Source organism: Schistocerca nitens, chromosome 2 (assembly GCF_023898315.1).
Source record: "Schistocerca nitens isolate TAMUIC-IGC-003100 chromosome 2, iqSchNite1.1, whole genome shotgun sequence".
Taxonomy (NCBI): domain Eukaryota; kingdom Metazoa; phylum Arthropoda; class Insecta; order Orthoptera; family Acrididae; genus Schistocerca; species Schistocerca nitens.
Window position 1 is genome coordinate 557,630,878 of NC_064615.1, and position 144,179 is coordinate 557,775,056.

Genomic DNA, 144,179 nt, shown 5'->3' on the forward strand with positions numbered 1-144,179 from the left:
AAATGTAGGTTGAGCCATTTTATGATCGGAGCAGGATTCAAGAATATGTAAAATGAGACAACTGAGGGCTAATAACCAGATACAGTAAGTTACACTAGATAAATGATTCACAGGGGACATCAGAGGATTCTTAAAAATTTGTGATGTTTGTTAATGATTCAAGTGTATTGATAAAAGGACCAAAAGCACCCATACTAGTCACAGCTTGGAGAATAATAAACAAACTTAAAAGTGATTTAGAGCCAAGAGCTTAACTCTTAATCTAAAAATCTTATGAAATTCTGAACAAATAAAAGTAATTTTTGAAAAGGACAGTTGATATTCACCACATATCAGTGATGCTAAGTCACAGATAGGTACAACAAATAGACTTTTGGAAAGTGAGCTTTTGGCCAACAAGGCTACAAGGTATTACCTACAAACAAATCCAGGGTACACTTGTGGGCACCTGCATGGTACCATCCAATCCCAATCTATTCATAGGCCATTTACAGGAATCCTTCCTAAATACCCATAATCCCAAACCCCTCACCTGGTTCAGATTCATTGATGACATCTTTGTGATCTGGGTTGAGGGTGAAGATATGCTATCCACATTCCTACAGAACCTCAACACCGTCTCCCCCTTTCATTTCACCCTGGTCATACTCAACCTGACAAGCCACATTCCTTGATGTTGAGCTGCACCTCACCCTGGTCCTACTCAACCTGAAAAGCCACATTCCTTGATGTCGACCTCCACCTCAAAGATGGCTACAATATTACCTTAGTCCATATCGAACCTCCCAACCACCAGCAGTACCTTCACTTTTACAACTGCCACCCATTCTATACCACAAAGCCCTTTCATACAGCCTAGCCACTCATGGATGGATGGATATGGTGTTATGGGCGCTCAACAAGCCACTCATGGCCTTCAGATCTGTAGTGATGAGCAGTCCCTCTCAGAATATACCAAGGGTGTTTCTAACATCTTCATAGACCCTAATCACCCTCCCAATCTTGTACAAAAATGGATCTCCCACGCCTTATCTTTCCAGTCACCCACTGCCTTTCAAATTCTCACCATCTAGCCACAGAGGAGTATTCCCCTCATAACTCATTACCTCCCAGGACTGGAGCAACTGAATTACCTTCTCCACCAGGGTTTCAGCCACCTGTTGTCACACTCTAAAGTGAGAAATGTGCTACTATCCAACCCACTCTTCCCACAGTGGTATTCTGCCAACCACCAAACCTGCACAATATCCTAATTCATCTCTACACAACCCCTGCTCCCAACCCCTTGCTTATGTCTCACAGCCCTATAATAGACCTAGATGTAAGACATACATCCTCCCACCACCACTGGGCACAAACCTCACCTATCCCATCAAAGGCAGGGCTTCTTGTGAAAATGGTCAAGTCACCTACAAGCTGCAACCACTGTAATGCTTTCTACATGGTCATGACAACCAACAAGCTGTCTGTCCACATGAATGGCCAAGAAACAGTTGGACCACCCTGTTGCTGAGCAAGCCACCCAACATGATGTTCTTAATTTCAATGACTGCTTCACAGTCTGTGCCATCTAGGTTCTTCCCAGCAGTACCAGCTTTTCTGAATTGTGGAGGTGGGACTCTCCCTGCAATGTATCCTATGTTCCTGTAACCCTCCTAAGCTCAACCTTCGTTAGTAATTGTCATTACTCATCTAGCCCCTTCCCTGTTCTCATTTCTACACCCTATTCCACTAACAAACCCTCAGTCTTTCTACCTCTCTCCTTTTCTGCTACCAACCCCCCCCCCCCACCCCCCCACCTCCTCCTTTCCGTGCCCTCCTTCTAACCTCCCGACTGCACCAGCTGCTCTACCCTCTCCCCACCTCATCCCTGTACACTCCCACAAGCAGCACTTCACCATCCCCCACTCTACTGTGCTATCCCTCCCCCCCCCCCCCCCCCCTCTGCTCCAGCCTCCTCCTTATCCTCATCACCCAATTGCTTCTCCCATCATGCACTGCTGCTCGCAGTCTGACTTCACCTACCAGAGCCTATGCTCATGCGTGTGTGAGTTGCATTTGTGTGTGTGTGTATTTTGTCTATTTTCAAAAAAGGCATTGTTGGCTGAAAGCTCATTTGCTGATTGTCTTTTTGATGTATCTATCTGTGACTCAGCATCTCTGATATATGGTGAGTGACAACTATCCTTTTCATAAAACTGTTACATTTCATCCTGGATTTTCCATTGCTTGATTTTAAAAGTGCTTTGTGTAAGACTCCTAAGCATCTAGATGGCTCCAGAAACATAAAAGACTCACTTATGCCTAGTTATGCTTAATTATGAAAATGGTTTGGCTAGCATGTTTTTATGCAATACTGCCCTATGGGTAATCTTATGGAAATGCATTTGTTGTCAAAAAAGAATGTAGGCTGTATATCAAAGTAATGTGAATATTATGTAATTTTGATAAGTGAACATCTTGCAGAAGCCTGTTCACCTCATTGGAATTCTTACACTTACATGTGAATAAACATACCGCCTAATGGTTTATGTGGTTTTTCAACTCCTGTGTGAAAACTTTATCCTTATCATGATCAAGTAATTTTAGTAACCTTTGAACTTATAAATTCAGCTGAAGTTCTAAACTTGTGTATAGTGATCAAGAGCAGCATCTAGCTAAAAGACTGTTGATATTTGATTGCCAGCTATTGCAACAACAGAAATACCTGGAAAGAAATAATATTAAGAAGTTGAAGACAGGCATCCACTCACATGCAGGTGAATGATTTTTGGTCCATAGACACAGTTAAAAGTTCTGAAAAAGTCCTTCATTTTTGAGCTTCATTATTCTAACTCTCGACTGCAGCTCCATCTCCTCACCACTGTGAGGTGCCTGGCGGATAGTCCGTCTCATTGTACCAGTTATTAGGGTTTCTTCCCATTCCATTCAAGTGTGGAGCCCATGAAGAATGGTTGTTTGAATGTCTCTATGTGTGTAGCAATTATTCTAATCTTATCCACATGATTCCTATGTGAATGGTACATAGAGGACTGTAGTATATTGCTAGACTCATCATTTAAACCCAGTTCTTGAAACTTTGTTAATAGACTTTCTCAGGATAGTTTATGTCTATCTTCAAGAGGCTGCCAATTCAGTTCCTTCAGCATCACTGTGACACCCTCCAGTGGGTCAAACAAACCTGTGACCATTCATGTTGCTCTTCACTGTATACATTCAATATACCCTGTTAGCCCTATTTGGTACAGCTTCCACAAAGCTGAGCAATATTCTAGAATGAGTCGTACAAGTGTTTTGTAAACAATCCTCTTCATAGACTGCTTGCACTTCCCCAGTACTCTGCCAATAAACTTAAGTCTACCACCTACTTTTCCCACAACTGAGCCTATGCGATCATTCCACTTCACATCCCTACAAATTGTTACAGCCAGGTATTTATTTGAGTTGGCTGATTCCAACAGTGACTCGTTGATATTAGAGTCATATAAAATTGTGTTTTACATATTTGTGAAGTGCACAATTTTACAATTCTGAACATTTAAAGCAAGTTTCCAATCTTTGCATCACTTTGAAATTTTATCAAGATCAGGCTGAATATTTATGCAGCTTCTTTCAGATAGCACTTCATTACAGATAACTGCATCATCTGCAGAAAGTCTGAGGTTACTATTAATATTGTCTGCAAGGTCAATAATATACAACATGAAGAGCAAGGGTCCCAACACACTTCCCTGGGGCACATCCAAAGCTACTTTCTACATCTGATGATCCAAGATAACACGCTGCATCCTCCATACCAAAAAGTCCTCTACCTAATTATAAATTTCACTTGATATTCCATATGATCATACTTTTGACATTAAGTGTAGGTGTGGTACTGACTCAAATGATTTTTGGAAATCAAGAAATACTCCATCTATCTGACCCCTTGATCCAAAGCTTTCAGTATGTCATGTGAGAAAAGTACAAGTTGGCTTTCACATGATCGATGTTCTTGGAATCCTTGCTGGTTGGTACTGAGAAGGTCATTCTGCTAGAGATACTTCATTAAGTTTGAGCTCAGAATACGTTCTAAGGTGCTACAACAAATCACTGTCAGGGATATTGGAGATTATTTTAGTGGAATATGTCTACTACCCTTCTCATAGACAGGTGTGACCTGTACTTTTTTCCAAGAATTGTGCACTGCTTTCTGTTCAAGGGATCTATGATAGATTTTAGTTAGAAGAGGGGCTAACACATCTGCAAATTCAGTATAGAGTCTGACAGGGTTTCCATCAGGCCTTGAAACTTTGTTCAGTTTTAATGTTTACAGCTGTTCCTCAATAACACTGACACTAATATTTATTTAATTCATCTTTTCAATGGTACGAGGATTAAACTGTGGCGATTATCCAGGGTTTTTATTTGTAAAGGAACATTTGAAAATTGATTTAAGCATTTCAGCTTTTGCTTTCCTACCCTCAATTTCAGTTCCTGTCTCATTTGCTAAGGATTGGACACTAACTTTGGTGCCTTTAGATAAGACTAAAATTTCTTTCAGTTTTGTGAAATATCATTTGACAATATTCTACTATGGTAATCACTGAAGGCATCATGCATTGTTCTCTTGACAGCCAAATGTGTTTCATTTATCAGCTCTCTATCTATAGCCCTACACTTTATTTTACAACTATTATGCAGTAATCTCTGTTTCTTTAGAAGTTCCTTTACAGTGACTGTATACCACAGAAGTCCCTCCCATTATGGACTGATCATCTGTGTACATATCCATCCAGTGCATGGTCAACTATTCTTTTAAACTTGAACTATAGTTCCAGTAAATGCTCCTGCCCTGTGCTGAAAGTTTCAAATTCCTCACTAAGGTAAGACACCACTGATTTTTTATCTGGTTTACTGAACATATATGTCTTTCTATTTGTTATAGGTAGTTTTCAGAGAAGGCATTTAGTAATGTTTACTAGGATGTCTTATAACACCCACCACTAACAAAAGTGTGATTTTCCCAATTAACTGTTGGATGATTTTAGTCTCCACCAATGATTACAATATGATAGGGGAAGTTTCATACAAGTGAACTGAGGCTTTTTCTGAAGCTTTTGGTTACATCAGGAGATGAGTCTGGTGGCTGACAGAAGGATGCAATTATTATTTTATGCCCACCCCTAATACTGAATCTTGACCAAATAATCTCATGTGCAGCTTCAGACTCTATCAATTTCAATTATGAGTATCTCATCCACTGCGGCCTAATTTAAAATACCCTTGTGTGCACCCTACACGCAGTCAGCTTCCTGAGTGGCAGCCTCTGATATGTACATGACCCGTTTAGGGGGACACTACATTTCTTAACCCTATGGTGCAGTTCCAAGAAGTCACAGCCTAGCTTGTCAAAGAACCTTCAAAGTCTGAGGTCCTGTCTTTACAATCAACTTGGAATGAAAGGGCTGTGATCAGTTCTGGGAATAATGCTGCAAATTGTGAGTTTCATTGAAACTCCATGTACAAGGCTGGTTTTTTCAACTTTCTCTGCAAGTCACAGCTTTGGAAGTAATAGTTTGCCATTTCTCTCTCTCTCTCTGTGTGTGTGTGTGCGCGCTTGTGTTTTCTTGTCTTTTAAGCATGTCCCCTTTATTTATAAAAAGTTGAGTGATTCCTAGTCCTTAGCTTCTTTTGTTTAATCAACTCATTTGAGAAAAGACATTAGTAACTACAGGAATGGAAAGTGTGAAATAGCCTGTCTCACAGTTCAAGCAGTAGGCAACAAATAAGAGAAATAATGATAGTGCCCCACAGGTCCTGTGTTTGTCAATTCTTTTTGTAAATAGTATTAGAAAAAGTGTATGGTTTTCATATGTTGTACATATGTTGCATGAATGGCTCCATAAGTAATCAGTGATTGTGATTTTCTGTTACAGTCTTCAAACACATGAAAATGAGTCAAGGCTATCTTAAGATGCCTAATACTGTATGGAACAAATACTTCAAATAGCTCACACCAAAAAACCATGGCAGAAATAAAAGACTCTTAGTTAACAATCAAAACAGTGTTGTAATAGATAGTAAACATACAAAACATACTGTAAGAATACACCACATTTTGGGTAAAAAAAATGTAATTTCTTTGGGCTATTTTCTTTCAGAATATAGTTACAAAACACAGAACACCAAAGTCATATATGATAAACAGCATGTCCTGAGAGTCAGAAATGATATAAGATATTTAATGCTAAACTTAGAAGAGTCACAGACTAGAAGCACCTTGAAAACATGAATATCAGGTTTTGTTGTGAAATAATTTGTTAGAGAAATAAAGTTTGACAATAATACCAATAACAACAGTTGATCATATATTTTAAGCGAAATACACATTTTTTTTACCAGTGTAAAATGCAAATTTCATCCACAGAATGTTAGCTTTAAAAATTTTTTTCATATTTGTAACATATCAGAATAAAATTTTTGGTAGTAGAATTTCAGAAGTGGTATGTGTATACCTTTAAACTTTTGGTTCTAATGTTCTGTATTTGCACACGTACAGTTACATTTTATTTAAAAAAATGTAATTTTACTCTTTCAAAGAAGTTGTGTAAACTTGCCCGCAGCAACAAATGGCCTTAGAAATGTGAATGGACTTTTATTTTAATATCATTACAGACACAACTTTTTTAATCTAATTTATGCACCAGAATGACATAACTCTGCAGAGACTTTAACTGTTACTCCTGTCTGCACGGTACAACTATATAAAGTAGCTGAGTAATATAATTTGTTTATGGTTTTACAAATGCTGTACTGCAGGCATTGAAACAGGGTCACATAGGTGCTCTGCATGTGAGGGAATAAGTTTCCATTCACTCTTTCAATTTGCATAAAGTGTCTTAAGTAACAGCTTCTGCTGTTATGAATTTTAATACTGATAGGTTTATGTTGTACATATGTTGCATGAATGGCTCCATAAGTAATCAGTGATTGTGATTTTCTGTTACAGTCTTCACACACATGAAAATGAGTCAAGGCTATCTTAAGATGCCTAATAATATTGAAGCAAGGAGTGAAACAAGTGCAGTTACATTGAAGTTGTACATGTGTGCAGTGTTTGCAGAAGAAACCATAGCATCAGGCCCAATATTTGCTATGTGAGCCATAGCATGAGCTAAATAGTTCTGTTCATATACACCAGTGAAGAGATAGGCACCTGGACCAACAGCGTAGACAGCGACATCTTCTCCTCCATGAGTTTCATCTTTTAAATATCTGCAAAAATAATTGAAACTGTAATTATTTCCAAATAAAAAGTAATTTACAGAAAATGGGGTATTAGTATAATGTGTAGATAAGAATTCAATATAAAGATGTGATATCCTCACATGACTAAGTACCCTGGACATTATCATTCACTTGGTGTTATAACAAAGACTCTGGATAACCAGTCAGTTAAAAAAATCTGTTGTATTAGCATTGGCAAAAATACATCATTGGCCATGTACAGTTTCCTACCAGACCTAGCAGCAACAGTTTAATGCAATGACATTATGTAACCACTCTGTACTTCACATTTGCAAGTAGATTTTTGGTCATAAAACCATTGTAGACTGTTGTTATTGTGTGTCATGAAGTAAGTTAAATATAATTTAGTAGCATTTCCTTGTATGATGCAAATCTGCAAATCTTCTTTTGATAACAGAATAAACACATAAATAAAAAGAATACTGATTGTAATAGTCTAATGAAAAAAGAGCAATCTTTCATTCTCTCTTAATTCACCTTTGCAATGAATCTTTACAGTAATAGATTTTAACATAATTGGATTGTTAACATTTTTGCTATTTAAAGAATTGCTAGCTGTTCACTCAGCATGTTATCTGTAACATTTTATACACCTTTAAACATTCATTAACATGATGTTTGGCTGTCAGAGATAAACTGTAATCATTTTTTACATGCTATTAGAACACTATTTCTACGTAGACTGTGAGCCTTATCATATAATTACATGTGTGATGGCTATCTGGAATATAACAAACGTTTTATTCTATCTTGGGCCTGATAGGACCTACAGCCACCGTATTGGTGCCATAACATTCGTACTCTCAGTATGCATCCAGCATTGTTAGTGTGTGGACCATGTCTCTGCTACTTTGCTTCCTGTAATGTGTTGAAATGTGAACTGCAATAGAAAATCCCTCCAATTGTGAGATGCATTTTATGATTACATTTTTGTTGACAAAAAAACTGTAAACCAGTTGTCAAACACTGACACAGTTGAGGCAGGTGATCAGAACACACACAGTTAACCATAACTGAGAGCTTCTGTGGGGTTTTGGATGGGAGGTTTATAATCAGCCATCATATAGCCTGGATTTGGTGCTGAGCAACTACCAGCTCTTCTCAGCAATAAAGATATGGTCTGCCACATATCACTTTGACACTGATGCCAAATTGCATGCCACTATCAATTAATGGTTGCAGTTGCAGGTGACAGATTTCTACAGAGATGGTATTGAAAAACTTGTGCCATGACATGGTAAGTTCCTCAATTTTAATGATTATTATGAAGAAAAATAGCTTAAGAGTGTACCTTTAAAATATATATAATAAAATTTGATTTTTCCATTTTGTTAATTCTTTATTTCAAAACGTCTGTTACATTCTGGATAGCCCTCGTAATAAGCACAGCTATTTTCAGTTGTATGATCATATAACTTGCATATGAAATGCTTCACTAACAGCATATGCAGTTAGTAAGCATTACATGTATAGCTTACAGGATTACAAGTCTGAAGATGACTGCATCTAGCCAAAACTGGTAATCCTGTAATATGATGTTATCTAGATTGTTAACGAACTTGTTGAAAATAATCATTAATTGTGAACATAGATTCAGTATCTACGAATGGCATGCATGTCTTACCTAGGAGAAAAGTGTTGGTATGTCGGAGCACTCCGATTCATCTCCATTACATTCACCCATGTGCTGTTAGTGTCATTACTACGATGAGTATAGAAGCTTGGACCATTTGCATATGTGAGTGTCTCATATGGCTCTTCACCATCATCGTGGACAAAACCAAGGATGTCAGTACCACGGTTGGGATATCCACTTATGGACATTGTATGAGAGTGGTCAGCTGTCACCACAATCAATGTATCCTGGGAATTTAAAGGCATTATTAATCATCATGAATGTGAAGTAATTCACGTTAGTGTCATGAAATCATTTGAAGGTTGACCGCCACAGCACTCATATATTATTGCCTGAGAACATTATAATCAAAATTTTGTAGTCATATATGGCAGCATGTACACAGACTAAAATAACTAACCAATAGCTATTATTACTGTCTGACTCCTATGAACCACTCATTTCTCATCAGTAGATGAGTGACTGTCTATACTTATTTTCTCTATATTATTATTTCATGAGAATTATCATGAAAACAGGAAAAATGTCCTTACAGATTTTAAAAACTTAAACACTACATGAAGTACAGTTCACTGTGTATTATATTCAATCATGGTAATGATGATTTTGTTTCCACAGTAATTTTAGTACAAATACTCTTTGCCAGTGCCTCTCTAATGACTACAGGTATTGACAAACCATAGAACACAATGACCCAAGAAATATGTAAATGTGGTCAGGTTCCATTTAAGGAAAATTTTCGGCAGTGAACTGTATCTGTCAACACGAGTCGTAGCATGCTATAAGTTATGCAGCAAAATCATTGTGATAATATGGTTAGTATGGATCTGCCTGGTGTAATTCAGTATATGTGAGATGGAAAGTGAAAAGGGACCTCTTGTTGGAGAAATAAAATTTTCAGTACAAGTAAAAAATGTATGATAATGTCTAAAATATCCATTTTAGTTTTTTTGTGTATTATACTAATTTACTTCAGTCTGTACGTGCATGTATCAGTTTAAAAGTTGTTTGAAACCAATAAGATTCGGTAAGAGCATTGTAAGCAATTGATGTCAATCTTCTGAAAATGGTTACCTTATGGTTATGGAAAAATAACTTTGACCTGACATGAGGCCCCTTTCCAATGTCATACCTATGTGTGTAATTCTTCACAAAATAGCATCTCCTAAATTTTATAGGCATTTTAAGGAGCTCAGAGTAGCTTTGTATAAAAGAAGAACAATTTATGACTACAGTAATGCCAGAAAAGACAGGCTGATTCTTTCTATATCACAATTATAAATGCCTACATATGTTGCCAATTTGCAGTTGACCATAACATAGAATAAAAATACAAATATTCTGCTAAAAAAAAGCAGCTCAGGGTTCGCTAATTCCTCTTGAATTTGAACCAATTTACTTGTCTTTAAATTAATGAACACTGTAATGTGCTATAGGTCTGAAGTGATTAACCACATAGTGTGTAATGTTAACTAAGAGAATTCTGTACCATTTGACAAAAACATTTGAAGAGGATTATATATGCAGAATTTTTTTCTTAAATATGTTCAATTAAACAATGGTAATAATGTGAAACTTTGAAACACATGATCTCGAAACACCTCTTTTCCATCACAGATTGTCAACCTATTGTAACTGAGCCAAATTTAGAGATAGAAATGTGTTTTATTTTGCAAATTATTCATAATTTAATGCCAAACATAAAAATTACAGTAATTCAAATCCAAAATTTTTGACAAGAAGTCCCCTTTCACTTTCTGTGTCACATATGCACTGATCAGCCAGAACATTGCAACCAATGATCTACTATTGTTATAAACCCAACCAGGCAATAGCTCCTTGACACCTGTACTGCAGGACGAAGACAAGCTGGTGGTGGCCCCATTACGCTCTGGGAAACATTCATGTGGGCATCAATGGGTGCAGTGGAGCTCAAACAAGGTCCCATGAAAGCCAAAGACAATTTTACACTGGTTTCAGACCACATATACCCCTTAATGATGATCGTGTTTCCCGACAGCAGTGGCATTTTTCAAAAAGATAATGCACTGTGTCACAAGGCCAGGAATGTGATGGTGTGGTTCAAGGAGTGCAACATATCTGGAGTGTGACTGAACATAGCATCTGAGCTCATCATTCCCTTTCCCGCAATTTACGGGAATTAGGTGACTTTCATGTGCAGATGTGGTGCCAACTCCCTCCAGCGACCAACCAAGACCTCACTGCTACCATACCATGTTGTGTTGCCACTGTTATCCATGCCAAAGGTCAACCTACTGGTTATTAGGTAAGGGGTCATAATGAACAGTATCTATAAGGAACTAAAATTAGTGGACCTAGAACAAAAAAATAAAACCAAAGATTGTCCTTTACTACAATACTAAATTTGGTAGAGGGAATAAATGAGTTCAGTAAGTAATGCCTATTACTGTTCATCAGTTGGAATAGATTGCCAGGCTCCCATATCATTTAATATGAGTTGCCATTTCAGGTGAGTCCTTTTCATTGAAGTGTATCACTGTAACCAACAGGACCAATAAGCCTCTCAGACTCTTGGTTTATGTGATGTAACACACCTATCAGTTACAGTACGAAACTGCTCTTGATAAATCATGCAGCTAACTGACTAAGGAAAACCCATCACTTTCCACTGGTTCCTTTTCAGAGTAGAAAAAAAAAACAATTTTATCCTAACCTTTAATGCCAAGGGCGGGGTCTACTGAAACTCTCTACTTATTCATGCATCAAGGTTTGCTAGCTGCACAAAATCATCATGAGAAGGAGCCTCTACACAGATTAAAATGGAAGATGAGCCAGTGGTAACTTGAAACTTTGTGAAGCTACGTAGGTTGAGTTCAGCAGCTGCATTGATACAGCAGAGCCACAATAATAGCTATCTAGGTAGAAGTCTCAGTCTGACACAGTTTCAGTTGCTCAAAAATGATCAGTGGGAAGATGGTATACTTGTCTATGCTACCTTATCAATGTCATTTTCATTTTCTTATTTGATCAATTAATCACTTCTAGACCATACAGTGCCTGTATGCCCTGAGGTGACAAAAGTTATGGGATAGCGATATGCACATACACAGATGGTGGTAGTATTATGTACATGCTGTATAAAAGGGAAGCACATTGGCAGAGCTGCCATTTGCAAGCAGGTGATTCACAAGAAAAGGTTTCCAATGTGATTTTGATAGGAAGGTAAGATCAGATAATTTTATTGTCATTAGGCCATTACAGCAGTAGACAAATTTTTATAGAGTGTAATCATTACATTAGTAAATAGAACATCATAGCTTGTCAGTTGCTAGCTTACAGTTCCATGTTGCAATTAAAAACTATTTTAATTCATAAAAGTGGTTGACAACAAGCCATTTATGTAATTTTTTTCCTAAATGCACACTCTGGAAGGTTTTGTACAATCTGAGGTAGCTTATTACATAGTTTATGTCCATTACCTTACAACTATTGATTATCTTTGACAGTCTACGGTATGATCTATGTATGGATTTATTTTTTCTTGTGTTGTGATCATGAATATTATTTCTATGTTTTACACCATGCAGATTGTTTTCTGAACAGATTAACACCTAGCATGTATACAGATTCATGAGAGTCATTATTTTACATTCAGAGAACAAGGGCTTACAATGTGCTTTATGTTGAGACCATGTAATGACTGATAGCTTTTTTCTGCAGCAGTAATATATTTTGAACAGGGCTTGAGTTTTCCCAGAGAATAAGTCGTTACGACATAATACTTTGAAAAAATGCAAAATAAGCTGTTTTAACATAGGCTGTTGGTCACATTTCATAAGACACCTTAATAAGTAAAATTTAATACTAATGATGTTAGTGCATCAAGAGATGGGTTACACACCTTAGGGTCAGTGAGGGCAAGGGCTGCGGCAACAGCTGCTTCAAGCTCAAGAGTCTCCTCGAGTGCACGACGGGCATAGTTCTTGTGGTGGCCATGGTCAATACGGCCACCTTCTACGAGGAGAAAGTAGCCATTGCTATGACGTGACAGTAGACGCAGGGCTTGCTGTGTCATTTCTACCAGAGAGGGATGTTCTCTGGGCCGGCGAGCATCAGTGTATGGGATGTGTCCTGCACTGAAAAGTCCCATCAGGTAGTCCACCTGCAAAACACATGCAAACTACAAAATTACAGGCAAGTGTGTTTGTAAAAATTTTGTCAAATGGAGGTTGTTGTTGTGGTCTTCAGTCCTGAGACTGGTTTGATGCAGCTCTTCATGCTAATCTATCCTGTGCAAGCTCCTTCATCTCCCAGTACCTCCTGCAACCTACATCCTTCTGAATCTGCTTAGTGTATTCTTCTCTTGGTCTCCCTCTACGATTTTTACCCTCCACGCTGCCCTCCAATACTAAATTTGTGATCCCTTGACGCTTCAGGACATGTCCTACCAACCAATCCCTTCTTCTAGTCAAGTTGTGCCACAAACTTCTCTTCTCCCTAATCCTATTCAATACCTCCTCATTAGTTACGTGATCTACCCACCTAATCTTCAACATTCTTCTGTAGCACCACATTTCGAAAGCTTCTATTCTCTTCTTGTCCAAACTATTTATTGTCCATGTTTCACTTCCATACATGGCTACACTCCATACAAATACTTTCAGAAATGACTTCCTGACACTTAAATATATACTCGATGTTAACAATTTCTCTTCTTCAGAAACGCATTCCTTGCCATTGCCAGTCTACATTTTATATCCTCTCTACTTCGACCATCATCTATTCTCTTCTTGTCCAAACTATTTATTGTCCATGTTTCACTTCCACACAAATACAAATACAAATACTTTCAGAAATGACTTCCTCACACTTAAATCTATACTCGATGTTAACAAATTTCTCTTCTTCAGAAACGCTTTCCTTGCCATTGCCAGTCTACATTTTATATCCTCTCTACTTCGACCATCATCAGTTATTTTGCTCCCCAAATAGCAAAACTCCTTTACTACTTTAAGTGTCTCATTTCCTAATCTAATTCCCTCAGCATCATCCGACTTAATTCGACTACATTCCATTATCCTCGTTTTATTTTTGATGATGTTCATCTTATATCCTCCTTTCAAGACACTGTCCATTCTGTTCAACTGCTCTTCCAAGTCCTTTGCAGTCTCTGACAGAATTACAATGTCATCGGCGAACCTCAAAGTTTTTATTTCTTCTCTCTGAATTTTAATACCTGGTCCTAATTTTTCTTTTGTTTCCTTTACTGCTTGCTCAATATACAGATTGAATAACATTGGGGAGAGGCTACAACCCTGTCTCACTCCCTTCCCAACCGCTGCTTCCCTTTCATGCCCCTTGACTCTTATAACTGCCATCTGGTTTCTGTACAAATTGTAAATAGCCTTTCGCTCCCTGTATTTTACCCCTGCCACTATTAGAATTTGAAAGAGAGTATTCCAGTCAACATTGTCAAAAGCTTTCTCTAAGTCTACAAATGCTAGAAATGTAGGTTTGCCTTTCCTTAATCTTTCTTCTAAGATAAGTCGTAAGGTCAGTATTGCCTCACATGTTCCAACATTTCTACGGAATCCAAACTGATCTTCCCCGAGGTCTGCTTCTACCAGTTTTTCCATTCATCTGTAAATAATTCGCGTTAGTATTTTGCAGCTGTGACTTATTAAACTGATAGTTTGGTAATTTTCACACCTGTCAGCACCTGCTTTCTTTGGGATTGGAATTATTATATTCTTATTGAAGTCTGATGGTATTTCGCCTGTCTCATACATCTTGCTCACCAGATGGTAGAGTTTTGTCAGGACTGGCTCTCCCAAGGCTGTCAGTAGTTCTAATGGAATGTTGTCTACTCCCGGGGCCTTGTTTCGACTCAGGTCTTTCAGTGCTCTGTCAAACTCTTCACGCAGTATCGTATCTCCCATTTCATCTTCATCTACATCCTCTTCCATTTCCATAATATTGTCCTCAAGTACATCGCCCTTGTATAGACCCTCTATATACTCCTTCCACCTTTCTGCTTTCCCCTCTTTGCTTAGAACTGGGTTTCCATCTGAGGTCATACAAGTGGCTCTCTTTTCTCCAAAGGTCTCTTTAATTTTCCTGTAGGCTGTATCTATCTTACCCCTAGTGAGATAAGCCTCTACATCCTCACATTTGTCCTCTACCATGCCTGCTTAGCCATTTTGCACTTCCTGTCGATCTCATTTTTGAGATGTTTGTATTCCTTTTTGCCTGCTTCATTTTTATATTTTCTCCTTTCATCAATTAAATTCAATATTTCTTCTGTTACCCAAGGATTTCTACTAGCCCTCGTCTTTTTACCTACTTGATCAGGGTAATATTCTAAAACTGAGTTTTGATGTAACTGATTTGGTGAGTTTGCAAACACATTGTGTCCCACGTACTAAATTTGGTAAGAAGTACACAGTATCTCAAACAACTGATATCTGTCTGGTATCTTTAAGGTAGATTACTTTGACACCTAAACAAGAACCATACTTCAACAGTATATATAAAGTCGCGTTTTTGTGTTATTAATATGGACATCTGTGTCATTTTTTATCCAACTAGTTATGAAATTTAGCTACAAAATATTAACAAAAATATTCATTCATATTCCCATAAGGTTAGTTCAGAACTTAACATTAAAAATACAAAACAGAAATAAAAGTCAGAACAAATGAGAAAATTGTGCTGGATATCAGCAAAAACACCATACAAAAGATACTCATTGGATTAGAGAAACAGAGAATAAACTTTTAAAAAAGACTTATCCAGCTTTGATGTCACCTACACTTTGTTTACTAACAAAATTTCACATTTCATCACATTACTTGATTTATTGCATTGTTGTAATGCCATCTATTCTTTTTCCATAAGAGAATTAGGGACTAACAATGGGTACATATGCTGCTGCCATATTTATGTTCCACTGAAATTGTGTGTCATGGTGTTGGATCAGCGCTATTCTGCACCTCAATAAGATAATTGTGAGGAAATTCCAGAGAAAACATTAATGGCACTATTTCATTAGTATTCTGTATAGGGTCCTTTCATCTTGATTTCTAAAGTCACGGCGTTTAACATTATTACCTGCAACGTTAAATGTGCAGTTTAGTAGAATTATAGACAATCACTGATAGACATTAATGAGAATTCTGTAATAAATAAAGTCTTGTACCCAGATTCCAGAAGCAAGCAAGTGCTCCCTCATACAGAACCCCCCTCCCTCCTTTTTCCCAGGTACCTTTGAATAAAGCTTCAACATTTCCATATTGACAAATCATCAATATTAAGAGAAAAATACTCTTGAAATGAAGACACTGGATGCATTGGAATATGCTCAACCTCCCCTCCCACTTCCCCTCTATACACATATATATATAAACATAGGTGTATACATTCCACGCATTGACTAATGAATGAATTACATTCTACTTATGCAATTTAGAGTGCATTATTAAAGCAGTCCCTATTCACATATAATTCCTCTGAAGAGCAGAGGAATTGTTTTGTGTGGAGGCATTAGATCTGACTGAATGGCCAGCAACACAATCAAAAATTGTATGAAAACATGTTTTTCTCAGGGATGTAGAATCCTCATTCAAAATTCAATTTCTGCAAGAGCATAATGAAACATAGTGTGACTCTTACACCAAGTCCCATATCAGAATCAGGTAATTTTTATTTCAGGGTGCACACTAACATTGTGCACTGTAAACAAATTTCTTCTAGTTATCTGAGATCCTCAGTTATGTCAGTTATTCAAATATGAGGTAGAAATGTCATTCCTTATGATAAACTGACGTAAAATAACCTTTATTTCTTTTCAATTTTAGACTCTAACTATTTGTCCAGCACAAAACTCTATGCTTGATGTCACTGCACTGCATTTATTGTGTTCATATGGATGTTGTTGTTGTTGTTGTTGTTGTTGTGGTCTTCAGTCCTGAGACTGGTTTGATGCAGCTCTCCATGTTACTCTATCCTGTGCAAGCTTCTTCATCTCCCAGTACCTACTGCAACCTACATCCTTCTGAATCTGCTTATTGTATGCATCTCTTGGTCTCCCCCTACGATTTTTACCCTCCACGCTGCCCTCCAATACTAAATTGGTGATCCCTTGATGCCTCAGAACATGTCCTACCAACCGATCCCTTCTTCTGGTCAAGTTGTGCCACAAACTCCTCTTCTCCCCAATCCTATTCAGTACCTCCTCATTAGTTGTGTGATCTACCCATCTAATCTTCAGCATTCTTCTGTAGCACCACATTTCGAAAGCTTCTATTCTCTTCTTGTCCAAACTATTTATCGTCCATGTTTCTCTTCCATACATGGCTACACTCCATACAAATACTTTCAGAAAAGACTTCCTGACACTTAAATCTATACTCGATGTTAACAAATTTCTCTTCTTCAGAAACGCTTTCCTTGTCATTGCCAGTCTACATTTTATATCCTCTCTACTTCGACCATCATCAGTTATTTTGCTCCCCAAATAGCAAAACTCCTTTACTATTTTAAGTGTCTCATTTCCTAATCTAATACCCTCAACATCACCCGACTTAATTCGACTACATTCCATTATCCTCGTTTTGCTTTTGTTGATTTTGATCTTATATCCTCCCTTCAAGACACCATCCATTCCGTTCAACTGCTCTTCCAAGTCCTTTGCAGTCTCTGACAGAATTACAATGTCATCGGCGAACCTCAAAGTTTTTATTTCTTCTCCATGGATTTTAATACCTACTCCGACTTTTTCTTTTGTTTCCTTTACTGCTTGCTCAATATACAGATTGAATAACATCGGGGAGAGGCTACAACCCTGTCTTACTCCCTTCCCAACCACTGCTTCCCTTTCATATCCCTCGACTCTTATAACTGCCATCTGGTTTCTGTACAAATTGTAAATAGCCTTTCGCTCCCTGTATTTTACCCCTGCCACCTTTAGAATTTGAAAGAGAGTATTCCAGTCAACATTTTCAAAAGCTTTCTCTAAGTCTAAAAACGCTAGAAACATAGGTTTGCCTTTCCTTAATCTTTCTTCTAAGATAAGTCGTAAGGTCAGTATTGCCTCACGTGTTCCAGTATTTCTACGGAATCCAAACTGATCTTCCCCGAGGTCAGCTTCTACTAGTTTTTCCATTCGTCTGTAAAGAATTCGAGTTAGTATTTTGCAGCTGTGGCTTATTAAACTGATTGTTCGGTAATTCTCACATCTGTCAACACCTGCTTTCTTTGGTATTGGAATTATTATATTCTTCTTGAAGTCTGAGGGTATTTCGGATATCTCTGGCAATTCTTTCAGTACTATTTGAGTTCCTTGCAATTCAATACAGACTTGAATTATGGAAGCAGGATGTCATGTACACACATGTCCATCCAAAGAACTGCTCCATGTAGGATTGGTACGAATGTAAGAACTATGAAACATACTGTATATTACTGACTGAAGTCTGAGGGCAGTGGCACCACATTATTGATGTGGAAGTAAAGTAACGCACAATGCAGGTATTTCGCATTCGTGTGCAACAATCGACAGCACCCTTGACCGCCTGAATGCCATGTCGAATAAGAGCTCAAGAAGTCATTGGAAACGCTCGAGGGAGAGTCCTCAGCAGCATCTGCTGCTCTTTCTTTCCTTACGAGATACCGTCGATTCGCGCAGTCGTTATTGCAAAAGATGTCACCAAAGGCAATCGCTTCGTTAGCGGCACGGCGCCTGGGCTCAGAGCAGAAAGAACTTCTGCACTATATGGTGTCATAAAAAAGGGAACTGACACACTTAACATTCCCAGAATACTACGTGCCATTCTGTGTTGAGGAACAATCACACAATCATTGATTGTTAGTGGCAACTACTGTATCAGTTCACAATGGACTATGCTCCATTGGTGTTTCACAAGCAGGTCAAGAAATAAGTGTTGAAGATGATTTGGATTATTGTGACAGGATGTGGTTAGGTGTTGTCCAGCTAGACTATAAAACATTAGCACTAACATCAGCCAAGTCTATTGTTTCTGTACAGGTTGATTCTCATGCCTGATAGGAAAGTGGATACCCCCTTTCCCTCCCCTGTGCATGCCTAAAGCTCAAGTGATGTCATTATGACCCACATTAAACCAGGGTTTGTCCAGAATGATATTTTGTTCCCAATTTGAAAGCTATATTCTCATTTCCCTTTGTACTTAATCACTCAGCCTTGTTGGAGGAAAAGCCTAGTGACATACTGTGGTGGGAACAGTCCATCCATTGAGGAAACTTTTCATTGCTTGAAATGTCTATTAAGTCGTTAGAGCAACAAGAATAATGTGATCTGCACAGTTGCTATTAGTATATTTACCAAACATATCAATATTTAAGATGACTACAGTTTCCATTATGAATTAAGTTTGAGCTATTTGTACCTCCATGCATGACTTCTGGCTTTGTGGAAGCATGAAATACAGGTTAGATTCCTCCAATGCAGTAGCAGGATGGAGTTCCAGCACATTTTGCTGTTCAGGTGCATGAGCTCCTTGATAAATAGTTTCAAAGCCCATGGATTTGACATGATTCAACAGAATCTCCAGACCCATTGAAACGGCTCCTACGAGACCTGGACCTTACCATGCCAGTCAATTCATTATGGGGAATAATGAAGTCTTTGTGGCTAAACATAGACACAAGACAAAGAATTTTGTAGAAGTGTTGACGAGGCCTTTCTAGGCATAACTTCTGAGATGCTCTGTAAGAAGTCTAGAAGAACATGGAGATGCATACACCTCTGTCTAATACATGGTGGTGCACCTACAGATGTGCTGGATACATAATTTTTATGTGAAAGTGCTCCAACATGCAATATGTTATATTGACAAAGGAATGCAGGGACGTCTTGGACACAGTATAAATGGGGATGTATTTCTGCAAGAGATAAAGGCAACAAAATTGCACAAGGCAATATTCATGATCAGATGTTATGTGAAAACATCTAGAACGAAGGCATTTGAAAACAAGTTTACTGGAGGTTGCAGGTTTGAGTCCTGCCTCAGACCTGAACATTTATCGTTGTCTATCCATATGAGTAGCCCAGATGCAAAAGCCACTAAATGTATTTTTTGTCTATTTTGAGTTACACATAGTGCTACAGTAATTTGAACTAATTCATGTGTTCCATTGTACTTCAAGTTCTACGCTGAAACCTGTCACATAATTATTAATATGTGGAAGCTGTCGCTGGGTTGCAACTGGTATGATGTGACTCATAATTTAGCTAGTGTTACTAGATAACAACAATTACCTGAAAATTGGGACTTAGTGACTAGTGATTTAAACATTTGATGGCACAAAAAAGGGAGGGGTTTCTTAATAAACATGATATAAGTATTTCGTTATACCACTGAATACTAGTGCAACTGTACACGAAAGTGCTGCCCTTGTATTAAAAGTATGGTCAGTACAGATCAGAAATAATAATACAAGCACCAGCTCAGTGGGCTAATGAACCATGACACTGTACTGGAGGTTGCAGGTTTGAGTCCTGCCTCAGACCTGAACATTTATCGTTGTCTCTCCATATGAGTAGCCCAGATGCAAAATCCACTAAATGTATTTTTTGTCTATTTTGAGTTGAGCATGCTATTGTATAGATTTTTTCAGTGCCGACACAGTGAAATAGGTTTCAGGCTGTCAAACGTTAAAATTGGCTGTAGGAAGTCGTACTGGGTTGCAAAAGCCGCTAAATGCACGTTGTCTCATGGTGCAAAGCCTGCTAAATGTCTACCGTTTGCAAAACCCGCCAAGTTCAGTAGGCATGGCAGTCGGCGGCCAGGTCAGGATACAGGGAATGCCAACTGACATCAGACTTACCAATCTAGACATTCAAAGCTAACTTTCAGTTTGCTACGATTCGAAGGAATATTTTTCTTATTCAGAGTTAAATTGGCACTGTAGCGAACTTACACGCAACAATGAAGCTCTCGCTGCTGATGCGTTGTCGAAATATATGCCAATAAGCACAGTTCAGCTGATCAGTAGTATGTTTGTTGACGAATTTGCATGAGTTTTTGAAAAAAATGAACGATTTTGTCGACGGTTTAAACGCAGAAGATGATACAAACGAAGTGGGAGTAATTGCAGTAGATGAATTCGACTTCTTGCTAAACTCCTACTATTTCAAATGACCAGAACAAGACCAACAGCGACGATCCCTCCCAGAAAAGGAGCAAGCGTCCTGATCAGTAGGGAAAAAAATGTTTCCAAACAGAAACTATGAACATGAAGAGTATTATGAAAGCAATATTACGCAGTGAATACTGTGTTGACACTAACTGTCATGACACGCATGGAAGGATTAGTGAAACTTACCTGGTAACTGGCATTTTCAGATACAGGAAGCCAAAAAAAATCATGTTCACGAAACACAAAAACAAAAATATTTGTCTAGTTCGCGGAGAGCTCTTTTATAACTTTGAGCTGGAGACGGCAAGAGCATCCTGAAGAGGGGAAAAAATTTCAGCAAAGGAAACGGTCCAATACGAATCACAGACGGTGTGGAACTTTCAGAAGTCATCTAGGAGGCGTCAAAAAGCTTTTGGAGCTCTACTTTGGTAAAGACTGGGCGACCAAAGAGAAACTCAAATTCTACGCCGAGGTGTCAGAAGGCACTCCCAGAGTCGCCCCTGCCACTGCTAACCATCTGAAGACGCCGGAAGCGATTTTGACTTGGTGGGTAGTGTTAAGGTCGACGTCACTTAAAAACAATTTTCTGCTAATTTCATTTTCTAGAATTTTCTGTCGCTGTTTTAACTAAGATTCAACTTTCGACATATATCTGTTTTCTTTTTGACGTTAAGTAAGTCAGTTTTTCCTGGTAAAATAATGTCATCTTCCTATTTTTATATGCAAATTTTATATAATTTTCAGACTTGTCTTTGAAATAAAACGTTTTCTGTTTATATTCACAATAATTAAATTCCATCTTTCTGTCATTCCTAATAGCGGATTTTGCAAGCGAATGTTTGTTTTTTAATTGTATTGATACATTTGCAAAACCTGCTAATTGCATAAATCGGGTGCAAAAACCGCTAAGTCAATATTTCACTTAAGATTCAAACATATAACATATAGTCGCAGATTTCAGCCATTAATACCGTGTAATTAATTATGTTTTCTACTTATTTTACAAAAGAAATGAAGTCTTTAATAGTTTGGATGGGACAGTTTTTTCACAACTATCGAAGTTTCGCTTATCATGCGTTTTTTGCATCTGCACTACAAGCCACAGTCAACTTGCAGAAAATTGGGACAGGTGATTAAAAAAATCAGAACTAAGATCTAAACATTTCCTGGAGCACTGCGTTATAATTTCCCTTGTTACTATCATTGGTGCATTCAGAAACTAATTTTGGAACTTTAATGCACTCGAAGATTTTTGATGTGAGTACACAATGAATACCATAAGACCAACAAAATGATGCACCACAAAGGTGTTATGTAAATGTGTAGCATCGACCTTCATATAGGTGACAATTGAAAATCCGAAATTGTAAACTTTGGTGGCCGATAGATGAATACGTGATGCCACAGCGCAGTTTCACTGCACAGTTGGCAAGGATAGCAAACAGGGGATACGTCGATACCAGGACATACAGAATTTCATTCTGTGCACTCAATTGGAAAGTAACTGTGCTTCGTAGACAGGTACACGAACAATATACGCAATTGTCCGCATTTGAGAGATGATGTATAGTGAGCTGGTTGAAGCAATCAGCAAACTGCTCGACATTTGAATAGGAGCGATGCTACTATTCGATGATGTTGGCAGGAACGGGTCAATCATGGCTGAACACCATCAAGAAAAAAGTAGTTGACATAGGGAGCTGCCAGAACGTGAGGACTAAGCAATCATGAGAGGGTCACACAGAGCTCCAGTTTCATCACTATTATTGATCAGATGTGCCATTGGTTCTTCATTAATAGAAGGCTTGCAGAATGGGAGCTGAGCCCACAACACCGTTTGCGCCGACTACTGTTGACTTCTGTACATCAACAAGCCCATTCTACATCTACATTCACACTCCGCAAGCCACCCAACGGTGTGTGGCGGAGGGCACTTTACGTACCACTGTCATTACCTCCATTTCCTGTTCCAGTCGTGTATGGTTCGGGGGAAGAACGACTGCCGGAAAGCCTCCGTGCGCCCTCGAATATCTCTGATTTTACATTCGTGATCTCCTCGGGAGGTATAAGCAGGGGGAAGCAATACATTCGAAACGTCATCCAGAAACGCACCCTCTCGAAACCTGGACAGCAAGCTACACCACGACGCAGAGCGTCTCTCCTGCAGAGTCTGCCACTTGAGTTTGCTAAATATCTCCGTAACGCTATCACGCTTACCAAATAACCCTGTCACGAAACGCGCCGCTCTTCTTTGGATCTTCTCTACCTCCTCCATCAACCCGACCTAGTACGGATCCCACACTGATGAGCAATACTCAAGTATAGGCCGAACGAGTGTTTTGTAAGCCAGCTCCTTTGTTGATGGAGCACATTTTCTAAGGACTCTCCCAATGAATCTCAACCTGGCACCCGCCTTACCAACAATTAATTTTATATGATCATTCCACTTCAAATCGTTCCGTACACATACTCCCAGATATTTTACAGAAGTAACTGCTACCAGTGTTTGTTCCGCTATCATACAATCATACCCACAGTGATGTCGGGCACGTTCGGTCTGGAATCTCATTGACTGGAGTGGAATTGTTTTCAGTGGTGAGGCCTGCTTCGAACTGAGCCCCAATTACCAGCAAAGACACGTCCGGAGATACCCCGGACAGGGGTAGGATAAAATCTAACTGTTGTCTGCGATACGTCCCGAAGGCCAGGAGGTGCCCTGGACAGGGTTGCGATATCAAACTAACTGTTGCTTGTGATATGGCCCAACAGCGAGGAGTCATGGTCTGGGGTGCCATTTTATTTCAGCGCGGGACCCCCTTGGTTGTCATCCATGGCACCCTTACAGCACAGTGGTATGTCGACAATATTCTGCACCTTGTTTACCTTCATGGTAAGCTCTTCTGGGCTTACATTTTAGCAAGATAATGCCGATCAGGACATGGTGAGAGTTTCTAATGCTTGTCTTCATGCTTGTCAAACCCTACTTTGGCCAACAAGGTCGCCAGATCTCTCCCCAACTGTAGACGTTTGGAGCGTTATGGGCAGCACCCTCCAACTGGCTTGGGATTTTTAATGCGCCAACTGGACAGAATTTGGCACGATATCCCTCAGAGGACATCCAACAACTCCTACCAGTCAGTGCGAAGCCGAATAACTGCTTGCATAAGGGCCAGAGGTAGGCCAATGCATTATTGACTTGCTCAGTTCGTGAAGCTCTTTCTCTTGGAAAAAAAAGTCAAGCGGCTTTTCTGAATTTGTAATCAATTGTCTTTCTGTAGATGTATGAGTACACCATATGTACTAATTTCCGTCCTATTCGATTTGTTACTATGCACTGCGTCTTGTTTTATTTGTACAGAGTGTATTTCAAATTATTAGCTGTGTCCAAAAGTTGGGACTTTTGGCTTATATGGGAAGGATCGTGACACTCCTAAAAATTGGGACAGGCAACAAAGAACGGGACATACGGCAATACTGAGCATAGCCCATTCCTAATTGTAGCTGGCTACCAGTGTGTGGAGTGTCCGCCCCCGGTAGCTGAGTGGTCAGCGCGACAGAGTGTCAATCCTAAGGGCCCGGGTTCGATTCCCGGCTGGGTCAGAGATTTTCTCCGCTCAGGGACTGGATGTTGTGTTGTCCTAATCATCATCATATCATCCCGATCGACGCGCAAGTCGCCGAAGTGGAGCCAAATCGAAAGACCTGCACCAGGCGAGCGGTCTACCCGACGGGAGGCCCTCGTCACACGCCATTATTATCATAGTGTGTGGAGTAGAGATGAGCGAGCAGAGACCTTGTCGAGGTCCGCCTGCAGCAGCTGCTCCCGGGTGTGGACGAGGTGCCGGCGGCCGGGCAGGCGCAGCCACTGGGCCGTCAGGTTGCGGCCGTCGGCGCGGCCGCAGGAGCCGTCGTCGTCGGTGCCGTCGCGCTCGGCCGCCGCCAGGTCGCCCAGCTGCTTGCGCCCGCCGCCCAGCACCACGCGCAGCTCCATGCCCGGCATCTCCTCCACCTGTACATACCGTTATACCTTTCTGACTCTACGGAAGAAGCCAACGCTTTTATCTGGAAGTCAGCTCGGTGGGAAATACTTCCAACAAGGGAAGCAAACTCCCAATGGGTCATCCAATTTTTGCGCATCTCTCGCACGGTTGTAGTCCATAGTGAGATTGGAACTGTCAACATTGGAGTTCCACAGGGCTCTGTTCCTGGTCCCCTGTTGGACCTTATCTTTATTAACAACCTTGCGATGTGTACCACATTTGAGACTTATTTTACGCGGTTTGCTGATGACACGACCTTTATTGTAACAAAGCAACCAACAGTAATCTTGAGCAATCTCCCAACACTGTATCTGGTGAAATTCCAAAGTGGTTCGGTCAAATGCTGGTAAAATACTGTTCACTCATTCCCAAGCAAGTAAAGAATTGCACAGAAAGATTAACATTAATTTAATCAAGACCTAATAAGTTGGAACCTTCTATGTTCCTTTGTTCATATATTGACGAAAATCTTAAGGGGAAGGGGGGGGGGGGGGTAGGACGTCAAACGGGCCGACTTGGAGCAGGAGAGGCACCACAGGACATTCTAATTTCCGCTGTCTACTGTCTATACTTTTACAAGTAAATTCATAAAACTTTGTCAGTATGACCAGGAAGGAATTCAGGATTCACACACGTAGCAGCGGAAGTTCAAAAACATGACAAAATAATTTTTTTTTACGTGTGAAATTTCATCATTTTTTCGCTTACTATTGGCTGCATTTGTTGCTATAGGTACACTTTTCTTCATAAGTAAGAGAGACTGTTAAATGAATTTTTGCACAGCATACAAACCATACTTACAGGTGTCTGAAACTCTAGAATCTATTTAATTTATGAAAAAATGAATGAGCTGTTACGTTTTAAACTTTATGTTTAGAAAAAAATCAAATTTTGTAGTTAATTATCTCAATTTTTACCACAGTTTTTAATAGATTTGGAAAATTCTAGAGTGTCATACACCTGTAAGTATGGTTTGTATGCTGTGCAAAATTCATCAAAGAATCTCTCTTACTTGTGAAGAAAAATGTACCTATAGCAACAAATGAAGCCAGTAGTAAGCCAAAAAATTATGAAATTTCACATGTAAAAAAGTTTATTTTGTTATGTTTTTGAACTTCCCCTGCTATGAGTGTGAATCCCGAATCCTTCCTGGTCATGCTGACAAAGTTTTATTAATTTATTTGTAAAAGTAAAGACAGTAGAAAATAAAATGTTCTGTGGTGCCTCTCCTGCTCCAAGTCGGCCCGTTTGACGTCCTACCCCGCTTAAATGCTCTGAACATATTCTTGACCTTCCAAAAAGGCTAAGTTCAGCTTCTTGGACTGACCATATTATTACTTCTATTTGTGAAATCGATGCTATCAAATCTGCATACTTCAGTTGCGTCCACTTACTATTATCTTAAGGCAATATATTCTGGGAGGGGAGGGGTGAAACCATAGCCAATAAAAATTTTAGCCACTCAAAAGAGAATAATGAGAATTGGGTGTTGGGGGTCACAGTAGATATTTGCGTAGAAACTTAATAAAATACACTCCTGGAAATTGAAATAAGAACACCGTGAATTCATTGTCCCGGGAAGGGGAAACTTTATTGACACATTCCTGGGGTCAGATACATCACATGATCACACTGACAGAACCACAGGCACATAGACACAGGCAACAGAGCATGCACAATGTCGGCGCTAGTACAGTGTATATCCACCTTTCGCAGCAATGCAGGCTGCTATTCTCCCATGGAGACGATCGTAGAGATGCTGGAAGTAGTCCTGTGGAACGGCTTGCCATGCCATTTCCACCTGGCGCCTCAGTTGGACCAGCGTTCGTGCTGGACGTGCAGACCGCGTGAGACGACGCTTCATCCAGTCCCAAACATGCTCAATGGGGGACAGATCCGGAGATCTTGCTGGCCAGGGTAGTTGACTTACACCTTCTAGAGCACGTTGGGTGGCACGGGATACATGCGGACGTGCATTGTCCTGTTGGAACAGCAAGTTCCCTTGCCGGTCTAGGAATGGTAGAACGATGGGTTCGATGACGGTTTGGATGTACCGTGCACTATTCAGTGTCCCCTCGACGATCACCAGTGGTGTACGGCCAGTGTAGGAGATCGCTCCCCACACCATGATGCCGGGTGTTGGCCCTGTGTGCCTCGGTCGTATGCAGTCCTGATTGTGGCGCTCACCTGCACGGCGCCAAACACGCATGCGACCATCATTGGTACCAAGGCAGAAGCGACTCTCATCGCTGAAGACGACACGTCTCCATTCGTCCCTCCATTCACGCCTGTCGCGACACCACTGGAGGCGGGCTGCACGATGTTGGGGCGTGAGCGGAAGACGGCCTAACGGTGTGCGGGACCGTAGCCCAGCTTCATGGAGACGGTTGCGAATGGTCCTCGCCGATACCCCAGGAGCAACAGTGTCCCTAATTTGCTGGGAAGTGGCGGTGCGGTCCTCTACGGCACTGCATAGGATCCTACGGTCTTGGCGTGCATCCGTGCGTCGCTGCGGTCCGGTCCCAGGTCGACGGGCACGTGCACCTTCCGCCGACCACTGGCGACAACATCGATGTACTGTGGAGACCTCACGCCCCACGTGTTGAGCAATTCGGCGGTACGTCCACCCGGCCTCCCGCATGCCCACTATACGCCCTCGCTCAAAGTCCGTCAACTGCACATACGGTTCACGTCCACGCTGTCGCGGCATGCTACCAATGTTAAAGACTGCGATGGAGCTCCGTATGCCACCTCAAACTGGCTGACACTGACGGCGGCGGTGCACAAATGCTGCGCAGCTAGCGCCATTCGACGGCCAACACCGCGGGTCCTGGTGTGTCCGCTGTGCCGTGCGTGTGATCATTGCTTGTACAGCCCTCTCGCAGTGTCCGGAGCAAGTATGGTGGGTCTGACACACCGGTGTCGATGTGTTCTTTTTTCCATTTCCAGGAGTGTAATTAGAAATTCTGACTAGAAAATCCCAATGCATATACTCACAGATGTGTTTTATTTGTAAGAATCAGTTTCTGCACAAATTAAACATCAATTATGACAGTTAAAATACATGGGGAAACCTTGACATACATTGCGAGCTAAAGAACCTCAGCATGGTATACAAAGGAGTGCATCACATCGGCACAAAAGTGTGACGCTCTTCCTCCTCAGATTAAATCCGCTGTCAATGAACTATCAAAATTTTAACAGCCCATAAGCAGTTCCTTACAGAGAAATCCATACATAGTTTATGACTCATATATATTGTGGCTGAATACCGAGACCAATTGAAGTAATTTCTACAAATTATTGTTATATGTGTAGCTCTGTATCATTTACAGTAATATAATGTCCAAGAACTTTGTTTTCTGATTCAGAAGCTTAAGAGGGAAGAATCTGATGCTGGCACATTTCAACTCTAACCCATACAATTATTTGATGTGACATATCTAATGCTGTTCAGTAGTATCCGTTAATGATCGATTAAATATAATGCTGACCAGTTGTTCTTTATTTTTACAAATTATTTATTTTTTAATTATGTTTTAACCCCTCTTATTCATTCACATTGCATTTATTATATTATCATCATTGTGTTAATTATCTTTGGTATCATAGTGTTGTAGGCTTAGCAGTTCATTTTGTATTTACCAGTATTATATTTCATGTATTTTGTAACTACTACCTAACTGGATGTAGATGCAAAATAAATGTATGTGTCTATTTATGTTCAACATCTCTTCCTAAATAAATGGATCAGTTTCAGCCAAATTTGCTGCACATACTACTTATTCTTTGGAAAGAAATATGATGGGACGAAGTACCACCTAGATCCCTTAGGGACGGGATGGGCACAAAACAATTGGTAATGCCTGGCATCTAGGCTACCCGGCATGACTGATGTGTTATGCGGGCAGTATGAATGTGTGCAAGGGGGTATATGTGTGGATAGGGAATGGTGAACAGAGATTTTGTGCCATGGATTACTTAATTTGGAGGTATCACAGAGGCAATTGATTGACCATGAAGCCAGCATATAAGTGTATACATAATGAAAGAATATTTTTTTACCGAATTGTTTCTGTAAAATTGTTTGAGAAAGAATGCAGAGTAACTAGGATGCGTGCAACACACTGCTGGTGCTATAGTACTTCTTTACCGACTGGCAGGTTAACCAGACTTCTCTGTGTGGATCTGTAGGCGCATATGAATACGCTGGACAGCAGTTTGGCGAGTCAGCACGCTTCCTACGAGGGCAGTCAAATGAAAACCAAACGCCTACACAACAGGATCATGAAGTGGTTTCATTCAAAAGTAATCATCATATGCATTAAGACATTTATCGCACAAAGAAATGAAACAGGTGTTTTTTTTAATTTTTTAATTTTTTTTTATTTTTTTTATACCGACGTTCATGTACGTCTTTCTTCAGGTCGACAAAAATGTGTCAATCACACGATGAAAACTCAGTCTGTATGGAGGACAGTGCAGTGTTACTCAACAAAATCGCTGAAGTGTAGCCTCCATCCGACTGGCAGTGTGCGATGGAACAGGATGATTCCCTCTGACAGCATTATGGGCATTTTGACTTTATGGTGCATCGCAGTTTCTGCAAAGTATGTTCATAGCGTTGCGCATCGATTGTGGTTCCACGCTCGAGGAACTTGGTGAGCAAAGGATGCCTCAGACGGCGAAGAAGGTCATCGTCACCTTACGCGGTGCCACCATTCCGAGCCTGAGGGGCTGGCCGGGGTGGCCGAGCGGTTCTAGGCGCTTCAGTCTGGAACCGCGTGACCGCTACGGTCGCAGGTTCGAATCCTGCCTCGGGCATGGATGTGTGTGATGTCCTTAGGTTAGTTAGGTTTAATTAGTTCTAAGTTCTAGGCGACTGATGACCTCAGAAGTTGAGTCGCATAGTGCTCAGAGCCATTTGAACCATAGCAGAGGGAACGTCCCACATCTCCCCCCACCAAAGAAATTCGAAGTTGTTTACACAAATTCCAGTAAGCTGCACGCTAGCGCCCGCCTCCACACTGCCAATCGGATGAAAACTACACCTGAGCAATTTGGTTGGAAAACACTGCAACATCCTTCGTACAGCCCGAATGGTGCGATTTTCAGATCCTTGGGGACCTAAAGAAAGGCACGGGCGGACGTCGGTTTCAGATGGGCGAGAAAGTGCAGAAGTGGGTGCAGTTGATCCGTCAGAGACCTACCGTGTTCTACGAAACAGCCACTGATCGCCTCGTCTCCCAGTCGGATAAATGTCTTAACGCTTCTGCTGATTATTTTTAAATGGAACCATTCTGTGGTCCCGTCGTAACGGAAGCTCAGTTTTCATTTGACTGCTCGTTATACAGGGTGTTACAAAAAGGTACGACCAAACTTTCAGGAAACATTCCTCACACACAAATAAAGAAAAGATGTTATGTGGACATGTGTCTGGAAACGCTTAATTTCCATGTTAGAGCTCATTTTAGTTTCGTCAGTATGTACTGTACTTCCTCGATTCACCGCCAGTTGCCCAATTGAAGGAAGGTAATGTTGACTTCGGTGCTTGTGTTGATATGCGACTCATTGCTCTACAGTACCAGCATCAAGCACATCAGTACGTAGCATCAACAGGTTAGTGTTCATCACGAACGTGGTTTTGCAGTCAGTGCGATGTTTACACATGCGGAGTTGGCAGATGCCCATTTGATGTATGGATTAGCACGGGGCAATAGCCGTGGCGCGGTACGTTTGTATCGAGACAGATTTCCAGAACGAAGGTGTCCCGACAGGAAGACGTTCGAAGCAATTGATCGGCGTCTTAGGGAGCACGGAACATTCCAGCCTATGACTCGCGACTGAGGAACACCTAGAACGACGAGGACACCTGCAATGGACAAGGCAATTCTTCGTGCAGTTGACGATAACGCTAATGTCAGCGTCAGAGAAGTTGCTACTGTACAAGGTAACGTTGACCACGTCACTGTATGGAGTGTGGTACGGGAGAACCAGTGGTTTCCGCACTATGTACAGCGTGTGCATGCACTATCAGCAGCTGATTGGCCTCCACGGGTACACTTCCGCGAATGGTTCATCCGACAATGTGTCAATCCTCATTTCAGTGCAAATGTTCTCTTTACGGATGAGGCTTCATTCCAACGTGATCAAATTGTAAATTTTCACAATTAACATGTGTGGGCTGACGAGAATCCGCAGGCAATTGTGCAATCACGTCATCAACACAGATTTTCTGTGAACGTTTGGGCAGGCATTGTTGGTGATATCTTGATTGGGCCCCATGTTCTTGCACTTACGCTCAATGGAGCACGTTATCATGATTTCATACGGGATACTCTACCTGTGTTGCTAGAACATGTGCCTTTACAAGTACGACACAACTAGTGGTTCATACACGATGGAGCTCCTGCACATTTCATTCGAAGTGTTCGTACGCTTCTCAACAACAGATTCGGTGACCGATCGATAGGTAGAGGCGGACCAATTCCGTGGCCTCCACGCTCTCCTGACCTCAACCCTCTTGACTTCCATTTATGGGGCACTTGAAAGCTCTTGTCTACGCAACCCCGGTACCAAATGTAGAGACTCTTCGTGCTCGTATTGTGGACGGCTGTGATACAATACGCCATTCTCCAGGGCTGCATCAGCGCATCAGGGATTCCATGCGACGGAGGGTGGATGCATGTATCCTCGCTAACGGAGGACATTTTGAACATTTCCTGTAACAAAGTGTTTGAAGTCACGCTAGTACGTTCTGTTTCTGTGTGTTTCCATTCCATGATTAATGTGGTTTGAAGAGAAGTAATAAAATGAGTTCTAACATGGAAAGTAAGCGTTTCCGGACACATGTCCACATAACATAATTTCTTTCTTTGTGTGTGAGGAATGTTTCCTGAAAGTTTGGCCGTACCTTTTTGTAACACCCTGTACACCGGCTGCCTGCGTGTCGGCGGTACGCACCAGCTGGCGCGCTATGTCGAGCTGGTGGCAGCCGTCGGGCAGCCCGGTGTCGCACTCCCAGTCGCGGTGCGCGGAGCGCGCGTACAGCGCGGCGGGCGTGGCGTGCGTGATGCGCGTCGTGGTGACGACGCCGGCGACGCGGCCCGCCGCCTGCGCCCAGCCGGCCAGCGACGTCAGCCGCGCCGCCGCGTCCGCCGGCCGCGGGCACTGCTTGGCCACCACCGACGCGTCCATCCCCAGCACGCCGTTGGACGTCTTCACGCCCGTCAGGAAGGCCGTGCCCGTTGCCGCCGAGTCACCCACCTGCAACCGTGCACACCGCCACACTGAGTCTTACTGCAGGTTTGTTTTTCCGCTACCCGCCTCGACCCTCTCGAGCACTCTCCTCAGTTGACTACTGCACTTTGGGGTAGTACGTCTCCTACCTTACAGTCCGCTGGATGCGAGGAGTGCATCCTCGCATCCAGCGGACTGTAAGGTAGGAGACGTACTACCCCAAAGTGCAGTAGTCAACTGAGGAGAGTGCTCGAGAGGGTCGAGGCGGGTAGCGGAAAAACAATCGTTCCCCTCGCTTCCTTCTGCCCCGCGGGCGCCTATGATCTATGTTACTTCCCATCCGAACAAGCTCCCTTAGTACGAGGGTCATTCCAAGAGAAATGCACACTATTTTTTGTAAAAATACAGTTTTCATTGTGCATGTGTGAAAGTTTTACAGTGTGTGGATACATCCTTCCCGCTTGTTTTCAAACTTAGTTCAACCTGTTCCCGTGAGTGGCGCCGTCACAGCATGTCTTCAAGATGGCTGCTACACTTGACGTTCGTCAGAAGCAACGTGCTGTCATAGAAATCCTGTGCTGTGAAAACGAGACAGTGGGAAACATCCACAAGAGGTTGAAAAAGGTGTATGGAGATGCTGCTGTCGGTCGCAGTACAGTTAGTCGGTGGGCAAGCAGGTTACGTGATGAAAGCGGGCACGGCAATATTGAGGACTGTCCTCGCAGCGGCAGGCCTCGTACTGCACACACTCCAGACAATGTGCAGAGAGTTAACGAATTGGTGACTGCTGACAGATGCATCACAGTAAACGAATTGTCACGGTACTTTGCGATAGTGGAAGGAAGTGTTTGCAGAATATTGAAAGTGTTGGCGTTAAAAAAGGTTTGTGCCAGGTGCGTTCCCAGGATGTTGACAGTGGCTCACAAAGAAACAAGAAAAACAACAAAAAAATCACTGAAACACACGCCTTACAGACCTGACCTGGCTCCATGTGACTATCATCTCTTTGGGAAACTGAAAGACTGTCTTTGTGGAACAAGGTTTGAAGATGATGACTCCCTTGTGCACACTGTGAAACAGTGGCTCCAACAGGTTGGTCCAGAATTTTATCGTGTGGGTACACAGGCGTCGGTTTCAAGATGGCGTAAGGCAGTTGAGAGGGATGGAAATTATGCGTAGAAATCAAAATATTGTTCCTAAAGGATGTATCTACACACTGTAAAACTTTCAGAGATGTAGAATAAAAGATGGATTTAAAAAAAAAAAAAGTGTGCATTTCTTTTGGAGTGACCCTCGTACTAGTGGACTCAGAGACGGATCGATTTCTCTTTTCCATCACTTCATCACTATCAGAGTGAAGTCCTCGAAGATGTTTTGGAAGTTTTGCAAACAGACGAAAATCGTATGCGGCCACGTCAGGACTGTGTGGAGAATGATCGAAGACAATGAACGCAAAGCGTCGGATTACTGAAGATGTCGCAGCGCTCGTGTCACGCTGAAGGAGTGGATGCTCCAGTAAGTGGACGAACTATTTGAATTCGAAACCCAGTTACAGCACGCTGTTTCTCACTCACCAACATAGTCACTTTACACTCTGACATGTTACACTCTACTGTTCGGAGGGGGCTGTAAAAATGTAGACATGAAGAAGAAAGATGTAGGCTGTTAATACCGTTTGTTTTATTTAAAGATCTTTAACACTTTTCAAATAAAAAATTCTGAGGCATTTTTTTTCAGCATGCCCTCGTTAAATTTTAGAAAATTTACCGTGAAAGTAGTTGAACATTGATAAACGTGGTCAAAATGTTTATGCATGAAACTCGAAATTAAAACACAAATTTTGTGTGATACGAGAGAGAAATATTCTATTAATGAAGTCGTATACACTATCTGTCCAAAAAGTTTCGAGGGCGATTCTATTCGTGCCGTGTAAGTGACACCAGCGCAGTAACTACGGCAGCAGCTTCAACTAACAATTGTGAACAACAGACGTGCATTCGAGCAGTCAGCGGAGGGCGGGTAGTGTTAAGCAGTGGACGTGCGGCCGCAGTGTTTCAGTGTTGTTGTGTCACACATCATAACGGAGCAACATCTCTAAATGAAACTGTGAAGGTCCCGGCGGAGGTTCGAGTCCTCCCTCGGGCTTTGTATGTATTGTATGTTAACCGGGGGCCTAGAAACGACGGACAGGCTCCGTCCCCGCCGTAGCCGCAGTGGTCCACAACCCCACGACGACTACCGCAGTCCACTTAACCCTTCCGCCGCCCCAAACCGAACCCAGGGTTACTGTGCGGTTCGACCCCTGTGGACCCCCCAGGGAACGTCTCACACCAGACGAGTGTAACCCCTATGTTTGCGTGGTAGAGTAATGGTGGTGTACGCGTACGTGGAGAACTTGTTTGCGCAGCAATCGCCGACATAGTGTAACTGAGGCTGAATAAGGGGAACCAGCCCGCATTCGCCGAGGCAGGTGGAAAACCGCCTAAAAACCATCCACAGACTGGCCAGTTCACCAGACCTCGACACAAATCCGCCGGGCGGACTCGTGCCGGGGACCAGGCGCTCCTTCGCGCCCAGAAAGCCGTGCGTTAGATCGCACGGCCAACTGGGCGGGCTTCCCTCGGGCATGGGTGTGTGTGTTTGTCCTTAGGATAAGTTAGGTTAAGTAGTGTGGAAGCTTAGGGACTGATGACCTTAGCAGTTAAGTCTCGTGTGATTTCACATACATTTGAACATTTTTTTGAAACTGTGAAGGCATTGTCCAGAATGTCATGAAGAAGAGAGTGAGTGCAAAGTTTGTCCTGCACAGTTTGACTCCCGAACAAAAACGATGAGATGTGAATATCTGCTGCTGTTTCGATGAAAAGCAAAACACGAGCTGGAAAAAATGATCACAGGTGTTGAGAGTTGTTGTAGTCAATACGAACCTGCCACAGAACGACGAAGTGCAGAAATCACATGAAGGATGAATGCTTTGACGACATAACCGACACTGAAGCCAGTGTGACACAAGAGTTGAACATCATCTTGAAGAAGGCATTTTCTGGTCGTTTCACACGGGTGTATGAACATTCTGTGTGTCGTACTCAAGTGGGAGAAGACTATGCAAAACACATGATGTATTAAAATCACCAAATTAATTTTTCTCTATTTTTTAGTAATCCAATCTCGAAACCTTTCGGATTAACGGGTTACAAATTTTACAGTTGTTCAGTATAAATGCCTACAATTTTCCCCCTGCATAAAAACATTAGATTGAAATTTTTGCAGCCTTTAACTTAACAAAATCACTTAAATGAATCTAGTGATTTGAAGGTATCGCTTTCAATGGCTAAATTTGACAGTCCACACAGACTTTCTTGATGAAGTGTTGACCTAGGGTTTGTCTTGACAAACTTGTGCGTCAAAAAGCCTTTCAGAAATGGCTACAAACTGAGGTAAAGTCAGGAAAGTACGTAAGCTTACGTAAAGTATTGCCAAAAATCTCCACAAAACTGTCTTTTTGCAGAACACTATTTCATACTGAAGTCAGTGGCAGCTGCTAACCACACATTCACAGTTATCTTGCGAACAGCTCGTTTGTGGTACTTTGTTGACCGAAAGGTTTTTGCTTCTTCTATCCTTTACTTCCAGCCGTGTCAGTTTTCGCTACTAATTATAAAATGCCATATATACAAAGTTTGAACTTGGGATGCGTCTGGCGACCCACTCAACTTGGCGCCTCAGCGGTTGCTTGTATTGCTTAAGCCTTAAACCTGCCTCGGTAGGCTTCGTTATCGGTCATCTTGTGTTTCATTGTTCGCCGTTTATGGTCTCCCGCACAGCACCTGTGTCAGAGGGGAATTTTCTTACGAAACATGCACACAGATATCGCTTTACTATTGAAAGCATGAAACGCAGTAGGAACCCTACCATTGACGATGATTTAACAAACAAGAACGAAACCTGTGCTCTGACGTAAAAAACGTGGTATGCAGAGCACAGTATAAATAAACACTACAAATTAAGACTTTGAGCGATATTATTTGGAAGCATCAATATGCTGAAGAAGTGGCACAGTGATACATTTCAGTTATTCTAACCACATCAAATCACTCACAGTTGTAGTGTTGACGTAAATGTATTCATGAAAATTGTTTTAGACCGGCTCACACTATTCTACTCTAGAGCACGTTACAATGCACACCCGTCTCCCAGCCACACTCCAATGTTGCACATTCTTCTCAGCAATTATTATAACCAGAACCGGTCCGAGAACATTTTTGCAGACAAGCGACATACCATCTGAAAAAAATGGTTCAAATGGCTCTGAGCACTATGGGACTCAACTGCTGAGGTCATTAGTCCCCTAGAACTTAGAACTAGTTAAACCTAACTAACCTAAGGACATCACAAACATCCATGCCCGAGGCAGGATTCGAACCTGCGACCGTAGCGGTCTTGCGGTTCCAGACTGCAGCGCCTTTAACCGCACGGCCACTTCGGCCGGCCATACCATCTGACAGCTCTTCCTCCTTCGCCCCCCCCCCCTCCCTCCCTCATTTCCCTCCAACACATTCGCCTGTGTCAGTTTTCGCTTGAAATTATGTACAAATTATGCACTTGGGCGGCTCTGACGCCCATCTCAACCTGACGCCCCAAGCGGCGGCTCGAGTCGTTTGTTCCATAAACCGGTTCTGGTTATATTATCCACATTGCCCGAAATAAATAATCCGATGTTTCAGCTAAATGTCGAACTTTCGAAGATAATCATCATCTGCAATGTCAGGAGGTGAATGACGCCGGAACTGCTTTGTGTTTATACAGTATGAGTCATTGATGATGTCATATACTTTCAGGGATGACGAAGAAGGGTAACTGTACCAACTTGAAGTAAGGGACCCTGCTGCGGAGGCCCATGCGCAGCAACGTTCGCTTGCCAGTCGTTGAGGAGACACTTTTGGTAGCCCCTTAGTTCATCTGGCGGGCAGTTGCTCAACAACTGCACATATATATACTATATGTGACGTATGTCAACGCCTGTAAGCAGCTAAGGGTTTTCATTTCATTGTAACTGCACATATATTCGCCCGTACACGGATCTCTTCTAGTGCAAGAACTTTGATTTACAATTTTTACGAGGTGGTAATATGGACCACAAGAAAAGAATTGTATTTTGTAACAAACATTCACAAAACTCTTTGAATCATTGTATGTTGAAAATGTAGTACGTATTTTATTTACCAAAAATTACTTTCTGTAATTAAAGTAATAGTTATTTAAAAAGAGCGAATGGTCGAACTGTTTCTGCTTGAGGAATGAGGTGTGTTTGTGTGTGTGAGTTAACCTGCTAAATATTTCAATATATGATTATAGAGTATTTGTTGGAATTATTCAAGCGCTTTAAATACCCTTCCATCTCAAATTCATTAAGATTTTTCAGCGTTTAGCACTGTTAGCTGCCGGCCGTAGTGGCCGTGCGGTTCTAGGCGCTACAGTCTGGAGCCGAGCGACCGCTACGGTCGCAGTTTCGAATCCTGCCTCGGGCATGGATGTGCGTGATGTCCTTAGGTTAGTTAGGTTTAATTAGTTCTAAGTTCTAGGCGACTGATGACCTCAGAAGTTAAGTCGCATAGTGCTCAGGGCCATTTGAACCAACCATTGTTAGCGGTTGGAGCATCATTTTGACGAGCTAGCCGCCGCCATTACGCAGCAAATATGAACTAACCGTGCAAAAGACGCACGACCTATGACGATTTAAATTGTTTAATTTTCAGAACAACAGAGAAGCTGAGCAGTATAACTTCTAAACGTTTTCTACTGAATTCTGACTTGAAGCCCAACTTGAGACTTGGCCTGGACTAACGTAGGCACTTATAATATTTTTGTGAACAGTAAAGAGTTTCGCTATATAAAATCAATGAAAGCATTAACCTATGTAACAGTAAAGTATTTATAAGGCAGTCAGTATTACTACATAAGCTAAATAAGTTCTACACAGGCCAGTGCGAACCTTTATGCCCCGCTCCACCTTACGTAAACATTGTAATACGTAATCTTCTAATTGCAAATACAACTGAGCTTAGCCGGCAAATAATATTCTTTATTAACTGTATTACTGTGGCCAAACAAAAATAGACAGAAGTTATTTCATTACGATTTTTAAAGACAATCTGCAACAACAATTAACATTTTTCAAATTTCACTTTATAGGAAAAGTATTTAAAAAGAGAGACGGGATATCTCTAAAGCGCATGCCTTAAGAGTTTTGAGTACTTGTTCAGTGCAAGATATGTGTTTCACAGTAGCAAAGATGAACAAATGTTCATGGTTCTTAAGGTATGGATATTAGAGGCCATGTTTACTGGACATTTCTTCCTCATTTTGGTCCATAGCTTGCAATAGAAGAGGTCCCCTGTCAGGTTCAAATGGCTCTGAGCGCTATGCGACTAAGTTCTGAGGTCATCAGTCGCCTAGAACTTAGAACTAATTAAACCTAACTAACCTAAGGACATCAGGCACATCCATGCCCGAGGCAGGATTCGAAACTGCGACCGTAGCGGTCGCTGGGCTCCAGACTGTAGCGCCTAGAACCGCACGGCCACTCCGGCCGGCCCTGTCAGAGAATCCGGACCAGTGTCCCTTACCTCAGCTTTCTCCACCATCTCTGGGTGTAACATTATCACTGGATCAGCCTGTATATACCCCTCAAAAAAGTAATACACCACGTATGTTCCTGTGAACGTGAGAGGGTTTAGACCGAAGGGAATGAAAGACTGAGCCTTATGAAACTAAAGAAGTAAAATAAAAAATTACTGTAAAATAAAAACAAAAGAATAATCAAAGTGAAGAGACACTTTTTTTTCACGCATAATCAAAGTAAAGAGACACTTTTTTTTCACATGCGTGAAATCTAAATCTGTTGCTGTACCGTGTTGTGCTCTGTAACATACCTTGATCTTCCATAGAACGCTGTCCACGATACGGGCGACGCGTTCTTGCTCAAGTATGCCACGAGAGAGTGGAACAGGCTCTGGCAACACCGTGTCGCCGGTCTTGTGGACAGCATGCTAAGGGCCCTGCCGCACTGGGATGCCAGGGCAGGTCTGCTGGCAGGCGTGGGGCGCAGTGGAGCCTCCCGCACTTGGCGTCTACCTGAGAGTGGCGGCTCTGCCGGCAGAGCGACTGCCGCTAGCTTCTGCCGGCAGGCCTACCGGCCTGGCGGAATACACACCGGCTTGCGGCCGCTCCCGCACCAGCACGCCAGCAGACCTGCCCTGTGGATAGTTTTGACATCGAATCTTTTATCTGAGAGATTCAGATGTGATCAGCAACTACGGACACACCACCTCAGGCCTGCTCAAAACGCGAACTGGAGAAAAAGTGTTGGGAATTACGAGCGCCATAAATTAAGCAAAGTTCAAAGAACAGGCCTCTCCACGTTATAATCTCATTCAGACCACTTATAGCCCGCATCTCGTGGTCGTGCGGTAACGTTCTAGCTTCCCACGCCCGGGTTCCCGGGTTCGATTCCCGGCGGGGTCAGGGATTTTCTCTGCCTCGTGATGGCTGGGTGTTGTGTGCTGTCCTTAGGTTAGTTAGGTTTAAGTAGTTCTAAGTTCTAGGGGACTTATGACCACAGCAGTTGAGTCCCATAGTGCTCAGAGCCATTTGAACCATTTGAACCACTTATAATAGCGGACCTTCTGGAGTCTGGCCGGCTAGAAATAGCGGGAATTATCGATCCTCTATTTCCGTACAGCCAGTACCTGATACACCACTCCAACCACAAGAACTTTACACCACAGACAAAGCACATTTTACTATCCGGACTATGAAAGTTTTCCTCAAAACCTGCTTCCAGACCGAAATAGCATAGCTACATCTTCTGTAGCAGAAGGTGATGCTAGTAGGTCCGACACATCAAACACGCTAGAATTATTTTAAGAACCAAGAGATGTAAACAAATGAGGCTGGTTTCCTACTTTTTGTTTAAAAACATTTGTAAAATGAATTAATTCTAAATGACGCACTTTTCAAATAAAAACTGAAAAATCACTTCTGCGTATACTTTACAGCTACTACTAAAACGGTAAATATCACAGCAGACAACAAATAATTACCTACCGATTAGACAGCAGAGCGTCCAGCAGACTTGCCGTGGCGTCTCAGTGCGGTAGGACCCTAAGGATCATCAAAGTATGTTTTCCTGCGCAGGGCTACCCAGTAGTAGACGTTGGGTTTGCTGGTGTACTAATCCACAATGTGATCAAAAGTATCCGGACACCTGGCTGAAAACGACTTACAAGTTCGTGGCGCCCTCCATCGGTAATGCTGGATTTGAATATGGTGTTGGCCCACCCTTAGCCTTATTGACAGCTTCCACTCTCACAGGCATACTTTCAATCAGGTGTTGGAAGGTTTCTTGGGGAATTGCAGCCATTCTTCACGCAGTGCTGCACTGAGGAGAGGTATCGATGTCGGTCGGTGAGGCCTGTCACGAAGTCGGCGTTCCAAAACATCCCAAAGGTGTTCTATAGGATTCAGGTCAGGCTCTGTGCCGGCCAGTACATTACAGGGATGTTATTGTCGTCTACCAATCCGTCACAGGCCGGGCATTATCAACAGGTGCTCGATCGTGCTGAAACATGCAACCGCCATCCCCGAATTGCTCATCAACAGTGGGAAGCGAGAAGGTGCTTAAAACGTCAATGTAGGCCTGTGCTGTAATAGTGCCACGCAAAATAATGGGTGCAAGTCCCCTCCATGGAAAAAAAGATCATACCATAACATCACCACCTCCGAATTTTACTGTTGGCACTACACACGCTGGCAGATGACGTTCACCGGGCATTCGCCATACCCACACCCTGCCATCGGATCGCCACATTGTGTACCGTGATTCCTCACTCCACACAACGTTTTTCCACAGTTCAATCGTCCAATGTTTAGGCTCCTTATACTAAGTGAGGAGTCGTTTGGCATTTACCGGTGTGATGTGTGGCTTATGAGCAGCAGCTCGACCATGAAATCCAAGTTTTCTCACCTCCCACCTAACTGTCATAGCACTTGCAGTGGATCCTGATGCAGTTTGAAATTCCTGTGTGATGGTCTGGATGCATGTCTGCCTATTACACATTACGACCCTCTTCAACTGTCAGCGGTCTCTGTCAGTCAACAGACGAGATCGGCCTGTACGCTTTTGTGCTGTACGTGTCCCCTCACGTTTCCACTTCACTATCACATCGGAAATAGTGAACCAAGGGATGTTTAGGAGTGTGGAAATCTCGCGTACAGACGTATGACACAAGTGACACCCAAACACCTGACCACGTTCGAAGTCCGTGAGTTCCACGGAGAGCCTCATTCTGCTCTCTCACGATGTCTAATGACTACTGAGGTCGCTAATATAGAGTACCCGGCAGCAGGTGGCAGCACAATGCACCTAATACGAAAAATGTATGTTTTTGGGGGTGTCCAGATGCTTTTGATCACATAGTGAACGTGCAATTCCTAACAGACAGAACGGCGTATCTCCTGACGTCACACAGCGTACGAGGTGGGTTCTTATCGAAGTACTACAAGCTTCAATTGGTCCCAAGCGTGCTCCATCAGCAGGAACCGCAGCTCACGGCACTCGTATGAAGTGTACACGGCTGGCTCGTATATTATCGTCTTGACTATAGGACTGGACAATAGGTTGGACGATCCTGTCCCGGTACTGCACAGACCTCGAATTACTTTCGTTAGTGATGAGAGGCGTCCGACATCCTTACTTCACAATAATAGCGTTAAACATAATTTCCCCATGATGCGGGAGGGGGGCTTCTTCTGTTGTTCATGCATGATTCACTAAGTTTACAAATGCTCTTTAAGAAAAAAAAAAGAGTCGGTTAGTTCGGGTGGAGTGACCTATTGTACAATGAAGAAGAAATTGAACCATTGGACTGGGCATTACCTGTAGTAATAACCTAAAGAGAAACAGCGATTTTGCTGACTGATCAGAAACCGGAACAGCTGATTTCTGTGTAAAACAAGTAAAGATCGGAAAACCGATATTTGATCTTTCTAGCTTAACCGTTTCAGGCCTTAACATCTAAACTCGATAACTACACACTGTTTCCGAAATTCAGTTTTCGTCTTCCGTAAGTTATCCCGCATATAAACATAATGATAGGGGCTTAAAGGCATAGTGCTTGAATGCCGAATGACGTCGCTATGGTGTAATGCATTTCGTGTGGAAGTGCTCTGTGCGTGACAACCTTTCTATCCATAAAGAAATTATTCGCGCACTGTCTAGCCTTGAAATGATTCTTCGAGGAATGTTGGCACACTGAACTGTGTAAAGGAGCCAATTTGTTCCGTTCAAGACTGGAGACAGAGCGCACTCAGCTGCACTGAACAAGCTGGTTTAAGTTCAGCTCAGTTACACAGGCTGCCGTACGTAGCAATTTCCTGTCGTCAAACGAGTACTGAGCAAGAGATTTCCGACCACCTGTGGCGGGGTTCGCCGGCCGGTGTGGCCAAGCGGTTCTAGGCGCTTCAGTCTGGAACCGCGCGACCGCTACGGTCGCAGGTTCGAATCCTGCCTCGGGCATTGATGTGTGTGATGTCCTTAGGTTAGTTTGGTTTAAGTAGTTCTAAGTTCTAGGGGACTGATGACCTCAGAAGTTAAGTCCCATAGTGCACAGAGCCATTTTTTTTTTTTTTTTTTTTTTTTTTTTTTTTTTTTTTTTGTGGCGGGGTTCGTGTGTGTTAAGTTCGGTAAACGGTCAGTCCGCAGTTAAATTTTGCAGACACTGACGATAAGAGTGTAAGAGAGACAATGGCTACAATCTTAGTGGTATTTGGGGTCTGGGCTCTAAAATGAAGTGGCAACAAAGAACCTAAATTAAAAATTCAATTTCAGTGGGAAATGGTGGAGATGAGGGAGTTTTTTCTTCTCTTTCCACCCTGTAATTCTTGGGGGGAATTACTTTCCTCACTGATCATTTTTCACAATTGCACGTCAAAATTTTCCCCCATTTCATGTACTACATCGAACACAGACTAAAGTAAACAAACATCGAAAGTGTCTGCATATAGCTTCATGCTTCCACTATTAACATTCGACTTGTTTGAGTGTGTAATGTATCAGGCTTCGGCTTCTGCTGTTGATGTATGGTGTAATATTACACCATTATATGCTGTAAGAAAATAAACTGTAAAATTCCACGTGTAGGTTGTTGGGCGAGGGCCTTTATTTATATATGGTGCAACATTTCGTTATTGCGTAGCAGAATAAATACTAAAAATGGTGAAACAGAAACATAAATAACATTATTACTCAACATTTGGCGGACTCAATATAAGAAATATTATAATAGCAAATAGGGGAAATAGGGACTATAATTAAAACTGTTCAAAATCTGTCACGCATTGTCAATTGAGAAACTCTTCAGCAATTCAAAAAGTGATCTGAAGATATTACTGTCGCTCTTATGGGATACTCTTCTAGAATACACTACCTTCTCAAAAACTTTGGAGAATGTCAGTAGTGAAATGGGTCATAGTTACAGACATCTCTCCTGTAACTTTTGTTATAGAGGGTTGTTACAATATAGTTTGATGATACAAGGCCAAATGTGAGTCATTGATAATACTGTAGGGGCTTAATTTAAAAATCTTTTTTCTGTATAGATCTTCATTATTTTCTTGCATAAGAGGGGGACTGGTTTATTTAGATCCGATCAGTCGCAAAATGGAAACCACTGTGAAAAATCAGGTCAAGGTTCTCACAGATGTGGTGGGCAGTGTCTTTAGTATGTCTGGCGATTGCGTCGCGTCACTCTTTCCAGTTCTCAAAGCACAGTGAACATGTAAGGATGCCTAGAAAATAGTACCTCTTGCCAATTATGAGTGCATGTTGAGACATTTCGCCTAATTTCACGCAGCCCACATGACGTAACTGTCATGCATTTCCTTCCTCATGATAATTCTCGGCCGCTCACTGCAGGCGCAGTGAAGAAGCTCCTGCAGTGTTTTCGATGGGAAATGTTTGATCACCCACCAAACAGCCCGGTCTTGGCTGCCTATGAGTTTCATTTCAGCTCACATAAACCGCTGGCTATGAAGAAAACATTTTAGCACAGACGACGAGCTACAGACAAGCGTAAAGAAATAATGAGGGTACTGGAAAGTTGGTGCAACACTACGACAAATTTCTAACGAGGAGAACACAGCAAGTGCCATAACCTGATTTCCCAAGAAGTTCGTTCGGTGGAGGAGTACTCAAAATAAGTGAACACGTTCCTCGGTTTATTTGTAGATACTCGACCGTTTCTGAGAAAATGACCGTCGCAATTTTCGACATAGTTAGGCACATTTTAGTGCGCGAAATCTCAGCCGAAATGGGGGCAAAGTGGCTAGCGTCGAGGCCTCTCACTTTTACGCCCCATGTTCAAAGCCCAATTACTGTCTCTGCTTTTTTTTTCATTTATCTAGCCGTGTCCGTAGAAGGTTGCGACAGAATGTTTCTTATCAAGTTAGGGAATAAAAAGGCACCACATTAATTGTAAACTTAAACTACGTTTCACAGTAAGTGAATTTATTATGCAAAATATGTGTGTATCATATTTTCAGGGGTTACAATCTTTTTAAGTTTTCATATTCTTATATTTCATTCTCATATCAATTCTTATATTAATTTTTATATTTTATTCTTATGTTTTGTTTTTATGTTTAGTCTTGAGGAAGCTTTGATGCATTCCCTCGGATTATACCGCTCGTAGAAATATTCGAAACTAGAAATTCCGAACACCACGAGCGAAGTCAGGTTTGCCACAGTGACATTTCTTTCTATGAATCTCATCTGAGAAAGGAATGCTGTTAACACTGCTGAAGATTTCACACGTCGGCAATAATTTCACGGCCAATCGCATATAACGGATCAGTTTACCAAAAACTGGCGCTTGCAGTTGGTTATGACTCGAGATACACTACAGGAATTTCACCGAAAAGAATTTCAAATAATTTCCTCACATTTTTTTTAATCCATTAACCAGACACACAATTAGTAGACAAATAAGGGCAATGTTATTTCTATACACAATGGACAATATTCGTGTAGTAATCTTCTACGCACATGGGGAGATAAACGAAAAACAAAAATAAAAATAACAATCGGGTTTCGAACACAGGGCGCAAAACTGCGGGTCTACGCCGCTAGCCGATGTGCCACCGCTTCGGCTGAGCCATTTACTAAGCAAAAGGCCCATAAAGTGCGTCGAAAGCTTTGACCGTCGTTATCTCAGAAACGGTCGAGAATGTACGGATAAGCCGAGACATATGTTCTCGTAATTGGACCCATCTTCCATAAGCGAAGTTTCCGGGAAATCGGGTTGTGGCACTTGCCGTGTTCTCTTCGGAAGTCGGATCGGCGACTGTGTAGAGAAGTAGATGGAAGGTGCAGCTGACCGTTCCAAACAAAACATGTTTGATTTTTACCGTGGGCCTTAATAAACGAATAGCCCTCGTAACCAGTTAAACTTTTTACCGCCAAATTAGCTGTTCAGAAGTCCACCCACGGGAGCTGAGTGAACACCGGCACGGTAGCTTAGCGTGTTCGGTCAGAGGGCTGCGTGCTCTCTGTAATAAAAAAAACTGAGTCAAGGAATCAACGATCACCTTGAAGGGATGTCTTGTGACGTCCGCCCAGACCAAACGCAACAAACTATATCCAACAAAATGAAAAAAAAAAGCGGTCAGCGCGACAGACTGTCAATCCTAAGGACCCGGGTTCGATCCCCGGCTGAGTCGGAGATTTTCTCCGCTCAGAGACAGGGTGTTGTGTTGTCCTAATCATCATCATTTCATCCCCATCGACGACCAAGTCACCGAAGTGGCGTCAAACTGAAAGACTTGCACCAAGCGAGCGGTCTACCCGACGGGAGGCCCTCGTCACATGCCATTACTATTATTATTAGCTGTTCAGAAAACTGGAGCTGGAAATGTGGTACCTGCTTGCTGACGCTGTAGGTCTTTGAGAGTCCGGTGAAGGGGAACCTCTCGAAGAGCAGGCGGGTGCCCTCGCCGGCGCGGTGCATGCCCGCGGCCGTCACGGTGGGGATGCCCATGCCGTCGCCGATGAAGAGCACCACGTTGCGCGCGTGCGGCGACCCGGAGGCGGCCTCGAGCGCCGCGCGCGCCCACGAGCTGCGCGCGAACGTCAGCTGTTCGCGGGCCTGCATCCGCCAGCGCGCCGCCGACATGTCCACGGCCTGCGACGCCAGCGCCGCCGTGGCCCAGAGGACGCAACACGCGATAACGGCCCTCGCCCTTGCAGTCATCTTTCCTGCCGGTAGACAGACGCACTCAGTATACTGCAGCTTCTTACACTGACGGGCTTTAAAACTGCATCAGGAAGGGTAGCAAACTATTTTGAGGTTTGTAATTTAAACAGCATCGAGTCACAAACGTACACTACAAGCCATTAAAATTGCTACACCAAGAAGAAATGCAGATGATAAACGGGTGTTCATTGGACAAATATATTATACTAGAACTGACATGTGATTACATTTTCACGCAATTTGGGGGCATAGATCCTGATAAATCAGTACCCAGAACAACCACCTCTGGCCGTAATAACGGCCTTAATACACCTTGGCATTCAGTCAAACAGAGCTTGGATGACGTGTACGGGTACAGCTGTCCATGCAACTTCAACACGATACCACAGTTCATCAAGAGTAGAGTGACTGGCGTATTGTGACGAGCCAGTTGCTCGGCCGCCATTGACCAGCCGTTTTCAGTTGATAAGAGATCTGGAGAATGTGCTGGTCAGGGCAGCAGTCGAACATTTTCTGTATCCACAAAGGCCCGTACAGGACCCGCAACATGCGGTCGTGCATCATCCTGCTCAAATGTAGGGTTTCGCAGGGATCGAATGAAGGGTAGAGCCACGGGCCGTAACACATCTGAAATGTAACGTCCACTGTTCAAAGTGCCGTCAATGCGAACAAGAGGTGACCGAGACGTGTAACCAATGGCACCCCATACCATCACACCAGGTGACGCGCCAGTATGGCGATCACGAATACACGCTTCCAATGTGCGTTCACCGCGATGTCGCCAAACACGGATGCGACCATCGTGATGCTGTAAACAGAACCTGGATTCATCCGAAAAATGACGTTTTGCCATTCGTGCACCCAGGTTCGTCGTTGACTACACCATCGCAGGCGCTGCTGCCTGTGATGCAGCGTCAAGGGTAACCGCAGCCACGGTCTCCGAGCTGATAGTGCATGCTGCTGCAAACGTCGTCATCAGAACAACGTTTCACCAGGCAACGCCGGTCAACTGCTGTTTGTGTATGAGAAATCGCTTGGAAACTTTGCTCATGTCAGCAAGTTGTAGGTGTCGCCACCGGCGCCAGCCTTGTCTGAATGCTCTGAAAACCTAATCATTTGCGAATCACAGCATCTTCTTCCTGTAGGTTAAATTTTGCGTCTGTAGCACGTCATCTTCGTGGTGTAGGAATTTTAATGGCCAGTAGTGTAGTTTAATGAAGTTTGTTTCAAACAAGCCTCTACCGGTTTCGGATTCATTACAAGTCCGTCTTCAGATGGCTCTTGCACGTTCCTTGCTATTCTGCTGGGGCCTCGTTTTGTTATCGTTACTGGCTCTGTGCACTAAGATAAAAAAAACGTTTTTCTTTCGAAATTCGATAAAATTTCGAGAGATTTTTTCCTATTTGACGTGCACTAAGTGAGTGCTGCTAAGTTCTCGGAAACTTCTTAAGCAGAAACTTTTATAGAAGCCTGAAATTGTACTTCGTGTTTACAAGTTATGTTGTCCATGCAGTTACAGTAGAACCTCGCTAATCCGTCCCCTACGTGACCGGGGGCATGGTCGGAACGCAAAAAGTTTATTGACCCGTAACATAACAATACAGTATCTTGTGACTGCCATTAGCGTTACTAAATACAGAAATTGTTATTCTACCTTTACCACGTTTTGTATTTGTTGCAGGCTCATTTTGTGCAGCAAGAGTTCTTATAGGGCATATTTTGTACTTTAAGCCAGAGCCTATACCCTTGATCAGGGGTCATATTTACTTTAATTAAGTTTCCAAATTTCGGGAGAAATTCATTGGCAGGTGTTTCGTCAGCAGACAGCTTCTCATATGGTTCAAATGGCTCTGAACACTATGGGACTTAACATCTGAGGTCATCAGTTCCCTAGAACTTAGAACTACTTAAACCTAACTAACCTAAGGACATCACACACATCCATGCCCGAGGCAGGATTCGAACCTGCGACCGTAGCAGTCTCGTGGTTCCGGACTGAAGGGCCTAGAACCGCTCGACCACAACGGCCGGCAGACAGCTTTTCGCCGGAAATAATTGCATTTCGAGAGCCACGTCGTCTTTTCCAATCATGTAATCAGCCTTCACTCGCTGTAAATTTTCATTGTTTTCACCTATTTCTTCATACAAAATCAGTGCCTTTTCTTTTATGATTGGTCCAGAAACGGAGTTCGTTTTCTTCTCTCCCACCCAATTCACGCCCACAAAGCATTATCTAGTTTTTCTCTTTTAGGTTTCTTCAAAGTATTTTCAGTCCTTTCTCATTATCAATCGTAATTTTATGACTTTCAAGAGTTTTCCTATTTTTTCCCCAGTCTTTAACAGTTGTCATGCCAATCCCGACCTCACCTGCAACGTTCTGAAGAGTCTCGTCTTTACATAACCTTTCAGTCATTTTCAATTTCTTCTTTAAAGACAACGTCACATGTTTACGTTCAGTTGATACCATAGATTTGTTCTGCACACTTTAACGAAAGAAGAACACTGTAACTATTTTAGAAAACACTTGCGTGCACAATAACACTTAGTGATCGAGTTACAAACAAGTTAGCTGGGTCTAATGTAGGTGTTACGGAGATGCTTCGGGGTTCTGAAATGGGAATCCCTGGAAGGAAGGCTATACTAAATGTGGAAAAATGTAAATTAATGCGGATGAGTAGGAGGAACAATCCTTTAATGTTCGGATAAAGTATTACTTGCATCTTACTTGACACAGTCAAGTCGTTTAAATATCCGGCGTAACGTTGCAGAGCGATACGAAATGGAACAAGCATGTGAGAACTGTGGTAGGGAAGACGAATGGTCGACTTCGGTTTATTGGGAGAATTTTAGGAAAGAGTGGTTCACCTGTAAAGGAGACCGCTTATAGGACGCTGGTGCGACCTATTCTTGAGTACTGTTCGAACCTACCGGTAACAATTATAGCAGGTCCGCCTTTGAATCGTTTCGATGTCTTCCTTCAACCCGACCTAGTACGGATTCCAAACATTCGAACAGTACTAAAGAACAGGTCGCACCAGCGTCCTATATGCGGTCTCCTGCCGGTAGGTTCGAACAACAAGTAAGTGTTACGGAGATGCTTCGGGAACTGAAATGGGAATCCCTGAAAGGAAGGCGACGTTTTTCTTGAGAAACACTTTTCAGAAAAATCAGAGAACCGACACTTGAAGCTGATTGCCACACGATTCTACTGCCGTCAACATACAATGCGCTAAAGGACCACGAAGATAAGATATGAGAAAATAGGGCTCACACGGAGACATATTAATAGTCGTTTTCCCTCGCTCAATTTGCGACTGGAACAGGAAAGGAAATGACTAGTAGTGGTACAGCTTACCCTCCGCCTTCTCTGCCTCGTGATGACTGGGTGTTGAGTGATGTCCTTAGGTTAGTTAGGTTTAAGTAGTTCTAAGTTCTAGGGGACTGATGACCATAGATGTTAAGTCCCATAGTGCTCAGAGCCATTTTTTTTACCCTCCGCCACGCACCATGTGGTGGCTTGCGGAGTGTGTATGTAGATGTAGATGAAGTTATTTCATACTAAAACTAATTGAACTACCGCATCTATCAACGGTCAACTGCCTATTGATCCATATAGCGGACGACGAGTTGCGTAAACAAACACCTGAAATTTCATGGTCGGACTAAGAGAGGAGTTGGACCATCCATGGTTGGATTAGCGAGGTTCACTGTATGACCAGATGTTTTGCATGTTAAAAAGATACAATTAACCAACTTTACAACAATGAATCTACGGGATGCGAATAATTATCTTACGTAGGCTATATCGTTATTACGCTCAGAGTCTTATATGACCGATACTGTGTTTTTTAACTGATAAATCGATGGGTAATGACTAAACTAAGTCGAAACCGATAACATGTTTACAAGAAACAGAGACTGAAATGTGTCCTAATGACGTACATTATTAGCATCGATCAGTGTGTGTTCTCGTAGACATGGATGTGCTGCCTGTCGGCGTTCTTCTCAGGATCTTTGGCCGTCCTTTGCCAACAACGTGCGCCACCAGTAAATGAGGGGGAATGCATCTACGAAGGTAGTCATTTGTGTTACCAAAACAGTTAAGCAAAGGTTGTTCGAACATACCGAGACGATCACCAAGAGGCAACACATCAATAAGTGGCCACCAAAGCTGCAATGATTCCGGTGGGATACTATAGGCGAAATCCTGACAGGAACAGTGATACTGATTTTAAAGATAAATCATCCACAGCTTGTGCTACGATAATAGCGCAATAAAAGCTTTAGCCGTCGCCAAATGTTGCTTTAATTGAGTCGTACCATGTCGGATACTGTCATATTTCACAGCAACGTAGCACATTTGCACTACAAGCCTTGCAAATACGAGTATTTTCAATTATCTTTGGAGCAAAATCCATCACCTGCAGCCTGACAAATATAGCAGTGAGCAACCTCAACACAAACCAGCAGAGTGTGGTTAACGCCGTCCACCGCAAAGCGGACTATTGTTTTTCAAGTCTGCTTCTGTTTGTGTCCCTGGCCTCGTTCTGACTTGTGGAGAAAGATCACAGCCTCCTCTCTCCTCCAGGAACTCATATTATTATCGGAATCCACGAGAATGGGAACTATGAGCGACGAATTCAAACAACACCTGTTTTACGATAGGAACTAGAAGATAATTATCTCTGCTGCATCCATTCAGCTCCGCCATTCTACTTCCGCTTGCGACTTTCTTCGTGAATATTGTTTCTATATAACAGCACTTATGGAAATACCCTACCCGATTATCGGATTTTTAAACAAGCACGAAAATGACGCGTAATCTTTCCACTTTCTTGGAAAGCGTCTGCATATAGCTTCATGCTTCCACTACTAATATTCGACTTGTTTGAGTGTGTAATGTATCAGGCTTCGGCTTCTGCTGTTGGTGTGTGGTGTAATATTACACCATTATATGCCGTAAGAAAATAAACTGTAAAATTCCACGCATAAGGTGTTGGGCGCGGGCCTTTGTTTATATATGGTGCAATATTGCGTTATTGCGTAGCATAGAAGAATAAATACTGAAAATTGCTGGCCGAGCGGTTCTAGGCGCTTCAGTCTGGAACCGCGCGACCGCTACGGCCGCAGGTTCGAATCCTGCCCCGGGCATAAATGTGTGTGCTGTCCTTAGGTTAGTTAGGTTTAAGTAGTTCTAAGTTCTAGGGGACTGATGACCTCAGAAGTTAAGTCCCATAGTGTTCAGAGCCATTTTTGAACTAAAAATGGCGAAACAGAAACATAAATATGACTATTACTCAACATTTGGTAGACGCAATATAAGAAATATTATAATAGTAAATATGGAAAAATAGGGACTATAATTAAAATTGTTCAAAATCTGTCACGCAAGTGTCTCCATTCTTGAGCGCGTTTTCTCTTTCTGGGCGAATCTGTATGCGTCGTTATTCTGATATCGAATCTAACTGACTGCGTTGATCCACGGCCTTCATGATGTCATGTGATAAAGTGTGAGTTGTGTTTTATATGTTCGATGCATTCGAAATCCGTGTTGTTTAGCATGGAGGAGATCATTCTGTTCGAGATGCCTCATTACGTATGCGCTCAAAAAGTGATCTAAGATTCTACCATAAATGGATGTCAACGATATTGGACGGTAGTCCTGTTGACCACTTGTAATACTCTTCTTGCAGACACGTGTCACCTGTACTTCCGCGGCTTTTTGTTAGAGGGATATACGGTAGGTTACGTTTAGAACAGGGGCTATCTCAGTCACAAATTCGATATGGATTCCATCGGGCCATAGAAAGATTTCAACCGTTTGTGTACCCAATAACGCTAATATCTACACCACATATTTTTGCGGTGGTGTGAGGATTAAACCAGGGCAATACCCCCTGATTTTCCCTTGTAAAAGAATATTTGAAGTTCAGCATTTGTACCGTTTCTTTGCTACGCTCAATTTCAGCTGTGTTCCTTAAATCTACCAGGTGTTTCGTCGGCTGAAGAAGAAGTCAGTTCTGTTGTTACTGAAATGCTCAATTCATATCGAGCCTTCATAAACATGTGGCAGATGCTAACATTTCCTTTACAAAAAAATGAAATTATCTCTTGGCATTTACACTCACAGTTCGAAATAGAAATATCATTCCGCATCGCAATGAAACAGTGAACCTCCAGACTTAATAAATACAGAAAAGGGTACGTTTTACTGGCGAAATTTCATGCGTAGCTGAGAGCGTTCTTTTTTCTGTTTACAGGAGCACTATGATGCACACAGCAACGTACGTAGTTACGTCTCACCTGTGCATACAAACATGATGACGTTGGATCACACATTGCCACACCATATTCGGTTGCATCATCTTACAGTCAAGACAAACTGCCTGAAAAAATTGTAAAGAATCCGGAAGGGAAGGAGGAAACTAAACGAAACAACATGGGCCCAGAGGGTATATGATGTTATTTACTTGGTTACAAGATGGAGTCAGATTTACAAGGAAATTGGGAGTACGAACCCCCTTATCAGTACGACGTTGCACCCCTCTGCCCTGGATGCACCCACTGATTTCGTTATAATGGATATCAATAAGACGAAATGGCCCGCAATTGTTGTAACTGGTCCGTGATATCCTGGATACCTGTTCATTCTACGGGGATCTTGCTGGCCACAATAGTACCTCAATGTCACGCAGACAGTTCATAGACACACGTGCCATGTGTGGACGAGCTCTGTCCTCTTGGAAAATGGCGCCACTGTAGTGTCACTTGACAGGTAATACGTGAGCACGCAGGATGTCCATCACGTACTGATATGTCGTCACTTTTTCCTCAGTCACTACCAGCCATGACGTGAAATTATACTTGATGTCTCCCGACGCCTTGCCGCTAGGAGTTACATCGCTGTATCTCTCCAAAACATTGGAAGAACGGCCCCTCTCGCTTGGGTGCTGCCATATTAACCGACTATAATCATGCAGAGCAGTACAGAATAACGATTCATACTGACAAGGGAACCTCCCCATCGCACCCCCCTCAGATTTAGTTATAAGTTGGCACAGTGGATAGGCCTTGAGAAACTGAACACACATTAATAGAGAAAACAGGAAGAAGTTGTGTGGAACTATGAAAAAATGAGCAAAATAAATAAACTGAGTAGTCCATGCGGAAGATATGCAACATCAAGGATAATCCCCGCACCGCAGCGTCGTGGTCCCCTGGTTAGCGTGAGCAGCTGCGAAACGAGAGGTCCTTGGTTCAAGTCTTCCCTTGAGTGAAAACTTTAATTTTTTATTTTCAGTTTATGTGACAAACTATTATGTTTTCATCAGTTTTTTGGGAGTCATTATCACATCCACAAGAAAACCTAAATCGGGAAAGGTAGAAGAATTCGCCAAGTGTACAAGTTAGGTGGGTCGACAACAAATTCCTGTCATGTGACGCACATGCCGTCACCAGTGTCGTATAGAATATATCAGACATGTTTTTCTGTGGAGGAATCGGTTGATCTATGACCTTGCGATCAAATGTTTTCGGTTCCCATTGGAGAGGCACGTCCTTTCGTCTACTAATCGCACGGTTTTGCGGTGCGGTCGCAAAACACAGACATTAAACTTATTACAGTAAACAGTGACGTCAATGAACGAACGGACAGATCATAAATTCGCGAAAATAAAGAAATTAAAATTTTCACTCGAGGGAAGACTTGAACTAAGGACCTCTCACTCCGTAGCTGCTCACGCTAACCACGGGACCACGGCGATACGCGACTAACGCTCTCCTTGATGTTATATATGTTGCGCATGGACTACTCAGTTTCTATATTTTGCTTATTTTTTCGTAGTTCCACATAACTTCTTCCTGTTTTCTCGATTGATCTTTGTTCAGTTTTTCAAGGCCTATCCACTGTGACAACTTATAACTAAATCTGAGGGGGGTGCGATGGGGAGGTTCCCTTGTGAGCACAATGGTACACCATTCATCAGCAGTTCACTTTTGCCGCTCAAAACGCAGTAGTTTCTGTTGTGGTGTTACCAGCAGCCTACACATGAGGTAGTATTCCTCCAGTCCAGCTGCTGCTGGTCTCTGACCGTTGGTGTGGGATGAAACGTAATGCGGCAGGGAGTACACTACTTGTTCTCTGACGGCAGGTGCAGATGTGTTGTGATTGGTGCACAATAGGCGATTCTCCCTAGTGGCGGTCGGACACGGTCGAACGGAACTCTTGACGACGCATACGCCTGACGTTTCCGTACACTGCAACATAGGGCAACTACCTCATCCTGTTGCCCGATGAATTTGGATATTACACGATTCGAGCAACCGGTCAAATGGAGACCCACAATGATGTCTCTTTCAACTCTGTCTGGTGCTTATAAAGCTGTCTCGCACGAGTACTTGGCGTTTTCGTGTCTTGCACAGTGATCACACAACATCCGACACTGTGAAAGCGCCGGCCGAAGTGGCCGAGCGGTTGTAGGCGCTTCAGTCTGGAACCGCGCGACCGCTACGGTCGCAGGTTCGAATCCTGCCCTGGGCATGGATGTGTGTGCTGTCCTTAGGTTAGTTAGGTTTAAGTAGTTCTAAGTTCTAGGGGACTGATGACCTCAGAAGTTAAGTACCATAGTGCTCAGAGCCATTTGAACCATTTTTTTGAGCTGTGAAAGCCCCTTCTAATACACTACCATGCGTGGTAACTAAACTAAACACGAACAACACTAATGCACTCTGGTTGCTGTTTTACCTGTCACAGAGAATTGCAACTCTAATCGTTTACGTCGTGTTGTATCTACAAACACGAAGTCGCTTTGACTGTCGACTGTGTCTTCTGGGTGCTATCCTTTTTTTTTTTTTTTTTTTTTTTTGTCAGCTCGCACTTTATCACATAATACTCTGAAGGCCTTGGATCAAGGCGGTTAGTTAGATGCAATATTTCTTGATTTCCGAAAAGCAGTTGACTCAGTACCACACCTACGCTTATTATCGAAGTTACTATCAATCTAAATCTGTAACCGAATCGAGGACTTCTTGGTAGGGAGGAAGCAGCATGTTATCTCGGATGGAGAGTCATCGACAGATACAAAAATAACGTCAGTTGTGCGCCAGGAAAGTGTGTTGGGGCCACTACCATTCGTGTTGTATATTAATGACTTTTAAGACAATACCAATAATAGCACACTTTCCACAGATGATGTAGTCACTATGATAAAATACTGTCTCAAAAGATTTTCACAGGTATTCTATCAGGTCTTCCTAAGATTTCGAAATGGTGCAAAGATTGTCAACTTGCTTTAAAAGTTCAGAAATGAAGAACCTGTCCACTTCGCAAAACGAAAAAAGTATAGTTACCTGTGATTATAATATCGACAAGTCACAACTGTAACTGGTCAACTGGCAGGTTTAACAATTTCTGGTGATATGAAATGGAATGATCTCATCGGCTTAGTAGAAAGTAAACGCAGGTGGCAAACTTCAGTTAACTGGTGAAGTACTGGGGAAGCGCGATCAGTCTACAGATGAGACTGGTTGTGTGACCCATGCTAGAATGCTGTTGATGTTGCGGCGTAAAGTCAAGAGCTGGAACTCCAGTCGGGAACAATGGAGCAGAGAGGGCTGTGAAGAAGGCGTCATCCAGTTGCACGCTACCGACCCCCCTCCAGGAGGACAACGTGACAGCAGCGGCCTCTGTGTGAAGAGAACATAAGCGCCTCTCCCAGCTGGCCACGGCCAGTTCTCGGAGAAGCTTCAAGAGCAGCGACCTTGCTTGTGCATTCTGAGTAGCACAAACTTGGAATTGTTATAATGAAGAGATTTCTTATTTTGTCTGTCGCCCTTTGCTTGCGACACATGTGCTTAACACAAAGGTAAGTATTGCCAATTACTTTTCGTAATAAAACTCAGTAATACGATTTGTTTAAATTGTTGTCTAGCGATCGGAGGAAGCAGGTTTCCTAGACACTCCATGCTGACGACTAGGGAGGATTCAATATATGACGACTAGGTAGGCCCGCATCTCGTGGTCGTGCGGTAGCGTTCTCGCTTCCAACGCCCGGGTTCCCGGGTTCGATTCCCGGCGGGGTCAGGGATTTTCTCTGCCTCGTGATGGCTGGGTGTTGTGTGATGTCCTTAGGTTAGTTAGGTTTAAGTAGTTCTAAGTTCTAGGGGACTGATGACCATAGATGTTAAGTCCCATAGTGCTCAGAGCCATTTTGAACCACGACTAGGCAGGATTCAACAGCTGAAGTGTGTGGGACCAGTATCATACAGGGCTAACTGGCGATACTGAACATATACAGAACATGGCAGCACGAATGGTCACAGGTTTGTTTGACCTGTAGGAGAGCGTCACGGATATACAAAAGAAACTGAACTGGCAGACACTTGAAGGTAGGTGTAAACAATCCCGAGAAAGCCTACTTATGAAGTTTCAAGTCAATCTTGAAATGATGAATCTAGGAATAACCCCTTACGTACAGCTCGCGTACGAGCCGCGAGGACAAATTAGATTAGTTGCAGCGCGCACAGAGATGTTTAAGCAACCATTATTTGCGCGCCCCATACGTGAACTGGTAAATTGGAAGTACCCTTTGCCGTGCACTTCAAAGTGATTTGCATAGTATGGATGTAGATAGGTAGACGTAGGAAGATACCAAACTAGATCCCCGCAATTGAGCAGGCCCCAGAAGTAGATCTACAGTACTACCCTAGTCTCAAAAACACAGTAACAGTCATAGCGAAAATTATCCAATAAATTTCCAAGAAATGCTTTAGTTAAGTTGCACCTATCACACGACCTGCCCCGGCCCGTGTCTGCTATGACCTTCAGGTCGACGATTTCACACTCTAAAGCTGTTTCACTGTTTCGTCAAGAGTAATGCAGAGAGAAACCAAAAGAAAAGACAGAATGAAAGCTGAATTATCTCTAAAACCAGAAACTTGATTTCTTGAATGTATAAAGCAGGTTTCACTCGTATATTAAAAGAAAGACCCTATGCTACTGCTTTTTTCAGCACTTAGTTTTTGCGATCCACACAAAATAAATTTATGCTGTAGTAGCACAGTTAATGGTTCCAAAGGCAAACTCATGGGCTGTGCCAATGTCCAGTGTATCTTTATAGTTGATTTAAGGAAGCTATTAATTTCTTTTCCTCAGTACAGTCTAACGTAATCCGTTGTAATTGGTAGTCGCGGAACGTACGATAAATCACCACGAAGTCGGGTTTCGAGCCCCACCACGGGCATATGAGTGGGTTTTGAACGTGCAGTTACTAAACCTGTCCCAAATAAGTGTAGAACATGAAACGAAAATAAATATATCGCCAATGGTAAACTGGCAAATATACGAGGATCGTTTGGTAAGTCTGGGAAATTTCCAGGGTGTTGTAGGATTTGGTTAAACTACATATTTATTGTTAAGCACGATTCTTGTAGCCATTGTGTAGAGTCTGAACGAGGTGTATCGCAATTAACTATTGACTGCCATTTGAACTGAATCATGGAAAAATAAACTAAAAACCGAATTATTAAGTATCTTCTTTTGAACAAAATGCAACCGCGTGAACCTAACGGGGACTCTGCATTAACGTGGAAGATCATTTATTTTGGAATTACTGAGTTTAAATGTGGTTAAAGAGAAAAATATATCCAAACGCGCAGTTCCGGTCACCACAAAAAGAAGTACGAACACTCAGTGAAAGTGTGTTAGAAAGCTGCGATATTCCAACTGAACGTTTCATAGCAGTGAATGTTTCATAGCAGTGTTTTGGATATTTACGTGCAACCCGCTGGGCGTTTTGCATCCGATGGTGTTACTTAGATCCAGCGTTACACATCAAAATTAAATAGAGAAATACCAATGGGTCCACGCCGAAGAAGGTAAAGACGTTTTGAGATGTGAAGGCTTTTGTATTTATTTTTTATTCTGGGGTGTAGCACTCATAGATTAATTGGGGAAAGGCAGAACCAGAACTGGAGCAAACTGCACTCTATTGTTGGATCGTCTGAAAAATGAGCAAAATGAAATGGATTCATACGTAACGGTATTTTTCTGAACGCCTTCTTCATACAGTGCGCAGTTTCGGTTTTACCAACCTGTCAACGGCAACTGTCCTCCTTGTAGCAATATTTTTACTTAGTTGTATCTCAACAAAACGATCAGTATTCTTACTAAGATTCTTTAACAGAACTGATTATTGTTTGTCTACTCTATTGCAATCGTTGGGTCCCTCCTCCGTTTCTCATAATTTTTTCGTCTAAAAAGGCCGCTAAGTTCCTCAAGACAGATGTAACATGCTTTCGTGCAGCAAATACTCAGCAGATAACTGCGCCTAACGCCTAGTTTGTGTCTGAGGAATCTCAACACGCAAACATGAGACGTCGATTAGTGTTTCCCGTGCCCCACCGTGTAGGGAGAGGCACGCACATACATACATAACGTGGAAACACGTCCAGGTACAGCCCCTATAATAAGGGTGAACTGCGGAAGGGGCCCATTATCTGTCCTGTGTTAAAAAAAAGACAAGAGGCTAATAATAGAACTCAATTGCCGAGACCCATAATCTGACCGATCGGGGCCTTTTATGACTCTTCCAAGCGACCCACACCGAAATGAGATGATATTAAACTTGAGCCACGATGCCCCGATATGAAAGGTCCACAGGTGCAAAAAGTTACCTTAAGAGCAACTGTAGTTGCTTTATGTCGAACATGACACTACAGGATACCATTTGGATAGAACTGGACAGCCCATATTTCGTAGGAAACAGGCTAGCACAAACATAGTTGTCCCCCCCCCCCCCCCCCCGAATGAATGAATTTCGCTTCGCCTCCAGTTGAAGAGAAACTCAGGTTAACTAGTAATAGAGCATCCGAGAACAGGAAGATGTTAGATGAGTACCCATTATGCCGTTAAGGGCTGAACACATATGGATAACCATTGTATATACTCTTTGCTCTGATTCCGTACTTGCAGCTTAAAATATATTCGTAGTTCTCAAAATTATTTATGTTTTTATTGCACAGGCATCATTAACATGTAATCTTCAGAATGTGCTCATTTGTTTATTGATATACAATTATATTGTCTCACGAAAAATACTGTAACAGATTTTCGGACCAGTAAATGAATTAGAACACAATAAAAATGCTGCAACTTCGTTAAAACATGTTTCTTGATTAAAACGATAAATAATAATGAGTCCTGAAAAACTGAATTTCTAGATTTAAAAATGTTTGTGGATTAGAAAGATAATAAATAACGTTTTCTGCTAAAGATTAAAAATGCTTACCTAGAGTTTTAGGTGGTCCCTAAGATGTACGTCCGCTTTCACTGACATCGCAGTCTTTACCGTAACACAGTGAAAAATCCGAATTGAGATAGCAGAGTTTCCGAGTTGCACCGCAAAACTGGGGCACTCCCTTTTTACACAAAGTTGCTTGTGAAGTTAAGAAACAAATCTTTTCTCGAGACAACAAGCGACCATAAACACCTGCAACATAACGTGGTAATATGCAACAGCGTTCACACGTAAGGTATGTGGTAACTGTGCCCAGCGTCGGATATGTAATGGAATGGAATGGGTGGACTATGCATTCAGACGTGGGAATTCAGCATGTCAATGAAAGGCAAATAGTACAATAAAACCTCAACGATACGGTAATAACATCGTATTGTATCTGCACACGCTAGTGAGACAATGTGTCGATACACTTCATATTTTGAATGAATTGTCGAGAGTCTGTTCTTCCAAAATGTTTTCGATCGTTACAGCTGAAGAAAGATGCGCAGAATCATCAGAAAGCCTTGACACCAACCTGACGCTGTTCCGTTGTAGATAATAATACTGTCTGAAGCCGATATTCAGTGAGCTTTTTGAAGCCTTTGGTATCCAGTGAACGACAAGCATTCCGATAAGCGAATATTTGTAAATCATTCAGAAATAGTGTTCTCTGCATTTGTCAATGCAGTAGAACGCCTGGTGCACAAAATCCATAGTGCTGATTTTCGATAAGCAAGGACACTATGGAATGACACCTACGACAAGCTGAAATAAATTTAACCAGTCGATGTACTGTTTGGAGAATACATCAACTGCTCACGCAGATTAAATAAGCCATGTTGATGTCTCTATCAGTCCAGAGAGGATATCCGTGTAAAGGTCACCCCCTAAAATTTACGAATTATAAAAGAAACCATAAGTACCAGATGTGGTGTTACGGGCTATTCTGGAGACTGAAATCCAAGCTACTGTCCACCCGACAAGCGCGCCAAAAAGCTACAGAGTTACTTCCAGAGCGAATTTTCCCAGGGGTGTTGGAAAAGAATTTCAACGAGGCAGTTTTGTAATCGAGAACAAGAGCAGCGAGAAAAGTGGAAGAAGGATCGAACTCAGAGTTTAACTTCACGTCTACGTGGAGTTATTTGAGGTGGGCGCTAGTTCAGTTGAACGAGGTTGGAGCGACAAATGGTATGTGACATACAAAATTGAGGAACCCGTCGCTGCAGTCGGCCGGAATAATTCAGAAAACGTACAAGAAACATGAAGATCGCTCGAAAACGAGGAGCCTTGGAGTGCAAGGGTTGGGAAAAATAATATGAAAAAGCGACTGATATGGAGGTGGATAACCCGCTGCCGTTCAAACAGTCTCAACACACCTGGGCATAAAAGCATTTAGTCTTCTTTGGGATTTCGTACCGTTCGTAACATACCGGTATAAAATACTCCCAGTGAGAAACGGTGCAGCAGAACAAAGATCCTCGATAGCTCTTCAAGTAGATGCTACAATGGCAAGATAATATTCAAATTCAGCAATTACGAGGAACGTAGTGAAAATGTTATTTCATCAAATATTTATAACCGTCTTATTGCGGGCATTATGTTTATGGTAGATGAAATTTGAGGCTGAGAAGAATGGCTAGCCAAATAAATGAAAGTTACCTGAAGTGTTATCGTTGAAACTCTGTTTTCTAGAAAACTCAACATGTACTTTCATGGCATTGATCTTCTTGTATCAGAGGCAGCAGCAGCTCCAAATATCAGCAGCACATTTGCGACTGTTTTCGCAGATGCACCGTCGCTGGTGCTCTCTGCTAGCCTTCGATGGCAGTCAACACAATACCACAACGATCATGGATGTTCGGCGTTTCGTGGTACTTCCGAGGATGGTATACTAAAAACGGAAAAGATGAAAGACATCCTCAATTTGTCCATGTAAGTCAGAAAAACCGTCATAACCGATGTGGATATTGTTAGTTCAAGATGACGTAGAGCAGGGCTTCTCAAACTTTTTCTTCGGTGATGCCTTTCTTAGACGTGTATTTTTCGCCACCTCCACTCAGGGTTATACATGTAACTACTACTAACAGCCACCGTCACACAAGTTTCTACACACGTTTGCCTGCATGGACGCTATCCCAACGACGCTTTTCGGTGAAGCCCCAATCGAGTAAATTGTTACGCTCAAACAACGCTTGAATCAGATAAGTACATCCTTAAAGAAATTTGATTAAAATAGTGGATTACAACCCCAAGAACGAAAATAAGCAAAAGTGAGTAATAAAATTAAAAATGAACTATTAATTAATTTATATCACATACAAATTAAATATAGAGAAGAATATTTTACTGACGGCTAGAAAAAATAAATCTACCTTTACAGCTTTAGATGTGGCTGCCTTTTATATGATGCAATAACTCGAAGAGTGGCTTATTGTCCGTCACTGCTGGTCTCATGAGCCTCTCTCTATTCTGAAGACTGATTTCATTCGTTCCTAGTGCCACTGGTAATACAAGCTGGTAATACAAGCTAGCCTTTGCGATTGAGAGGCTTCATACGGTAGCCTTAAATGCAACTTATTGACTAATGTACGAGGTTCGATAGACTTTTTTGAATTTTCGATTATTCCAACAGCCGTTCCAAAAACTTTACAGGTGTTCTGGAATAGAAATCATGTTCGATGAGTCTCTCTCTTTTTAATATAGCGAGTCTCAGCCTTTATCTTGCTAAGCATTCATCACAAATCGACCACACGCAGCTGTTCATAAAACGAAAGTTTCCACAACCAGACGCCTTAGCTGCACGCAAATCTTCCAGGTTTGGATGGCACGGTAGTGATGGATGAAACTTTTCGTGTACATGTGTCCTAGACTTTATGTCCTATGAAAAATTCATAAATGCTACAAACGATCATTAAAGGCGTGTACCATCTGATAGTGAGTCGCTAGTGAGCTGAACCATTGCAAAATGCGACTGGTTAGTTATGGCTCTGAGCACTATGGGACTCAACTGCTGTGGTTATCAGTCCCCTAGAACTTAGAACTACTTAAACCTAACTAACCTAAGGACATCACACACATCCATGCCCGAGGCAGGATTCGAACCTGCGACCGTAGCAGTCGCACGGTTCCGGACTGCGCGCCTAGAACCGCGAGACCACCGCGGCCGGCGGTTAGAGTTACTACTGAAAAACTTTTATTCATTACAATCACAGTGTCATACATCCATAATAGGCAAAACTTTTATTTTACATTATTTTTGGCTCTCAGACAATGCCAGCCTGTAACTTGACGCCATTCACTCGCTCGGTTCGGCCTTTGAAATGTAACGGAAACACTGGACTACGTCACACACAACTCTATACAGGACGGCTCTCCTAAGAGTCGTCAGGTGCATTTTCTCTGGTGTTTCGGAATATAGTTGCAATTTCATTTTTGCATTGTGTAGTTGGAGTCAGCCCGAACAAACGGTGCTCATCAACTCTCGTGAGACGCCAATCATCTACGGAAAGCGTCGGCTTGTTTTCCGTCACAAACTGAATTATTTTTAAAGAGATATTTTACGTGCCCATTCGATAGAGTGGTGTCATATTAGTCTAATGGGATATTTGTTTTATCGATATGTATTAACATAGCTGGGTAGTAACGTGCTTGCCTCCTGTGCAGCGGGCCCGGCTTCGATTCCCGGCCGGTATGGAGATTTTCTCCGCTCGGGGACTGGCTGTTGTGTTGTCCTCATCATCATTTCATCCTCATCACCGGCGCGCAAGTCGCCCACTGAGGCGTCGACTGAAATAAGACTTGCACTTGGCGGCCGAACTTCCCCGGACTGGGCCTCCCAGCCAACGATGCCATTTCATTTCATTTCAACAGGCAAAGTGAGACTCGAAGAATATCCAGTACTGCAGCAGGGACAGCAGTGCCCTGTACCGCGCTGACTGATACTGCCAAACATGCAGCGCACCTGAGTCGCTGCTGGATTGCTGTTTCTTCTTCGCGTTTTACTGTCCCCGTTAATACTCATGGAGAAAACGAATATCGGACTAGACTAATTTAGGAGTGCTCTATCGAATGGGCGCGTAAATTTTGGAATTACAAATAATTTTGTTTGTAATGGGCCTTTCCGTTGACACTGTGCGTCGCATGAAAGATGTAACGAGTAGTAATTATTTGGACTGACTCCAGCTACACAACGCAAAAACAATTTAAAAATATCTGCCTAAATAGCAGAGAAAATGGACCTAACTGCTCTTATGAGAGACAGTGTAATGTGCACTAAACTTCTAGACAGATATCCGCTGTGACAGAAACTGAGCAAGTTGCAAGATCACCAAACACACAAGGCCCCAAACTGTTACTAACCGTTCGCACACAACTATCGTTAACTTTAGCACAGCACAGCCAACCCTCAACTGTGACTGTCGAAACCTGACAAGAGTTCCCAAACGGCAACAGTTAAACGTTTGCCGAAGTTGAGTCAAACGTCACAGTAAACGAATATGAACGTGTGCTATTAAATACGAAAAACTGCAATAAACGGCTGTAACCAATGAGTGGTTACAGTTCTCCCTCTTTTACGAGGGACGTTTGGTAAATAATGCAACACTTCTTTTCCTGAAAGCAGGTTGTTTTCTTCAGGATACCAATACACACAATTATTGCCCACTTTTTGGCTACAGAACCCCATTTTTCAACGTTCAGTGCGACGGCCTTACGCCACCTTACTGAAAATGGTCCACATGGCTCTGAGCACTATGGGACTTAACATCTGAGGTCATCAGTCCCACAGAACTTGGAACTACTTAAACCTAAGTAACCTAAGGACATCACACACATCCATGCCCGAGGCAGGATTCGAACCTGCGACCGTAGAGGTCGCGCGGTTCCAGACTGTAGCGCCTAGAACCGTTCGGCCACAACTGCCGCCTCCACCTTACTGAGAGGGCCTCTATGCCCGCATGATGCCACTCTACTGGACAAAGTCGGAGTCAACGTCAGGCTGCATCAATAACCTCCCCATCATCCACGTACTGCTTCGCTCGGAGTACGTCCTTCATTGGGCGAAACACATGGAAGTCGGAAGGTGCGGGATCCGGGATGTAGGTTGGGTGAAGAAGAACAGTCCAGTGAAGTTCTGTGAGCTTCTCTCGGGAACGCAAACTTGAGTGAGGTCTTGCGTTGTCATGGAGATGGTGAAGTTCGTTTGCACGCTGAAGTCCAACACTACAGGAGTCACAGCTGTGTGCGGCTAGCAAGCGCGCGGGAGATCGGACACGTCTGCGCGACCTCATTGCGATGATGGCGGACTCCTCGTCCTCACAGTGCTCTTGTACACCCCCATGTCTCTGTTGACAAACTGCAGGCGCCAATGAATATCTGCTGTCCCCCAGTTCTCAGCCATCAGAAACTGAATGACGGGTCTCTGCTTGGAACGCAGCTGTTTGCAGGCGCCATTTTGAAGGCTTGTGTATAGCGCCGCCACCTATCGGAACTTCGTGAAACTAAAGGGGCTAAAGAGGGAATATTCGATGTCCGACTAGAAATTTCACATTTCTTCGAGCGCAAGAGTCGAGAAAAATACGTGTTGCGTTATTTATTGAACGCCCCTCATATTACACAAAAAATGTTAATACTGTTGTCAAAAACCAAGGTTACGATTGCGGGAAACATATTATTGCGCGACTCCCAAAACTACACTACTGGCCATTAAAATTGCTACACCACAAGGATTGCGTGCTACAGACGCAAAATTTAACCTACAGGAAGAAGATGCTGTGATATGCAAATGATTAGCTTTTCAGAGCATTCACACAAGGTTGGCGCCGGTGGCGATACCTACAACGTGCTGACATGAGGAAAGTTTCCAACCGATTTCTCATACACAAACAACAGTTGACCGGCGTTGCCTGGTGAAACGTTGTTGTGGTGCCTCGTGTAAGGAGGACAAATGCGTACCATCACGTTTCCGACTTTGATAATGGTCGGATTGTAGCCTATCGCGATTGCGGTTTATCGTATCTCGACATTGCTTCTCGCGTTGGTCGACATCCAATGTCTGTTAGCAGAATATGGAATCGGTGGGTTCAGGACGGTAATACGGAACGCCGTCCTGGATCCCAACGGACTCGCATCACTAGCAGTCGAGATGACAGGCATCTTATCCACATGGCTGTAACGGATCGTGCAGCCACGTCTCGATCCCTGAGTCAACAGATGGGGACAGAATATGGAATCGCTGGGTTCAGGAGGGTAATACGGAACGCCGTGCTGGATCCCAACGGACTCGCATCACTAGCAGTCGAGATGACAGGCATCTTATCCACATGGCTGTAACGGATCGTGCAGCCACGTCTCGATCCCTGAGTCAACAGATGGGGACGTTTGCAAGACAGCAACCACCTGCACGAACAGTTCGACGACGTTTGCAGCAGCGTGCAGACCATGGCTGCGGTTACCCTTGACGCTGCATCACAGACAGGAGCGCCTGCGATGGTGTACTCAACGACGAACCTGGGTGCACGAATGGCAAAATCCAGGTTCTGTTTACAGCATCACGATGGTCGCATGCGTGTTTGGCGACATCGCGGTGAACGCACATTGGAAGCGTGTATTCGTCATCGCCATACTGGCACGTCACCTGCTGTGATGGTATGGGGTGCCATTGGTTACACGTCTCGGTCACCTCTTGTTCGCATTGACGGCACTTTGAACAGTGGACGTTACATTTCAGATGTGTTACGGCCCGTGGCTCTACCCTTCATTCGATCCCTGCGAAACCCTACATTTGAGCAGGATAATGCACGACCGCATGTTGCGGGTCCTGTACGGGCCTTTGTGGATACAGAAAATGTTCGACTGCTGCCCTGACCAGCACATTCTGCAGATCTCTCACCAACTGAAAACGGCTGGTCAATGGCGGCCGAGCAACTGGCTCGTCACAATACGCCAGTCACTACTGTTGATGAACTGTGGTATCGTGTTGAAGTTGCATGGACAGCTGTACCCGTACACGCCGTACCAAGCTCTGTTTGACTGAATGCCAAGGTGTATCAAGGTCGTTATTACGGCCAGAGGTGGTTTTTCTGGGTACTGATTTCTCAGGATCTATGCACCCAAACTGCGTGAAAATGTAATCACATGTCAGTTCTAGTATAATATATTTGTCCAATGAATACCCGTTTATCATCTGCATTTCTTCTTGGTGTAGTAGTTTTGAGAAGTCCTGACATCCAGTTTACGCTTAAGAAAAACATTGGGGTTGAGCGTCGCGTCCCACAAGCTGTCGGGAGGACTCCACCACTGGTCTCTGTATGGTCACGGCAGTTTTGTGAGGTGAGCGGGCAAAGTCGGCAGGCCACGAGCCGTGGCGCCAATGCAAAGCGAGGCTCCGCGAGCAGAGGCGTCGGAGGGCGCTCATTCGCACGCCAATACAGCGGCCGCGTCACGACGCCTCATTGGATCACAAAGCCGCCTGCCGGGCTTCTGCGCTGCCGCCGCTGCTCTGGCTGCGCCAATTGGCCTCCTTCACACGCGCCTGTTCCTCCGGTAGCTTCCGGCTGTTCCTCCGCTGAGAAACGGACCCATTCGAGCGTTCCTCATCTGTACGAGGCGTCGATGACAAGGGAACCTCCCCATCGTACGCCCCTCAGATTTAGTTATAAGTTGGCACAGTGGATAGGCCTTGAAAAACTGAACACAGATCAATCGAGAAAACAGGAAGAAGTTGTGTGGAACTATGAAAAAAATAAGCAAAATATACAAGCTGAGTAGTCCATGATCAAGACAGGCAACATCAACGAAAGTGTGAGCTCAGGAGCGCCGTGGTCCCGTGGTTAGCGTGAGCAGCTGCGGAACGAGACGTCCTTGGTTCAAGTCTTCCCACGAGTGAAAAGTTTGATTTTCTATTTTCAGACAATTATTATCTGTTCGTCTGTCCGTCCGATGCGAGGTAACTGCGCCGTAGTATGGTGACGCTACACCTAAACAAACATCGAAACACACGACGTCAGTCGACTACAGGGCACGGAAGAGAGAGTATTCCTGCTAACGAGGCTCCCTGGCTGGCAGCTGACTTTGGACGAGAGTGCATTAAATACGTGAGATGTATTCCGTGGGCAATATGAATCCGGCAAATATAGCTCGCGACTTCAATAACAAGGTCAATGAATATTTTCCGAACTGTAAGGAATCGGTAAGTTCCTTAAGGGATCGAAAGTATAGAATATATCAGACGTGTTTTTCTGTGGAGGAATCGGTTGACCTATGACCTTGCGATCAAATGTTTTCGGTTCCCATTGGAGAGGCACGTCCTTTCGTCTACTAATCGCACGGTTTTGCGGTGCGGTCGCAGAACACAGACACTAAACTTATTACAGTGAACAGAGACGTCAATGAACGAACGGACAGATCATAACTTTGCGAAAATACGTAGCTGCTCACGCTAACCACGGGACCACGGCGCTCCTGAGCTCACACTATCCTTGATGTTGCCTATCCTGCCCATGGACTACTCACTTTATATATTTTGCTTATTTTTTTCATAGTTCCACACAACGTCTTCCTGTTTTCTCGATTGATCTGTGTTCAGTTTTTCAAGGCCTATCCACTGTGCCAACTTATAACTATATCTGAGGGGGGTGCAATGGGGAGGTTGCCGTGTGAGTAACGCAGCGGTAACTGAGGGCTAACTCTCATTCGGCGGCACGTTAAGACTGAAACGGGCCTTTCCTCCGTCCTCGAAGCTTCCGTGCCGCGGTTAGAATACCCGAATTCTTCGCGATGTGCGGCTCGCAAGACAAATTACTTGATGTATTGCTCCGCTAATTTAAACAGCAACCTCACTAACGTATCCAGATTAATCCTCTGCACTGTTACACTGCCAGAATAATTCGAAAAAATGGTCGCCAGCGTCGTTTTGGCAGGCGAGAATAGTTAAACCTCCCAGTACTCTTAAGTCAACAATCAAACGCCCTGTAGCTATCTAACTGTCCTCAGAAAGTTTGCGAGACCCGACCACTGCATAACAAAAAACTGAAGCACCCAGAAGGCGAGGAGTAAGAGAAATAAAACTTCACGGGTTGGGAACGTATGGGACGCAATTTCAGTGATTACAAAAGCGAGACAGATTTACAAATTGGCCCTATGAGCCCACTTATCAGTATGACGTTGCACCGCCCTCTCACCTGGATGCATGCACTAATTCGTTACGGAAAGGTGTCACAGTTGACTGGAATACTCTCTTTCAAATTCTAAAGGTGACAGGGGTAAAATACAGGGAGCGAAAGACTATTTACAATTTGTACAGAAACCAGATAGCAGTTATAAGAATCGAGAGGCATGAAAGGGAAGCAGCGGTTGGGAAGGGAGTGAGACAGGGTTGTAGCCTCTCCCATATGCTATTCAATCTGTATATTGAGCAAGCAGTAAAGGAAACAAAAGTTCGGAGTAGGCATTAAAATCCATGGAGAAGAAATAAAAACTTTGAGGTTCGCCGATGACATTGTAATTCTATCAGAGACAACAAAGGACTTGGAAGAGCAGTTGAACGGAATGGACAGTGTCTTGAAAGGAGGATGTAAGATGAACATCAACAAAAGCCAAACGGGTATAATGGAATGCAGTGGAATTAAGTCGGGTGATGCTGAGGGAATTAGATTAGGAAATGAGACACTTAAAGTAGTAAAGGAGTTTTGCTATTTGGGGAGCAAAATAACTGAAGCCGGCCGCGGTGGTCTAGCGGTTCTGGCGCTGCAGTCCGGAACCGCGGGACTGCTACGGTCGCAGGTTCGAATCCTGCCTCGGGCATGGGTGTGTGTGATGTCCTTAGGTTAGTTAGGTTTAAGTAGTTCTAAGTTCTAGGGGACTTATGACCTAAGATGTTGAGTCCCATAGTGCTCAGAGCCAAAATAACTGATGATGGTCGAAGTAGAGAGAATATAAAATGTAGACTGGCAATGGCAAGGAAAGCGTTTCTGAAGACGAAAAATTTGTTAACATCGAGTATAGATTTAAGTGTCAGGAAGTCGTTTCTGAAAGTATTTGTATGGAGCATGGAAGTGAAACGTGGACGATAAATAGTTTGGACAAGAAGAGAATAGAAGCTTTCGAAATGTGGTGCTACAGAAGAATGCTGCAGATTAGATGGGTAGATCACATAACTAATGATGAAGTATTGAACAGAATTGGGGAGAAGAGGAATTTGTGTCACAACTTGACAAAAAGAAGGGACCGGTTAGTAGGACATGTTCTGAGGCATCAAGGGATCACAAATTTAGCACTGGACGGCAGCGTGGAGGGTAAAAATCGTAGAGGGAGACCAAGAGATGAATACACTAAGCAGATTCAGAAGGATGTAGGTTGCGGTAAGTACTGGGAGATGAAGAAGATTGCACAGGATAGGGTAGAATGGAGAGCTGCATCAAACCAGTCTCAGGATTGAAGACCACAACAACAACAACAAGGTGTCACAAAGCCGTTGTATCCTTTCCTGAAGCAAGGTAGTTCCAAGTAAATCGATCATACAGAATTTTAAGTTTTACTCAGATCGGTTTTACACAACTGACGCCTACCGAATCTTGTAATACATCCTGCGAGGTGCTATCCTGCCTGGCTCATTCAGCAGTCATGCTTTGCACATTTTGAGACTCATCTTTTGGCTGCACTCAGTTTAATTGCAACCCACCAGTCTTAACGTGGATAACTTTCCGAATGGTAGGATCGACCGAGTTGGCGCAGTGGTTAGCACACTTGGCTCGCATTCGGGAAGCGAACGGTTCAAACCCGTCTCCGGCCATCCAGATTTAGATTTTCCGTGATTTTCCTAAATCGCTCAAGACAAATGCCGGGATGGTTCCTTTCAAAGGGCACGGCTGATTTCCTTCTCCGGCCTCGACACAATTCGAGCTTGTGCTCCGCCTTTAATGACCTCGATGTCGACGGGACATTAAAACCAGTCTTCCTTCCTTTTCCTTCCGAATTCTGGAACTCCGTAATGTTCACATATTTTATGAAAATATAGCCGTATAAACCTGAAGATTAGACCGGTAGTTGAGAATAAAGCAGATTGGTACAGCTATGCGTCTTTTGGAAACCCTCGTCGTTCTTGACTTTTTTAATTGTTATAATTTCTAAGATAATTTAAATCGTTATTGAGTGCAGAGTGTGTTTTTATTGTTATGCACAATGTCTCTGAACAGTGCTGACAATACCAACAACACTAGAGGAAAAAAGACCTTTATTACAACATTATTAGAGCTTTCAGTGTCCCTGTCCCAGAAAGTAGTTCCATGTGCAGCAATGAAATTGTTGATCATCTTTCCAGTGTCGTAAAATGTCTAACAGGTAGGAAACCACGCCCTAAATCTAATCTAAAATAATTTCTCCTGGACAACTTCTTCTGTTCCTTGGACAAATTTTTATTTAAAACTGATCACCTGAAAAAAAATTTTTTTTGATTGCAGTTGCATGGGTAGGACTAAAAATACGTTCATTATTGTTAACACTAATCCCGTATACATATCCTGTAAATTGAGTCGATGCACGTCACGTCAATAAAACAATCGTTCAGGTGATATATGTAACGTGTGATAAACTAGCTAACAGCTGCAATCATGCCTTTGTCGTCTGTTCCTTTCACCAGCCTCATCGCCTAGTTGATATCAGTTCATGTTATGTCGAGACCAAGTCCAGTGGCGACCCTTTAGAGTTGGTCTGCGTTTCGTTTAGAGGATCTCGCTCATGGCTTTGTGTGTTGTGTTGCACAGGCAATAACGAAGCGACGGGACTACCGAGCATTAAACGAGGCTGAGCAGCTGGAGCTGCGAGTAACAGCCCGTGTAATATCAACGTAACTGCGTACCAAGAGGACTATGCCTCGAAGGTATGCAGCACAACATCTGTAGAGGCTGCCTGCCGGATTTAAGCTTTGAATCAAAGTGTGGAGCGTCTCTGAGTGGTTCAGAAGGTGACAGATTTGCCCAGCATTACTAACGGTTTTGTTTCAAGTTTTGGCGCCCAATTTAAATTGGCAGGAAATGTAAGTATTGTAACTACTCAGCTACAGAACGTTAGGGTCATTCCAAAATGAATCCAGAGACTTCAGCTATAGCATTCTGCTGCATTTCCCATGTTTTACGGTTGATGGTCGAGCAAGGTTTGCAGGAGAGTCTCTGTCGAGCTCGGGAAACAGGTGCGGGAATGCTCAGTTTGTCGGGACATTACTCACGAAAAACAAAGAAGGACATTTTAATCCGACGCTGGCACGATGGCTCTGCCTGACACCATGTTCCAAATCGCTGTCTGTTTGGACACCGCGCTACTTCGCTGGTGTTATGCACGGTTAATGTATCTGGGAAACACGTGCGGTAACCTGTCCTCCGCCGGCGGTGGATAGCGCAGAAGCAGAGGTCACGCAGTGGGCAAGGACGCCAGGCGGCTGCTGCTGACGTCACGACTCCGTGCTCGGAACGGGGTTCCCCGCGGTTCACCTACATCCACCGACAATGACAAACAACGATATCCTTACTATTAGCTAAGTCGTTCGTCTGTTTATAGAACAGCTCAGTAGTTTTCTCTTCACATTTCAGCTTTTAAGATGCCTCTGCCAGCCACTTAATAGTGAACCGCAGAGTAATCATTTAGATGTAGATATTATGACACTCGTTAGTGCTATGATGAGCTGCGAATGTCTTACTGCCTCTCTTCAATGCTTTGTGAGTCGATTCGCTTAAATAGTTCTTGCTGAACGCCAGCTTGTTATTGTACCCACTACGAAAATTACGGAACAAACGCGATTCAGCTGATTCGCAGAATGAATTCAATGGAACATGGACAGTAGACAACTAGACGGTTGAGGCTACTTGGTGAGAAAGGCTGACATTTTAACACTGCAGCACAGCTATTTTCATAAATTTAGAAAGGAAAGGTCACATTACATACACAGCAATCCTATTAAACGTTTTGCGAGAATATCAGCACCACGGAAACCTAGTTGAGCTGGTTTTTACGGGTTTACGACCAAGATTCTGCTAAGTTATAACTATTGGAGAAAATTGTGAAATTTTTGAGATCAAAACTAGCTTCATACAAGAAAATGTCGTCCCTCCAATAAACTTCCAACGTAGTAGTGGAAAACGTTAACACTGCTTTCAAAATAGTTACGTGAGAAGAACAAAGTACACAAAGCAGTGCTAAATACTTTTTCTGTGCAGACAACGCTGTGCTAATGGATGAGAACATCATACCTAGCGGACACATTAAAAATATTAAAATTAATATCACAAATTATTAAAGAGAAAGAAGAATACAAGTGCATCGAAGCCATGAATAATGAATGTGTGCCTCTAATAACTGTGACATGGCTTTCAAAATGACAGTGAAATCGGAATTAAGGCAAGACAATCAGCAGTTGGTCGACCATGATTAATATTGCGCACACACTGCGATACACACTCTGCGAAATACAGTGATCAAAATAAATGTCGTGTATTGCTTTATTGTCACCACTGGACATAATAGGTAACAAAACTGGCTTTTTCTGTCTGGTACAATCATAAGAAAACAAAAATGAAGAAGATAAACACAATTCCACTTGATAAACGTAAAGTAAACAAAACTTATAAAAGATACTACTGAAAACACTACAGTTTCTTCGCACTGTTATCTTGCATAACACATTGTCCATGAAGCAATTGGTCCTTCTCTTAATTGGATGCGATTAGGCATGCTCCTTACCAAATTGTCAGGGTAAGCATATGCGATAATGTCCCACTCTTCCATAGTGGCGTCCATGACACACTGTAAAGTCTCTGGTGTGACAGGACGATTGCAAAGCGCCCGTTTTAGCTTGGCGCATGCGTTCTCAATGCAGCAATGGAGAATATGGAGGTCATTTCATCCGACAGATTTTATGCTTTATTAGGAAGACATCTGAACATCGTGACGAGGGAGCCGTTTATTGTCGTCCATCAGCGTGAATACTTCTCGAATATGTTCACCAAAGTGAGCCATAATGTGTGCAAATGTGTCGTCCCGATACTTTACACCAGTCATCCTCCCAAATATTGGCACTAGGGGTGTCCTGTGGGCATACATGATTCCACGGCAAAAGATGACTGAACCACTTTGATAAGGGTGGCGGTCTACGATACAATTAGCGTGTAAACGTTGTCATAGTTGCCTCCACATATGAATATCAGTATTTTCTGGGTGGAGATCAGAAAAGAGCGTTGTGTCCCACTGCTGCACAAAATGTGGTTTCTCGTGCCCATGCGACATGACCACCCGGCCAACCCAGCTTAGAGGAGGAACCTTGAGAGGTCTTGTAGCGCGTAATGCCTGCTCGAGGAGCCTCTCTCGTATTGTTATGTTGGCAGCTGGACTCCTGTAGCTGTTTGGAACTGACGCCGTAGACGTGAACCATTGCGTTGAGGATTTCTGCTGTCTTCCTTCTGTGGCCACTTCCGTGACGATCCTCAACTGATCTCGTCAATAGAAACGTTTTCCAGATTCTGGAGGCATCACTTTGACTCAAGCGACACTCGCTGCTACGTCGACCTATCTGATTCCCTGCTCCATTAGAGTGGCTATACGGAGCTTCAGACTGCACCTTATTGCTGTCCGAACCATCCCGAATCAACAAAACTCTAGCAATAACACACGGCAGAAGTATTGTAATGTTCACAAGTTACACGGTTGCCATGAACCACACATACTGCCCCTTCACGGTAGAAACACGAACTTTTTCCGATAGAATTACATTACAAACGACCCAGTGTATTGCCACCATAACGTATTTCTGGATGACAACGTTCAGTATTAAAGCTTCGGCAATATGCAACATCTACTTTGACCACTCTCTATCGTTTCGACAGACTTTCGAAACTAGACTCTATTAATCTTCTAGATAATTAGTAATTATCCGTGACTATGAAACATTAAACGCCAGGAAGATATATGAATTTTCCAAGCATTTGATGTTTCAGTGTTCACTATCGAGGATTTGAGCAAAATGGGACAACTCAATTGGGCAGAACATGTAAACTGATGCCAGAATGGAAAATTCTCCTGAGGTATTCACGGGACCTATGGGTGGCAGCAGAGGCACCGCAGAAGATGTGAAGTCAACATCCATAAAGACGATGATGAGATGACACTGACGCGAAGCGAATGGATCATGGTGCCACTGATCGGATGGTGTGAAGAAGTGTACGGTGTGCCTGACTCTACTAATAATGATGATAAAGAAAACATGATTCAAGTAACATAACACGTGAGAAATTTGAACAAAATATTATTTCAGAAATTCGTAGTACATTCTTTCCGTCACAGACAAGTTGTGTGACGTAAAATATATTTTGGAAGGCATGAGCAGTTTCACATTCAATCCCTTTATATCCAGCTTCAGGTAGCCGTTGGGACACACTCTGTTCTTTGTTTTCTGTTCTTAGTATGTATAAATCCTTTAACTGTGTTTAGAGCTTTTGCTTTCACTACCGCACCATTTTCAGGCACCTCTACGATAAATTAGGTAATCATACAACCGTACTAAAGCTGTATAGAGGGCACAACCAGATCGATGACCGCTGTGATGAATTACTGCCTACCTGGTTTACGGTACTGACAGCGCCAGAACATCATCACGTTTACAATGTACCTACCTTAGTTATGATTATCCTAGTCATCTGAGAAGCATCCAGACTAAATGCGGAATTGCTGGTTAAGGAAAACTCTGTTCGTCTCGTAAGTTGTTCAATACAGTCGAAGTGAACCCCCTCCCCGTCGTCGATGCATAATCAGCTTCAAATCTGTTTGGTTCAGACCGACGAAAGTGTGGAGATTATGCTAATAGAGCCACGAAGTCGTCGCATGTCAACATAAGCAATGAAGTGAGACATACGTCACCATCATTCAATTGGAACAACAAACATGGTGCTGAACCTAAGAATTACAACTTGCTGTACGTTCTAACTAAACGTAAGCCAGAGGGCATTTTGAACATTCCATGTAAGAAAACGTTTCAAGTAATACTGGTACATTGTGTTTCTGTGTGTTTCCCACGTTTACTGTGGCTGTGAAGAGAAGTATAAAATGGGCTCTAACATGGAAATGAAGCATTTCTGACCCATGTCCATATAACACATTTAATTCCTGAAAGTTTGGTCATGGCTTATTGTTACATCCCCTATACTAACGTAACGGCAAAGGAAAGCAGTCGCATTAAACTCTACGGAATTAAGTCTACCAGCACTGGCTGGTCTTAGACAAGGAAAAATATGTGTCCTGTGTGTGAGGGCAGATTGTTGAAGGAAATGTGTCTACGATTATCGGCACATCAACGGTGACCAAAGTGACGAAAGCATCAACATAAAATCAGCGAAATGTAACAAGTAGAAAGAGACAAACCTCAATGAAAGGGAGCTTACATGAGGGCAGAAGCCTTAGAAAATTTTTGCGAAACTCCACCTGGCCCTCAACATAAGCAACGTAATGTAAAAGCGCTTAAGTATCTTGTCGCTACAGCAATTAATCAAGCGTGCATTCGCAGACCAATGCTCAAATAACTATCTAGCCAGCGATAGTGTATAGGAGAACTCTCCTTTTTTTTTTTTTTCAGGACGAAGTCCAGTACTCTGAAATACTAGCAGACAAAGATTTATACACAACAGAAGGCTCTTCGCATTCTTCGTATTGTGCACAAAGGCGCCCCAGACAAAATGAGCCAAGGTCAGTCGGTTGCCACCGGGCGGCGGCAGTGAACACAAGTTATCTCTCATTCAGCGGCCTCCTGCGTGAGTCGACTAGAGAAAATCGTTTGCTAAAGATTACATTTGTTATTCGATCAATGAGTTTTATCAAATAGCGGTTTATTTGACATCACCGACTTTTTAAACTGCTTGACAATTGCCAATGAACAACTGCCAATAGCTACGGAACAACCGACAATTGCTACAGAACACCTGAACAATGACAGTTAAAGGAAATGTAGAGCGCGGGACGTGTTCACTGCAAGGAAGCCTGTGCACGAACGCTCTGTGTGCCTTCGACCATTCAAGCAGTAAGGAGTTTGACGAAAGTTGTGAAATCGGTAAGTGCGACATTCCGTGTGGTATGAACACATGTGTGCAAGGCATCATTATAGGCCTGCGATCGTGGACGAGCAGTTGGACGGCTCCAAGCCGGTCCAAGTATCACTACTGTGGCCACAGTAGTGGGCTTGTCCAAAGTGTCATCTTGCGATTAAAAGAGGTCGCTGAAGATGGAAACGCTATGCGAAAGCATGCCGGTGGTCATAGACGGACCACCAATACCACAAGAGGATCGGTACATTGCCCTAGTGGCGAACGGGAACGGACACCTCACTCATAGGCATACCGCTGAAGATCTTGCAAACGCTGCCGGTACACGAGTCTCTGATACAACTATTTCGCGGTGATTAAATGAGGCTGGTTTGTATGCTCGGAAGCCTGTTAAATGCATCCCACTTCAACCGCCTTCGTCGAGAAAGAGTTCGTTGGTGTAGTAAGCATGTTCGTTGGGTCAATAACAGTCGTCCAGTGACTCCTGCTTCACCGTGTCAAGTGATTCTGGCCACCAGTTAGTGTGGAGATAGAGTGGAACACGTTGCACACCGCAGAATGTTCATGAACGTCATAGGTATGGCCTAGGCGTTAAAATGTTCGGCAGACAGTATGTACAATGGCCGAACACTGCTGCATAGCTTTGTGCGAGATGACGTTACAGCGTAGTGTTATTACATGGTAATAATTCTGGATCATGTCCCTGTGTTTATGGGTGCGGTAGGTCCCGACTTTCTGTTTATGTGCGAGAAAGCCAGCCCACACATGACAGCTGAGATGTTGCACACGCTGGAAAGTGAAGATATTGAACGTATGGGTTGGTCTGTATACTTCCCGGGCCTAAACCACATAGAGAATACACCTGGCAGAAGTGACGCACTTTGCAGAAGTGTTTTTGAACGGACACCTCCTTCCCAACCAGTGCAAAAACTGAAGACCGACTTGAGAGAGGACTGAGGCAATATCCCTTACAGATTCCTCAACAGTTTGGTCGCCAACGTGAATAACAGGTGCAAGATGTGCAGTAGTGCCCGAGGAGGGCACATTCCTTACTGAGAGTCCGATTTGGACCTTTTTGTTGGGCGTCCGACTTGTGTCAAACACGAACGTTATTGATGCTTGTAATCCTACTTTGTCATGTGGTGAAATCTGTACCGTTTTTCGTTATAAATATACCACTCCACCTCTAGTAAGTATGTACTGTGTTTCGTATCGCCCATTATATCCTGTGATTATTCTTGTCCAACGATGACTCTGTTCCTTAGAACTGTCAGGCAGTGAACGTGAACGATCGACTAAGTACACTTCCTAGCTGAAAGACCAGATGTGTTACCTACAATAAACGTGCAGTGGGAACCTCTTCTGTGAAGCAGCTGCTTAGGTAGGGTTCCTGCCGAGAGCTGAGTGCTGATGGTCATCCCAAGAGTAGCTTCGCTCGACGCGATGGATGGTTCACGTTAGTAGCTCCGTGATCAGGGCCAGAGGACAGCGTGGTGCCCACCAGCCGCCGTGTCATCCTCTGCCATGTGGCGTCGTCAGGATGCGATATGAAGGGGAAGGGGGTTAGCAAACCGCTCTCTCTGCCGTTGCTGGCTTTGCAGACTTTGCAGTCACTACTTCTCAGTCAGTTAACACGTCAGTTGGTGTCACGAGGTTGAATGGATCCCCTTCCAGTCTTCCCACCACGGAGAAATCCTTCACAGTACCGGGAATTGAACGCTGCGAAGTGGCTGACATTATACTACTAAAAAAGGAAAACGGAAGCAGATTAGGGTTTATCGTTCTTTCGACGACGATGTCATCAGAGCTTATTAAAGAAGCCATCACGGCATTTGCCTTAAGGGAATTGAGGGCATCAACCAAGGCAGTTTGGAAAAAAAAAACCAAATGGATCATTCTTTGATGAGTTTCCAACAGGTCGAGGTTACGCAAGACGGACGTAGCGTGCTGTTAATCTTTCTGCTTCCTATAGCTGAACTCATGATCACTGAACGACGGCACGTCTCGTTGGTAGCTGTTGACTCAACTATGAAGCAACTACTATGCCTAAGTTACCGACACATGTAAACATAAATCGGACTCCAGAATGAATCTTTCACTCTGCAGCGGAGGTTTCGCTGTTTTGAAACTTCCGCCAGGTTACAACTGTGTGTCGGACTGGGGCTCGAACACGGAAGCTTAGTGTGTCGCATGCAACACTCCTAAAGACTGAGCCATTCAGGCAGGACTCGCGAGCCACCATCACATGTTCACTTCAAAAGTAGGAAAGAGGTACGGGCAGACCGGCACACGGTTTTCATCTGCCATCAAGTTTCATAAAACGGCATGTTCAACCACACGCGCTCAGAAGTCACAAGTCAACATACGATCGGCTTAAACGTTAATTTTTGTCTCTAGGCAATTACTTAAATACATACGCAAAAGAGTCAGAATGCAATTCAGCCAATGCCCCAAGACTCGTCCGCGTCATACCTCGGGCGTGACTGATCTTACTTCCTGCTCACGAACCGTTACTCTGTTCTGGCTTTCTATGGGACACAACGAGGCGGTCAGAACGACAGTGAACATGACTGTTGTTTGTCTTTCACATGAAGCGAGTCCACAAGATCTGAGGAATCATACATGAAAGTATTGAAACTTTCTGTAACAACTGTAAAAGTGAAACACACGTCAGTGGAAATCCGTAGGTGAACTTACTGCTACAAATGCAAAATGAATTGGAACTAACACAACGTTATTTACAGGAGATCGCAGAGACCACGAGTAGTCAGTCAGAATTTTCCTCGAGGTTGTCATTAAACCCGCCACAGACTGTAAGCTACCTTGTAGACTATATACCACACATGAACATTATACGTACACGTATACGTACACCTCAGATGTTAAGTCCCATAGTGCTCAGAGCCATTTGAACCATTTTTGCATTGTCCTGCTGACACAAACAATCATCGTTCCTCTGAAGTTCGCAGTACACAATGCTGCAAAATGTGTTCGTATCCCTTCTCATTTAGCGTTTTCCTAAACACAATAAGAAGACTACATTCTACGCACGAGAAACACCCCCACCCCGTAACACCACTTCTTCCCTACTTCACTGTTGGCGCTAAACATGATTACAGATGAAGTTCTCCAGGCAGCTGCCAGACCCAAACCTTTCCATCGGACTGCCACAGGGTATAGTGTGATTCATCGCTCCAAATCACTTCTTTCCAGCCATCCACTGTGTAGTGGCGTCTCTCTTTCAATCGCCGCTTTCACACAGAGTACATCAGTGCTTATGAGGAGCCCCTCGACCATTGTACTCCATTCTTTTTAATTCCCTACGCACATTCGTCGTGTTAGCTGGATTGCTGGTAGCACTGTGGAACTCACGAGTGACTACTTCCGCTGGTTTCATGCGATTTTTTCGACCATCCTCCGTAAGGCTCGATGGTCCGTCCGTCAGTATATGAAGTCTACCGGGTCTTAATTTGGCTGTGTTGTCCCTTCGCGTTTGCATTCACAATCACGTTCGACTTGGGCAGCTTTAGAAGGGATGGAATATCCCTGATGGATTTGTTATTCAGGTGAAATGCAATGACGTCGCTGAGTTCTCCTGACCGACCCTGTCAGCTGTTACTGTTCCTCTGTCTGACAACGCAAAACCTCCCATCTCCTTTCGCACTTGCGGGTCCAGCTTTCGTTACACCTAGTAATCAATTCCGCATTACGTACGAGTCGGGGGTTTAGAGTACCTACAAAGTTGGCCTTTTGGACGTATTTGCTTTACCACAGTCTTAATGTTAAAGCTGGGAATTGTTGAATGAGTATAAACGCACTCTAAGAATCATGACATATCACGAAACTTCCTGGCAGATTAAAACTGTGTGCCGGACCGAGACTCAGTACTAGCGGAAGTAAAGCTGTGAGCTGCCGGCACGGTAGCTCAGCGTGTTCGGTCAGAGGGTTAGCTGCCCTCTGTAATAAAAAAACTGAGTGAATGGATCAATAATGAACTTCAATAGGCGTCAGGGGACGTCCGCCACGAACAATTGCAACGAACTATAACGAACAAAGTGAGATTAAAAAAAAAAAAAGAAAGAAAGATTGTAGAGCACTTGCCCGCGAAAGGAAAAGGTCACGAGTTCGAGTCTCGGTCCGGGACACAGTTTTAATCTGCCAGGAAGTTTCATATCAGCGCACACTCCACTGCAGAGTGAAAATCTCATTCTGGATGACATATCACAATTATCAGCAATGTGCATTTGGTGGTAGACTGATAGCGTTTCTATTTTTGCACAGTTTCCTTTGCCTTCATCTCAAGACATTCATTTGTAGATACGTCGTTATGACTCTAAACCCCCAGCGTATCCGGATATTTTTGGACAGATAGGGTAGGTGTAGATTCAAGTCGTCAACCTATTCCACTGGAAACAGTGAATGTTCTCTAGCTGGGCGTAGTCGCCAGTTCAAGTCCGAATAATGATTAAAAAATGACTGACCCTTAAGATAATGTTGGCGATATTTAAATTTGTAGCTCTCGGATTTCATTCTGTTTCAAGACAAGCCTAACAGCGGAACTTCGTTTCAGGCTGACAGCTTCAGTAGGAACGATTCCGCTTCCATTGTCAGTTAACGCTCACTGTCAGCTGCAGCTTAGCAAAGCGCTCTCCTTTCTCCCCGTCACGTGCAGGTTTTCTATCGTGTCAGCACCCTCACAAGCCGGGTTAACCTAAAGGTACGTCTGACGCGGCAGACCGTAAACTACTGCTGCAAGGGCGGAATTCCAGAGAAGGTGGATGACAAGACTGATGGGCGTCGTTCAGGGAAGAAGTCTTTCACACTGTATCAGTATTCGAGGATGTGACTCTTCGTGACTTATTATTTCCTGTGTTTTGGCTGTTCTACAAATGGACACACGACCCGTGCCGAATTTGTTGTTCATATCACGTAGGTGAGTCTGTGCGTAAGTGCCTGTAATTGGCTCGAATGTTACCGGATAGGCCTAAAGCCCACCCATGTGGGCAGGCTTTCACCGAAGCTACTGCAAATTGTCTTGTGTTAAAAGTGGCTCGTTGGTTCCTGAATCCCTTGCCACTTTCGAGACGCTTTGTTTTCATGTTGGTTTATCCCCCGAAAGATAGTTACGAAATTTGGAAATAAATATTATTAAGTACATGAGTTCGATGACCCCCATAGTCGTCCCTGGTGGTTTGCAGTAACTCGCGTGCCGGAAACCGAGAGGTAGCGAGATCAAGTCCCGGCTGGACCACGGAAATTTTCAATATGCCTTTAATCTAGCCTCTTTACCTCTCAACGAAGTGAGGCGTCAGCAGGAACGACACGTGGTTCGCAATCAAAGATAAACTGTAACCTCTCCCTTGGATAACTGTGATGAGTTACTTGTGTGTATGTGAATTTCTAAGAGACCAAACTGCTGAGGTCATCGGCCTCTAGACTTAGAAACTACTTAAACTAACTTATGCTAGGAACAACACGCACACCCATGCCCGAGGGAGGACTCGAACCTCCGGCGGGAGGGGCCGATAAGTTAGTTACACGCAAGTCTCTGAACTGGCGTCAATCAAGACTTGCAGCCAGCAACTGGACCATTGAAAGTTAAGTTAAATGACTTCTTTCCCCATTTCCTTCTGCGAGTGAAATGCTTAGAGGAAACAGGATTTCGAGAGGCAAGCTAGAGAAAGGAAGCAGAGTTGAAGAGTTGCTTTGTGACAGAAATGTCTAACATCGTTTCTCGCAAAATGTGCATTTTCAAGTGAACAGTTATAGAAAAAGACCTAGCAGTTCTCAGTGTTTGTAAAGCATAACAGTTTGCACATTTTGTCACAGTCTTTTCTTAATATGCTAAAAACTAAAAGTTTTGTGTTTCAATTTTTCAAATTACAAAGAAAAACTGTCTGATGAATAATCGCTAATTACCGAAATCCCTTTGCTCTTCAATACTACTTGCGTAGTGCGCAAGAGAAAACGTTTCTTAAATTTAATGTGGCTTGTATATTAAGGCCTGTCCTCTTAAACAACTTAATGCGACTTCTTCGTGATATCCCTTGAAGGGCTTTCTGTACAGGAACACGCTATCTATTCGACTGGCGTAGAGCACACGTTTGACAGCCGATATGACTGCCTCGACAAAGCCACTCGACTTGTCGTTTGTAATCACAGATGCGCGTATTTTGATACAAGTCTTAAGGGTTCTGACGTCATCCATCGGTCAGAAAATGGCCGTGTGACGGAGGTCGGAAGTGTACTGCACCGGAAAAGGCAGCACGAGCGCGTGGGCGCGCTTTTGCCGGCCGTGCCACGTATTCGTGTGGTGGAGGGCACGAGGTCTGGCACCTGCGCAGACCGCAGAGTGCGCGGCGCAACCTTGGCGCGCGGCGAGGCAGGTCACGTTTGCGCCTGCGCGACGGACCAGTCTCAAGTCTTCCGTTCCGCTGCAGCGCGCAGTCGTTCAGTCCGTCTCTGGCACACAGCCGGTAAGGGGTGTGGAGGGGGCCGTGGTTCCACAGCATGATCTGACACGCAATCCCACGGCTGCTATCTTACGGCCTACTTTCTTTCTCCCTTCCCCCTTTGCATTTTCCCTTTTTTCTACTGGGTCGGCACTGCTGTATGCCGGTATGGCAGTCGTTAGTGGCATTTGGTAGCCCGGCGCCCTTCCTGATGACACCGTTCCCCCTCTTCCCCCACCCCCCTACCCTGGGAATCCGTGTACAACTTCTGTGTGCGTCTAATGTAGAACTCACGCTCAAGTACGATAATATTTTTCGAAATGTTTGCATAGTCTGTATCTGAGGCGAGCGTGTATACCAGCCCACTATTCACCAAGCTGTATGCGATAAACCACCTAAGAACCACGTCCAGGATGGACAGTTCTCCGTCGATAATCTGCAAAATTGTTCCGATCTGCGGCACGCTCGCCTCCCCATATTTCTAAAGCGAGCGCATAGCGCTGTCGGCTTACCGAACGGGTAGCTTAGTAGCTTACTGACTTCTTGATACCGAAAATTTTTGTATTTTACAAGCATACTACTCGAGAAGCGGTAAAAATATGAAACTTTAATCGCCTGAAAAACGTTGTTGATGTGATCTTCAGTCCGAAGAACTAGTTTCTTCGCTGCAGCTCTCCACGATAGTCTACTATGCGCAAACTTCTTTATCTCTCTGCGTAACTGCTGCAGTTACCAAACAGATGATTCCTTGATCTCCCACAGTGTGTCCTGTCAGCCGACCCCTCCATTTAGTCAAGCTGTGTGAATCATTTCTTGTCTTCCCAAGTCGACTCTACATGTCTTCATTAGTTATCTGATCTACTCATCCAATCTTCAGCATTCTTTCGTAACACCAAATATAAAAATTTTCTTGTCTGAGTGTTAATTGCCCTTGCGTCACTTCGTACAAGGCTGCCTTCAGCAATGACTTCCTAGGGCTTGCATTTACACCCCATGTTACGAAAATTCTCTTTATTAAAAATTGAAATACACACCATCATCACACAATTTAGGACTGAAAAGATAAAGCACACTACATCAGAAACAGTATTTAATATGTCTATGTTCCTCCAAGTACCAACGGAACATTCTATAAGGTTTTTATTTATTTTTTTTTTCCTTCAGAAACGCATTTTGCTATTGCCAATCAGCATTTTACATCCCATCTACCTCGGCCGTCGGCATCTGCTGCCCAAATTGAAAATCCTCATTTCCTAATATACTCGTAATTCCCTCAGCACAGCTGAGCTTTGTCCATGGCATTGCCGGCCGGAGTGGCCGTGCGGTTCTAGGCGCTACAGTCTGGAGCCGAGCGACCGCTACGGTCGCAGGTTCGAATCCTGCCTCGGGCATGGATGTGTGTGATGTCCTTAGGTTAGTTAGGTTTAATTAGTTCTAAGTTATAGGCGACTGATGACCTCAGAAGTTAACTCGCGTAGTGCTCAGAGCCATTTGAACCATTTGTCCATGGCATTGTCAGAGACGTCTAAGGACTTGGAAGATCAATTAAACGGAATGGATAGCGCCTTGAAAAGAGTTTATAGGACGTAGTAACTAGAAACTGTAAATTCTTCGTAATTTCTTGTTTATGGGCAGTTTCTTTTGCAGCAGTAAACAACAGCTGAAATATCCGCTTACGTTGGAGGCAACCATCTGCATCTGCACTCATACTCAACGAATCACAACAAAGTGCTTGACGAAGAGTACCATTTATTACACCACCTATTTCAGTTCCTTCCCGTTGATTTCTCTCTATGAGATGAGCAAGTCATCACAGTTTCGAAATAAAAAGAAGATTAGGGTTTATAGACGATGAGGTCTTTATAAAAGGGGCACAAACTCTAATTGTGGGAGGAGATTGGCCGTGATCTGTTTATCTACTCGTACATCTACCCCTACATCATACTCCGCAAGCCACCAAATAGTGTGTGGCGGAGGGTACTTTCTGTACCCCTATCTGATCCCTTCAACCCTGTTCCACTCGCGAATAGTGCGTGGGAAGAATGATTGTCGGTAAGTCTCTGTATGGCTCTAATTTCTCAAGTTTTCGCCTCGTGGTCAATGCGCGAGATGTGTGGAGGGAATAATAATGTTAACCGACTCCTCCTGAAAAATGCTGTCCCGAAATTTCTATAGTAAATCTCTCCGTGATGCACAACGCCTCTCTTGTAACGTCTGCTAGTGGAGCTTGTTTAGCATCTCCGTAACGCCCTCTTGCCAGCTTAACGATCCCGTGACGAAACGCGCCACTCTTCGTTGGCGTGCGAACAAGCGCCTTATAAGCCACTTCTTTCGTGGATGAGTTACATTTCCTTAAGATTCTTCCGATGAATCTGGTTCTGGTATCTGCTTTTCCCACTACCTGTTTTATGTAGTCATTCCACTTAAGCTCGCTCTGGGTAGTTACACCTAGATATTTTACGGCAGACCCTGTCTCCAGCTGTTTGTCATCAATAGTTTAGCTGTACAGTAGTGGATTTCTTTTCCTATGTATGGGCAGTATGTTATAGTTATTACGTTCAGGGTCAACTGCCAGATCCGACAACTGAAACATCTGCGAACAGCTTTAAAGAACGTCCGATGCTTTCTAGTAGGTCATTTATATAGAAGTGGAGCAAGTTCTTTCGCATCATCTTTATACACTCCTGGAAATGGAAAAAAGAACACATTGACACCGGTGTGTCAGACCCACCATACTTGCTCCGGACACTGCGAGAGGGCTGTACAAGCAATGATCACACGCACGGCACAGCGGACACACCAGGAACCGCGGTGTTGGCCGTCGAATGGCGCTAGCTGCGCAGCATTTGTGCACCGCCGCCGTCAGTGTCAGCCAGTTTGCCGTGGCATACGGCGCTCCATCGCAGTCTTTAACACTGGTAGCATGCCGCGACAGCGTGGACGTGAACCGTATGTGCAGTTGACGGACTTTGAGCGAGGGCGTATAGTGGGCATGCGGGAGGCCGGGTGGACGTACCGCCGAATTGCTCAACACGTGGGGCATGAGGTCTCCACAGTACATCGATGTTGTCGCCAGTGGTCGGCGGATGGTGCACGTGCCCGTCGACCTGGGACCGGACCGCAGCGACGCACGGATGCACGCCAAGACCGTAGGATCCTACGCAGTGCCGTAGGGGACCGCACCGCCACTTCCCAGCAAATTAGGGACACTGTTGCTCCTGGGGTATCGGCGAGGACCATTCGCAACCGTCTCTATGAAGCTGCGCTACGGTCCCGCACACCGTTAGGCCGTCTTCCGCTCACGCCCCAACATCGTGCAGCCCGCCTCCAGTGGTGTCGCGACAGGCGTGAATGGAGGGACGAATGGAGACGTGTCGTCTTCAGCGATGAGAGTCGCTTCTGCCTTGGTGCCAATGATGGTCGTATGCGTGTTTGGCGCCGTGCAGGTGAGCGCCACAATCAGGACTGCATACGACCGAGGCACACAGGGCCAACACCCGGCATCATGGTGTGGGGAGCGATCTCCTACACTGGCCGTACACCACTGGTGATCGTCGAGGGGACACTGAATAGTGCACGGTACATCCAAACCGTCATCGAACCCATCGTTCTACCATTCCTAGACCGGCAAGGGAACTTGCTGTTCCAACAGGACAATGCACGTCCGCATGTATCCCGTGCCACCCAACGTGCTCTAGAAGGTGTAAGTCAACTACCCTGGCCAGCAAGATCTCCGGATCTGTCCCCCATTGAGCATGTTTGGGACTGGATGAAGCGTCGTCTCACGCGGTCTGCACGTCCAGCACGAACGCTGGTCCAACTGAGGCGCCAGGTGGAAATGGCATGGCAAGCCGTTCCACAGGACTACATCCAGCATCTCTACGATCGTCTCCATGGGAGAATAGCAGCCTGCATTGCTGCGAAAGGTGGATATACACTGTACTAGTGCCGACATTGTGCATGCTCTGTTGTCTGTGTCTATGTGCCTGTGGTTCTGTCAGTGTGATCATGTGATGTATCTGACCCCAGGAATGTGTCAATAAAGTTTCCCCTTCCTGGGACAATGAATTCACGGTGTTCTTATTTCAATTTCCAGGAGTGTAGAATCTTATATGTATCTCATCTGGTTCTGCCGCCTTTCCACTACTAAGCGATTGTAGCTGCTTTTGAATTCCGCGTTGGTTATCTCAATATTGGCCATTTCGACGTTCGTACGATCTTCCACGGTGAAACAGCTCCGGAAGACCGAATTCTGTATTTCGGCCTTCTCTCTGTTATCTTCCGTTTCGGTGCCGGTGTGGTCGCTGAGAGAGCGAATGATTTTGATCCACTTATGATTTTACATACGACCAAAATCTCTTAGGGTTTTTACTCAGGTCGCTTGACAACGTCTTGCTTTCAAAATCATTGAATGCTTTTCTCATTGCTCTCCTTAAGCTCAATTTCGCTTCGTTCAGCTTTTGTTTGTCGACTAGGTTTTTACTTCTCTTTAATCTGAGATAAAGTGCTCTTTGTTTACGTAGCGCTTTTGTAACACGGCTATCAAACCATGGTGGGTTTTTCCCATCTCTTAAAACCTTACTCGTAACATACTTGCCTAGGGCATATTGAACGATGCGTTTGAATATTTTCCATTTGTTCTCCACATCTTCGTCGTCATCACAGAATATTTGATGCTGACTGCTGAGATATTCTGAAACTTGTATCCTGTCACCCTTGCTGAGGAAAAGTATCTTCCTCTCTTAACATTCCTTGAAGGACCCTTCTTCATAGATGCTGTCAGAGCCTTATGATCACTGATACCTTCCTCTACGTTGACTGATTCGATAAGTTCAGGTCTGTTTCTTGCCAGGAGGGCTAAGACGTTATCCTCACGAGTTGGTTCTCTAACTAACTACTCAAGGTAATTTTCGGACAAGACATCCAGAACAATGCCACACGAATCCCTGTCTCTGGCACCAGTTTTGATGGCATAACACTCCCAATCTATACCTGGCAAGCTGAAGTCACCCCCTATAACAACGGCATGATCAGGAAAACTACAAATGATATTCTACAAGTTCTGTCTGAAGCGCTCTACAACTACAAATCTTGACTTAGGCGGTCTATAAAAGCATCCAATCAACATTTTTGACCGTTCTCTGATACTCAATTTCACCCACATTAATTCACATTCAGAATCCGCGATAACCTCGCTAGATTTTATCGAATTTTTTACTGCAATAAACACGCCACCAACATTGGCGACTCACCTATCCTTACCATAAACAGTCCAATCTGACCTTCGGATTTCGTTGTCACTGACGTTGGTTTCAGCCAGCTTTCTGTTCCCAATACTATCTGTGCATTATAACCTTCAGTAAGCGATACTAATTCTGGAACCTTTCCTTGGATGCTCCTACAGTTTACTAAAATCATACTAATTTTTCTATCTCTGATATGCGAGGACCAAGATTCTCTGGGGTCACTGTGGCTAATTTAACAGGCAAATCGTCTTTGATCCCAAGGGAGGGGTTCTCTAACCTAAAAAAGCCCCATGTTGCAGCCACACGTACTCCGCTGCCCTAATAGCCGCTTCCTGCGTGTAGTGCACACCTGACCTACAGTACAGTTCTGCACCCGATAGCGGAGGTCGAGAAATTCGCATCCGATACCGTCGCAGAGTCGTCTGAGCCTCTGGTTTATACCTTCCACTCTGTCCCAAACCAGAGCACAGCGATCAACCCTGGGTACGATGCTACAAATAGACAGCTTAGCGTGCACCCCGCGTGCGTTGCTAGTTGCCTTCACCAAATCAGCCAGCCGCCGAAAGGAGCCGAGGATGTCCTGAGAACCCAAGCGGCAGGCGTCATTCGTGCCGACACGTTCAGAGCGGCTTATGACAAGTGTGGTGTCACTGCTAGACACCACACTTGCTAGGTGGTAGCCTTTAAATCGGCCGCGGTCCGTTAGTATACGTCGGACCCGCGTGTCGCCAATATCAGTGAGTGCAGACCGAGCGCCGCCACACGGCAGGTCTAGAGAGACTCCCTAGCACTCGCTCCAGTTACACAGCCGACTTTGCTAGCGATGGTTCACTGTCTACATACGCTCTCATTTGCAGAGACGACAGTTTAGCATAGCCTTCAGCTACGTCATTTGCTACGACCTAGCAAGGCGCCATATTCCGTTACTAGAATGTATTCTGAACAGATAATATTGTGAATCATGTACCGTCAAAAGCGACGTTCATCATTAGTGGATTAAAGTTAAGTATCATACTAATTACGTCCGCTTTCTGAATACTCATTCCTTGTCATGTTCCAGACCTCACGTCAGTATAGTTCGTCCCTCCACACGCCAGCCTGCGTGAGCTAAGACGCGTGCATTTCGGTCTCCTCTCGTAACACGGTGTTGGCTCTTCTGCCAACACAACAACAAGCACGGAAATCTGCAATCCCGAAAGAACATTTGAATCACTGTCCTCTCAAGCACCGTGTCCTTAACGCTGAGCCACGTCCACATTCACAGTTTCTACTGAAGAGAGGACCCTCACGTTTGTAGAAAGTTACTGGTAACAGCAGAAATAGCTAGCCGCATGGTTACGTCGTGGACAAAGTACAACATTCAGAAAAAATAGGACATAACTGGTGAAAAGGAATAGAACTGCTACTCATCCATAAAATTTCTTCAGGCTTTTCTAGTGTTTCAGGCACCCACTTCATCAACAAGAATTTAATGACCTCTACACTGTATAGAAAGCACAACGGTTGCGTTGCAAACATTGCCACATCGCAGTGGTGTGTAAACAGACAACATGATTCGAATCAACAGAAATAGGCCTGAGTGATATTCTAAGAGAAATCCCTGTTTAATATAATTGGCAGTTCTGGACAGTGCTGGCCGGCCGCGGTGGTCTCGCGGTTCTAGGCGCGCAGTCCGGAACCGCGCGACTGCTACGGTCGCAGGTTCGAATCCTGCCTCGGGCATGGGTGTGTGTGATGTCCTTAGGTTAGTTACGTTTAAGTAGTTCTAAGTTCTAGGGGACTTATGACCTAAGATGTTGAGTCCCATAGTGCTCAGAGCCATTGGACAGTGCTGGTGTGGGGGAAACAAGATACGCACAACTATCATATGTTTGCACGATCGAGGCGAGAACGCCACATTTGTTGCAAAATCGGTCACACTGTGCGATATTGTACCCAAATAGAAAAGAAACGTAACAAACTTTTCTGTGTTATTGTGGACTTCCATTTCGTTTTCAAAATCGTTAGTGCAGCTAAGGGTGCAAAGAGAGAGGTGAGTGATGGTATGTCACTGAATTGGAAAAGAACAGGAATCAAATCCCCAGTCCCGCGATACTCATTTAAGGTTTCCGTAGATTGCCTACATCATTTATGGCGAATGCCTTCATCCTTCTCTCGTTGAGTCTAGTTTTGTTTACTCGTGTCAGAAGTTAACTCCTACAGTACACACAGTTATACACAGTACACACATATTTAACCAAAAAAATGGAGCAATCAGTAATGGCATTCACCAAATTTGCAAATCAGAGAGCATCTGTCTGAGCCACACCCAGGACAATAAGGTTTTCTCCACACTCACACTTGATATTCTGCGATGTGAAATTCCATATTTTGAGGGAGGGCTTCGCCCTACCGACATCAGTTCTCAAGCGGTTAAGCAACCCCTAGACAACGGACTCCTCGTTATGATTGGCCGGAAGACGTTCGCAATTCCATCGAATTTTGCTACACGAATCTCCATCCAGAGTCTTGTCTGGATGGAGCTTCAAAGGTTCTGCTGTTCTTGAATTTAGTGCCCCGAAGCTAAATAATCGACAGAGATGGCTCACTGGGTTGACGTTCAGAAGTGGTGTTCTGGTTCTCGACTGGTCATACTTCTTAAAGTAGGTAAAGTAAAGGGAGTGACCTGGCCACGAGTGTTGTCCCGCTCTGTTTCAGGTTTCTATTCGCCTCGCACCTCTCAGGTACTTGCTTAAATGATTTCGGTTGAATGCTTGAATGATTCATTTGAAAACAACGGGCCCAATTTTCCGCGCCTTGTTGTTGTTGTTGTGGTCTTCAGTCCTGAGACTGGTTTGATGCAGCTCTCCATGCTACTCTATCCTGTGCAAGCTTCTTCAACTCCCAGTACCTACTGCAACCTACATCCTTCTGAATCTGCTTAGTGAATTCATCTCTTGATCTCCCTCTACGATTTTTACCCTCCACACTGCCCTCCAATGCTAAATTTGTGATCCCTTGATGCCTCAAAACATGTCCTACCAACCGATCCCTTCTTCTAGTCAAGTTGTGCCACAAACTTCTCTTCTCCCCAATCCTATTCAATACCTCCTCATTAGTTACGTGAACTACCCACCTTATCTTCAGCATTCTTCTGTAGCACCACATTTCGAAAGCTTCTATTCTCTTCTTGTCCAAACTGGTTATCGTCCATGTTTCACTTCCATACATGGCTACACTCCATACAAATACTTTCAGAAACGACTTCCTGACACTTAAATCTATACTCGATGTTAACAAATTTCTCTTCTTCAGGAACGATTTCCTTGCCATTGCCAGTTTACATTTTATATCCTCTCTACTTCGACCATCATCAGTTATTTTACTCACTAAATAGCAAAACGCCTTTACCACTTTAAGTGTCTCATTTCCTAATCTAATTCCCTCAGCATCACCCGATTTAATTTGACTACATTCCATTATCCTCGTTTTGCTTTTGTTGATGTTCATCTTATATCCTGCTTTCAAGACACTGTCCATTCCGTTCAACTGCTCTTCCAAGTCCTTTGCTGTCTCTGACAGAATTACAATGTCATCGGCGCGCCTTATTTGACCAAAAGTAGCTTGTGAACGTTGCTAGTAACCTCGTTGTCAACGGGATGCTAAAGCCTAATCTTGAATCCAGTTACAGTCTGTTACTCTCATGCCGTCGACGTTAGTTGTACGCACATTGTTCGTGAAAGTCGAAGCTCTGTGCACAAGCTCTGGTCTGGAACACAAGTCAGTACCAGAACAATACATTACACGATAGATGGCCCCCGCCGTAGTCTCGGGATCGATGCTCGGCGAGCATTCGAATGGTTCTGGTGTCGTAAGGCCAAGTGAGGAGCCACTTGAGTACATAAACAACGTACTGACATGCAATCTGCAAAATTCTCTTCCCATCGTAAAGCGGTACACTAAATTTTCCTATTACAGCGTAAATTCCGCCGTAGAGGGAAAGGTTCGTTATGAATCATGGATGACTGTTGAAGCTGCGTTGTTGTAGTGTGTAGTAACGGGAATTTCGGACTCTACGGTACTTTTTCGAGCACTCTCTACGAACAGTAGTCATAAAGTTGTAATTATCGCTTCGAAAAAGTAAAGGTACGAGATTTATTGTTTGTTTGTCTGGTGGTAATTGTGAGCAGTGCTGGTACACATTGCAAACCACGGTCCACAGTGCGATAGCATGTTGTTAGAGGAGACAAAACCAAACGCCAGAAGCCTCAATGCAGTGGAGGTGGGCTGCACTTATTTATGCTGTGTCCTGTTAGTGACGTGCTATTTTGTGTGCCGTTGAAACTTAAACGTGCGCCAGGACTTCGAAATGCACCTGCAGACAAACAAAAAATCGGTTTCGTAACTGTATTTTTACGAGGAGCTAATTAAAACTCTACGGCTATCGCATGTATGTCGTTACCGCGTATTATGTTCAGATGACAATCGCGTGTGCAGTGAGGAGTCACGTACCCTCCTACGACAGATGGAAATGAATTCTGCATCTGCCCACGCCTGAACGCAGCGCAGTCGCCTCGCATGTTCGTCCTTCAAGTTGGTGTCGCCAATAAAGTGCTTGCATGATCGGTAGGCGACGATAAACTCGCGTGACGTTCTCTGCCTGTGTCTGACGAAACGCCGAGGCAAGAACAGCACAGCAGGAGTCGCGCGACCTGTGTGTGTATGTGTGTGTGTGTGTGTCGTCTGCGCTGCCGAGCCCTTCTGGGAGGGGAGCGACCTGTCCCGCTCTGTCTCAAGTTTCTGTTCGCCTCGCGCCGCTCAGGTAAACGCGACCATCAGCGTGTTGTGAGGCATTGTTCTTCCTCGTTTGTTCGCTTCCCGTATATTGCGAGAATGATGTTGGAACTTTTCACCTGTACTGTCACTCGAATAACTGGGGAAAGAATTTTTAAGATGTTCGCCCGCAGAGTTCGTTAAGGAATGCTTCATAGAACGAAGAGACGTTTCTGTATGCTCGGAATTATTCTCTCAGAAAGAGAGAAGCGAGAGAAATCCCATACGGGCAGGCCTGAGCTGTAACGTGATTGTGGAAGTGCCCGGATCGAGCGGTTCTAGGCGCTGCTGCACTGCTGCTACGGTCGCAAGTTCGAATCCTGCTCGGGCATGGATGTGTGTGATGTTCTTAGGTTAGTTAGGCTGAAGCAGTTCTAAGTTTAGGGGACTGCTGACTTCAGATGTTGAGTCCCATAGTGCTTTGAACCATTTGAAGTGCCAGGATCCGATACTTTTCAAATCTACGTCTAAAGCTACACCCAGCAAACCACATTATCTCGTATGGCGGGGGTATTTCTGATACCTCTATCATATACCCTCTTCCCTGTTCCACTCGCGAATACCGTGTGCGAAGAAACTTTCCGTATTTGCTCTAATTTCTCTGCTTGTCTCGTTCTGGTCATTTCGTGAGACGTATGTGGGAAGAAGCAATATATTACCCGAAGCTTCACGGAACAAGCTCTAATAGCAAACATCGGCGTGGTGCAGGATGCCTTGTAATCTCTGCCACTGGAGTTTTTTAGCATCTCCGTAACGTTCTCGCGCCGACTAAACGATCCCACCGTTGGATCTTGCCTATGTGTTCTATTAATCCAACACGCTTCTGATTCGTCCGAGACGCGATCAGGCTATCGGTCGTTGCCGATCAATATTACCGACCCATCATCACTGTTACTACACTGTTTCGAATAGCTGAAGAAGACACACTAAACTATGAAACTGCAATTACTGTCCTACATTTTAAAAATTTTAATGTTATAATTTGCCCACTTGTTGTAAAGAAACAGCACAACATTCCTTTATCCGCATACACTGCTCTGTTCTGCTTCTGTAGGACGTGCATCTTCGAGGAAGATTCTAATGTAGGAGAGCAGGCGTGGGAGCGTGTGGGCCAAATTGCCCAGATTCTTGCTTGAGGACGGATTTTGTCATGTAATAAATAAACATATCAACCGTGCATTGACAACTCCAATCGGTGGGTCTTCAGTTGCTGGCGTGGCATCCATAGATCTTTCTGACACGAAGGCTGTTAACTGCAATCGTAGATACGGCTGTCTATGCAATTCCTGCAAGTGAGCCGGCCGAAGTGGCCGTGCGGTTAAAGGCGCTGCAGTCTGGAACCGCAAGACCGCTACGGTCGCAGGTTCGAATCCTGCCTCGGGCATGGATGTTTGTGATGTCCTTAGGTTAGTTAGGTTTAACTAGTTCTAAGTTCTAGGGGACTAATGACCTCAGCAGTTGAGTCCCATAGTGCTCAGAGCCATTTGAACCATTTGAACCTGCAAGTGAAAAGGTCTCATCCGTCTACCATTAATCACAGAACACGAAAAGTGATTTCACTGGTTGTGTGCGTAGCCCAGTTCGTGCATGACTTCCGTCACCAAGATAAATTATTTACTGTCTGAGGTCACTAAGCCAGAGAATAGCAGATACCGTTCAAGAAAGATACATGTCAATCTTTCCATACTTTTTCCGTCACTAATGACTTCTTCAAAAATCAAACTAATTTTCAAACAAAGAAAATATGTTATCAAACAGTATATCTACCGTTCCAATACCACTTATATTAGTGCATCAAAAGGCAATTTATTTGCGTTCCACCCAGTAACTACGAAAATACTTTCTTAAGTAGCTGCCTTGTGGCACTGAATCACAAATTTTTCAGATGTCTACAATTAACATGTCCATAAATGTTCAAATCAAATGGCTCTGACCGAGCGAGGTGGCCCAGTGGTTAGCACAGGCAAATGCTGGGATGGTTCCTTTGAAAGGGCACGGCCGACTTCCTTCCCCATCCTTCCCTAATCCAATGAGACCGATGACCTCGCTGTTTGGTCTCTTCTACCAAACCAACCCAACCCCCAAATGGCTCTGAGCACTATCGGACTTATCATCTGAGGTCATCAGTCCTCTAGAAGTTAGAACTACTTAAACCTAACCAAGCCGGCCGCGGTGGCCGAGCGGTTCTAGGCGCTTCAGTCCGGAACCGCGCGACTGCTACGGTCGCAGGTTCGAATCCTGCCGCGGGCATGGGTGTGTGTGATGTCTGTAGGTTTGTTAGGTTTAAGTAGTTCTAAGTTCTAGGGGACTGATGACCTCAGATGTTAAGTCCCATAGTGCTCAGAGCCATTTGAACCATTTGAACCTAACTAACCTTAGGACATCACACACATCCATGACCGAGGCAGGATTCGAACCTGCGACCGTAGCAGTCGATCGGTTCCAGACTGAAGCGCCTAGAACCGCTGGGCCACACCGGCCGGCCCATAAACGTTACCTCTGTCGATTGCACTTAAGATATCGCGTGTAAAAAGCACGAATTAATTTTCTCTTGGTCAGTGCTTTCTGAATCTACGCTGGTTTTCGCCGAAAAGATCGTATTGTTACATCCACTTCGTTACTTCTGATATCTGAATATGTTCTAGAATTCCGCTATATTTAGGAGTGTGTGATATAGAACAGAAGTTCCGTGAATCTATTTTCCTGATTTGTTTCTATTTTTGTAGGCAAGTGTGCCCTTAGGTTTTTTTTCCATTCGTTGGATACAATTCTCCGTTGCAGATTATAGTCAAAAGTTTTCCGCAGGGACTCCGGAAGGTCTTAGGTCCTTGCCGTCTCTCCAGCCGAAAGAGCCGGGAAATACGTGTCCTCATTCTAACGCTGTATTGAACAAAGTTCTGTCAGGAACTTGTGTCTTTCAGCGTTTGATTTCTCATTGTCAGCGAAGTAATTACAGACAAAAGGTAGGAAGCTTAACTTGCTAATGATACTACGGAAACTTCCACGTCGATTCTTGATGCAGTGATCTGGGCAAAAGCAAGAAATTTCATCAAATTTGTCTAAAACGATAGCTCCCGCCGCAATGCTTTGCTGACTCACGTATCTGCATGACGCACCTACCTTACCGGAACGACTCTTCCCTGATCCGTACAGAGCAGTTTGGCGCAGTGGTCAAGACAAAAGTCTGCATTCAGGAGGAGCGGCGTTGAGATACACATCATAGCGGCGTCTTACAGACGTTAAACCATCATATTCCTCCACATAATTCTCTCTTGCTACAATATTACTGAGCGGTCATATACCAAGTTGTCCCAAGTAAAACATTCATGATAAGACTGACCCTCAAAATATTTTCTTCAGTGTATAGCACAGGATGTCTTAACAAAGTAGAGCTACACACACACAACTGTTCAGAAACCTCTGCAAATATTACACGTCTAATGCAGCAGCAGTGTCAGAGTAGTAAGCAGAACTTCTGAGCACTTGTTATTTTTAACTAGTACCGAAATACAAACATCAAAAAAGTCTTGCATCACCCCGCTTCCCAGAACCCCTGAAGATAGACGTGGACTGCGGATACTGTGTCACAGACACAGTCCCTTTGACTGTTCAGAGATGCCACTAAACCCGCCCAAAGATGTAAACAACCATGCATGAGCAGCGTCTATTAGACGGAGGGGGTCCGACAGCCGATCAGTTCCAGTCATTCCGACAGGAAGGAGGTACACGGCTCGTATTGTCTGTAGTTCAACCATGCCTAGACGATCAATACTGCGGTTCGATTGCGTCCGCATTGTTACTTTGTGTTAGGAAGGACTCTCAACAAGGGAAGTGTCCAGGCGTCTCGGAGTGAAACAAAGAGATGTTGTTTGAACATGGAGGAGATACAAAGACAGGAACATCGATGACATGCCTCGCTCAGGCCGCCCAAGAGCTACTACTGCAGTGGATGACCGCTACCTACGGATTACGGCTCGGAGGAACCCTGACATCAACGCCACCGTATTGAATAATGCTTTTCGTGAAGCCACAGGACGTCGTGTCACAACCTAAAACTGTGCGAAGTAGGCTGCATGATGCGCTTCACTCCCGACGTCTATGGCGAAGTCCATCTTTGCAACCACGACACCATGCAGAACGGTGGGCCGCGGATGGGCCCAACAACATGCCGAATGGACCGCTCAGGATTGGCATCACGTTCTCTTCACCGATGAGTGTCGCATATGCCTTCAACCAGACAATCGTCGGAGACGTGTTTGGAGGCAACCCGGTGAGGCTGAACGCCTTAGACACACCGTTCAGCGAGTGTAAAAAGGTGGAGGTTCCCTGCTGTTTTGGGGTGGCATTATGTGGGGCCGACGTACGCCGCTGGTGGTCATGGAAAGCGCCGTAACGGCTGTACGATACGTGAACGCCATCCTCCGACCGATAGTGCAACCCTATCGGCAGCATATTGGCGAGGAATTCGTCTTCATGGACGACAATTCGCGTTCCCATCGTGCACATCTTGTGAATGACTTCTTTCAGGATAACGACATCGCTCGACTAGAGTGACCAGCATGTTCTCCAACCATGAACCCTATCAAGCATGCCTGAGATGGATTAAAAAGGGCTGTTTACGGACGACGTGACCCACCAACCACTCTGAGGGTTCTACATCGAGTCGCCGTTGAGGAGTGGGACAATCTGTACCAACAGTGCCTTGATGAACTTGTGGACAATATGCCACGATGAATACAGGCATGCATCAATGCAAGAGGACATGCTACTGGGTATTAGAGGTATCGGTGTGTAAAGCAATCTGGACCAACACCTCTGAAGGTCTTGCTGTATGGGGATACAGCATGCAATGTGTGGTTTTGATGAGCAATAAAATAGCGGAAATGGTGTTTATGTTGATCTCTATTCTATTTTTCTGCAAAGGTTCCGGAACTCTCGGAACCGAGGTGACGCAAAACCTTTTTTGATGTGTGTATAATACTGCGATTAACTAGTGAAAAAGGTATGCCACGTTTTTACCGACGGAGCATTAGAGCTGAACAGATCCAAATAAGTGTTGGAAGATATTTATGTCTTTAATAATATAAATGCAAACGATGACAAACCGAGAAGGAAGATCTCAGAAACTAACAACTTCCAAACGCCGCTTTCGTCATTTTAGCGAACGCTTTCCGTCTTTCATTGACATGAAATTAACTTTAAATGGACGCAGGTAATCATCAAAATTTCGATAGCTATTCAATATGCTGCAGCGTCTGTCATTGACTGAATATCATGTAAGAAATTTGGAAGAAGAATACATCTTGGCTGCGAAACATTATGCAGTCGATGGGGGTATATTGCCTTGTATTTCTTTCTTTCAAGTCATCCTCCTCGTGATATGTTTGAAATACCCCTTCTTTCTATGTTATATAGTACTCAATCTCAGCTAAAACGGTCGCAGGTTCGAATCCTGCGTCGGGCATGGATGTGTGTGATGTCCTTAGGTTGGTTAGGTTTACGTAGTTCTAAGTCTACGGGGCTGATGACCTCAGATGTCAAGTCCCATAGTGCTTAGAGACATTTGAACCATTTTTTTTTTCAGCTAAAATGCTTAAGGACTTCCTCATTTGTGTCCACCGCAGCTTAAGTACTCTGTGGCATATCCACATCTCGAAAGCTTCTATTTTGTTAATGGTGTTTACTTTCAATGTGCAACGTTATGTACTGACTGCGAGATGTATCATTATAAAAACCTTAGTCTGAATTCCGCGACAAAATCCAAACATGTAACACTTTTTTAAGACCATCCATCGTTTTTGTTCATCGCAGAATTGTCAAATTTTTGAAAAGCTACGTGCTAGGCTTATTTGCTATCGTGAATTTTCGAGTGCATACGTATTCTCTCCTTTTAAAGGTTAGTGATTTGATGTCTGTCTTACATTGAAAAATTCATGGGCAAATAGAAATGAACAGCGAAATGTATCGCTGTTAATTTTCGTAATAATGTGGGTCAAATGACAACTAAGATAATACTCGCTCATCTTCTTTTCAGTTTGCGGAAAGTCGCAATCGATATTTATTAGCTGACAACTCAGTTACGAAATAATTTTGCTCGTGTTGTGCAAGACAGACTTATTATGAAATTCCTAGCTGATACCAGCTGCAGCCACTAGGAGTTACTATTGATAGAGCGCTCCGCTCAGTCTCGTCTCAGTTTCGAAATAATCCGTCCCTATCACTTGTGTTATAACGACTGAACTGCTTCCGTAACCGAGGTCGTTAAAGAGCGACTGCGCTATAGCGTTCGACGTCTGAAACCGTGGGCTGTGTGGCGGTATCCGATTTTTAACAAAGTTGATGAGAGGAGATGGCGTACACATTCTTCATATTCATCTGCATTAGTCGCAAAGTGAACACGTCGTTCAGAAATGTCAAGGAGAGGCCCCAGTGGGCTCCCATTTTAACAAAATGGTTCAAATGGCTCTGAGCACTATGGGACTCAACTGCTGTGGTCATAAGTCCCCTAGAACTTAGAACTACTTAAACCTAACTAACCTAAGGACAGCACACAACACCCAGCCATCACGAGGCAGAGAAAATCCCTGACCCCGCCGGGAATCGAACCCGGGAACCCGGGCGTGGGAAGCGAGAACGCTACCGCACGACCACGAGATGCGGGCCCCATTTTAACAACCTAACCAACTACATCACGCGACTTTATTTAACTGTCCATGATCATCACCTAGTTGAACAGTTTTTCCAAAGCGACTGATCGAGGAAAGTTATTCTTAAAGGGCGCGATTCATAAGCGCACGTTGTTGTTAACCGTGTTCGTGCTTATCTCTGCCACGCAGGAAAGTGATTGTTAAGGCATGCGGTAAATAAGCTGCCTTAGTTCGTCATGTTGTTCTTATCTTGGCCTCCGTACTTCACCGACCATATTATTGTTCCTCAAATCAACCGACTCACCAAGGACAGCCATTTCCCTTTTGTCTGCTGCTTGTATGGAATGCAAAACAGGACTCTAAAATCGCACATTCATTACCCTTCATCCATTTATCATCGAGCGTCAGGCAGAATGGTTCCTTTGTATTGTTTTATCAATCTAGCCCCTGACTTATTTCTACCAGCCGTCGAGAACTAGTATTGCTCTCGAACGCATCCTTCCACGCAACCTTTCTCCCATTAACTCGGATGTTCATCAACACATAGTGTTACACTTCTTTCATCCATATTGTTCACGTGTCCAAACAAGGTAAACACATCTTTCTTTGCTACGCCACAGGTCGAAAAACTTCCATCTGTTTCCGTATTTCTTCATGCTCACTTAACTTACTGTTAATTTACCGCACTATTTATCTCGTGCGACCTTAATGTACTTTCTTTGATGCATTTTACTTACTCCTTCTCCACACGAAGTTGCGAATAAGTCTTGTATGCTGTACATGTAGCATGTATCAACTTATACATTCATTGCGACAGATTCTACTCTGTGCAAGAAACAACTACTTCTGTGACTCACGGTATCATTCAGCTGTCTACATTAACTCATTCCTCAAGACTTATGTAGACAGTTATTTTATGCACTTAAAAACACATTCATTAAGAGCCTTCAATTAAATCATGTTAATAGATTCTTCCATTGATCCTTGATGAAAAATCGTATCTGCGAGGAACGCAATCTCAGAAGGTTTTGTAGATTTTTTCCCGTTTCGGATTAAAAAGTTATCTGACTGCAGCTCATTAACGACATCGGAGTTGACTGAATGTTTGCATTCTTTTATCTATTGTTCTTTTCAGGTTTGCTATTTATCCAGCCACAAACATTTCAAGTCAAATCATTTAGCTTAATACCAGTACAAGCATTTCTTTTCACAAATTGTTATACACACACGAAGTTTCTATTATTGCGAAAAGTTGTCGTTCCTCGGCGTTGTTCATAAATGTAAATCCTCACAAACTAAATTAGCTATCAAACTGAGCGCCATGTCTGCACGTAAACTCTTTACATTAAGGTAATGCTCTGTGAAGTCCAACACACCAATTTGCTTCCTCGCCCACCTTGACAGCAAAAGTTTTGACCCCATGCCGCTGAGCGGAGCAGCATGCGTGACCTAATCAAATTCTAGTGATTACAGTCAAATGTTACTCGCAAGCTTTGTGTGACGTTGGAGAAATGCACTCTAAGTAGAAGAAAAGAAAAAGACGCTCGACGGAGGAATTATCCGAATAGGACAGAAATCGGTAGATGTAACTAACTGTAAAGTGGCAGCGGATGATTATCAAAGGGGACCTGCTATGAAATGAAATGGAACCCCAGACAATCACTCCTAGTTGTCGGATTGTATGGCGGGTGACAAGTCACGTTGGCATCCACGCGTCTTCGCTGGTCATTGCGGCTCAGTCCAAAGCGGGACTCAAAAAAGGCTCTGAGCACTATAGGACTTAACATCTGAGGTCATCAGTCCCCTAGACTTAGAACTACTTAAACCTAACTAACCTAAGGACATCACAGACATCCATGCCCGAGGCAGGATTCGAACCTGCGACCGTAGCAGTCGCGCGGTTCCGGACTGAAGCGCCTAGAACCGCTCGGCCACACCGGCCGGCGAAGCGGTACTCATCACTGAAGACAGTCCTATTTCGGTCAATGAGATTCCAGGCCGAAGACGTGTCTGGAGACACCCCATTTGTTTGCCTGTACGTGTAGACACGTCTATCTATTCCCGTCCCATTCTGGTAATTCTTTCGTGATGAATCAATCTTTTTGTTTATTTCTTTTTCTTATTTTTTGCTTAGAGGGTATGTCACAGCTGGAACTCACAAAGTAACAAAGTAAAGAAGGAATCATATTACTTCTACGATTCACTTTGTGTAGGCTTTTACGATAACTCACTCTGCCGCTGAGTTGGTCTGTGCGTAAAAGATGACAAGTATTTCTCTACCAGAAAAATCTTCACTGTTACTGTTCTCACTACTGTGCCGTGCAGAGATTTTATAAACTGCAGTGATGTATGCGTTTTTCGGATGAACTCCTAGTTTGGTCCGAGTCATTCCGTCTGTGCGCGCTGTGATTACGTCAGTGAGCGCCAGCAGACATTAGTCCCAAGCTCATTCTATTTGCTGTGGAGATTGTTACTGTTTGGAGCTGGCTTAATGTTTTCTAAAGAAACTTCCGTTTTTCGATAGTCAAGTTTTCACCTGAAAGTGTTGCACGAGGAGTGGAATGTGATGTCGCAAAGATTAATGAGTGCTGTTGACTTACGGTTTACCCTGTCTTTCTGTGGAAGATACAATTAATGGAACCAACTACCTTCAGATGTTGAAGCAGTACGTGATTAATGGTGTGCTTCCAGGTGTAGAGCCGAGTTGCTGTTTCCATTTTATGCTCAATATTTCGACGACTGTTCCATTCGCATTTTCCAAGTGCTGCGAGCTATGCTGTTATCTGTACTCGCTGTTTGGATTTCAGTCAGACTGTGAACTACTATTAGTCTCGCTCCGCCATTTGTAGCTGGTTGTGAGTTCAACGGGCTTTTGATGGTCTTGGTTTCTCAAAGACCGGACTGCTACTCAGTAAAACGAACATTCTCTGAAAGTTTTCATAGTTTCCCAGCTCTGATGGAAACACTGAGTGAATGTGTGCTTCACGGAATATCAGTAAGGGATGTGGAAAACAAAAGAGCATCACAGGGAGTAGTAGGCGTTGGAGTCGAACACACAAACACCTGTAACAGCGGCGCGAGTCGAACGATACTTCATACTCTGGTTGGAGTCCAGGTAGCATAAACTCGCAACATCCAGAGAAGATTCCTGGCTTGGTGGTTGAAACATCGTGCATAAAACGGGAACAACATTTCGGTTGTACACAAGGAAGTACGCCTGTATTTTTTTGTACAGTGTCTTGAGAGTTATACAATAAGTAACGATACTGCTTACGTGTATGAATCTAGTCACGCTGAGAAAACTTGAGAGACGACAGCTGTATGTGATTTCACAGTTACCTAACAGTCATCCAACAATCCTTTTCCAGCAAGATAGTTTGGTTTCTTGAACTGAGACGTTTCCTGTAGGTTGGATTGGTAGAGATTGTCATCTTACCTTCTCGTGCCCCTTTTGACTTTTTTCCTCTGGGGCAGTTTGAAGGCCATTTTTACCAAACTACTGTTAAAGTTATTGTTGAATCAATAATGCAAATTACGAATTATGACGTTATTTTATATACTGTCTGTAAACGATCGCGATTGCTAAAATATTTGAAATGGTTTTATTTTTTAGTTTTTGGTGCAGTCACACTTATCATTGCAGATTACCAGTTTATCTCGTCTCACTGAACACGTTGTCCCTGAAAGCATGGCTGGCGTGTCGAGCAACTGGATGTGAAGATGGTCGTTTGAAGCCGTCGAAATGGAACTACTTACGCCGAACGAAACTTGCTGCTCAAAATAAGGATGCAGTTAGAAAACAGATAACTTGGCGCAGACGTCACAAGAGGTGCACATATTGAAAATGATCGAAGAAGAAAGGCATGTCCTGAGTTACTACACTGAATCGAACACATTTCGTACTTCCTTGGCAATTATTAGACTAATTATTGTGCAGTGAAGCTGTAAAACACTTGTTGTAGAGTCGCCAGTTTTTAAACTGACACAGCACTGTATATAGTGTAGTCCAACAGATGTCAGCATTAGAGCACTGTGGAGGCTCCATAATTTCTTGACGCAAGCATGGTAGTATCTAGATCTGTATTTTTTGTACGGTGCTTTTAGAGTTATACAACAAGTAACAATGCCGGCCGCGGTGGTCTCGCGGTTCTAGGCGCGCAGTCCGGAACCGTGCGACTGCTACGGTCGCAGGTTCGAATCCTGCCTCGGGCATGGATGTGTGTGATGTCCTTAGGTTAGTTAGGTTTAAGTAGTTCTAAGTTCTAGGGAACTGATAACCACAGCAGTTGAGTCCCATAGTGCTCAGAGCCATTTGAACCATTTTTTGAACAAGTAACAATATTGCTTACGTGTTTGCATATAGTGTGAAGTAGTTGCTCTGAGATACATTTAAAGACATTTATGAGGTTTCCTGTTATGTATCCGCTTTCTGTTCCACTCTTTTGATTTTGTGACGAACAGTTCCGCGGTATCGAATACCGATCGAATTGGACCACGGAAATTTTGAGTCTGCCATTAATCTAACCTTCACCTATCAAAGATATGAATGACACGTGTTTCGAATTCCACGTGAAACTGTGGGTCTTCTTTCCTCGGTTGGATAAGTGGTGGTACATTAGGGACACGCAAGTAGCCAAAATGTCCAACTGAAAGACTTGTACCCAGGTACTGATTCACACGAAAAAAAAAAAAAAAAAAAAAAAAGCCCAGCCGGCCGTGGTGGTCTAGCGGTTCTAGGCGCGCAGTCCGGAACCGCGCGAATGCTACGGTTTCAGGTTGGAATCCTGCCTCGGGCATGGATGTGTGTGATGTCCTTAGGTTAGTTAGGTTTAAGTAGTTCTAAGTTCTAGGGGACCGATGACCACAGATGTTAAGTCCCACAGTGCTCAGAGCCATTTTTTTTGAAAAAAAAAAACACTTGTTTTCACTGTCAGCACCTAACCTCGTAAGCTACTATTGATTCTAATTGAATGAAGTGAAAACACGATGAACTTTAAGGTTTCCCTACAGAAAAGAGTGGATAACAAGGGCCTGGTTGATTCACATTTAAGCTTAAATCGAAGCAAGGTTCATGTTGAAGTGTTAACAAGTGAACACATCAATTATGGGAAGTCAGTTATATCTTATGAACTCGCTGGTCGATTCCAAGGAAATCAGTTTACAGCCACGCCGCAGGTACAAATTGCTGAAGGACTTGCAACAGACCTGGCTGCCCTGTAAGAAGCAAGTAACAGTGTCGAGCTGCCGAGTGGAAAGTTCACCGACGACCTGTCGACATGGATATACCGACGGCGTGGCAAGTGTAACACTTAAACGCTAGTATCAGAATCAGAAGAGAAATTAGGACGCAAAAATTAACCTGCGGTGTATTCGTGCTGAGAAGCTACTGGCAGAGGTAGACCTGCCTTGCAGCTGCATCCATTTTAGTTGCAGTGATGCTCACTTCTTTTATCAGTGGGTGAATCCCTCTACACATTACATAAATGAAGGGAATGATAACTTTCGTTTGTTTCTCTTTCCATGCTCACTTACCTTGAAACCTTTCTACGATATTAAAGCGTTACACGGACCGTGACACGAGCACGAGGCTTTGTTTTGCGCGCAATGAAACTACCTCCTAAACTACCTGCGAAAGCTTCACAGACAAATGTCGTAAAATTACTGTAGACTACTGTAGACTACCGCAAGTAAGCGTAGACTACGGTAGTCTTACTAGTAGTGTTAGTCGATTAAGATTGTAACCGCTTTGCCTGTACATTAGGTGCATTGCTTATCGGGCGTTACCTCATTTCAATTGCTTAGTCTGCATATGCGATCAGTGACTGATTAGATTCCCCTAGAAGCCAGAAGCAGTGAATCCTCTAGACACTGATTGAAGATGGATAAAGGGCCATGTAGCCTATGGAACATTTTTGTTCTTCATAGTTATCTCATGTCTCTTACTTAAAAATAAACTATATCTATAGTAAAATTGAAACTGTCAATATTTAATACAGGTTTTTTTTCGAAAATTGTTGATTTGCAACGTGAAATGGAGGATGTTGTGTAAACATAAAAAGCCATACAGATCTATCATACAGCGTTAAAAAACGCATTCCCTAAAAAAAATGGTAACATTAAAAAAGGAAAGGCAAAACACAATCATGTCAGACAATGCTTCCGTACTTCGTCGTGATTCTATAAAAAATGTTTCTGTTATTCATAAACAAATTTCAGACTTATCGGTAATAACAGGAATCTCTTGCCTTTGATCAAGATGAAGAACGTTCTACTGAGTACGAAATAACAACAATAATTATGAAGACTTTTTTATGTTTGTGCTTACAAACTGTAATTGCATGAGAAATTATTTCTTCGGTGATATAAAAGCGCAGAAGTTACGCGATTGGTTAATTTTTATTACTTATAAAATCCAATTTATTTTTTGTAAGGATATAAAATAAACAAGGGACTAATACTGATCAGTGTGCCGTTTTACTTATGTGCAAAACGATGAAAATGAGAGAAGTCTTTGGCTCCCAGTAACTCTCTCAGACATTTATGTATGTTTCTTTCCCTACCAGTGCTGCCAATACTCCTGGTAATGCTACCATTTGGCTTTAAAAATGGCTCTGAGCACTATGGGACTTAACATCTGTGGTCATCGGTCCCCTAGAACTTAGAACTACTTAAACCTAACTAACCTAAGGACATCACACACATCCATGCCCGAGGCAGGATTCGAACCTGCGATTGTAGCGGTCTCGCGGTTCCAGACTGAAGCGCCTAGAACCGCACGGTCACACCGACCGGCTGCTACCATTTACTAAGTTGTTTATGTACTGTACCAAAACTACCGAACCGTAGTTGTGGTAGGGCACAGCTGTAATTGCATTCCGCGCCAAAGCTTTAGTTTCTCAGTAACGTTGTAGAGAGAACAATACGCGAGAGAGGAACCCAGCCACAACACAGCTGCTGTTTGCAGAATGAAGCTTTCAGTCTGCTATGCGCGTTTTCTTATTTTTCCGTTGATAATGAGAATAAATATAATCGGCAAAACATATTTGTTGTTGACTTTTCTGTTACTTGCTGAGAAATTCTAGTGAATGTATCATCGCTGAAAACCATTAGAGGCTATGAGAGTTTCGTTAGTAGGAAACCACATATTATGTGGGTAATCAATCATCCGAAATTAAATTCTGTTTCTGGCTCTGGAAGTGAAATATTATTTAAAAAATTCGATGATCCATACAGGCCCTACATTTCAAACAATTACAATTCGCGTACATAAATTTAGGAGTATTACTTTATGCGACCTTCTGGCGATCTGCAGAGAAGTAAAATGTCTACTGCTGTTACGATCGTTTTCTTTCAACTCTGTTTGCTTGGACAGGTCCTTTTACAACGTCGCATTACTGAAACTGCAGCGATTATTCATAAAATTGGACTGCTTTCAGTGTGTTGAACAGTGGTCATTACACAAACGCCACTTCTGTATTTGTATTAATGGAAGATGCTTTCAGTATTTCTGACGCGTCTCGTAGAACACTAGAAGGCATTTTGAGCTACGTCTCCGATGCCATTAACCGTCTGTATCTACGCTGATACATGTCAGCGGGACTCGTGGAATACATGAAGGGTTTTGTCGAACACTATTTGACGGAAAGTAAAGGAGGGAAGAATCGGCTGAGACTCAGATTGGCAAAAGCCAACGACCTGTTCGTGAAGACCGAATCTAGGACCAGCAGCTTGGTGTATGATTGCGCAATCGGCAATTAGCTACGAGACATTTCGTCATTTCCAACGTGTTAGTTCCTGCATTAACCGCTGGAGGGGCTGGCGCCGTCGGGGACGTGCAAAGTAAGCAGCTGAGCTAACGAGAGGCCAGGTTGCCGCACAAACACCTGCTGTCGCTCTCTCAGGTGGCGCGCGCTTGGCTTAGCCTCGCTGCGGGATATACGTACAGCAGACGAGGCAGCAACTCGGTCGCTCCACGCAGAGCTGGGGGTGGTCGTGGGCACACCAGCTGCAGCTCCTGACTGGGAGAATACGCGCGGCGAGTTACTTCACCCTTAACGTCCCAGGTGCGGTCTCGCAGACCGCTAGCGATTTTGTCACTCTGTTGCATTAATGCGTAATGGTGGGGTAGGAGATTACAGCGTTGTCTAGTCGTTCTTTCCCGAAGCTGCCGTAGTTTCCGTTGTTAGTACCCACGTGGATGTGACGTGAACCTATACTATTACTGCTTCTTTCGTTCTAGAGGTCTGTGACACCGTACCTTGAACTTTGCGTTTGGATTCAGTAGCCAGGTTTACGTCTGCTGTTCATGCTACTGCCTTTGAGAATACTGTTTGTCAATGGCTTGAAGACAGTTTAGGAAATTATGCTGAATCAGATAGTGACAACGAAATTGAAAGTGAACATAATACATTATAGGAACAGGGCGAAAGTGAAGACGAATTTGTTTTGCCACCTGTGAATTCCTTGAATGAAACAAAAGATGAAAGAGATGAAGACAAACGTCTGGAGACTGGATGTTTAGCTAAAGGTTTTGTTAGAAATACATTAGGTCGAAACAAATATCGTTGGTCAACCAAACCTCATCCTACGAGGGCCAATGGCATTATTTTTCCGCATGTCGGACCTAAGTGGGGTGAATGCGTTTGTCTTTCACATTTCCTACAGAGACGATGCTCAGGGAAACCGTATTAATTGTTGAAGTTGTAAACTCCTTGATGAGACCACAGGTAAAAGGCGAGACAACAATTATCACATATCACATACCCTGTGAACTTCGTACATCGTTCACTGTGTTTTGGGTGTAGCAGAACGAAGAGTACAAATCGTTATAGAACGACTGAAAGAACGTAAAACATGCTCCACCTATGGCCCAAAAAATAAGAGACAGACATCTTACATTTGCCACTGTTGCAAGAAGTCAGTCTGAATTGAAAGCTGTACAAAAATTTCCAGCGAGTGCAAACAAAACCTCTGAGAAGGAAACTAAACACCAAAAAAATTCCAGCGTAATTTTCACTTTTTTATGTTTTGTGGGAGTTTTTATGTTTTTATTATTACATGAATGATAAAATATAGCAAAAAATAAATTGTATGAAGTATTTGAGTTTTCATAGCATTAACATTATCCTGTAATATTAAGTCCATTTTGTACAGTTTTCTGTTTAAATGAGTTGTTTTTTTAAATTAACTTTAAAATTTGTTTAAATATGTTCTTTGTATAGTATTCATACCACCTTTAACATAAAATCTGAACTGTTCCACTGAAACTCCTAATTGCAATTATTATAGCTATTTATAGCGGTCACTGATGAGACCGCACCTGGGGCAGTGTGTGACAAAAAAAGTGACCTGGGAAGCTAAGGGTTAAGATACTGTGGTGAGCCACGTTCCTGTCTTAATTTGGGATAGCCGCCCATTGACTTACTTGCCGCCGAAGGCCGCTATGGTTTCTTTCGCAGTAATTGGGTTATAGTTACGAACAACGTAAATTCGAGCCATCACGTACATAACGTTGTGGGGAAGGCGAACCATAGACGCCGTTTTATTGGCAGAACACTTAGAAGATGCAACAGATTTGCGCTTGTCTGTCTTCTTCTGCAGTACTGCTGCACGGAACGCGGTCGTTACCAGACAGCATTGACGGAGGACATGGCAAAAGTTCAGACAATGGCAGCTTGTTTTGTATTATCGTGAAATAGGGGAGGATTGTCACGAATATGATACACGAGTTTGGGTGGCAATCATTGAAACAAAAGCATTATTCATTGCGCCGCGATCTTTCACGAAGTTTCAATCACTAGCCTTCTACTACGAATACAAAAAAAAAAAAAAATCGTTAACGTTGACCTATGTAGGGAGGAACGATCGCCGTACGTAATAAAACAAGAGATATCAGAGCTTGCACGGATAGATTTAAGTATTCGTTATTCCCGTGCCGTTAGAGACTGGAACGGTAGAGAAATAGCCTGAATGTAGTTCGATGAATCCTCTGCCAAGCTCTTAAGCGTGAATTGCAGACAGTCATGTAGACGGGCAGATGTGGATTCTGACCACAATCTATTGGTTATGAACTGCAGATTGAAACTGCAAAAAGGTGGGAATTTAAGGAGATGGGACCTGGATAAACTGAAAGAACCAGAGGTTGTAGAGAGTTTCAGGGAGAGCATAAGGGAACAATTGACAGGAATGGGGGAAAGAAATACAGTAGAAGAAGAATGGGTAGCTCTGAGGGATGAAGTAGTGAAGGCAGCAGAGGATCAAGTAGGTAAAAAGACGAGGGCTAATAAAAATCCTTGGGTAACAGAAGAAATATTGAATTTAATTGATGAAAGGAGAAAATATAAAAATGCAGTAAATGAAGCAGGCAAAAGGGAATACAAACGTCTCAAAAATGAGATCGACAGAAAGTGCAAAATGGCTAAGCAGGGATGGCTAGAGGACAAATGTAAGGATGTAGAGGCTTGTCTCACTAGGGGTAAGATAGATATTGCCTACAGGAAAATTAAAGAGACCTTTGGAGAGAAGAGAACCACTTGTATGAATATCAAGAGCTCAGATGGCTACCCAGTTCTAAGCAAACAAGGGAAGGCAGAAAGGTGGAAGGAGTATATAGAGGGTTTATACAAGGGCGGTGTACTTGAGGACAATATTATGGAAATGGAAGAGGATGTAGATGAAGATGAAATGGGAGATAAGATACTGCGTGAAGAGTTTGACAGAGCACTGAAAGACCTGAGTCGAAACAAGGCCCCGGGAGTAGACAACATTCCATTAGAACTACTGATGGCCTTGGGAGAGCCAGTCATGACAAAACTCTACCATCTGGTGAGCAAGATGTATGAGACAGGCGAAATACCCACAGACTTCAAGAAGAATATAATAATTCCAATCCCAAAGAAAGCAGGTGTTGACAGATGTGAAAATTACCGAACTATCAGTTTAATAAGTCACAGCTGCAAAATACTAACGCGAATTCTTTACAGACGAATGGAAAAACTGGTAGAAGCGGATCTCGGGGAAGATCAGTTTGGATTCCGTAGAAATGTTGGAACACGTGAGGCAATACTAACCTTACGACTTATCTTAGAAGCTAGATTAAGAAAAGGCAAACCCACGTTTCTAGCATTTGTAGACTTAGAGAAAGCTTTTGACAACGTTAACTGGAATACTCTCTTTCAAATTCTGAAGGTGGCAGGGGTAAAATACAGGGAGCGAAAGGCTATTTACAATTTGTACAGAAACCAGATGGCAGTTATAAGAGTCGAGGGGCATGAAAGGGAAGCAGTGGTTGGGAAAGGAGTGAGACAGGGTTGTAGCCTCTCCCCGATGTTATTCAATCTGTATATTGAGCAAGCAGTAAAGGAAACAAAAGAAAAATTCGGAGTAGGTATTAAAATTCATGGAGAAGAAGTAAAAACTTTGAGGTTCGCCGATGACATTGTAATTCTGTCAGAGACAGCAAAGGACTTGGAAGAGCAGTTGAACGGAATGGATGGTGTCTTGAAAGGAGGATATAAGATGAACATCAACAAAAGCAAAACGAGGATAATGGAATGTAGTCAAATTAAATCGGGTGATGCTGAGGGGATTAGATTAGGAAATGAGGCACTTAAAGTAGTAAAGGCGTTTTGCTATTTAGGGAGTAAAATAACTGATGGTGGTCGAAGTAGAGAGGATATAAAATGTAGACTGGCAATGGCAAGGAAATCGTTTCTGAAGAAGAGAAATTTGTTAACATCGAGTATAGATTTAAGTGTCAGGAAGTCGTTTCTGAAAGTATTTGTATGGAGTGTAGCCATGTATGGAAGTGAAACATGGACGATAACCAGTTTGGACAAGAAGAGAATAGAAGCTTTCGAAATGTGGTGCTACAGAAGAATGCTGAAGATAAGGTGGGCAGATCACGTAACTAATGAGGAGGTATTGAATAGGATTGGGGAGAAGAGAAGTTTGTGGCACAACTTGACTAGAAGAAGGGATCGGTTGGTAGGACATGTTTTGAGGCATCAAGGGATCACAAATTTAGCATTGGAGGGCAGCGTGGAGGGTAAAAATCGTAGAGGGAGACCAAGAGATCAATACACTAAGCAGATTCAGAAGGATGTAGGTTGCAGTAGGAACTGGGAGATGAAGAAGCTTGCACAGGATAGAGTAGCATGGAGAGCTGCATCAAACCAGTCTCAGGACTGAAGACCACAACAACATGTAGACGCAGAATTGTACCCTTCTTGCCCTCCCCTTGAATGGTCCACGACTGCTTGAATATCGATCAACAGTGTCTGAATTTATGGATCAGAACTGTATTTTGTGTTAGACATATTCACAACAGCCCACATTGAAAAGCAGCTGCAGCATGATAAGTAAGAAGTACATTAAAAACGTTCTGTAATAGTTTAATGACTTGAAAGAGAAGAAGAGAATTAAAAGCCGATTGATGACAGCAAAGTTTAGCTGATACTACTGTACATTGGTCTTTCAAAGAGCCTACAGCTGATTATTTCCCATAACTTCTTTGAAAGAAGTTTGTCCGAAATCTGTCGACAACAAATCGTGAACGGTAAATAATACAATTTCTGCCTTTTTCCACCACTCAGCATAGGAAATTTAAGTATTCGAAACTTCGAATATACAGAAAATTTCGTGGTTGGTCTGGATAGTACTAAGTCACCCTCGAAAACAAACTTGAACTCACAGAAACCTCTTTCTTTGGAAACATCGATATGTAAAACGTAAGCAAAACATAGTTGCAGCCTGCTTCAACACTTTTGCATTTAGCATTTTTTTTAACACGAGCTCATTTGAAAATTAAACGAGATTCTTCAGCTTCGGAACTGATTCTCACGAAAGTAAGAAAGAAACATATTATTGAAAACAGTGAAGTGAAATTTTTAACTAAATAATGACGGAGAGCAATCGAAGGCCAAAAAAACAATGAATGTGCACTGCGGTGTACCTTTTACTCTCTTCAGCACGTAGAATGAAAAACAGGAACTCTTGGATAATACATAGCCTTCTAGCTCACTTTCCTATTATATGGAGGGCACTTAGACGGATATAGTTATTTAATTTGCACGTCATCCAATAGGCAAAAATATGGAGCTCCCTCACGTAAATAATCTTAATAATCTGCTCTTTCGCGCCACCCAACTTGTGTGCTTAATGCTTCTATAGTCTGTGGTCTGCGTTTTAACCTGTGTGTTTAAGGAGATCCAAAACAAGAAAAAAATAAAATGTGCTGAATCTTGCGAGTGACACGGAAAGCGTGGGATAATAATTGCAGAACGCAGGAATAAGTACAATGAACTCAATAATGCTGGGACATGTTGGTCGCAATGACAGTTTGATGGAGTATCTATGCTGTCCAGTTCAGATATCGACCTCATACAAGGACAACTATCTACAAACTGGGAAAATAGTCTAAAGAAGCGCACTTCATTCTGGTAATTTTCATCTGTTGGACAGATGAGTCACAATGAAAATCCGTCATTGTGTGAAGTACCTGGGACTCACCATGGGTGATGACATGAACCTAGCCCTCACATGTGTTCAGTCCCAAATAAAATACCTGAAAAAAGTAGTTTCCCATGCTTGTTCACTTTTCTTTTACTTTGATTCGCGAAATTAAAAAATGGTACGCAGCAATCGTCTCGTCACAGCAGTTCACTTTCCTACATCATTTTGCACGAGCAATGAGGTAATGTAAGAAAGAAGTTGTACTTGATGACAAAACTACGCGGATCCAAACGCGTGAATATCAGTATGAAGGCGACTGAATGCGTTTTAGATTACGCTTCCCGCGTATTCAGTACAGTCATACGAGCAACTGTGAATTGTGGATACAAGTAAACTGGAGTAAACTGATAATCGCATATGAATAATAGTAGAAGAGGGAACCATTAACTGTAGTACCAAAGGCAGTTACACCGCACAAATGTAGTCAAAAGAAGAAGAATATTCGCTTTATGAAAGCTGAAAACTGGTAAAAATCGGAAACGCTTCAGGGGAATAAAATGTAAAAAGTTATTTGTAGTATTTCTAAAATTAATATAAGGAATTATTCTTCGGTCGATTTGCTAAATAGCGAAATAGAACGGGAATAATCATTACTATGAGTGACATAGCTTACATAACATTTTCACTGGGCTCGTCCTTTGATTTTTACTTTGTTGTTGAAGACAGTGTTTCGTCTAATTATTAAACATAAATTCAGTGATGTGCAACGGAAATTCTTATATTTGCTTTAGGTTGTTCAGATATGTTACGATCTGTAGCAACACGTTTTTGGTTAATTCCGTATTTCAATTAGGTCAAAGTAAAGCATACGTATTAATCACTTACTTTTATATAACACGTCTTCTATATGTCTGAACTGCCTACTCTCTGTCTCAAACACACACTGTGAAGAGTAGCAAGCACAGAAACTGATAGACATAAATAGTCCATGGGTAACTTGATAGTATGTGATTAATCAATGTACATTTTTCAAAGCAAATGAAATAACGAATTAACCCAAAAATGATTGCCATGGTAGACTTAAGTGTCTAAACAAGTTAAGGTAAAATAATTAACATAGCAAAATAACAATTGAAAGAAAGACAGCCTTCGGTCACTATTTTTAACAAATTAACCTGGTTTCAACACTGCTAGGAGTGTCTTCCTCAGAATTTAAATCAAAGAATGGTCCATATTCTATATCATGTTCACAGAATATAACTAAAAACGTGTGATAGAGTATAAGTACGGAATCATCGTGGAAGACTGGCGTACTTATCTGTCATTTATGAAATAATAAATATGCCAAAAGGGGATTAGTTTTGCAACCTGCACCAGGCAAGTAACGAGCAGCCCTTAGTGGCTCACCATCACAGTTTTCTTTATCTTAAATATCTCCGTGACTAATGCCCGTTTGGCATATTTATAATTTTATAAATGACAGATAAGTACTGCCAGTCTTTCACGATGATTTCGTACTTATACCCTATCATATGTTTTTAGTCATAATTCTGTGACCATGTTATAGAATGTAGACCATTCTTTGATTTAAATTCTGAGGAAGACACTCCTAGCAGTGTTGAAACCAGGTTAATTTGTTAAAAATAGTGACTGAGGGCTGTTTTTCTTTCAATTGTAACTATTCACCGTCTCTGAACGTGCAGCCATGTACAAAATTTGGACAGCAAAAATAATAGAGAAATGCCTGCAAATTAACATGCGACAATGAAATATATCTAAACATAGAAAAAATAATAAAAATCATGAAAAAATTTGTTTCGGACATTTTTACAGGATGAAAAATGAAATCTTTATGTACATCTGGGAAAAGAAATCAACAACAAGCCTTAGCTGATAAGTTTTTTTTAAAAAGTAACATTAAGAAATATATAAAATAAAATCAGAAGAAATATGTTTTGAGAAGAAATCAGTAATTTTAGAAGGACAAGAAAAGACCATATGAGAAGGAGTCGAAATAGTCACACGGTCTCTGCGTGGGCCAAACGTAAGGAAAAAAATAACTGAAATATATAGACAATTATAGCAAAAATTTATAATGTGGATCACTGAAGATGCCGAATTGTGCGAAACGCATTCGGTCAATAAGTAAAGTGAAGTTCAATCCAAAAGACAAGTAAATATGGACCTTCGAAATAAAAGGTGTATCGGATGATCTCTAAATACACAATGAGCAGGCGTGCAGCAGTGGTGGGCAGTATGCAGAATTAGCCGAGCAGTCACGTGTCGCTGGCGCACGTGGGCGTACTTACGGAGTGTGTAGCGTAGTGTAGTGGGAGGTAGTGGAGTGGGTGTTGAGTGTACAGCGGACAGTGGTGCTCCTGCGCGGCCCGCCGGGCGACTGCGCTTTCCGCCGGCCGGCGCGCTCCTATATACTGCACGCGGCTGTCGGCAGCCCCCAGGCGCTGCCCAGCTGATCCCTTCCCTCCCCCTCCCACGTCCCGACCCATCCCATCCCGTCGGGATTAACGGCCGGGATTACGCTCTGCTCTCCCCACAGGCAGTCCTCATGCACGGCGCGTGGGCTAACTTTCTGGGGCGATTAGCGACGGCCATTCCTCTCAAGGTCTCCGTGCGCATGCGCGTCGGACTGCCGCTCGCCTCGTCGGGAAATTATCGCAATCCTTCGGGGTCCTGCCGCTGTTCAGAACGGTCGCCCTTTGCGGACAAGCTTTCGTACCTGAATCTGGAACATACAGGTACGACGCGTAATTGGAAAGTGGCGATACAGCCCAGTTTCTGCTTTAGCTGTGAAACCGATGTTCAATTACTGGTTTTCTCGAGGTTTTTCCACATTGTGGTCGAATATGTTGGTGAAATCTTTCCATCATCATTTCCACAATATTGAGATGTCTCTCTATCGCCAGGAATCCCACATTGTCCTGATTCACCTAGAAATATAAAAAAAATTTGCAATTCTTTATGCAATATCGTCAGCCGTTTGTCATCTTTCTCTCCAGAGGACAGGGTCTGATGCCCTATTCCAGCACAGTGAACCACAAAGGTAGACTCCTCTTTTTTCGTTCAGCATATTTAGAAACTGAATATTGTCTGTTAATTTTTAAAATTGTCGATTAGAATACCCAACAGCCATTTTGCATCTGGGGTATGATACATCAGTACGTATTTTGGTGTGTAGATTCCGAATCTACCTTTCAAAACGTCCTCCCACGTAAAATTTTTGAATCTTTAGGGACTTTCATTGTTTATTTTCCGTTTTTAATGCTTATTGTTCTTTTGTTTAGATGTCTAATTTTTTAATTTTGTTATTCGTGCAGGAGTCACTAGATAACAGGTGCGGTAAGGAAATTGCCAATAAAAGAAGAGCATCGTTGTCACACTTTTAGAATACCAAAGAATTGAGGTGAAACTATGTTGTGAGCTAATTTAGGCCTTCTATTGGCGTCATGTGTTAATATATACATTAAGTAGTGTTGATCTGAATATGTATTTCTTGTATGTCTTAGTTCCGCGAATGTTCGCCCGTACTGTTTTTGGTTCTGCTGTGTATTTAGAAAATGTAACGTATTAGAGAAAAGTTGATTTTATCATTGAATCCAGCACCCCAAAAGTAGGTAAATCCATGCATTTACAAACCGCATGCAGAAAAAAGTTTTATTTTGTTGACCAGCATCATTTTGATGTCAGAGACTTATTTCATACTCAATCACCTAAGACTGGTCAATAAAATCGCTTTCTGCCGTCTCCCGTTTCAATTTTCAGCATTTCGTGATTTTTGTAACCCAGTCTTCGCTTCAACTCAATAGAAGAGTTATTGTAGAGTCTGCTTCTATCCTTTATAACTATTATTTTTCTTTCAAAAATATTTGTTATCCATTTTTTATGCTGCAGGATGTGCACCCCTTCCTTCTTCTTTGAGGATTTTCCTTCTTGCTTTGTTTCGTTTTGCGGCTCATGATTCTATTTTCTCTTGGCCCACATCTTCCTTATGACCCCCCTGCATCCACATTTCCATACTCACGCGAGCGATTTTCACATTCTCTCGCTCACTACGCGTAAACTACTAGACCTACAGAAAAAATGAACAGGACCCTTTTATGAGAAATTTAATGAAGTTAAATTTCGTACTAGGAGACGTTTTCGATAGAGGCCGTAGTTTTTGAATTATTCGAGAAGAAACGTTCAAAGGTGACCTTCAAGCGCACCCTCACTCCCATACTCAGACCCCACCGGTCATGAGTTCTAGTATGTTGACCATGACACTGTCTGCACAAATATTATCGACTGCACGAATTATTTCCCACATTCGACGATTTTTGGTCTTCAGTGACCGGCCTTACTGTACCACCGGCTTAGTTGAGCACTTACAATTGTAAAATTGACATTTGTGTAAATTTTACCTAGCAATTTTGTCAATTTTAAAGCAGAAAATAAGCAATTACGTCGTTGTATTCGTCAGACCTTCTGGCTACGAAACTATTGTGCTTTGTTAGGATTAAGTTCGGATCGAATTGTCAACGTAATTAGTTTTAGAGTAATGTTCACAAAAGTCGTTTTTCTTTCATTACCGTGACGAGCACGTTTAAATTAATAATGTTAACGAATAGCCGACTATTCAAGCGGCGTAATAGTACGATCAATAGGTCTAATATCGGGAATAGTTCACGTAGACTGAAATTTTCGTGCATCGGTAGGAGGAAGTGCCACGAACATAGTACTACAAATCTTGACTGGTGAGAGATGAGTATGGGGTAGAGGTGCGATTGAAGGTCACTTCTGCACGTTTTTCTTGATTAACTCGAAAATCGTAGCCTCCAGCGAAAACGTTTTCCAGTATAAAATTTAAGTTCATTAAATTTCCTATAAAAAGGTCATGCTGATTTTTCCTGTAGGACTAATAGTTTGCGCGTAGTGAACGAAAGAACATGACAATCTCGCGAGTGGTTTATGAAAGCCAGATGTGACACTGCGGGTTTCATGAAACGACAGCGGTAGTAACACCTGGATCACTCTTTGTATTGCCAAGCTCTTACTTTTGTGCATTTATCAAAGACTTTTCTTTCTAGATGTTTTTAGATTTGCTGTTTCACAAATTTGCTTAGTCTTGTAATGCGCGTTTAGCAAGAGCTACAAGCTCTGTGAACCCACCAAGACGCCGGCCGAAGTGGCCGTGCGGTTAAAGGCGCTGCAGTCTGGAACCGCAAGACCGCTACGGTCGCAGGTTCGAATCCTGCCTCGGGCATGGATGTTTGTGATGTCCTTAGGTTAGTTAGGTTTAACTAGTTCTAAGTTCTAGGGGACTAATGACCTCAGCAGTTGAGTCCCATAGTGCTCAGAGCCATTTGAACCACCAAGACAATGTAGATATCTGTATCAAATTCTCAGGCCTCATCTGTTATAAGTCGAAATGTGGATGAAAGGTCTGTTATAGATCAGCAACTCTGAAAATCAGAGTTGCTGATATTTCACTGGAATTTTTTTTTTTTTTTTTTTTTTTTCAACGTTGCCAGAGGCTCTCGATAGATTTTTCTTTCAACCACAGCGAAACATTTTGCTTACACATGACTCTTCGTGTAAACCGAGCAGTTGAGCACTCCTGATTATTCGAGTAATCAATTACACACGACGATATGCGTTTAGCTTGTGCTAAAGTACCGAGCGAGATGACGCAGTTGTTAAAACACTAGACTCGCATTCTGGACGACGGCCGTTGAGATCCTCATTAGTTCCTTATGATTTCTTTAAATTAGTTATCATAAATGCAGGATTGGTTTCCTTTAAAACTGCAAAGTCGATTTTCTTTTAAATCTCTTTTTAAACTCAGTTCGTGCTGAATAAAAATTAGTCATTCCTTCCATTCTTCCTTCGAGCAACAGTATTTCGCGTCGTGTTTAACATTTTGATCAGATGCGTGCCTGTGGAAAAGCATCCTTCAGACACCTTAAGAGACAGTAATCGTAAGGGACTAAGTTCGAAGAGCAGGCATATTTTGTGCTATCTGCTTGTAGTACCGACTTGTTCTACGGAAATTGCAAATATATCATTACATGTGAGACTTCTCAGACATGAATATTCTCAGGCAAATGCTACGACAGCCCGAAACGAAGTCAGTGACGAAGTTCTGTCACCTCGGGAGGTCTGTATGAATCCGGTTGCGGAAAGGAGTGTATAGAGACATTCAAACGACTCTACTTACTTCTGAAGACAGTCGTCTGTCTCATCTACCGAAAACATAAAATTAAACTTACTATAGATGGAGTTACTAGTTACTATTAATGTCTTAAGATTTGTATACAAAATGGAAAGTTACAGCTTTTTGTTCTGAAAAGTTATTCTTATTAATCATACATCACATTGTGATGTTCCAAAATTAAGTGATTAATTCAGTAAATTCCACCGTACTTTGGTACACGTAGATAAAACACAGTGGACGAAACATGGCCAGCACTTTCACATTACTTTTAAAATCCAGAGGGATCGCATTTCCCTTTATTTGAGACTAAATGGAGTTTATTTGTCGGTAGCAGACACAGTAAACCTATCTGAATTTATTGTCTGGCTGCCTTGAATGTCTTTCGTTTATAGTTTAACTACATCTGTGATCTGCAAACTACTGTGAAGTGCATGACAGAGTACTTGCTACTGCAACAGTTTATTAGGGTTTTCCCTCGTTTCATTCGTGTATGGAGCGCGCGAAGATTGAGTGCTTAACCTTTCGAGTACAAGACTGAGCTTAATCATCACAGTAAGCAGTGAATACATGAAGAAATTGCCAAAAAGTAAACAATCAGTTGTTTTAATGAGTTAGTTTCACTTTGAAAGCACTGGTACATACAGTTTTCAACCGCCCATTATTTCATGTGGTATATTTTAAAGCAATCCTAAAGTAGTTCTAAATAACAAGCAAAAATGGGCCTAAAAATTAACAAATTTATGTGAAAATATGTCCTGCCTCAGTGGTTTCACCACGAAACCACTCGCAAAAGAAGTAGTATTAACTCCAATTTTCGTTACAATGACTTGAATTAAATTTACTTTCAACGTCAATGATCTCCTCGATATGATCACTAAAAAAGGACCACAATCTCAGCGCCCATTATTGCTTTGAACGCTGTGACTGCTACAATGCACTGAATTCGCAGAAACAACTGGCACTCAAAGGGTTAAATGACTCTGTGCGCGTTGTAATTAATCTAGGCTTTTCTTCACGGCCCCTACAGGCGTGGAATGTAGAGGATTGTAGGATATTTCTAGATTTCTCATCACTGCTCCTTCTTCCAACGTTCTAAGCCGGCTTTCTCGGGATAGATCACGTCTACCTTCAAGAGTCTGCCAGTTCGGTTTCTTCAGCATGGCCGTGACACTCACCCATGTGTCACACAAACTTGTGACTATTCGTGCAGTCCTTCTTTGTATATGCAACATCTCCTGTTAGCCCTATTTTTACAGACGTCATCAGTATCCTATGATAGGGCGCACGAGTATTTTGTAAGCAATCTATTTTGTGGGCTGACTGCATTTTCTAAGTTTCCCGTCTGATTTGCCTACGACCGAGTCTACGTGATTGTTCCATTGCGAATTCCTACCAAGAAAAACGTCCATGTTTTTATACAGGATGTAACAGGTATATGTGGAGATATTTTTATATGTGATGCCTTAATATGTACACACGTATTGGTTGTTTTTTGTCTGCATCTAACACGCCATATTCCCACGAACACGCCATATAATTTGTTACCTGATGTTTTCTGCACGATCATAACTGCATCGCTAAGTGGACTATGTCTGTGAGTGTAGACTAACTGTTTTACATCCTCATGTCCACAGTTCAATATCTGAACTGCTACGGCTCGTAATAGGCATAATTACCTGTCTGCAAATGAGATAAATACTGATGTATTGATGTTCGGTACACTGTCCTCAGTTACCAATAGAAATATCTGCACTTATGCCCTTTACACCGTGCACAGGTTGACTGATTCCAATACTGATATTGCGCTCGTGTGGTATTACACTGTTTCCTTGTAGGTGAAGTGCATAATTTTATATTTATTAATATTTCAAGCAAGTCGTCAAACTTTGCACCCCTTTGAAATCTTATCAAGATCTGACTCTTCTTCCTTCAGCTATGTGGATTCATTTTTGTAGACAACTATATCATCTGCGAGAAGTCTGTGCTTACTATTAATATTGTGTGGCTTGTCATTAATGTTCGACATTAACAGCAAGTTACCAACACACTTACCTGGGGCACACCTGAAGTTACTCCTGCATCTGTCGATGACTTTCCATCCTGCTGCGTCCTCCTTCTCAAGAAATTTTCAAGTCCAAGCACAACTCTCACTTGATACCCCATACGATCGTGCTTTAGGTGAGAAACGTAGGAGTATGACTGAGTTAAATGCTTTTTAGAAGTCGAGAAATACTGCATCCACGTGACTACCTTAACTCACGACATTCGTGTCATGTGAGCGATTTAGACTTCGAATGACCAATGTTTTCGGAGACTGTTCTGATTGCATGTAACCAGAATTTCTTTTGATTATGAGAGATTTTTCGATAAGATTTTGCTACAGTAGTCGTTGAAGGTCTCGCGCATTGCCTATTTGGCAACAGAACGCGTTCAAGGTAGCATTTTTCTAGCCATAGATCTACAGTTACACTTACCGTACAGTAGCTTCTGTTACTTTGCAAATTTAACAGAGACTGTATACCATGGAGTATACCTCCCGTCATAAACTGTTCCACTAGGTACGCATGTATCCAGTACTTGGTCAACTATTCTTGTAAACATGAGATGTGCTCCTGCCCAGAGCTGTTTCAGGTTCCACATTTAGATACGCCAGTCTTTTATTATTTTTCTGAATATATAAAATATTCTACTTTTCTTAGCTCTCCTTTGTGCTTTCGTAATCATTATTGCTACAACCGCTTCATAGTCACAGACACCGGTTTCAACGTGGACATCCTTAACTTAGTTGCAGTAACGTTTGAAACAGCTATCGTTTTGTGGATGTCAAATGGCTAGCAGCCTTTTGAAACTGCAGTTATATAAATGCTCTATCATGAATTCCCACAGGGCATAAGTTCAACTAGCCGTCGATTTTGTAGACGATAGCGTTAGTGTGCCCCAATCGATGTGTCTGCATCCTTTATTTTAAACACTGTACATTTTGAGAACTGTTTACCAATTAAAGGGTGTATAAGCACCAACGGTGGATTGGCGACAGTAACCATTAAGAAATGGAAACACAGAAACTGAAGTGAAAAGCAGCCGAAACACATGGCTTGCTAAGTTTTTGATTTATTTCTTTCAGTGAACTTTTTTTAATAATAGAAGCCAAGAGACAAAGAAGTTGGAAAGGTTTCATGGGTTAATAAGCCGCTCAGCATTGCTCGACCGATTGACAGAGCAGTTTGTTACGAAGCACAGTTGACACATACGGCAACGGTATAACACCGCTACTCGTCCGGAAAAAGTCACACAGATAAACAGTCAGATATCCTTTTCTGCATTACATACATAACAGAAAAAAAGGACTTCCAGTTGACCCAATGCAACCATGGCTACAAGACGTGCTACGAGACTTCAGCTGCAATGCTGTGTGTGGAAGTGGCTGTCACAGCGATCTCTTTCATACCGGTCTGTAACGCTAGTCCCCCCTCGTGTGAAAAAACCGGTCTAACGAAAGTAAGACGCTGTACTTGCTGTCGGCAGTGGACGCAATAGTCGCAGTGGCTGTGTGGAGACGTTCGCTGGACTGGCGTCGGCAAATAAATTTCAATTCAAATCCATGAATCACCAAGCACAGCACTCGAGACAATAGATTACTCTACGGTAGGTGTGGATTTGAACCATCGTCCAATTATCCTGGTCAAAAATCCGTACCGTTCCGTAATCATCAGACAAAAAACTGAATTATCTCAATATGTCTACGATCAATTTCTTTCCCAGCTGTTGTTCAGTTGAGCTATACACACTCTACCTCTATGTCGACAACACTCTATAGTTGCTAATCTTTTTACGTTCTGTAGTCTTTTAGTTATCTTTCGGAAAACTACACGAACCAATATTTTAAGTCGTATCTAAAACTGTAAGTCCGTCCCAAATATCGGTTAAGATAACATAACATTAATTGGCCTAGGGAAGTGTGCAACTTAACGTGGTAGTGCTCTTGATGTCAATTGGAGCCGGTTGACTAAAAGCATACTCCCAATCACTAGCCTACAACTGAAGTTACTCTGCTGTCTTCTGCAGCTCCCTGGAATACACAATCAACGGCACAACGGGTGTGTGAAAAAATTATTGAGTGAAATGGGGTATATGATATTCAGGATGTACTTCCAAAGTCGATATTGTCGTCCATCCTACTTTTTCCTGCAGAGAAACATGCCGATGCACTTTACTAGCGCTGATGATCACCTCTTCAATTGAAACCATCTATTTTACTAAGCGACTGACTGGATGCATGCTATAAGTCTCGACTGCTGGTTGCCTATCTAACGGCTTCCTGGGGCAACAAAAACCTAATTTTTAATATTGCATATAAAGATTGAGTTAATTTACGAAATTACAGTGCTGTCATAATCTACTCAGTAAGACGAACACGCTTATGTTCAAGATTGAATGCTATAAGACAAGTATAAGCATTAGAAACTATGTGTGTTTTGTGGTAGCGTAACTCATGACGTCGAAATTACCCAAATTAGCACTTACCGATTTTCAACAAACTTTACACATAATTTCAAAACTTTTTCTTACAGACACCCCACACAAAACGTTGAAACGAAAAAAGGTTAACCTCTTACTACAATTCTGTTGTTCATGCCGTAAAACTGCAGCATCAGACACGACATTGAATTTATTATTTCTTTAGTACTAACTCTATTCGCGACACATTTTGCAGGCAGTATCCAGTTATACAACTTAATGTACCTGCCAAATTACATCATTGTACGAGATATAGTTCAAGTGATATGTAGTTATAAACATTGAGATCCATGGAGATCTTGCTTGTAATGGCGAGCAAGTTATCCAGACTCTACTCATCCTGCGTTTATAATGAAAGCATTTAATAACTTCCAACTCATTTTAAATATTATTTAAAACCTTTTCTAAACATTACCGCGCCTAATATGCTTCATATCAAATAGTTAACACAATAACTGATTTCTAAAGTAGTCAGAATATCGAAGTTGTTTTATACCTGGAAGTTTGATTCTTTAAAGAATCGCGGGGGGCGGAGTTTTCTGTTCGTTTTAATAGCATGAATTTTACCCTTGACAAAGCCGGAATCCCTTGCGTAACTTCTGCACGTTTTCGCAAATTACACTGAAATAAAATACTTTTGACTGTGAACTGTGTAAGTTGTGCACTGTGCAGAAATACATACCTCGCAGTCTATAAAGAATCATATACGTAAAAATAGAGATTAGGACACGCAGATGCAGACCAAGAAGAAAAATGTGGAGGTACGTTAATAGGAATTTGGTATTTTCACTACACTGAATGTTAGCACATTTAGTAATTTATTTTTATTGTGCTTTACATGTTATTAATATGCATTTATGCGCTTGACAGTATTGGATATTATCAAACGCCGATAAAAAAAGGGTTATGTTTGGGACTGGAAACTTGTACTAACCATAGCAGTAGATTTTTTTCAACGAGTACCATCACTTTACTACGGTAATGACTTCACGTACAAAGGAGTTCATGCAGCGAACTAGGATCGTCCCTCGACTAACACAGAGCCTGGCAAACATGCTTATGTACACATTTCAAGAAAAGAAAAAAGAACCGTGTAAACAGGATAATATTAAATTGCTACAGAAGATCGGTACTAGTCATCTTAGAGTGTCATATCTGTTACTGTTGCTCCAAACGACCACCGATATTTATATCGACTGAACAGCGTTCGTCAAAATGCTGAACATATGCCGTTTGACTTTCTTCCCAAAACTCTGCCTTTTCACCTAAACAAGAGCACATAAGGCGTCTACAAGCTGATTTCGCCTCCGTCCTTTGTTTGCCTTTAATCAACAGTTAGTAGTTGTTACTTACGTCCTTTCCTCTGAATAGTTTTCTTTCTCGCAAAAGTGGCGCCTAGCTTCAGTGACAGGTAGCATGAAAACAGTTTTCATGTTAAAAGCACCTAATGGTGAGGGTATCCTCCTGAAGGCCTTAGTGGACACTGAAATAGGCAAATAAAAGTAACAACTGATACAGTTAAAATACTCTTTCTTTCCTATAAAGACTAATAAATTATAATCTACACCATATATTAATTCCTGGTAAACTGGGTTCCCTTTATACGTAAATATGAGGTTTGTTTGCATATTATTACACACATTTGTGGTGGTTCTGTGCGTAAAATGTATTTCGTAGTGCCTAAGCATTAAGTGCTCCTCTTTCTGCGTCATCCTGTGGAACAACTAGCAGTACTCCAAGTGGCGACGCCTTTATTTGATGCATACAAATGTCTAGCGCTGCATACTTTTCCAGCCTGATATTTTGACAATTCGAATATGCTTCTTCTACTAAACTCAGCCCTACACATACATTATTTGTATAGTATATTAAGGTGAGCATCCAGAATGTTCCAGCTAAGTTGTATTGCTACGCCGCTGCGTACAGTCGTCCAAATCCAGACTTCTACAGCAGATACTAGTAGCCCTATTTGTACTTGTAATTCTATTACATACTGCCGTGCATCTCGACATTGAACTTCTGTCAGATTCTCAGTTACTCAGGGGCGAATCTAGGTTTCGCTTCTGGAAGAGGGAGGGGTCACGGTATTAGTGTCTTTCCCCTACCCCAAATAGAATTTTCCATTGACTTCTACTTTTACACGCCTACGATTTTCATAATACAACAATAGAATGTAAATTTTTGCAAAGAATAATACGCAGGTAATCAACAGACGGTCTAATTAGTAATCCTGCTTCTTTAATACACCCTTGTTTCGGCTATAGCGCCTTTCTCAAGTAAACCTATGCTGTATTTGGTGAGTCTGTTTACGTTTATAAAAATTGTACAGAAAGCTCAGTTTGCAGACACACTTACATCTAGTTGGAGTAAACTATCGACTGTTTATTTGTTGCTAGACCGATGTGATCTCGTAAGTTTTGTTTGTGCACAATATTTTTGCGTAATACTTTCGACAGCCGGAATGTCAGTTTATTCTCGTTGATGCTTTATGTTTACAGTGCAACCCTTGCTAGTCAATGATGTTAGTTGCCTTTTGTTGCTATTCTAATTTTGTTGTCATTTGTGTCTATGGCTATCTTCTGTTTCCTATTTACTGTGCTTTTTGTCCTTTCTCGTTTTCCAAAATGTCGATAAAATTTTCTAGATAATTTTTGTGTCTGAGATCGATTTTATTCATTGAAGGTACCGTTTGGATAATTTTGTGTGTTTGCTATTCTGTGTAGCATCTGTAATGTATTTTTGATATGTTCTACTGTGTGGTGAGATCCTAGTAAAATCCTGATTGATTGCTGTCGGAATTTCTTGTGTGTTCTTTGAATCTAATGTAAAAATTTCTTACTGTTTGACCGATATGGAATTTTGCGAAGTCGTTACACGAAATTTTGTAAATGTGTAAGTTGGTAAAAATAGGGATTTTGGTTATTCGAATACAACATTACAGAATTGCCAACTACACCACTGACACGTATGTTGCACAAATAAATAAATGCATTAAAAACTGTAATATAATATAAGAAGACTAAGAAAATAAAGCTTGCATCATCATGAGCCCACGTACATCAACACTCCGTGTGCAGCCGGAGATACATAAGCAATTAACTCCAATTCGTCGGATTATTCATTTTATTGACAGCCCTGCTTATCTTACAAGTAAAAAACTTAACACATTACTAATCACCTAATATACATCTACAACACGAAACACGCAATGAAGAACTCAAGAACGTTAGCACATGCGATAAATCATATACGAACACCAGAAAATGGCAAATTTATTTCCTTTGATATTAAAAACCTCTACAAAAACATAAAAGTACAAGAAACAAGCAAAATTATAAAAAAAACTTCTAAGATATAGAAAAACTTCTATCACAGGAATATGTGAAATCTTAGATTTCCTTAAACAAACACTCCGCCAAAATTATTTTTAATTCACAGACTGTCCGATGCAGTGGCGATGAGGAACTGTATTGCCAGCACAATTGCACACATATTTATAAACAAACTTGGCGAAAAATTTTTCAGCTCCAAATTGCCACTGCTCAACAAAATTATATATTATCACAGATACAGAGATGATACTTCTGGTACTAACAGATGGAAACGATGAAAACTATCGGACAGCTCATCAAGATCTCAACAACTTGCCTCCAAAAATGAAATTTACAATGGAAACAGAAACAAACAAATCCATAAACTTTCCTCACCTTAAAATGTACAACAATAACAATCAACATGTATTTGAATTTTACAGAAACCCAACTACTACAGACAGCATAATCCGTGGAAGTTCTTGTCACTCAAAATCACAAAGATATGCCTATTTCAACTCAATAATCAATAGAATAATCAATCTCCCACTTGAACACCAAGCAATACAAAATGAGCTTACAATACTCCAATAAATGGCCCAAAAAATAATTTCAACACAAATATAGTTCACAAACTGTAGGAAAAAACACGAAATCTAAAACCCAAACCATTCGCAAAGACATGAAATGAAAAAGAGAAAATAAAAGTAAACAAAAAGCAAATTACGTACCGACAATATACTTGGGACAAATACCGACTAAAATAAACCAGATCTTAAACAAAATAACCACAAAAATAGTTTTCTGAACAAACAACAATCTAAAAACGAAAATTTGAACTGGAAAAAACCAAAATCCCCATTTTTATCGACTCAGCTATTTACAAAATGTCATGTAAAAAATGGTTCAAATGGCTCTGAGCACTGTGGGACTCAACTTCTGAGGTCATCGGTTCCCTAGAACCTAGAATACTTGAACCTAACTAACCTAAGGACATCACACACATCCATGCCCGAGGCAGGATTCGAACCTGCGACCGTAGCGGTCTTGCGGCTCCAGACTGTAGCGCCTAGAACCGCACGGCCACTCGGCCGGCAAAATGTCATGTAACAATTGTGCAAAATTTTATATCGGTCGAACACGAAGATTCAAAGAACACACAAAATAAAGCTCTCGCCAACATCTCAAAAACCAAAACCAAAAAGCAGAACATATCGAAAATACGTTACAGGATCTATACAGAATACGAAAGGGGCGTGCCGTGGACATCTTGGAAGAATTATAAATATAGACACACACACACACACACACACAAAATTATCGATCTCAAACAAGAAAAATATCTAGAAAATTTTGTTGACGGTTTTGGATAACGGAACGGACGTAAATCACAGTGAACAGAAAACCAAAGGTAGCCATAGACAGCAATAATTACAAAATTATAATAACAACGAAAGGCAACTAACATCACTGACTAGCAAGGATTGCACTGTAAACATAAAGCATCAGCGTGAATAAACTATCTTTCCAGTTGTCAAAAGCATTTCACGAAAATATTCTATACAAATAAAACTTTCGTGTTTATAGCGATTTTGCGATAAGTAGGAAAATGAACGTTTATTCACTGATACAGTAGAGATATCTATTCCATCTAGATGTCGGTACGTATGCAAATTGTCCTTTCTGTATAGCTTTTATAAACGTAAGTAGATCCACGAAATGTGACATTGGTTTACTTGAGAATGGCGCTGTAGCCGAAACAAGCTTGTATTAAAGAAGGAGGATTACTAATTAAACCGTTTGCAGCTCACCTTGAAATGTTCATTGCAAAATGTCATGTTATGACGTGTTCTATGCTACGGGCCCTCCTCAAAAAAGATTATGTAAATTGTTTTATTGTAATAATAATAATAATAATCTGTTTTCACCAATGTTTCGCACATCTATTTAGCATATCGGTCTAAGGCGCTGCAGTCATGGACCGTTTGGCTGATCCCGGCAGAGGTTCGAGTCCTCCCTCGGGCATGGGTGTGTGTGTTTGTCCTTAGGATAATTTAGGTTAAGTAGTGTGTAAGCTTAGGGACTGATGCCCTTAGCAGTTAAGTCCCATAAGATTCCACACACATTTTTTGTCTTTAGCATAGCTTCTCGGAAATTGCAGTTCAAAGAAACACAGCATCTGAAGAACATTCGTTCGAAAATTTTAAAGCTCATGTTTCATACAACGGTTTTAATTACCATAATGCACACAACTTTGATAATGTTATAATTTATACGGAATAAAATCGTAGTCTGGACTCGCGGTTATCAGTATTTCACTTAACCCTACGACTGTGAACACAGGTCTGCTGTTTACGATTTTGCGCATTTGTAAATTAAGAGAACTCTATTCGTTTCGGTCGTTTCCGCTTGCGTTTGGGAAGTCAGTCTTTCCTTACGGAAGGATCTTTCCATTCTTGTCTTCCCTTCCTGAACTTCTTGCGGTTTGCAGATTCTAAATGTGGATTCCTGAGCCGTGTCGAATCTGCTGTTCACAGCAGACGGGGTCAACGTGTAATTGTGTGCCCTTGCGGTCTGGATTGTCACCTGCAGGTGGTCAGGCCATCAAGGTGGCCGTGTCAAGCTGTAACCAACCGAATAGTATACTCTGCTAAATGTATCTCGTAATTCCTATAATTTGTTGGCGTTTTCGAAACTCGAAGTTTTCTTCTACTTATTGAACGAAAGTTAACTGATAAATCTTGAAATTTATATACGTAAAAATATAAATGGTTTTAGTAGAATTATTCCTCGCCCTTTCTTGGGTCCACACCAAAATTTTACAATACCACTTTAAAATTTGTCTTTTCACTGAGGCAACCGTGGCTTCATATGCTTACAAGGGGACCACGCCTGTTCGACGTCGTCGATTTAGTGCAAATATGGCCGGCCGGTGTGGCCGAGCGGTTCTAGGCGCTTCAGTCTGGAACCGCGCGACCGCTACGGTCGCAGGTTCGAATCCTGCCTCGGGTGTGGATGTGTGTGATGTCCTTATGTTAGTTAGGTTTAAGTAGTTCTAAGTTCTAGGGGACTGATGACCTCAGATGTTAAGTCCCATAGTGCTCAGAGCCATATGAACCATTAGTGCAAATTTGTGGTATATTGGCCAAAAATGAAAGTGACAGAAGTGAGAGCTCCATATGTCCAAGCGTTTAGAAGCAATAGCATTTTTGTATCAGGTCTGGTGAGGTACGAGCCATTAATTTGAGCGTTGTTGCCTGGCAGCGATTGGCGCAGCGGAAAGAGTACAGAACGGACTCCCGAGGATCGTGGGTTTGACTCTCTACATAGAGCTATTTCTTTATTTTTAATTTTTACATTAAGTATACAGCAAATAAGCCGAAATAATGCTCAGTATATTATATTTCCTAATGATTTCATAAAAGGCATGAAAAGGAAAGGCGAAGGAAAATTTAGGATTGTAAATAAATTTTTAGGAAAGGAGAACTTCGTATATAAAATTAGATACGTTTATTATCTTACAGTTATGATTTAAACCTGGTGAGGTGATACTCATCCTAAAAACAGAGGAAGCAGTAATTTACTCCGAGTATTGCACATGTTATAACGCCGCTTTTTTACAATTACATGGCTGTTTTATAATCTCTATAGAAAAATAAACTTGGTTTACATTCATAAAAGGTTTGCTGTCATCGTACAGCTTAGCAGCAAGCAACGCTACGCATCATTTCACCAAGTGTTGGCGAACATAGCTTCTGATGTACAATACGTATAATGTATTTTGGGGCAATCTTCTCGGGATATGATTTCTTTTCCTCTCTCGGTAGGCTCTGGGAACCAAATTGATTAGTTGCTGCTGCCGAGGGCAGCTCCGAGGTCAGAATGAAGCAAATGGAATACGAAGGGCATAATACAATTACAGCCTCTTCTTGGAAAGTTGTTTGCATAGTCCTTGCGGGCGCTGTATACAATTCTTTCTTGGAAATGTATTTGCTCTCCCAAATTTACTTTTTCCTATCCTTTTCATTCTTTTTAAGAAACTGTTAGTAAAAAAATATATTGAACATTACTTCGGTTTATTTTCGGTGTAAGTAACTGCAAAACTGAAAACTAAAAAAAAACATTCCACAAATGGACTCGACTTCACGACTCTCGGTTTACCGTTCTGTAATCTTTCCGCTTCTCCAAGCACAGTCTGGAAAGACCGCTAACACAGGTGGCTTATACCTCGCCCAACCTGCGCTAAATAGAAGCTTCAACGTGTGTCACTTTCATTTACGGTCAAGCATGAATACATCATGAATTTGAACGAAATCGGTGGTGACGAGTAGGCGCGGTCCCCTTGTTACATCTCCTCGTTACAAACAGCCCGAACTTTTAGACTCGATTCAGTTAACGTAGAAGTTGCAGCGTCATTGACGGTGGCTGTAAAATATGAATTTGGGGAGTTATTTGCGCCTAGTATGTGCGGACGAGAAATTGATTTCTAATTATCCGAGCAGTCCAGACGAAACATTCATCTCTGAGACTGAAAATAGTGACTATCAACGTACAACAACAACATCCTGGCAGATTAAAACTGTGTGCCGGACCGAGACTCGAACTCTGAACCTTGGCTTTGGCGGACAAGTGCTCTACCGACTGTTTTTTGATTTCGCGCTTATCGCGTGCGGTCGCTTTACCATTTTTTTTGGCGGGGGGGGGGGGGGGGGGGCAGGAGGGGATTTAGCCGGGCCGTTTACTTTTTTTTTTTTTTTAAGCACAGTCAGCGGCAGGGTGGTGGCCCGAGGAGGGAAGGTGGGATGGGGTCGAATTCCGAGGCCTGCCCACGATGTTTCCCTCCTCCTACCACCGAAGCGCACCATCACATTTTTTGTTTCTTTTTTTTTTCAATTTTTTACATAATAAGCAACAAAACCAAGGGAGCCATACGCCAAAAATTATGACGATAATGTGAAACTAGAAAGGGCCATCTTCCCCACTGGGATCATCTTAACGAAGTGGGCGGCTAGTAAGAGGCAGTCGTCATTGCAATGGGCATCACCAGTCGTCAACCATTCGAAAGTCCGGGCCAGCTGCACACAGTCAGAGACTGTTTCTGTTACCGTAAGGGGTTCGTGGAACATCATATCTGCAAGTCAGTTTCTTCTCACAGCCGGCACACCCCAGTTGGGCGGTGGGTCCTTGAATGACGACCCCAAATAGTTAGCAAAAAGGGTCCGGTATTGCGTTCTGTTAGTTAAACCGATGAGCTACCCAACCACTGCTCACTCCTCGTCCTCACAGCTTAATTCCGCCAGTACCGCGAATGGCAAAGGTCCTAAGTTCGAGTCTCGGTCCAGCACACAGTTTTAATCTGCCAGGAAGTTTCGTATCGGAGCACATTCCACTACAGAGTGAAAATTTCATTCAGGAAACGAACAAGATGATTCAAGACAAGTAAGTGTCAAGCAATAGGATAGGAAAGATCTGATAGGAAAGATCTGCTGTGGTTCAACAGCAGAGCTTGAAATCTGCTGCGAAAGCAAACACTGCTACACTGCAGATTTAAACGTAGCTAAAATCTCGTCGGTATTTGGAAACTTAACGATGCCAAAATTAGCGTAAGGAGAGCCACGCATGAAATGTTCAACGCGTTCGAAAGAAAAACTCTATCTGCTGATCTACAGAAATTCCAAGAAGTTTCGGTCTCTTTTTAAATAAACAGATCACAGCCATTTGTACAGACACTGTGGCCATAACTGCATCGATACGGAGGATGACAGAGAGAAGACCGAAATAAGAAAATTGTTTTTCAGAAAACTTTTCCTTTCAATCGTCGCAAGAAAGTTCAAATGACAGATATGGAAATAACAACTACCATATAGGAACAGGGTAGATTGCTGCTCATCGTATAGATGACCCGTTGATTTGCAGACAGACACAACGAAAAGTCTGTTACACATTATAGCTTTTGGCCAAAGCTTTCTTCAGCAGAGAAAACACACACACACATTCCCACAAGCAAGCATACATACCTCGTGCACACATGACCGCTACCACCAGCAGCTCCGGTCGGAACTGCCGGTGGTAGCGGTCATGTGTCCACGAGGTTTGCTTGCTTGTGCGAACGTGTGTGTGTGTTTTCTCTGCTGAAGAAGGCTTTGGCCAAAAGCTATAATGTGTAACAGTCTTTTCGTTGTGCTTGTCTGCGACTCAGCGGCTCACCTCTACAGTCAGTAGCAATCTATTCTTTTCCTAATATTGTGGATATTCCAACCTAGAGTTTCCACTGTTTGATATCGAAGTAAGTGGTTCTAGGATAGAGTATCAACTAAAACCTCTCAACAGAGGAGAGACACTTGGGAGTGACGGGGTACCTGTACTACCCCTCTTCTAGCAGCAGTGTACGCAAAGCTCCTGGAGGAGCGAAGCGTTCACCGTCACTGGAAATATGGGCAGGTCATAACGATCTCAAGAAGGGTCTCAAACTGACGCACGCAACTATAGGCCTATATCGCTGACAACGGTCTGGTCTGTTACAGAATTTTATGCTCACATTTTTTCTGACTATAAATCTGCTTTGAATGAATCAATGCGGATTTTGCAAACAACACTCATGTAAAACCTTGCTCTGTTCGTCGCGAGACGCAGAAGGTAGCAGATGTCGGCGCTCAAGTTGATGCCGCGTACCTTGACTTCCGGAAGGAGAATTCCGTATTATCGCCTAATGAACAAAATAATACACACGGAACATCAGACCATCTTTATATTCGACTTAAGAGTTCCTGGCAAATAAACACAGTATGACATTCTTAACGGAGAGAAATCCTCAGTCGTCATAGTAACATCGGACTTCCTCCAACGCATTGTTACAGGACCACTACTTTTCTCAATACACACACACACAAAAAAAAAGAGTTTTGCATACCCTCGGTTCCGAGAGTTCCGGAACCTGTACAGAAAATTGGAATAGAGATCAACATAAACATCATTTACGCCCTTTCTATTGCTCATGAAAACCACACATTGCATGTTGTACCACCAAACAGCGAGACCTTCAGAGGTGGTGGTCCAGATTGCTGTTCACGTCCTCTCGCATTGATGCATACCTGTATTCGTCGTGGCATGCTATCCACAAGTTAATCAAGGCACTGTTCGTCCAGATTGTCCCACTCCTCAACGGCGATTCGGTGTATATCCCTCAGAGTGGTTGGTGGGTCACGTCGTCCATAAACAGCCATTTTCAATCTATACCAGGCATGTTCGATACGGTTCATGTCTGGAGAACATGCTGTCCACTCTAGTCGAGCGATGTCGTAATCCTGAAGAAAGTCATTCTCAAGATGTGCACGATGGAGGAGCGCGTTGTCGTCCAAGAAAACAAATGCCTCGTCAATATGCTGCCGATATGGTTGCACTATCGGTTGGAGGATGGCATTCACGTATCGTACAGACGTAACGGCGCCTTCTACGACCACTAGCGGCGTACGTCGGCCGCACATAATGCCACCTCAAAACAGCGGGGAACTTCCACCTCGCTGCACTCGCTGGACGGTGTGTCTAAGGCGCTCAGCCTGACCGGGTTGCCTCCAAACACGTCTCCGACGATTGTCTGGTTGAAGGCATATGCGACACTCATCGGTAAAGAGAACGTGATGCCAATCCTGAGCGGTCCATTCGGCATGTTGTTGGGCCCATCTATATCGCGCTACATGGTGTCGTGGTTGCAAAGATGGACCTCGCCATGGACGTCGGGAGTGAAGTTGCGCATCATGCAGCCTACTGCGCACACTTTGAATCGTAACACGACGTCCTGTGGCTTCATGAAAAGCATTATTCAACATGGTGGCATTGCTGTCAGGGTTCCTCCGTTCCTCCGAGCCATAATCCGTGGGTCGCCGTCATCAAATGCAGTAATAGCCCTTGGGCGGCCTGAGCGAGGCACGTCATCAACAGTTCCGGTCTTTCTGTATCTCCTTCATGTCCGAACAACATCACGGTGGTTCACTCCGAGAAGCCTGGACACTTCGCTTGTTGAGAGCCCTTCCTGACACAAAGTAACAACTCGGACGAGATGGAACCGCAGTATTGACCGTCTAGACATGGTTCAACTACAGACAACGCGAGCCGTGTACCTCCTTCCTGGTGGAATGACTGGAACAGATCGGCTGTCGGATCCCCTCCGTCTAATAGGCGCTGCTCATGGATGGTTGTTTACATCTTTGGAGGGGTTTACTGACATCTCTGAACAGTCAAAGGGTCTGTGTCTGTGATAAAAAATCTAAAGTCAACGTATATCTTCAGGAGTTCTGGGAACCGGGGTGATGCAAAACTTTGTTTGATGTATGTATATAAACAGCATAGTGAATAACTTTGAAAACTCCACGGGGCGTTTCGCAAATGATGCTGTTGTATACAGAGAAATCTCAACTGCAGATAGTTGAATACAAATACGGAAGGATCCGCAGACGATCGACACTATGGAAATACGCGTATTGAGACATTTAAAGTGGAACGACAACATAAAAGTAATCGCGTGTGGTTCAGATGCGAGACTAAGATTGATTGGAAGGATCCTTGGGAAATACATGCCACTCGAATGAGGTAGCCCACAGAACCCTCGTTTAACCAATATTTTAGTACTGCTCTTCAGTCTCAGACACATAACAGCTAGGCTTCATACTGGAAAAGAGAAGTTCCAAAAAAGAGCAACACGTTTCGTTAGAGATTTGTTGAGGAAGAGATATTCGTCCATCTCAAGTATCAGACACTACAAGAGAGGCGTTGTGCATCATGGTGTGGCGTACTATTAAAACTGCGAGAGCGTACGTTCGTAGAGGAATCAACTAATATATTGAATCCTGCCTGATGACCAGATCGTATTGCGCATCTGCTTATGGCAGGGGGCCGTTTAAAAGAGTTTTCCGGTATGTTCAGGAATCAGCTTTCTATTGGAGATGATGTCACCAAACAAGCATGTGCTTGTCGTTTTGATTCCGAAAGGCAACGGCAAACGTCGCCACGGACGTTCACTCGTTGCTGATCGGACAGAGGCCGGAGCACATTTGCGTTCAGAGGACCAGCGAGGAGTATGAAGAAAAACTACGTTAAGAGAATGGGAACCGTTCCCCATGTTTTCTGATCATCGTGTAGCCTGTTGCTGTGGTCTAACCAAAGGAGCAGTAGGAATGACGAAAAATGCAAAGTAGAGGCTGGTTAGCTGAGGAAGGCAGATTTACAAATTTACGAGTATGGCGTTATATCAAAATTTACATTTATTCACATATTATACTTCCTATATAGGACGATACCGCGATGATTTTACAAACTTTCAGGGATGATGGAGAAGGGTAAATGTATCAATCTGAGGAAAGGAACCCCGATTTGGAAACGATCGAGTCGTAAGCTTTAAGCGAAAGTCGTTGTGATGCCCCTGACAGTGGATTACACTGCGTACCGGTACTATTGTTTCTAAGATTGCAGAGTAGGCAAATCCGACGAGAACTTACATGTAAAGATAGGGATAATAACTCTACTAATCCGATGCAAATGGCTTGCTGTGTTTTGACTTGAGCAGTCGTGGTGTACAATGTCTGCACTGTAGTAGACTGCACTCAGTGTTTACAGGTTGAAGTTCTAACGTCGATCAGCCCTAATCAAATGAGGCAGTAACCGCTGACTTTGGACCTAGTGTCATGTTCAGCCAATGGTTGTTGCAGCGCTTTGCAGTCGACCCTCACTTTCCTGCTAATGTCTTTTTCATGGGTGAAGCCTGCTCGAACAGAGTAGGAATGCTAAATAATCGCAGTACTCATGTTTGGGCCGGTAAGAATTCCCACACTACGGTTACGAAGAGCCATCAACACAGATTATGGCAATGTGTGGGTAGGCGTAGTAAACGATTTTACGTACTAGGCCCATTTCTTCTTCCTCCTCGCTTAAATGCACCACTGTGCACAATGGTTATCAGGGACATAATACCCAGGTTCCTGGAACACATCCCACTTGTTGATCGTGAACAGGTGTGGCAACATGATGAAAGTCCACCTCACTTTGGACTGAGGGTTCGTGAACACCTGGATGAGACATTCCCTGTAAAGTGGATAGGCAGAGGAGAACCTGTTTCGTGGCCAGCATGTTCACCTGATCTCATCCCACTTGATTTCCTCTTGTAGATCCATGTGAAAATTCTCGTGTTCGAAACGCCTGTCGAGACTGAAGAGAATATCTTGGCAATAATTCTCACTGACTGTGATGCTGTTCAAGCGACACCGAGATATAAGAAAAGCACGGGAGAACATTGTGCGATGACGTGCATATGCACTGACGCTGGGGGACGTCATTTTGAATAACTGTTGCATATTTAGTAGCTTCTGAAACTCGTACAAGTAAATGAAAGTCATTATTAACGCACTGTAGACTTAAGAGCTTCGGTCTCTATGACCTTACACGTGCACCGTTAGTAGTCCAACAACAGTGGAAATTATCTGAGGGTACTTGGGAGTATTCAGCGGAAGTCTATACGTCATGATCAGGGTTTGGAAATTGAGGCCTTTAGTTCGAGCGCTACTCGTGGCTAAGGCGGAACTTGAGTAGATTTTCGCTTATACCTTTCGTTTCGGTCGTTCCTGGACTAAGGCCCCTTACCCCAAATTGATGGATTTCCCCTTCTTCATCACCCCAAAAGTTTGTATCAGCATCATGGTATCATCCTGCACACTGTATTTAGTTAGCTACTTGTTCCATAGATCATACTCATGAGAAGGTCTGTGGAATGGAATGTGACGACAGAACAAACAAGAACCCATGTATAAATTAAAAATTTAAAAAAGCGTATCTTTATGTCCACACGCTGGGCTGGCATTTACAGGTTTCTTTTGTAAAAAGTGGCTAATTATTTCTGTTCAAGAATTCCTCTATGGCAGAGAAGGAGCTTTAAAGAAGGAACGTCTTTAATCTAAAACTTCTGCTATCTGTCAGATTTTTATTTCTATGGGTAGATTTTGAAAAAGTTTAATTGCTGCCTGCATGTTTAACCTCTTGCTGTGCTGAAGTTAAATTAATTAAGGATAATGTAGATCATTTTTCCTTCTAGTGTTGTAGTTGCTAATCTCTCTATTACTCTCACACACAGATGGACTATTGATAACATATTCCATATGCACACATCATGCTAATTACTTTCTTTTTTTCCATGAATACTTTTTGCCTAAGTAAAGAAGTGCCTCAGAATACTATATTATAAAATATCAGTGTCTGAAAACACGCAAAATGTATTAACTCACTGACTTCTGTATCCTCAAAGCTGGCAATTATTCTTATCCCAAAACTAGGCGAAACTTAACGTTTTAGTAGGTCTAGTACATGGTATTTCTACTTTAAGTTTTCATCAGTATGCGCATCTAAAAATTTAGAAGTATCTACTCCGATTGTTATTTCTTTTTGGTATCCTAGGTTAAGAGGGAATAGGATATTTTTAACAGTATAATCATGGACGAGTTTTTTAAAAGTTTAAAACTCGTTATTGCAGTCATACAACTTTGGATACTGTGTCTTAAGCATATCCTAGCTTTTCTATAGTGCAGTCCAGACCGAGCTAGGTGACGCAGTGGTTAGCACACTGGACTCGCATTCGGGAGAACGACGGTTCAAACCCGCGTCTGGCCATCCAGATTTAGGTTTTCCCTGAGTTCCCTAAATCATTCCAGGCAAATGCCGAGATGGCTCTTTGAAAGGGCACTGCCGATTTCCTTCCCCATCCTTGACACGATCCGACCTTGTGCTTCGTCTTTAATGACCTCGATGTGGAAGGTACATAAACTTGATCTTTCTTTTTTCTGCAGCCCAAGAACTGTGCGTGAAGATGTTCGTTGGGATTCTGAATGTAGGAGACAGAGTCCAACCTACTTCATCCTTGTTGATGAAGAGATGTTTCAGGTAATGCAGAGCGGATTAGACCTCGCCACATCAAGTCCACACCTACTCAATGGGGAGTGATAGCTCGACAAAGCTGGGCAAGAGGGAAGACGAACATGATGCGGAGCACTTTGGGTACTGCGAGAAGTGAGTGTACAGGCGTTATGCTGCCGGAAGGGTGGGGGCTGCCGTTGTAGGAAACATGAAGCATGAACTGGGCAATGTTCCGTATATTCTCTGTACTCGCGGTGTTCCCACAACAAACTTCAGAGGTATACCGTAGGTTCCCACAACATGATGTCCACAGATAGTGCTGTACACTTTAAATTCGGAAGAAGTTTTGGTCTTACTTTAAATCAGTAAACGGATCGAAGCCATTTGTCCAGAAGCTTTGCAACCACAATGGCACTGAAGCGGAGGACGACACGTAAAAATTCGAAATACTAAACGTCTTTTTCCAAAACTGTTCCACAGATGAACATCGCATTGTAGCGCCGTCTTTTAAATCGTTATACGAATGACAAAATGGCTGATATCGAAATAAGTGAGTATGGGTTAAAAAAGGCAACTGAAATCGCTCAATAGAGGGAAGGCCACTGGGCTTGGCGGGAAACTAATACGATTCAACAAACAGTAAGCATGAAATTTGCCTCTCTTTCAGCAGCAGTGTATCATAGGTCATTGGAGGAGTAAAGCGTTTCTAATGACTGAAAAAAAGCACAGATCATTTCCGTTTCCAAAGAGGGTCGTCTAACAGATGCACAAAACTTTAGGCCTTTACATCTGACGTCGCTGCTGTCGAATTTTGGAACATGTTTTACGCATGCCTGTTGTGACATTTCGGGAGGCCGAAGATCTCCTCTGTAGGAATCGACATGGGTTTCTAAAACAACAATCGTGAGAAACAACCGCTCTGTTCTCTACGATACCCAGAAAGCAGTAGATACAGGCGCCCAGATAGATGCCGTGTTCCATGACTTCCAGAAGACATTCGATACAGTTCCGCACTGCCACCTAATGAACAAAATACGAGCATAGGGAATATCAGACCAACTGTGGGACTGGATTGAAGAGTTTCTAGCAAAAAGAACACAGCATGAACGGAGAGAAGCGCCAAATGTAAAAATAACTTCGGTCATATCGCAGGGGAGTATGATAGGACCATTAATATTCACATTATATATAAATGACCCGGTAGATAACGTCGGAAATTCCATGAGGCTTTTCAGTGATGATGGGGATAATGTACAGTGCAGTCGCCACACTAGAAAATAGTAGCGAAATGCAGGGAAAGCTGTAGAGACTAGCACCTGACCCTCCACATAATCAAATGTAACGTACTGCGAATACATAGACAGAAAGACCCTTTACCGTATGATCACACAATTGCAGAACAATAACTGAAAGCAGTTACTTCGATAAAACATCTGGGAGTATGTGTACTGACGTATTTAAAACGCAACTACCACATAAACCAAATTTCAGGAAAGGCAGATGTCAGACTGAGATGCACTTGAAAAATCCACGGGAAATGTACTCCATCAACAAAAGAGGTAGCTTACAAAATCCTCGTTCGACCAATACTCGAATTTTGCTCGTCAGTATGGGATCCTTACCAGATATGATTGATAGGGGAAATAGAAGAGGCTCAAAGAAGAGCAGTACATTTAGTTACGCGTTCATTTAGTAAGCACGAAAGCGCCACAGAGATGACCAACCAACTCCAGCGGCAGACAATTCAAGGGAGAGGTTCTGCATCACGATTCGTTTCATCCAGTGTATATATATCGCGAGAAGACCATCAAAAAGAAATTAGAGAGATCCGAGCCCACACAGACGCTTGCCCGCAATCGCTTTCCCCGCGAACTATTCGCGATTGAAACAGGAAATTGGGGGAAGTAGCAATGGTACACAAAGAACCCTCCGCCACACGCCGCAAGATGGTTTACGAAGGTTTAGGTCGCTGTCTGATACTCTCAAATACTCGCTCTCTCTCGGTCCACGCTTGCAAATGAGCGTTGTTAAAGAAAAATCTGATGCCGTCACAAAAGTTTTGCACCTTTCATTCTTCCAGTTGTCTTCCGCTACGTTCTCAGAGGCAGGCTGCACGACGTTGGCAGGAAGACACAGAAGATTTCCAGAAAAGCAGCCTCATTGCCAAAGAGGAAAGAATGCTAATGTGATAGCTATTGGTTACCAGTATGACACTTTACGCTCTTAAATTGTGGGCTACAATCACACACGGTAGAAAAGAAACAAAAATTTAAATGGTAGTGGGTGGAAGTCCGTTAATTATAAGAAACAAAGATATTACCAGAGAAGTACCACTGAACTTAGGTTTATTAAGAATAAGAAGAATTAAGTGAAACCAGGTTACCTTCATGTCACATGGGCACGAAGAGAAAATATTTAATTCTGTAAGGTAGGTGTTGTATATCCTGATACGAATCGAGGCTACACAATCTGTAAGCTAAAATTAAAAATAAAATGAATAAGGTAGAAGTAATAAATGCAAAAAAGATCAAGTTCCTATTAAAGGCACTTAATCGCTTCCACTTTTCGAGAACAACGATATGAGTATAGAAATAGTTATAGACTGAGGTAACAAAAATCAAGGGATAGCGACATGCAAATATACGGATGGTGGTAGTAACGCAAACACAAGGCAGTTGTAAGACTGACTTATAACTTATCGATACTGTTGTTTAATTCGTATGGATAAGGCGCAAATTTGCAGAATCACCAATTGCGTGGCACGCAGTGTCACATCCAGACGGGTCCCGTTGCTCGCAAAGCCAGGTCCTGATCCAGCGTCGTTAAATCCTCGTGTAATGCTCGTAAATCTTTTGTTATCCTAGTAAGCCATTTACTTTGTTTGATGACGCTATTTCTTTCCTGTTATATCTACAAGATTACACGGGACCACGAGATCAAAGTGAGGCTACGTAAGTATACTCTTTATTTGACATAATCGAAAAATGTAGCACGATGTTCGCTGTAAGGAAACTACACATACCATTATTTTTAAAGTTCTTCATCAGCTTCAGCGAAAATGTTTAATAGTGCTAATCACATTAGTACAAAAGTGTCGCGATATTTTTTGGTGTGGCACGACTGATTCTTTTTTTCGTGTTTAACATTTTTCTGTAAGTTTGTAGCATTCTTGTATAGTTTTGCCTCATTATAGGAGCGTGACCTATGTTCAGACGTGTCTTTTATGTAATAATACGAATAGAATTATTGAATATTCTCACGAAAGGTAAAAATAACTTTAAAAACTTGATACTTCCACGAGCTGTTATCCACAGAAAATGGTTGAAATTGAATGGGCTCATCATGTCACAAACATGGTTACATTATGCACTGGTGTAACCTAAGGAGAAAGGTAAACATGATATTTATGGTAAAATCCTTTTTTATCCTTGGACTAGCAAACCACTACACAGAGCAAGAGAACTCATGTATAGTTTCCCTGAAAGTTGCAGCTACATGAAAAGCAAAAAGTACAAAGCAAATCCTCTACGATCAAGATCTGTGACTATGGCTATTTACAACATATTAAATAACTTTTTGAAAAGCTCGTACTTACGATGAACGCTAAAATATACAGGTTGACTATAATTAAGTTTCGCCACTTGAGAGGGTCCCCTTGAGAAACAAGTGAACGTAGGACAATGAAACTTTCCGGAAACATTTGTAAGGACAGGCAGAAGAGAAGTAACACATAAATCATTGAAAGAAACTCATTTTAATTTCTACATGAGAGGGTAACATTTGTTAATGCGTACCATGTTTACGTTCAAGGTTACAATAGTAGCTCAAGGTGACGACCATATACATCCACGACAGCTTGAAACCTAGAGGCATCGTTTCACAACTGCTCGTGCACCATGGAACGTTCAGTTGTCTGGATACCACTCGTGACACAGCTCGCGCACTGCTTGAAGATCACACACTGCGTCCAGCATTCTCAGCAATAGCAACAGCAACTTCTTCAATAATTTGTGGCGTAATTGTCAGTCGGCTTCTCCCAGGATCAATGCCCAAATCGCAAGTTAATTCGAACGCCCGTGTCATGTACTTCAATCCCGGTGCAGGAAGAGGACCTCTCCGTGTTTCTCTAAATGCGTCGACATTCGCGAAGAGCAGCAGCGGTATCGCTTTTGTTTTAATAAAACAGCTTTACAACTAAAGCCCTGCTCACCTTGTCCACACTCATGTTGATCGTGTACAACTGTGGTAAAATTGTGTTTCAACGCTACTTTAGTGTACCAGTACCGGCGCCTAACGGCCCACTACTAACAAAGCAAATCCTCCAACGCGCCGTCTGTATTCCACTCGTACAAAGCTGGGTACCCATACGGTAAATAGCTTTCTACACTGGTTCAAGTAGCGAAACTTTAATTACAACCACCCTGTAGCACTACTGAACACTGTGTTCGGCATTAGCGTTGTAACATTGTTACAGATCTTGCGAAATTCCTTGCAGGTGATCCGAGACAGGCGAAAACGAATTATAGACCGGCGAAGAAAAGATTGTAAAAGCGTATCTTAAATTAAATAAAAATAGATTTTTGAGAGTTGTGAGAGGAGAACAAACAACAAGAAAA

At 42.8% G+C, this 144,179-nt stretch overlaps 1 protein-coding gene across 1 annotated transcript; it reads right to left on the minus strand.

Annotated features, from left to right (window-relative positions):
* Positions 1-6,032: 6,032 nt before the first annotated feature.
* LOC126234490 (alkaline phosphatase 4-like) lies at positions 6,033-116,081 on the minus strand. The gene is made up of 7 exons (XM_049943184.1): positions 115,941-116,081; positions 46,341-46,675; positions 32,089-32,391; positions 24,879-25,094; positions 12,810-13,070; positions 8,915-9,153; positions 6,033-7,257 (listed from the first exon to the last, which is right to left on the minus strand). The coding sequence occupies exons 2-7, from the start codon at positions 46,668-46,670 to the stop codon at positions 7,020-7,022; spliced, it is 1,587 nt and encodes a 528-aa protein (XP_049799141.1). The 5' UTR covers positions 46,671-46,675; positions 115,941-116,081; the 3' UTR covers positions 6,033-7,019.
* Positions 116,082-144,179: the final 28,098 nt, after the last annotated feature.

What these genes read in the sequence shown, in the direction of transcription:
- LOC126234490 (XM_049943184.1), bottom strand. Translation starts at nt 46,670, where the DNA reads ATGACTGCAAGGGCGAGGGCCGTTATCGCGTGTTGCGTCCTCTGGGCC. An exon ending in TCGACATAGCGCGCCAGCTG is followed by an intron (nt 25,095 to 32,088) that starts GTGCGTACCGCC and finishes CGGTATGTACAG; the next exon opens with GTGGAGGAGATGCCGGGCAT. An exon ending in TACCAACACTTTTCTCCTAG is followed by an intron (nt 7,258 to 8,914) that starts GTAAGACATGCA and finishes TTATTTTTGCAG; the next exon opens with ATATTTAAAAGATGAAACTC.